The 144,179-nt window shown below is 39.8% G+C and overlaps 3 protein-coding genes across 8 annotated transcripts; 2 read left to right on the top strand and 1 right to left on the bottom strand.

The window, feature by feature from the left end:
• Nucleotides 1-47,314: 47,314 nt before the first annotated feature.
• Nucleotides 47,315-67,291, top strand: Tmem243 (transmembrane protein 243). 2 transcript variants are annotated; one of them, XM_045161005.1, is made up of 5 exons: nt 47,315-47,474; nt 47,933-48,210; nt 64,764-64,814; nt 65,583-65,687; nt 66,818-67,291. In XM_045161005.1, the coding sequence occupies exons 2-5, from the start codon at nt 48,085-48,087 to the stop codon at nt 66,860-66,862; spliced, it is 327 nt and encodes a 108-aa protein (XP_045016940.1). In that variant the 5' UTR covers nt 47,315-47,474; nt 47,933-48,084; the 3' UTR covers nt 66,863-67,291. The 2 variants fall into 2 exon arrangements, with proteins under 2 accessions (XP_045016940.1, XP_004662355.2); XM_004662298.2 differs by having other exon boundaries at nt 47,318-47,474; nt 66,706-67,291.
• Dmtf1 (cyclin D binding myb like transcription factor 1) lies at nt 67,120-122,102 on the bottom strand. 5 transcript variants are annotated; one of them, XM_045161003.1, is made up of 20 exons: nt 121,962-122,102; nt 103,697-103,818; nt 102,203-102,319; nt 101,048-101,074; nt 100,264-100,386; nt 95,367-95,426; nt 92,355-92,449; nt 89,073-89,187; nt 87,718-87,794; nt 82,534-82,691; nt 81,250-81,282; nt 80,114-80,223; nt 77,167-77,395; nt 75,389-75,540; nt 73,544-73,753; nt 71,532-71,617; nt 69,923-70,078; nt 69,148-69,522; nt 68,564-68,708; nt 67,120-68,366 (listed from the first exon to the last, which is right to left on the bottom strand). In XM_045161003.1, exons 6-20 carry the CDS (start codon nt 95,413-95,415, stop codon nt 68,257-68,259), a joined length of 2,100 nt encoding a protein of 699 aa, XP_045016938.1. In that variant the 5' UTR covers nt 95,416-95,426; nt 100,264-100,386; nt 101,048-101,074; nt 102,203-102,319; nt 103,697-103,818; nt 121,962-122,102; the 3' UTR covers nt 67,120-68,256. The 5 variants fall into 5 exon arrangements, with proteins under 5 accessions (XP_045016938.1, XP_045016936.1, XP_045016935.1 ...); XM_045161001.1 differs by lacking the exons at nt 101,048-101,074; nt 121,962-122,102 and adding exons at nt 118,931-119,002; nt 119,252-121,540; XM_045161000.1 differs by lacking the exon at nt 101,048-101,074.
• A 9,432-nt stretch (nt 122,103-131,534) lies between these two features.
• On the top strand, nt 131,535-133,029 carry LOC123464112 (60S ribosomal protein L23a-like). The gene has a single exon (XM_045161006.1). The coding sequence runs from the start codon at nt 131,788-131,790 to the stop codon at nt 132,139-132,141; it is 354 nt and encodes a 117-aa protein (XP_045016941.1). The 5' UTR covers nt 131,535-131,787; the 3' UTR covers nt 132,142-133,029.
• The last annotated feature ends 11,150 nt before the right edge of the window (nt 133,030-144,179 follow it).

Here is a 144,179-nt window from a genome sequence, read left to right as displayed (position 1 = left end):
AGCAAATCTCTCTGGCCTGTGGTTTGAAGGTTTTAGGGTAGATGCCTAGTAAGGGTATAACTGGGTTTGTTGGCATCTCTATAGTCAGCTTTTGCAGGAGTCTCCGTATTGCTTTCCAAAGTGGTTGTACCATCCTGCATTCCCACCAACAGTGAATGAGTGTCCCTACTTCTCCACATCCTCGCCAGCATTTATTTTCACTTGATTTTTTGATGTTTGCTATCCTTATTGGGGTAAGGTGGAATCTCATAGTTGTTTTAATTTGCATTTCTCTGATGATTAGGGATGATGAACATTTTCTTAAGTGTGTGTTTGCCATTTGTATATCTTCCTCTGTGAATTGCCTGTTCAACTCTGTGCCGCATTTTGTGAGTGGGGTATTTGTCTTCTTATTGTTTAGACTTTTGAGTTCTTTTGTAACTTCTAGAGATAAGGCCTCTATCAGTTGGATAACCTGCAAATATTTTCTCCCATTCTGTGAGTATTCTATTGGCTTTGTTTATTATATGCTTGTCTGTAAAGAAACTCTTCAGCTTCATATGATCCCATTGGTTGAGTGACTGTTTAAGCACTTGAGCCACTGGGGTTTTGTTCAGGAAGTCTTTTTCCATTCCTATATCATGGAAAATACTTGATAAATTTTCTTCCAGTAGTATTCAAGTTTCTGGTCTTATGTTGAGGTATTTGATCCATTTGGATTTGAGTGTAGTGCATGGTGAAATGTGTGGATCAAGTTTTAGTTTCCTGCATGTGGTTATCCAGTTTGTCCAGCACCATTTGTTGAAGATGCTATCTTTTTTCCAGCCTATATTGTTCGGGCCTTTGTCGAATATCAAGTAGCTATAGTTGCTTGACCCAAAATCCGGGTCCTCAAGTCTATTCCATTGGTCTATACTCCTGTTTTTATGCCAGTACCATGCTGTTTTTATTACTATGGCTTTGTAGTATAGCTTTAGATCAGGTATGGTGATGCCACCAGAGGTATTTCTTTTGCTGAGGATAAGTTTGGATATACGAGACCTTCTGCCTTTCCATATGAAATTTGATATCATTTTTTCTATCTGTGTGAAGAACACTATCGGGATTTTAATTGGAATTGTATTAAATCTATATATTGCCTTTGGTAAGACTGTCATCTTCACAATGTTAATTCTGCCTATCCAGAAGCATGGGAGGTCTTTCCATCTTCTCAAGTCCTCCTCAATTCCTTTTTTGAGAGTTTTTATATTTTCGTTGTATAGATCTTTTACTTCCTTGGTTAACGTTATTCCAAGGTATTTTGTTGTTGTTGTTGCTATTGAAAATGGGACTATGTCCTTTATTTCTTTTTCTGTTTCTTTGTCATTTGCATACAGAAAGGCTACCAATTTTTGTGCATTGATTTTGTATCCTGCTACTTTGCTATAGGAGTTAATCACCTTCAGGAGTTTTGGTATGGAGTCTCTCGGGTCTCTTACATATACAATCATGTCATCAGCGAATAGAGCTAACTTAACTTCTTCCTTTCCAAATTTTATACCTTTTATTTCCTTCTCCTGTCTTATTGCTTGGGCTAGGACTTCCAGAACTACATTGAAAAGCCGAGGTGAGAGAGGACATCCCTGTCTTGTTCCTGACCTCAATGGGAATTCCTCCAGTCTCTCTCCATTAAGTATTATTTGGGCCTTTGGAGCTTTGTATATTGCCTTTATTATGTTAAGATGTGAACCAGCCATGCCGATTCTCTCCAGTGTTTTGATCATGAAGTGATGTTGAATCTTGTCAAAGGCCTTTTCTGCATCTATAGAAATGATCTTGCGATTTTTATGTTTAAGCTTATTTATGTGGTGTATTACATTGACAGATTTTCGTATGTTGAACCACCCTTGTGTTCCTGGGATAAATCCCACTTGGTCAAGGTGGATAATGCTTTCGATGTGTTGTTGGATTCGGTTTGCGAGTATTTTGTTCAGGATCTTTGCATCTATGTTCATTAGGGAAATAGGCCGGTAGTTTTCTTTTCTTGTGGCATCTCTGCCTGGTTTTGGGATTAGGGTGATACTAGCTTCATAGACGGAGTTGGGTAGCTTTCCCTGTTCTTCAATTGTGTGGCACAGTTTTAGAAAGATTGGTTTGAGTTCTTCCATGAAGGTTTGATAGAATTTGGCTTGGAATCCATCTGGTCCTGGACTCTTCTTTCTTGGGAGGTTTTTTATTACTTTTTCAATCTCCATGAGTGTGATGGGTTCATTGAGGTCATTAGTCTTCTCTGAGTTTAGGTTTGGTAAATGATATGCGTCCAGGAATTTATCCATCTCCTCCACATTTTCCAGTTTTGTGGAGTAGAGGTTTTTGAAATAAGTCCTGATGATTCTGCCGATTTCACTGATGTCTGTTGTGATCTCTCCTTTTTCATTTTGAATTTTGTTAATTTGGAGTCTCTCCTTTTTGTGCTTGATCAAATTGGCCAGGGGTTTGTCAATCTTGTTTATTTTTTCAAAGAACCAGCTCTTTGTTTTGTCAATTGCCTTAGTTGTTTCCAATTCATTAATTTCTGCTCTGATTTTAATTATTTATTTCCTTCTGGAGCTCTTTGGGCTGGATTTTTCTTGTTTTTCCAATGCTTTTAAGTGGATGGTTATGCTATTGATTTGGGATCTTTCTGTGTTTTTTATGAAGGCATTGAGTGTTATGAATTTTCCCCTGAGGACTGCCTTCATTGTGTCCCATAAGTTTTGGTATGATGTGTTCTCATTGTCATTCAATTCCAGGAATTTTGCAATTTCATTTTTTATTTCATCCAATATCCATTTATTGTTTAAGAGTGTGCTATTCAGTTTCCAGTTGCCATTGGGGTTCTTGTTGGGTTTTTTGTTGTTGGTTTCTAACAATATAGCATTATGATCTGATATCATGCAGGGAATTATGCTGATTTTCCTATATATGTGGAGGCAGTCTTTGTGACACAGTATATGGTCTATTTTAGAGAATGTTCCATGAGCTCCTGAGAAGAATGTGTAGTCTGTGGATTTGGGATGGAAAGTTCTGTAGATGTCTGTTAGGTCTAAGTGCTCTATGGTTTTGTTGAGCTCTCTTACTTCCCTGTTGAGCTTCTGTTTGGATGATCTGTCTATTACTGATAATGGTGTGTTAAAGTCCCCAGCTATGATGGTGTTGGTGGTTATTTCTGTTTTATTGTCAAGTAGGTTTTGTTTTAGGAACTGTGGTGCCCCTGTGTTTGGTGCATACAAATTTGTGATTGTAATATCCTCTTGATGGATTGTTCCATTTACAAGTAGGAAGTAGCCTTCTTTGTCTTTTTTGATTGTTTTTGGTTTGAAGTCAATTTTATCTGATATTAATATAGCTACACCTGCTTGTTTCTTATTCCCATTTGCTTGGAATATTGTTTTACACCCTTTCACCCTGAGGAGATTTCTGTCTTTTGTGGTAAGGTGGGTTTCTTGAAGGCAGCAGTTTGAGGGGTCTAATTTTTTGATCCACCCTGTTAGCTTGTGTCTCTTGATGGGTGAATTAAGGCCATTACTATTTAAGGTTATGACTGTGAGATTTGATTTGATCCCTGCCATGTTGTGGTGGTAGAGGTGAGTTGGTCTTTCCATGAAATTTGAAATTTTTTCTGTCTACTCTGGGTTTGGTTGTTTTGATCTGCTTCTTGTAGGCATTTGTGTTTGGTTATTTGTTTCTTCTCTGTGGAAAATTTCCTGGAATACTTTCTGTAGGTTTGGTTTTGTGTTCATATAATTATAAAGCTGAGTTTTGTCATGGAAAGTTTTCCTTTCACCATCTATTATAAGGGAGAGTTTTCCCGGGTAGAGTAGTTTGGGTGGGAAGCCATAGTTTCTGAGAGTTTGGAGAGTATCATTCCAGGCCCTTCTAGCTTTCAGGGTTTCCATTGAGAAGTCAGAAGTAATTCTGATGGGGTTTCCTTTGAAAGTGGTGTGCTGTTTTTCCCTAGCTGCTTTTAGGATTTTCTCTTTGGTGTCAAGGTTTAGAGTCTTAATGATACTATGTCTTGGGGAGTTTCTCCTTTGGTCTAGTCAGTTAGGAGTTCTATTTGCTTCTTGTATCTTGATGGGCCTTTCTTTTAAGAGACGGGGGAAGTTTTCTTCAATTATTGTGTTAAATAAGTTCCCCATGCCTTTGGTCTGAAATTCTTCTCCTGGTATTCCAGTGATTCTGATATTAGGACATTTAAGTGTATCCCACAATTCCCTCATGTTCTGTTCACAGGAACTTTTGAACTTACTGAACTTTTTGGACTCTCGAACTGTTTCTTCCATCCTGTCTTCCAGATCAGAGTTTCTATCTTCCACTTCGCTGACTCTATTCTTGAGAGCCTCTAGCGAGTTTTGGACTTGTTCAATTAAGTTTGCATTTTCTACTACTTTCCTATGTATCTCTTCCATTGCTCTGTCCAGCTCCCTTTTCACCTCATTTTCTGATTTTCTTGATGATTCTTGGAAATCATCCTTGCATTTCTTTGTTTTCATTTAGTGTGGCCAGCTGATTTTTAAGGTCCTCTTTTTTTTCACTCTCCCTCAACTCTCTTAGCTCTCTTTGAATTCCTTCCAGTGTCTTATCATATTGCTCTAGCTTGGTGATGGTAGCATCCACGTGATTATCTGTCCTTTGTAGCTTTCCTGCAAGTTCTAGCCGTAGGTTGGTCAGGGTTGCATTGCTCATAGCTTCCACTTGATGTCCTGATCCTAAACACTCTTCTATGTGTTGGTTAGATGTAATCCTTGTTGGACTGGGTGATCTGTCTGGATTTTCTTGCATTTTATTTTTCATGTTATTTCTTTTATGCTGTGGTCTACCCATGTCAGTGTATGGGCAGGTAGGTGGGTGGAGCAGTCTGGGATCTAGCTCAATGAGAATCCAAGGCAGCCTGGGGAAGTTGCAAGCAGCCTGGGTTTTTGCTCTCTCTTGCCAAAGCCGCCTATCTATTGCCTGACAGGGGTGCCAAAGTTGCCTGAATTCTCACCCAGAAATGCACCAAAGCTGCCTGCCTTCGAGTTTGAAAGGGCACTGAGCTAGCAAGCACTGAAGCTGCCCACACTCTGGCTGGGAGCACTGGGGTCTGTAAACAGTCTGCGCTCTCCTGCCTCAGGGGAGTGGGGGATGGGTGGCAATGGACAGGTAGGGGATGGCACCTGAACTGGCACTAGTGATGCAGTGTGGTCTTGTGTGGCCCTTGCTGTGGGACTAGGCCCGCTGCACGTGCAATTGTAGTGCAGAGGCAGCTGATGTGGGCATGGGATCAGGACGCAGCAAAGGCTGGCTGGCTGGCAAGCAATCAGAGCACAGCAGCAGGGGGTCTGGCAGCCGCCTAATCATGGCAGAGGTGGCCCCCGTGGGCATGCGAACCGAGCACAGCGTGGCTGGCCAACATGCAGGATCAGAGCACAAAGGCGGAGCTGTCAGCGCAGCGGGCTGGCAGGCGCGCAATAGGCTGGTGGGTGCACGATCGGAGCATAGTCGCACGGCGTGGGGTGCGGGTCGCCATGGCTGTATGTGTGGGGGTAGACTACCTACCCGAGGGAGGATGCGTGCTTCCTTGTTTTTCCCCACTCTGTGCCCTCCCACTGGCAAGGAGACCCTGATAACCCTTAATTTCTTGGCTTTCTTTCCCAGGTATCTGCAGCACAGCTAGGCGGTCACCATCTTGGCCGGAAATCTGAAAAAAGAAAAAAAGTAATGAAAGTTTTTTCTGGTAATTATAATGAGATAATCTAGTTAAAAGGAAGGAAAACTTTAAATGTTAGATGTTAAATGTTTGATAAAAAGAGATTGCTATAGAATGGTTACATAGGTTGCAAGGTAAAAGTATACAGATAAAAAGCATGAGTAAATTTAAACAGAAAGTTTAAAGATTTAAAGACGTACATATGGTATATAAGAAGGAATACATTTAAGCAGAAACAAAATTTTAATATATATATATATATATATATATATAGAGAGAGAGAGAGAGAGAGAGAGAGAGATCATATATATATATATATATATGTATCTGCATTTTTAAATTTTTTTATTTATTTTATTTAAGAGAGAGAGGCAGATTGAGAGAAGTGAGAGAGAGAGAACGAGCATGCTAGGGCCTTCAGCCATTGCAAACAAACTTTAGACACATGTGCCACCTTGTGCATCTGGCTTACATGGATCCTAGAGAATAGAACCTGGGTCCTTTGGCTTTGCAGGCAAGAAGCTTAACTACTAAGCCATCTCTCCATCCCATAATTTTTTGAGGGCTAGAGGTAGGGTCTCACTGTAACCCAGGCAGACCTGGAATTCACTGTGTAGTCTCAGGCTGGCCTCAAACTCATGATGACCCTCATACCTCTGCCTCCTGGGGACTAGGATTAAAGATGTGAGCCAACATGCCCAGTTTATAAATCTGTATTTTCTCTCCTGCATTTTGTTACATGGAGACACCTCTGTCAGATAAAAATTTTACAAGACAAAAAGACAAAATAGATAAACTGAATCTTAAAGTGATTAATCAGATTACAGACTCTTTGGGATATATAAAATGACTGCTAAACTTGCCTAGAATTTATATCAGACTAACAAAGGATAATCCTGGCTGTTTTCAGGATGTCATGGTATTCAGGTTGTGAATGTATGTTACCGTGCCTTAAAATAGCAAGGTTAAATTAAAACTTCAGAAGGAGGGGGACTTCCAGTTAACATGGCAGTGTAGGAACCACACCAAACCAGCCTATGCTGGTTTTCATTGAATGAGAATATTGTTCAGGTAAAATTTAGAATTTGCCTGTATTTTGTTCCACCCAGACTGCTAGAATACTCTCATAGCAGGCAAATCCCACACCTAGGGTCAATTTTTTTTTAAACATTTTATTTATTCACTTGACATAGAAAGAGAGAGTGAGAGAGAGAAAGAATGGGTGCACCAGGGCCTTTAGCCACTGCAAACGAACTCCAAATGGTGCGCCCCCTTGTGCGTCTGGCTAACGTGGGTCCTGAGGAATCAAACCTAGATCCTTTGGCTTTGCAGGCAAATGCCTTAACCGCTAAGCCATCCCTCCAGCCCCCCTAGGGTCACTTTTGTGATTTCTCTGAGAGTCCGTTAAAAGCCACACCAAGCACCTTAAGCTCCTAGGCTGAAGATATATAACATCAGATTGATTAATACATCTAATAATACCGCAGATAATTAGAAAACCCGAGCATCAAACTAATCCAAGATGCAAAAATCTCTACATTATAATACAAGAAATATAAAAAATTAAGACAATATAATTCCACCAAAAATTATAAATCCACCAGAAATGACCTCCAGCACGACTGATTTAAAGGAAATACCTGAGAAATATTTCAAAAGAATGATTATGACTATGCTTAAAGAAATAAAAGAGGAAATCAAAGGAATCAAGGAAGACACAGGGAACAAATTTAATAAAATAAGGAGGTCAATACAAGACATGAATAAGGAAATAGAAATAATAATGAAAAACCAATCAGAAATACTAGGAATAAAAAACACAATAAGTCAAATGAAAAACTCTAAAAATTCTCATGAATGGAATCAATGAAGGACAGGACAGACTATCTAAACTAGAAGGCCAGATAACAAATCTAAAATAGTCCAACAAAGAAAAGGACAAGCTAATAGGAAGGCATGAGTGGGAATTTCAAGATATTTGGGACACTATGAAATGATCAAACATAAGAATTCAGGGAATAGTAAAGGGAGAACACCAAAGCAGCCTAGGGGGGAAAAAAGACCAAAAAAAAAAAAAAACTAAGCAAAATACACACTTTTACTAAAACGTGAGGTGTATAGGAAATTGAAGCGGCAGAAGAGAAGTAGAAGAGATCCAGACCATCCAGAACCCACACAGGCTGACAAAAGCTGCTCTGGCAGCTCCACCAACCGCGGCAGCAGCGGTGCACCAGAAAGAGGCCAGACTCGGCTCCAGCCACAGGAAAAGCCAGGTGCGGGAGCATCCCCTCACACTGCGCTCTCCGCAACTAAGGAAACATGAAGGGAGAGTGGCAGTGAGCAACGGAGGAGCAGACCACGAGGTAGAAGAACACAAGGAACAGCAAGAGACCCAGAGCAGCTGTGGCTCCCTCCCCGCCCCCACTGCCTGAGGCCAGCTCCGGCGAACAGAACAGCGGTCCCAGGACCAGCCATGCCAACTTGAGCCAACAGCAGGACCCAAGTGGGAGCAGAGTTCGGCAGCAAAATCAGTGGTTCTGACACCGGTAACAGCGGCCCCAGCAGTAGCAGACCCAGTTGTGGCAGCAGCAGCAGACCCAGGAGCGGCAGCAGCAGCAGATCCTGCAGCAGTTTCAGTGGCAGCAGCGGCAGTGGACACAGCAGTAGCAGCTTCAGCAGCAGTGGAGGCTCCAGCAGTGGCAGCTACAGCAGCAGCAGCAGTGGGCCCAGCAGCAGCACCTTCAGCAACAGCAGCTACAGACCCAGCAGTGGCAACTTTAGCAGCAGCAGTTCCAGCAGAAGGGGTACTGATCTTCAGGGCCACACTTGCCAGGCTCAGGTTGCCCCACAGGAAAAGCCAGTGCCCAGCTCCAGAAATCAGAACAGCAGCCTGATGACCCAGGCAGCAACTTGACTGAGATGAAAATCATCCAAGGTAACTGAGTTTGCACCAGGGAAGGGTCTCATTTGGACGCAAGATGACTTGGATCCCTCAACAGACCAGAAATCTTAACCTCTTTGTTGATAGAGGATCTGGTCGATATAATAACTACTCTTGCATATATACATGGGGCTGTTTTTGATTGAATGTGTAGTGTTTAGTTAAATTTTAGAATCTACCTGTATTTTATTCCACTCAGCCTGCTTGAATACTCCCATAGCAGGGAAACTCAACCCCTAGGAACACCTTTGTAGATACTCTGAGAGTCTTAAGAGCCACACCTAACACCTTAAGCTCCTACCCTGAAAATATATAACATCAAATCAATTGATACAGCTATGAATACCCAGCTAGCGAGAAAATCCAAGCATTAACTTAATCCAAGATGCAAAAATATATACATTATAACACAAGAAACACTAAAAAGCAAGGCGATATAAATCCACATAAAAGTATTAATGCAACAGAAATGTCCTCCAGTGAGTACGAGTTAGAGGAAATGGCTGAGAAAGAGTTCAATAGAATGATTATAAATATGTTCAAAGAGGTCAAAGAACAAATCAAAAGAATCAAAGAAGAAATCAAAGAGGAAATCAAGGGAATCAAAGAAGACGCAGGACACCAAGTTAATGAAATAAAGAAGGCAATACAAGACATAAATAAGGAAATAGAAATAATAAAGAAAAACCAGTCAGAATTACTAGCAATGAAGAACACAGTTAATGAAATAAAAAACTCTGTAGAAAATCTCACCAGTAGGATGGATGAGGGAGAGGACAGAATATATAAGCTAGAAGACCAGGTGGCAGACCTAATGCAGTCCAACAAAGAGAAAGACAAACTTATAGAAAAGTATGAGTGGGAATTTCAAGATATTTGGGACACTATGAAAAGATCCAATATAAGAATTCAGGTCATAGTAGAAGGAGAAGAAATCAACTCCAAAGGCATAGTAGGTGTCTTCAACAAAGTCATAGAAGAAAATTTCCCCCGAATTGGGAAAGAGGTGCCAATGCAGATACAGGAAGCCTTTAGAACCCCAGCCAGACAAAACCCGGAAAGAACCTCTCCTTGCCATATTATAATCAAACTTCCAAACACACACACCAAAGAAAAAATACTGAAAGCAGTTAGAGAGAAAAATCAAGTTACCTACAAAAGCAACCCCATCAGGATTACAGCAGATTATTCAACACAAACTTATAACGCCAGAAGGGCTTGGAGTGATATATTCCAAGTTCTGAAAGATAACAACTGTCAACCAAGGTTACCTTATCCTGCAAGGTTATCCATTCAAATAGAAAGAGAAATAAGGACATTCGATGACAAAAGCAGGTTAAAGGAGTATTTGAAGACAAAACCAGCTCTACAGAAAATACTTGATAGAATCCTCCATGCTGAAGAAAAGGAAAATCACACATATAAGGAACCTAGAAAAAACAAGCAATACTCAAATATTAGTTAACAGAAGAGAGCACAGGTAGAACCGGAACCACACACACACAAAAAAGGCAAACATAAATACACACCTTTCAATAATATCTCTTAATATCAACGGCCTCAATGCCCCAACGAAAAGACATAGGTTTGCAGACTGCGTTAAAAAGCAGGATCCTACAATTTGTTGTCTCCAAGAAACTCACCTTTCTACAAAGGATAGACATTATCTTAGGGTGAAAGGTTGGAAGACGGTGTTTCAAACAAATGGGCCTAGAAAACAAGCAGGGGTTGCTATCCTAAGATCGGACAAGGTAGACTTTAGTCCAACGTTAGTCAAGAAAGATAAGGAAGGTCACTTTATATTGATTAAGGGCACACTCCAACAGGTGGACATTACAATCCTAAACATATATGCACGTAACATGGGGGCTCCCAAATTTGTCAAACAAACTCTATTAGAACTAAGGTCACAGATAACAGAAACCACAGTGGTAGTGGGTGACTTTGACACCCCACTCTCATCAACTGACAGGTCATCCTGGAAAAAAATAACCAGAGAGGCATCTGGACTAAATGAGGTCATAGAAGGAATGGACTTAACAGATATATACAGGACATTTCATCCAAAGGCTGCAGAATATACATTCTTTTCAGCAGCACATGGAACATTCTCTAAAATACAACATATATTAGGACACAAAGCAAATCTTAACCAATTCAGGAAAATTGAAATAATTCCTTGCATTCTATCTGACCACAATGGAATTAAACTACAAATCAGTAGCAAGAAAGGCTATAGAGCATACACAAGATCATGGAAACTAAACAATACACTACTAAATGATGAATGGGTCAATGAAGAAATCAAGAAGGAAATCAAAAAATTTATAGAGTCAAACGATAATGAGAACACAACATACCAAAATCTCTGGGACACAATGAAGGCAGTTCTAAGAGGTAAATTTATAGCCTTAAGTGCCTATATTAAGAAATCGGAGGACATCCGGTTAAGATGGTGGCATAGGTATCATGCCAAAGCAGCCTAGGGGGGAAAAAAGACCAAAAAAAAAACTCAGCAAAATACACACTTTTACTAAAAAGTGAGGTGTATAGGAAATTGAAGTGGCAGCAGAGAAGTAGAAGAGTTCCAGCGCATCCAGAGCCTGCACAGGTGGGAAAAGCATCTCCGGCAGCTCGGCCAACGCCGCGGCCACGGCACACCAATAAGCCACCAGACTCGGTTTGAGCCGCAGGAAAAACCAGGAGCGGGAGCTTCCCCTCACATCGCACTCTCCGCAACTCAGGAAACGTGAGGGGAGAGCGGCAGTGAGCAGCGGAGGAGCAGACCGCGAGGTAGAAGAACGTTTGGAGCAGCGAGAGAACCAGAGCAGCTGCGGCTCCCTCCCCTCCCCCTCCGCCTGAGCCCAGCTCCGGCGAACAGAGCAGCAGCCCAGGACCCGGCAACGCCAACAGCGGGACCCAAGCAAGGGCAGAGTTCGGCAGCAACATCAGCGGCTCTAGTACCGGTAACAGCGGCCCCAGCAGCAGCAGACCCAGGAGTGGCAGCAGCGGCACACTCGGCAGCAGCAGCCTCAGGGGTAGCAGCGGCAGGGGACACAGCAGCAGCAGCTTCAGCAGCAGTGGTGGCTCCAGCAGTGGCAGCTACAGCAGCAGCAGAGGCAGCAGCAGCGGTGGGTCCATCAGCAACACCTTCAGCAGCAGTGGCTACAGTCCCAGCAGGGGCAGCTTGAGCAGCAGCAGTTCCAGCAGCAGGGGTGCTGATCTTCAGGGCCACACTTGCCAGGCTCAGTTTGCCCCACAGGAAAAGCAAGTGCCCAGCTCCAGAAATCAGAACAGCAGCCCGACGACCAGGGAGCAACATGACTGAGACCAAAATCATCCAAGGTAACTGGGATTGCACCACGGAAGGGTCTCACATGGTCGCAACCTGACTTGGATCCCTCAACAGACCAGAAACCATAACCTCTTTGTTGATAGAGGATCTGGTCGTTATAATAACTACTCTTGCATACATACGTGGGGCTGTTTTTGATTGAATGGGTACAGTGTTTAGTTAAATTTCAGAATCTACCTGTATTTTATTCCACTCAGCCTGCTTGAATACTCCTATAGCAGGGAAACTCAACCCCTAAGAACATCTTTGTAGATACTCTGAGAGTCTTAAGAGCCACACCTAACACCTTGAGGTCCTACCCTGAAAATATATTACATCAAATCAATTGATACAGCTAAGAATACACAGCTAGCTAGAAAATCCAAGCATTAACTTAATCCAAGATGCAAAAATATATACATTATAACACAAGAAACACTAAAAAGCAAAATGATATAAACCCACCTAAAAGTATTAATGCATCAGAAATGTCCTCCAGTGAGAAAGAGTTAGAGGAAATGCCTGAGAAAGAGTTCAAAAGAATGATTGTAAATATGTTCAAAGAAGTCAGAGAACAAATCAAAGGAGTCAAAGAGGAACATAAAGAGGAAATCAAAGGAATCAAAGAAGATGCAGGACACCAAGTTAATGAAATAAAGAAGGCAATACAAGACATAAATAAGGAAATAGAAATAATAAAGAAAAACCAGTCAGAATTACTAGCAATGAAGAACACAGTTAATGAAATAAAAAACTCTGTAGAAAATCTCACCAGTAGGATGGATGAGGGAGAGGACAGAATATCTAAGCTAGAAGACCAGGTGGCAGACCTAATGCAGTCCAACAAAGAGAAAGACAAACTTATAGAAAAGTATGAGTGGGAATTTCAAGATATTCGGGACACTATGAAAAGATCCAATATAAGAATTCAGGGCATAATAGAAGGAGAAGAACTCCACTCCAGAGGCATAGTAGGTGTCTTCAACAAAATCATAGAAGAAAATTTCCCCCAAATTGGGAAAGAGGTGCCAATGCAGATACAGGAAGCCTTTAGAACCCCACCCAGACAAAACCCGGAAAGAACCTCTCCTAGCCATATTATAATCAAACTTCCAAACACACACACCAAAGAGAAAATATTGAAAGCAGTTAGAGAGAAAAATCAAGTTACCTACAAAAGCAAGCCCGTCAGGATTACAGCAGATTATTCAACAAAAACTTTTAAAGCCAGAAGAGCTTGGAGTGATATATTCCAAGTTCTGAAAGATAACAACTGTCAACCAAGGTTACTTTATCCTGCAAAGTTATCCATTCAAATATATGGAGAAATAAAGACATTCGATGACAAAAGCAGTTAAAGCAGTATTTGAAGACAAAACCAGCTCTACAGAAAATACTTGATAGAATCCTCTATGCTGAAGAAGAGGAAAAGCACACATATAAAGAACTAGAAAAAACAACCAATACTTAAATACTAGTTAACAGAAGAGAGCGCAGGTAGAGCCAGAAACACACACACACACACACACAAATGGCAAACAAAAATACACACCTGTCAATAATATCTCTTAATATCAACGGCCTCAATGCCCCAATGAAAAGAAGTAGATTTGCAGACTGGGTTAAAAAGCAGGATCCTACAATTTGTTGTCTCCAAGAAACTCACCTTTCTACAAAGGATAGACATTATCTTAGGGTGAAAGGTTGGAAGATGGTGTTTCAAGCAAATGGGCCTAGAAAACAAGCAGGGGTTGCTATCCTAATATCAGACAGGGTAGACTTTAGTCCGACGTTAGTCAAGAAAGATAAGGAAGGTCACTTTATATTGATTAAGGGCACACAACAACAGGCGGACATTACAATCCTAAACATATATGCACCTAACATGGGGGCTCCCAAATTTATCAAACAAACACTATTAGAACTAAGGTCACAGATAACACAAACACAGTGGTGGTGGGTGACTTTGAAACCCCACTCTCATCAATTGACAGGTCATCCTGGAAAAAAATAACCAGGAGGCATCTGGACTAAATGAGATCATAGAAGGAATGGACTTAACAGATATATACAGGACATTTCATCCAAAGGCTGCAGAATATACATTCTTTTCAGCAGCACATGGAACATTCTCTAAAATACACCATATATTAGGACAAAAAGCAAATCTTAACAAATTCAGGAAAATTGAAATAATCCCTTGCATTCTATCTGACCACAATGGAATTAAACTACAAATCAGTAGCAAGAAAGGCTATAGAGCATACACAAATTCATGGAAACTAAACAATACACTCCTAAATGATTAATGGGTCAATGAAGAAATCAAAAAGGAAATCAAAAAATTTATAGAGTCAAACGATAATGAGAACACAACATACCAAAATCTCTGGGACACAATGAAGGCAGTTCTAAGAGGTAAATTTATAGCCTTGAGTGCCTATATTAAGAAATTAGAAAGGTCGCAAGTAAACGACCTAATGCTTCACCCTAAAGCCTTGGAAAAAGAAGAACAAGGCAAACCAAAAATTAGTAGATGGGAAGAAATAATAAAGATTAGGGCAGAAATTAATGATATAGAAAAAAAAGAACAATCCAAAGAATTAATGAAACAAAGAGTTGGTTCTTTGAAAGGATAAACAAGATTGATAAACCCTTAGCAATTCTGACCAAAAGAAAGAGAGAAGAGACACAAATTAATAAAATCAGAGGTGAACAATGTAGCATCACAACAGATTCCAGAGAAATTCAAAAAACCATAGGAACATACTATAAAATCATATAATCCACAAAGTATGAAAATCTGAAAGAAATGGATGATTTCCTTGATCTATATGACCTACCTAAATTAAATCAAAATGAGATTAATCACTTAAATAGACCTATAACAAAAATGGAGATCCGAACAATTATCAATAATCTCCAAACTAAAAAAGCCCAGGCCCGGACGGATTCACTACTGAATTTTACCAGACTTTTAAGGAAGAGCTAACACCATTGCTTCTTAAGCTTTTCCAGGAAATAGAAAAGGAAGGAATTCTACCAAACTCCTTCTATGAGGCCGGCATCACCCTGATACCAAAACCAGGTAAAGATAGAACAAAAAAAGAAAATTACAGACCAATCTCCCTCATGAACATAGATGCAAAAATTCTCAACAAAATATTGGCAAACAGAATACAAGAATATATCAAAAAAATCATTCACCCTGACCAAGTAGGCTTTATCCCAGAGATGCAGGGATGGATCAACATATGCAAATCTATAAATGTAATACATTACATAAACGGGTTGAAGGACAAAAATCACATGATCATCTCATTAGACACAGAGAAAGCATTTGACAAAATCCAACATCCCTTCATGATAAAAGCCCTACAGAGACTGGGAATAGAAGGAACATATCTCAATATAATAAAGGCTATTTATGACAAGCCTACAGCCAACATATTACTAAATGGGGAAAAACTGGAAGCTTTCCCACTAAAATCAGGAACAAGACAAGGGTGTCCACTGTCCCCACTTCTATTTAATATAGTTTTGGAAGTCTTAGCCATAGCAATAAGGCAAGAGACACACATAAAAGGGATACAAATTGGAAAGGAAGAAATCAAGTTATCATTATTTGCAGATGACATGATTCTATACATAAAGGACCCTAAAGACTCTACTAGCAAGCTGTTAGAGCTGATCAAAACCTACAGCAATGTAGCAGGATACAAAATAAATACACAGAAATCGGTAGCCTTCATATATGCTAACAACAAACACACAGAGGATGAAATCAGAGAATCACTCCCATTCACAATTGCATCAGAAAAAAAATAAAATACCTTGGAATAAACCTAACCAAGGAAGTAAAGAATCTATACAATGAGCACTTTACAACACTCAAGCGAGAAATTGCAGAAGACACTAGAAAGTGGAGAAACATCCCTTGTTCCTGGATTGGAAGAATCAATATCGTGAAAATGGCAATCTTACCTAATGCAATCTACACATTTAATGCAATCCCTATCAAAATTCCAAGGGCTTTCTTCATGGAAATAGAAAAAACAATCCAAAAATTCATTTGGAATCACAAAAAACCTCGAATATCTAAAATAATACTGAGCAACAAAAAAGAGGCTGGTGGTATCAGCATACCTGATTTTAACCTATACTACAGAGCCATAGTAACAAAAACAGCATGGTACTGGCACAAAAACAGACATGTAGATCAGTGGAACAGAATAGAGGACCCAGATGTAAGCCCAAGTAGCTATAGCCACCTGATATTCGATAAAAATGCCAAAAATACTCATTGGAGAAGAGACAGCCTCTTCAGCAAATGGTGTTTTGAAAACTGGATAAATATCTGCAGAAGGATCAAAATAGATTCTTCTCTCTCGCCATGCACAAGAATTAAGTCCAAATGGATTAAAGACCTTCACATCAGACCGGAAACTTTGAAACTGCTAGAGGAAAAAGTAGAGGAAACCCTTCAACATATTGGTCTTGGCAAAGACTTTCTGAATACAACCCCAATTGCTCAGGCAATAAAACCACAGATTAACCACTGGGACCTAATTAAATTACAAAGAGTTTGCACCGCAAAGGACACAGTGAAAAAAGCAAAGAGGCAACCTACAGAATGGGAAAAAATCTTCGCCAGCTATATATCTGATAGAGGATTAATATCTAGGATATACAAAGAACTCAAAAAGTTAAAGAATAAGGAATCAAACAAGCCAATCAAAAAATGGGCTATGGAGCTAAATAGAGAGTTCTCAAAGGAAGAAATACGAATGGCATATAAGCATCTAAAAAAATGTTCTACGTCAGTAGTCATCAGGGAAATGCAGATTAAAACTACATTGAGATTCCATCTCACTCCTGTCAGATTGGCCACCATCATGAAAACAAATGATCATAAATGTTGGCGGGGATGTGGAAAAAAAGGAACCCTTCTGCACTGCTGGTGGGAATGCAATCTGGTCCAGCCATTGTGGAAAACAGTGTTGAGGTTCCTAAAGCTGCTAGAGATTGATCTACCATATGACCCAGCTATAGCGCTCCTAGGCATATATCGAAAGGACTCATCTCATTTCCTTAGAAGTACATGCTCAACCATGTTTATTGCTGCTCAATTTATAATAGCTGGGAAATGGAACCAGCCTAGATGTCCCTAACAGATGAGTGGATAATGAAGATGTGGTACATTTATACAATGGAGTTCTACTCAGCGGTAAAGAAAAATGAAGTTATGAAATTTGCAGAAAAGTGGATGGACCTGGAAAGTATTATACTAAGTGAGGTAACCCAGGCCCAGAAAGCCAAGCGCCACATGTTCTCTCTCATATGTGGATCCTAGCTACAGATGACTGGGCTTCTGCGTGAGAATGAAAATACTTAGTAGCAGAGGCCAGTAAGTTGAAAAGGAGACATAAAGGGTGGAGAAAGGAAGGGAGGAGGATACTTAATAGGTTGATATTGTATATATGTAATTACAATGATTGTAATGGGGAGGTAATATGATGGAGAATGGAATTTCAAACAGGAAAGTGTGGGGGTGGGGAAGGAGGGAATTACCATGGGATATATTTTATAATCATGGAAAACGTTAATAAAAATTAAAAAAAAAAAAACTAGGTAAAAGGGCATGAGATAGCCCTCGAGGATGGGAAATAAGTAATGAAGTGAACCACTTATTTGGTTTCTGTAAATAGCCTGCACTATAAGCCTTACACTATAAGCCTTAATAGCCCACACTGTTAGCCTTAGTAGCTTGCACCATAAGCTATAACAGCCTGCCTCAGACCACCAAGGTCACAGGAGGCTGATACCATACTCTGCTACTCCCACCCAAGGACCTGCGCAAATTCTGACCACCAAGGTCATAAACTAATTGGCTTAGAAACTATGGGGTGGCACAAACTGACTGGCTAACACCCTGCGGGGCTCCTAATATTAGAAAATGATTGGTCTAATGCACAGGCTTTGTTAGAAACCCTATAAAAACTGTCCTGTTCCTGCATTCGGGGCTCTGCAGTCCTTTACCCCTGTGAGGTGTACGACTGTGGGCCCCAGCGCGCTTGGAATAAAATCCTCTTGCAGTTTGCATCAAGACCGCTTCTCGTGAGTGATTTGGGGTGTCGCCTTATCCGGGCAGAGCGTGGGGTCCCCCTGCGGGGTTTTTTTCCTACAGGACAATGCCTCATAGAACACCTTCTTACCCTGTGGTTCTTACATGCTTTCTTCCCCCTCTCCTGCAATGTTCCCTGAGTCTTGGAGGGCATGTTGTAAATCGCCTTTAGTGTTGAGCTTATGGCAGACTATGATTTTCTGCTTTGATGAGTTTTGAGTTTCCTCAATATCTACTGCCATCTCCATGGAGAAGGTTGTCTGGCTAGCAGTGAAAACAGCACCCATGTTTAATCCACCACTTCCTCTGTAGTGTTTCTTAGGAGCTGGCAGGAGGTGACTTGTCCAGTGCTAGGCACTTGGCTTTCTCTTCTTGTCATTTTTATGGGTCTTGGCTCCCTCTGGGATTCACTGCCATCTATAAAAAGCAGGTTCTGTAACCAAGAGTGAGAGCTACATTGATCCGAGGGGATAAACATAAACATTTAGAAGACTTTTTGATGTAATAAATTCCTTTTTATAACACACACACACACACACACACACACACACACACACACACATTCTATCAATTCTCTTCCTGTAGAAAACCCTGCCTAATATTTACCTCCATGCCTGACCTGTCTTAGGACTGTTGCTCATTTTCAAGTATGGTTATTTATTCATTTCTAATGACCATTTTAAGCTTCTTATATATTCTGGACATGAACACTTGTCAGATGTATAGTTTGCAAATATTTTATCCCATTCAGACGATGATCTCTTCACTTTGTTGACTGTTTTGACTTTATGTTCAGAGACATTTGATTTGAGGTAATTGCATTTGTTCATTTTCTATTGTCATTTACTTTGCTTTCAGTATCTTCTATAAAAAAATTTTTTGCCCATTTCAGTGTCCTAAAATATTAGTTTAATGTTTTTATCTAGGTGTTTTGGATCTCAAATTAATTTAAGTCTTTAAACCATTTTGAATTATAACTGTTAAGAAAAGGCATCCATTTTCATTCTTCAGCATATGGATATTTAATTTTCCTAGCACCATTCAATGAAAAGACTTTTGTCTCTAGTGTGTGTTCCTGGTATCTTTATCAAAATTCAATTGAATAGGTGAGTATAGTAACCGATTTCTATAATCCCAGCACTTGGGATATGGAGGCAATAGGATCAGGAATTCATGGCCATCCTTAGCTACCCAGCAATTTTGAGGCTAACCTTGGCCTACTAGAGACCATATTCAAAAATAAATAAAAATAAATAAATTGAGCAAAAATATGTGGCTTTCAGGGATGGGATACCTTCCAGTGCATTGTTGGCCAGGGAGTTCTCTGATGCCCCCAAAACATTACAGGCCATTGCCAAGGCCCTTGGTTTCCCACATGAAATAGATGGTAAGACCATATTGCTTAAGACTCCACATACTTGGGCTTCAAGGTCACTGAAAAATCCTGCTACAGTTGAGCTGAAAACCTCCTTCATGTAGACTAGCTGATAGAAAGCTGGAAAAAGCTACACTGCATGCAATTCAATGGGAGAGAGAGAAATCACCAGTGGAAATATTCAACAGTGAACATTGCAAGCCTTATATTTGGCCAGCCAGGCTAAATGAGCCAATGGGTACAATAGTGGTACATCTGTTATTGGGGAAAACAACTGCCCTCTAACTTGACTGAAGGCCTACAACAGGGATAGTCATGAGCCCTAGAGGTGTAACATCTGCTAGTGTCTGGTTAAATGTGTATACTATGCTCACCAAACTGCCCATTAAGCACTTCTCTTAATGTTCATACCCTTATTTTAATGCTACTCCCACTTTTGTTTAGAGAAGCTTCTCTTTTCAGATGGCAGTGACCTTGGGATGACTCAGAACACACCACGGTGCTGAGAAGAAGTGACAGAGGAGTGCTCAGCATTGAAATATCTCTATCACATCTTCCAAGACCCAGTTCCATTGAGGAAGAGGTGGCAGAAAGCAAAGTAAAAAAGAGCCAAAAGAAGGGTAGGACTCCTTACAATGTGCTCCTCCAGACACAAAATGGCCTGGATATCCATGACCTCACAGTGCTGTCATAATAGGAGGAAAAGATCATGACATCAAAATAAAAGAGAGACTGATTGAGAGGGAGAGGGGATATTATGGAGAGTGGAGTTTCAAAGGGGGAAGTGGGAGAAGGGAGGGAATTAGCATGGGATATTGTTTACAATTATTGAAGTTGTCAACAAAAAGAGTGGCTTTGTTTCTGAGATCTCTGGTCTGTTGTATGTATTTTTGTCTGTTTTTAGTCCCGTGGCATCTTGGTTTGACTACTACAGTTTTGAAGTCAGGTAGTCTAATGAATGTCTCCTGCTTTGTTCTTTTTGTTGATGATTACTTTGGCTATTCTGAATTTTTGTGGATTTACACAAATTTGAGGATTTGTTTTTTAATTCTGTGAAGAATGTCACTTGAATTTTGGTAGTAATTGCTTTGGATCTGGAGAGTGCTTTGGGCAGTGAGGATAATTTAACAATAATGACTCTTCCCATCCATTAACATGGGTTGACTTTCTGTTTTCTTTTGTCTTTTCAAATTTCTTTCATCCATGACTTATAGCTTTTATTATAGAAATAGTTAACCTCTTTGGTTAAATTTATTCCTAGGTATTTTGTTTTATATTTTTATGAGTGAGAGGGAGAGAAAACTAGCATGCCAGGGCCTCCAGCCACTACAATTGAACTTCAGATATGTGTGCCACTTTATGAGAATGTGCAACCTTGCACAAATGTCACCTTGTGTGCCTGACTTACGTGGGATCTGGGGAGTCAAACATGGGACCTTAGGCTTGCAGGCAAGCACCTTAACCACTAAGCAATCTCTTCAGCCCTCTATTTTGGAGATATTGAAAATGAAATGGCTATTTTGGTTTTCCTTTCAGGTAATTAGCTGCTATTTGCATATACAAATAATCCTGGGTTTTATATATATATTTATTTATTTATTCAACAACCTTGCTTAATTCATGTATTACTTCTAATAGTTATTTGATGAAGTCTTTTGGGTTTTCTAAATCATCTTGTATACAATGATGTTTCCCCTTCTTTTCCAATATGTATGTCCTTTATTTCTTTTTCTTCAGTGATTGCTTGCTTTCACTAAAATGTCCACTTATAATATGTAATGAAAATAGTCAAAGTCAGCTGGGCATGGTGATGCATGCCTTTAATCCCAGCACTTGGGAGGCAGAAGTAAGAGAATTGCCATGAGTTCAAGGCCATCCTGAGAATACAGAGTGAATTCCAGGTCATCCTAGACTATAGTGAAACCCTATCTCAAAAAAACCAAAAACACTGGGCTGGAGAGATGGCTTAGCAGTTAAGCGCTTGCCTGTGAAGCCTAAGGAGCCCGGTTCGAGGCTCGGTTCCCCAGGTCCCACGTTAGCCAGATGCACAAAGGGGCGCACGCGTCTGGAGTTCGTTTGCAGTGGCTGGAAGCCCTGGCGCGCCCATTCTCTCTCCCTCTATCTGTCTTTCTCTCTGTGTCTGTTACTCTCAAATAAATAAATAAATAATATTAAAAAAAAAAACAAAAAAGTTAAAGTTGGTGTCCTTATCTTGTAAAGCTTTTAGCTTTTCCCTATTTATGTTAACTACTGGCTTATTATATATGGCTTTTATTATATCAACAAGGTCTATTTCTTCTGAACCTAATTTATTGAAGTGATTTTTTTGTTTTGTTTTGTTTTTGTTTTTCAAAGTAGGATCTTTCTCTAGCCCAGTCTCTGGAATTAGTCTCATGATGGCCTTGGACTCACAGAAATCCTCCTACTTCAGCCTTCTGAGTGTTGAGATTAAAGTCATGTGCCACCATGCACAGCTTTCATGTTAAATTTTATCAAAGGCATCTTCTGTCTCTATTGAAATGATAATATGGGCTTGTCCTTCATTATGTTGATATATTGTACATACTTAAGGATTTGTGTATGTTGACCTTGCATGCCTGGGATGAATTCTACTTGATCAAAGTGAATAATCTTTTGAATATGTTCTTATATTTGGGTTGCTTCTTTTTTTGAGATTTTTCACCTATGAGCATCAAGAATATTGGGGTCTTGGGAGATGGTTCAGATATTAAAGACACTTGCTTGCAAAGTCTGATGTCCTGGGTTCATTTCACTGGTTCCCATGCAAAGCCAGCCACACAAAGTAGTGCATGTCTCTGGTTTTCATATGCAGTGGCAAGAGGCCGTGACATGCCCTTTCTCTCTCAAATAAAAATAAAAATAAAATAATTTTTTTTTAAGAAGCAACATTGTGCAGGAAGCTGGGGAAATTGCTCAGTGGTTAAAGGTGCTTTATTGCCAAGCCTGCTGGCCCAGGTTCAATTCCAGAATACTCACATAAAACCAGATGCACACAAAGTAGTACATGTATATGGAGTTTATTTGTAGTGAAAGAACATGCCATACTTTTTCTTTTTCTCTCTTTCTCAAATAAATAAATAATTTGGTCAGTGGATTTTTTTTTTTTTTTTTTTTTTTTTTTGGTTTTTTGAGGTAGGGTCTCACTCTGGTCCAGGCTGACCTGGAATTAACTATGGAGTCTCAGGGTGGCCTCGAACTCCCACCAATCCTACCTCAGCCTCCTAAGTGCTGGGATTAAAGGTGTGTGCCACCATGCCCAGCTAGATTTTGTTTTTTTATTACATATTTGTGCTGGTGTCATCAAATGTGTTTGGAAGAACTCTATTCTTTTCCAAAAAAAAAGTTTTGGAATGATTAAAGATTTGATACTAGTTTTTAAATGTTTGGTAGAATTTAGCAGTGAAGCCACCTAACTCTAATCTTTTCTTTATTGGAAGAATTTTATTACCGATTCAGTTATGGTATGGTCAGACTTTCTGTTCTTTCATAATTCTGTCTTGGTAAAGGATATATGTTCCAGAATTTATACATTTTGTATAGGTTATCAAATCTGTTGGAATATACTTGTTTATAATAATCTACAATGATCCTTTGTGTTTCTTTGATGTAATCTCTGATTTTAGTTGAGACTTTTCTCTCTTCTTCTTGGCCTTGATAGAGGTTTTTTATTTAATCTTTTTTTTTTTTTTTTTGAGGGCCATTTCCTCACTTTGTTGATTTTTCATGTTTCTTTATTATCTATTATTTTTGTCTGTTGTTATCTTTATTATTTCTTTCCTTGTAGTTTTGGGCTTGTTCTCATGTTTCTCAAGCCTTAACAGGAGTGATAGCATGTTTGAGATCTTTCTCCACCTTCTCTTAGAAATTTCTGGTATTTGTTCCCTTGATAGTTTTCATTTTTGCCAGAGCTTGCCGGCTGAAAGGGTTCGAGCCTGATGGGGAGTGAGGATTAAGGAAAGACAGAAGAAAGAGTGAAAGCATGGACTCCAGTCCAGGGCTGAAGCAAGGCCTCAAGCCAGGACTGAAGACATGGTTTATTTCACAGCATTCCTTTTTATATCTTTTTACAAACAGTTTTTCTATGGACAAAGATTTTATGAGCTTTACAAGTTCCTTATCAAAAAACCTTCCTGTTACAGAGTTTTTGCATTTCAATAATTTCTCAGTACAAAGGACCAGCCAAATGGCTGAAGGTACCTAATCTTGCTTACAGGTAGGCTGTTATGGTTATGCTAATGTCTTGCTGCCAGACGGCTTCCCGACACTGAAGATACATAATCTTACTTGCAGGAAGGCTGCTATAGTTTTGCTAAGGTCTTGCTGCCAGAAGCCCAGAGCTATGGATACAAGTCCAGCCAAAATGGCTCCAGACACATTTTGAATGAGATGGGATTAATTTGCATGAGAGCTAAAGATATTGAACGCTTTTGCAAATATTTATTGGCCATTTGTGTTTTTTTTTCTCTTGAGAACTGTCTATTCAACCAAATAGGTCATTAGTTGATTAGATGGTTTCATTTCAGATATTAATCACCTGTTTTATGTATAGTTCTCACAAATTTCTCCCACTCTGTAGATTGTATCTTCACTTTGGTGATTGGAGTGTGTATGTGTGTACACATGTATGTGTGTGCACAGTAGCTTTTTAATGTCATGCAATCCCCCTTACCAGTTGCTGGGATTATTTCCTGTGCTAGTGGGATCCTTTTCATAAAGTCCTCGTCTATGCCTATATCTTTAACTGTCTTTATTTTTTTGCTTTTCTTTTTTTAGCAGTTGAAAATTGAGGCATATTACTTCTGGTTTTGGTTTGTGTGTATGTATTGTATATGTATATAGGCATGTTTTCGTTGTGTGTGTGCAGGTGCATGTGTTGGTGCATGCATGTGTATGCAAGTACACATGGAGGTTAGAGGACAGTCTTGGGTGTTATTCTTTTAGTCACCATCCACCTTTTTTGAGCCAGGGTCTCTCATTAGCCTGGAACTTGCCAAGTATTTAGTGAGCACAAATGCCCACCACCATGCCCAACTTTTTAAGGATGGGCTCTGGGGATCAGCCTCAGGTTATCATGCTTGCAAGACAAGCACTTTACCAACTGTGCTGTCTCTTTAGTTCTTTATTAACTATTATACTAGTTAATTTTCTTGTTGTTGTGACCAAATACCTGACAAGAATGACTTAAAGGAGGCTTATAGTTTTCAGGATTACAGTTCATTATGGCAGGAAACACATGGCAACAGGAGCATGAGGCAGCTGGTCACATTGTAGTCAGGAAGTAGAGAACAGACAGGAATTGGGAATATAAAGTTCTCATGGCCTGCCCCTAACTAACCACTTTCTTCAGCAAGTGACCTCCACTTCTTAAGTGTTTGGTTTCTTTCTGCGCTCCTTGAAGTTGGAGGAGGGGTGGTAGAGGCAGTAATGTAAAATGTTCCATTTAGCCTCAAGTGTTTTCTTCCTACTTAATCCCATGCTGATGGAGACTTAGAGCCTTGCTGGAGGGTGGGCTTTGAAGTTTGTTAGTCCAGCTCACTGTATGTTCAGAACCAACTCAGCTCACTCTTGCCCTCCCTCTCTCCTGCTGCTGATGCATGAGCATGTGAGCCAGTTGCCATGCTTTTTCCATCATGTCAAAACTTTCTTTTGGAAATGTAAGCCTAAAATAAACCTTTTTCTCCCTAAAGCTGCTTTTGGTCAAGTGTTTTGTCCCAGCAATGAGAAGGTAACTGTTACACTTAGCCATATGCGCTAATACAGTTCCAGTGGCTTAGTTTGTAGACATTGGCCTGTGAGTAGGGTTCATGGAGCTCTGTGTAGCAGTGGAAGAAGCCCTAGCTTTGGGTTTCACATTTAAGATCTAGACTTAATTCCTGCTCCCTGTGCAAGGCAAGAGGCTTCATCTCTCTCTTAATTTGGAGTTGGTGGAAGGGTGATGACTTTTTCAGTGTGTCTTGTTTTATTATAATACTAAAACCAGGCACCAGAATTGAGGCATTTCACCTGACTTCCTGGTCTCTTGTGAAGGTAGTTTTGTGTGTGAAGAGCTATTCAAATGGATACAGCTGAGGAGATATGATTACTGGACACTCTTAGCCTCTTCCTGATAGTTTTGATAATATGCAGCCTTTGTGGTTTTGTTTCTGGTACCTTTAGCCTGTGTTCTCTGTTAGCTCTCATTCATGGAGATTTGTTAATTAAGTGTTGTTTATTTAGCAGTGAGTCTAAATTTCTTGTAACTTTACCTGTGTGTCCTGAATTTAAGGTGTTTTCCTCCAGGAATAACATGTCTGTGTCTGTCAGAGTCCAATGGCAATGCATAACCACTTTAAATTCTGGCCCTGAAGATTTTTCATGTTCAAAATTACCTAACAGTGTACTGTTTGTAGGTTAAGATTACTCCATCTCACTAGTAATCAAAGAGAATCAAAGTTACATAATAATATCATTATTACCAAATTCTATTGAGGACATTTATGGTTATAAATCCCATGGAATATTATTTATTTCTTCTTCATCCAACATCAACATAGAGACAGTCAGTTTTCCTGGTTGGCCCCCGGAGAAGCTATTTCTCTTTTTCATTTACCCTAAAATTGTAGCCAACGGACCCCAGCTTAAGTATGGAAGATTGGAATCCCATTATATTCCCCTTAGAGTGGAGTCTCGGTTTTGGTTCTGCCCCGTTTGATGCTCCTTTCTTCCCTTGAAACAAGGGAAGAGTTCTACACTTGGTGCACACAAATTCTCTCTCCCTCCCACACACATGCCTGACACAAAAGTCCATGTCTTAGGAAGAATTCCTGATGATGAAAAGGTAAGTTCCTTTGGAACTAAAATATTTATATGTCCTTTTTCTTTGAGAAGAGGAACATTTTAACATACAACCTCTACAGAGAAGCATCAGTGGGAAAGAAAAGCATCTGAATGTCATTATATTACTATCTAATTATCAGAAGCACAAAGGAAGGATATATCTCAAGGCTATTTTGAAATATTTGAGAGATCATTCTGATGTCTCCTCTTGTGTGACTGCCAGATAATTCTGCTACAGGATTCATTGCAGAGCTCTGATGGGTGGTTGTACTTATTTGATTGAGATTCATTGGGTCTGGTTGTAGGCAGGGCTTTGTGCTTGTTTGGCCAGATTAAAAGATGAGCATTGCACAGGCTAACTGAATAGTCAGATATAAAAACAATTATACTCAAGGTTATCTACTGGAAGGTCAAGTGTAAATGAACAAGACGCACTTGAAAATTGTTCCATCTCACTAGTAATCAACATAATAGCATCATTATTCCCAAATCAAGTTTTACAAGTTTTACATTTTAAAATGTAACATTCAGTATGGGCTAGATTTGGAGAAGTAGCTAGTCAAACATTTATGGCAAAAGGCTCTGCCAAATGGGCAATTTTGCAGAGTTCTTATACACTTTAAAAATGTACATATTCCAGGTTGGAGAGATGGCTCATCAATTAAAGCACTTGCTTCCAAAGCCTAATGACCAGGGTTCAATTCCCTGGTATCCATGTAAAGCCAGATGCACAAAGTGGTACATGCATCTGGAATTCATTTGCAGTGGCTAGAAACCCTGGCATGCCCACATTCTCTCTCTCTCTCAAACACACACACATTTTTTTCTCTCTCTCTCTTTCTGTCTCTCTCCCCTCTGTCTATCTCTACATGTGAACAAATAAAATATTTTTTTTAATGTACATATACATACCTAGCAATCTAGTTCCATGAGTAGGCTTATAGTCTGTTTTCTATGAAGATGTTCATCTTGTCAGACATAGGCAGAGCCCTGGGTTAAAGCAAATATAAGCAGTCTGACATGAAAGCCCCAGGCTATGGAGAGGTCACAGCAGCCTGAACTGCCGGTTACATCTTGGTCATATCTCAGGAACCAGACTAGCAGGGGAGCTTCTCCCCCCATTCTCAGGGGTTGCAGTGAGCCATGATCCTCCCCCCATTCTTGGGGGTCACATTGAACCTGGACCCCTGGACAAAATCTTGGACTCCCGAGATTGGCAGGAATTAAGGCCACTCCCTCTCCAAGCACAGGATACCTGGACATGCAGGTAAGACATAGGTTTTGCCCATAACCCTGTGGCCTTTGGCCAGTTGCCTAGGAAACTCTTTATATGGTATCAGCCAGCACCTTTGTACAGTCCATCCCCCTGCCTTTGCTGGAATGTATGTCCCCATATGCTAATTAGGCATCAGCAAGCAACCTTGTACATCCAATCCCCGTAGGACCCTATTCCCACCCTCAACTGCTTATAAACCCATTTCCCTGATAATTATCAGAGAGCAGTTCACCGAGACTGTCTCTCCGAAGTGGTGTTTCTGTTGTGGGCACATTGCCTGCTCTCCACAAGTTGCCTGGATGCCTTTGGGGGACCGCAGTGGCTGGCTGGCCCCAGGGACCCAGGAACCCACACATCTCATCAATATTTTCACTTGTAAGAGTGAAAAGCTGGCCACAACCTAAAGAATGATAATAGCTTACATTTAACTGAGCACTTAGTATGGCCCAAACACTTTTCTGAGCACTCGGCATCAGTAATTAATTCAAACTTCACAAACCATCTTGTGGAAGAGTTACAATTATTTTCATTATCCTGATTTTACAGATGAGGGATTGAAGCACAGAGATGTTAGGTAAACTGGCCATACACCTCACACATGGTAAAGTCAGGATTTCATGCTGAAATCTAGCTCCAGAGCCTAAGCTCTAACCACTCACTCTATTCCCCCTCAAATACTCCCATCCCAACCGCCAATGATAAAAGGGTTAGGATCAGTAGTACTTGGGGTGTGTGTGTGAGTGTGTGTGTGTGTGTGTGTGTGTGTGTGTGTGTGAGAAAGAGAAAATGAACATGTGTGTTTGATGGGGACAGATGTATTATTAGTGTACACAAATTACAGAGGACCTCTCTGAGAGGCATGGGTTATATCATTGGGAGTAATGGAGAGGAGAGAAGAAAGAACCACTGGTTCTATGAATGTATCACATTTATGCAATTATTAAAATCTATGGTGAGCCAGGTGTGGTGGCACACACCTTTAATCCCAGCATCCCAGCACTTGGGAAGCAGAGTTATGAGGTCTGCCATGAATTGGAAGCTAGCATGAGACTATATAGTAAATTCCAGGTCAGCCTGGGCTAGAGCAAGACCCTACCTCAAAAACAAAAAACAACACACACACAAAACCAAAAACAAGAAAAAACTATGATGAGAATGGAGAGAGGGCTCAAGTGGGTAAAGTGCTTGCTGCATAAACATAAGGACCTGATTTTTATCTTGCATACCAATGTAAAATGCCAGGAGTGGTGCCATATGCCTATAATCTCAGAGCTGGGGAGGCAAAGACAGATGGATCCCTAGAATTTACTGACCAGTTAATCTAGCTTCATTAGTGAGCCCTTGACTCAGTGAGGGGCCCTGTCTCAAAAAGTAACATAGGAGGGCAACTGAGGAAGGTCACCTAACATCAAACCTCTGGCTTCCACATGCATGTGCACACATGTGCATGACACATTCACACATGTGCCCATACACATATGAGCATGCATGCACACAGAATGCATTTGCACATGCCTGCACAGCACACACACGTGAGAACAACTGATAAATATCTATAGTGTGATGTAGTATAATTATCTTTCAAACTGTTGACATGACCTGTATTAAAAAATAAAAACATTACATCACAATCTTGCCCATCCATAAAAGGTCAAGGGTCAGCTGGCTCCTTAAGTACAGTTGCATTAGTCATTTATGCTGAATATGTTTCTCTATGCCATTTCAACTGTTAAATATGTCAGATATCTTATACTTTTTTATACACACATATCAGAAACCAAAGGTTTGTGAAACATACTCAATGTTATAGCATATACTCATTCTATTTTGTTCTTAGTAAGTAGCATGCAGTCATTCTATTTTTAACTATTCTAGTTTATTCTATTTAATCCTACTTTAAAAATTCTGGTTGTACTCCTCATTTTGATCTCTTCATTCCAAATTAATGTACTCATAATTTGAAGACCATTCTAAGAGAAAATCAAAGTTCTTGTAATGCCTAAAGTATCCAAGGGAGGGCACCATAATACTATCTAGACACAGACAGTGTCAAGAGCCCTCCACTGAGTAGAGAAGAGAATGGCAGGGTTGTTGCCCAGAGTGGACACCTGCCTCAAGGGTAGCTAGTCTTAGTCTTTCTATAACAAATACTGACACAAAACTCCTTACCCCCAGAGACCACTGGGGTCCATCCATGTTCTGAATCTGAAGTAGAAACAGCTGAGAGCTTTAGATGGTTGATGGTAGGTAAAAGGTAAAAGCCTATATGATGAAAAGAAAGGCTGGAATGGAAGTGTAATGCATCAAGATAGGAGCAGTAATTTTAGCTGAATGATGACACTATAGGCATAAATTTTTTCACAAGTATTCTTTTTTGCTAAATAAGCAAACATTATTTTTAAGTGCTGTATGCACTTAAAAAATTTTAAAAAATTTAAAAAATACAAAGATTTAAGAAAACCAAGATTGTTTGAAAGATAACAGCAAGAAGTTGCTGAACGTTTCCAGAAGCTGGACAGGTTGGGTCTCAAAGGACTTGAAAGAGTGAAGTTTTCTTGTGGGAACTTCCCCCAAGTTGCTACACTGAGCAGAGTCAGAGACCAGTGCCTCTAGGGATGGAGAGACCCTTGGGAGGCACAGAGCAGATAGTAGTCCATCAAAGGGCACAAACATTTGGATATATTTCATGGAGACTACTTTGTAGATTTCTAAAATTTATGAAATTTTTAGAAGATATGATTTGTATTAATGATAAAGCAGAGTAATAAAACAACAAATATACATTTCTTGAGCTTAAAAAAAATAAAACATGAGTAAGATCCTTTAGACTTTCATAACCCCATTCCTGAACCTATCACACTCCTTCCCTTCCAAAAGAAACTACACTTCTGAATTATACATTAATGTTTCCCTTATGATTTTATTGTATATATGCATCTTTAATAATAGTAAGAGCTAATATTCTTTGACTTGCTCAAAATTGACAGCTCCTAGTGTCAAACCCAGGTGGTCCAGCTCTAGTTTCTATACTCATAACCACTGAGCTAAGCTGAACTTGACAATATATTGCTATTGTTGTACTTACTTTTGAACCACACACCAGAAGCATACCATCTTAGTTTTGTTTGCTCAGAAGCACAGCCTTAGAGATGGACTCTAGTGCAAGTAGTTATTTGGAAAATGAGCCACAAAAACCTAGAAGAGTAGGGCACTGAGACAGGAGAGGGAAGGCAGACAACACAGGGGTGTTAGGCAAGAAGTTACCACTGTGGCCAGCTGAGTCTTTTTGTACTGTTTTGGTTTTTTTCTAGGTAGCGCCTTGCTCTAGCCCAGACTGATCTAGAATTAGTCTCAGACTGGCCTCAGACTCATAGTGATCATCCTGCCTCAGACACCCAGAGTGCCAGGATTAAAGTTGTGTGCCACCAAGCCCTTCCGAGCAGCTAAGTCTTAATCACGCCAAGTAGCTCTGGGAGCCAAAATAGAGTATACATGTTACAGTCATCCTACCACAGTGCTTTCCTGCAACCTCTTGTTAAAGGCATAGATGAAGGGTCTGGCAAGTACCCACTGGGATTTCCATGTTCTTACATCTCAGTGCTTGGCCTAGAACAAGGATGTGGATAATAGTAGAAACAGAGACAGTTTATTAAGAAAGAGTGCTGCCAAGCAAGGAAGAGAGAAAGGAAATTAGACACTTGATGGCACCTGGGCTGGGTAGATTGGGGCATATGTACTGTGTGCACTTTGTCTGCACATGCTATGTTATGTGTCAGCCTTGGTGGGGAGAGGTTTACCATCTTTTCTTTCCCCTCTGCCACTGATTTCTTTTAAATGTTAATCTTTTTTTTTTTTTTTTTTTTTTTTGGACCAGCAACAGTCTTCTTTTTATGGAATGTGTTACAAGAGGTTTAGTTAAAAAGACCAAAGCCCATGTTGTCATCACACTCCTCAGACTCTTCTTTCTTAGCTTCCACTTTCTTCTCCTTAGCTGGGGCAGCAGCAGCCAGGTGGCAGGTGGCAGGGAAAAGGCCTCTTGTGGGCGCAGCACTAGCTGCTCCCGATGTTGACACTGGCCAGGTTAATCTTAATGCTTTTCTCCTTTCTACTCTCCTTCCGCCTTGTGGCCTGCCTGGTGAGCAGGTGCAAGCTGCGTTCTGCGACAGGAAGCCATCTTAACTGCAGTTGGAGGTTGGCTTAGTTTACGGAAATGGTGAGGACTGCTTACTAGATTGAAACTGGGCCCTTCAGGGACTGCAGAAAACCCCAGAAATTTGCTCCCTGTTTTGGTTGTTATTGCATTCCACAGTGTTTGTAAGGTGTATCCTTGTGGCTGGTTCACTAGTGATCATTGCTATGATTGGTCATACAAATGTGTTCCATCTGTTTGTCTTTTACTAATGGATATTTGAGCTATTTCTACCTTTTGGTCCTGACCTATATGCTGACTTGAATTTTCTTACCCAAGTCTCTTGGTGAATTTGTGCAAGAGTTTCTCCTCCACACTTAAGTTTAGAATTGTTGAGATGGTAGATGTTTGCATCTTAATGGTCACTATGAATAGAGTGCATAACTCTTCATTGCATCTTGCATAGCAGAGGATGAAATTTCCTAAAATGTTATATATCTTTGCCCAATATGCTACTGTTGCCTAAAATGTTATATATCTTTGCCCAATATGCTACTGTTGGACTTTCTTAAAATAAGAGAGAGAGAATGAATTGCCACACCAAGGCCCCTAGCCACTGCAATTGAGTCCAGACATGTGCACCACCTGGTGCACATGTATCACCTTGTGTCTCTGGCTTACTTGGTTTCTGGGGAGTTGAACCTGGGTCCTCAGACTTTGCAGACAAGCACCTTAATGGCTAAGTCATCTCTCCAGCCTATACTCTTGGACTTTTAAAGATATGATGGTCTTATAGGTTATAATATGATGAACAGTAAACATGTCTTATCCTTCACAGGTGTTTTACTTATTTATTTTTATTTACAAGTCATGAAAAGCTATGGGTTTTGGTTAGTGATAAAGCATTTGCCTAGATATATAATGTTCTGGGTTTCATCCCAACCTTTAAAAAATATAAAGTCAGGCTGGGGAGAAGGCTCAACCTGCTTGAAAAACCTATTGGCCTGGGATTTGATTCCCTAGTACCCATCTAAAGCCAAATGCACAATTTGGCTTATTTTTCTAGAGTTCATTTGCCACAGCAAGAAGCCCTGGTATGATCATACTTGTTTCTCTTTGTTTGTCTGGTTTCTCTCTATCTCTCTCTCTCTCTCTCTCTCTCTAATAAATAAATAAAAATATTTTGAAAAATAAGTAATGTTGCCAGGAGTGAGGTTCAGTATTTGTTACTATTATTGTAATTAAAATTATCTAAGAATAAAGATTGGATAGTATTGCTTGTAATTGTGATTGAATAGTGGACCTGTTTTTGATTATATAACTTGCCATCCTGGTTGTAAGATAAAAGATTTTCAGAAGTGTAAGTGAAAATATCAACTTGATTTATGTCTATTGTCCAAAGATGACATTGAAGGATGATTCTGTGTGTCTACTAACAATTCAGTGACCTAGGCTGGGGGGATAGCTCTGTGGATAAAGCACTCACCGCTCAAGCTGGAGTACCCAAATTCAATCCCCAGGTCACATGTACACAGAAGATTGTGATGGGCTGCTGACGCTGGCTCTGATGCTAGCAGCAAGATGGGAGGTGGAAACAAGAGAATTTCCAGGAATCTCATGGTGAGCTCAATGAACATCAGCAGAGCAAGAAACCAGAGGACAAAAATTAAATGAGTTGGAAAGGCAGAGAATCAACCAGAAAGTTGTTTTCTGACCTCCACACATGTGCCATGCATGCATGCGCATGCACACAGATTTGCATGAATTTTTAGTTTAAAAACTTTAAAAAAATCAGCGGTTTTACTTTATAAATAGATCTCATATGATACAGGTGGCTTAGAGAATATTTCTCACAATTATGAAGGTTGGAAACCTAAATAAGGGTTTCCAGTATGGTCGGATTCTAGTGATGGCCCTCTTCTTGGCTTACAGATTGTTGTCTTGCAGTCGTCACATGCTGGAGAGATCCTTTCATGTCTCTTCTTATAAGGGCTAATCCTATCCATGAAGGTTCCATCCTCATGATTCAATTACCACCCCCAAAGTCACCATTTTAAAATGATAACACATTGGGATTAGGGCTTAACATATAAGAGCTCCTGAATATTCTTCTAGACCCATCTTTGTATTTGCAAAATACAGTTTTATCTAAGAACTCTGCTAATTCAGTTTAACAAGAGGATCCTACTTTAGATGCCTGATCACCCTTGATTATCTGATTGAATTTCTCATCCTCCACCAACGCCAGGTAATGGCTGATCACGGTGGGGGGTCTTCAGCAAGAATTCTCTTGAGTTGTTTAGCTAGGTCCTTCTTTCCTCCTTATATTACCACTTGGAAATTTTCTACTCACTGAGCTGCACTCTATTCCTTGGCTATAAACTCTCACTTGCACATGAACCAGTCAGAACTGAGCCCAGTCTCTCTCTCTCTCTCTCTCTCTCTCTCTCTCTCTCTCTCTCTCTCTCTCTCTCAAACTCTCTCTCTTCCACCCCCAAAATCCCACTGCAGTGGCCCTTAGACTTACTTCCATGGGTGCTGAATAAAATATTCTTCCATGTGCTTTCACAAGTGATTTTGAATATCTTCCAGGGTGGAAGGTGCTAGGCAAAAGTATCCCACCCCTGAACTACACCCTGAGCTCTGAGAATAAGTTTTCTACAATATAGTCACAATCACAGGTTTGAGATGGGTATGTCCTTTGGGAGACCATAGTTCCATGGAAAAAAAGAAGAAACTAAAACTGATGATGAAAGAATGTAATTGCATTAGATATTCAGAGATTCTACTCATCTGGTTCTTAGGAGACAGGGATGGAGAACAGCATGCAGGGTGGCATAGATGAGATTTTTTTCCTTCCTGCATTCTGAGAGTTAATACCTTTTCCCTAAATAATGTTCAGGAAAAGACATCTGCTCTCACTGCAGATTACCATGGAGCCCAGCCAACTGGGAGAGGACTGGTGCTAATATCTTCACTGCCAAGAACACAAATAACTTTAAGAAAAGATTATGTGTGTTGCTAGGGGTTGGAGGGAGGGAAAGATGCAATAGAATTTCTTTATCTAGTTTTGTTTTTTCTTTACAGTCTCCATATCTTTCCTAAAAATTGAAAGCCTGTCAAGAATTCTTTGGAGGAAGAAGAAATTGAACTCAAACCTGAACTGTAATGTTTTACTTAATTTTATTTAATATGTAAAAAGTGATGAAAAACATCCACTTTTTCATGCTTGATGTTTTTGTTCTTTTGTTTTATTTCTCTGCATTTCTATACTAAATGAGTCAATGTGATAATATTACCCATCACTAGAAAAGGACATCACAGATGTGTTAAACAATGCCATTTACTTCTTCAGATTTATCTGTTTTTCACTATGAACCTAAAGCAACAAAATTTTATGTTTGCATAGTCTACAAAAACAAGGTGGTATTACTGTTAGAAAAGACTTGTGAAAAGACTCTATGTTTAGACATAATTATTTAGAGGACAACGTAAGCAGTGTGGGAAGGTGCCCCACAGCAAGGCTGTCAGGTTTGGGCTGCAGTGTGTGCTAGGCTTGTGTCTTACTATGGTGGAAGTATTGGAATATCAAATTGCCCTAGAGAAAAGATCTTTGCAAGAACGATGTTAAAACCTCATCAACGTAGCAACTATCCATGACTCCCCTTTTATGGGCAGTTTCTATTTAATTCTATTCTATGTGGATCATTCCACTAGATATCAATTCAGGCTACAAAACCCATTATATTTCATTTAACTCCCATAACAGCCCTGTGAGAGAAGGGACTTTCCTTATTTATCAGTGGATGCCACAGAAAAACCTCTGAGGTCTGCTCAAGGTGTAGTTCTTACTGTTCATCTGGGAACTCCAAGTAAAGCTTCCAGTTGGGTTAATACTATGATACCATGATTTAGTTTTGTTTAAAGTCTTGTAGCTTCCTAAGATGTTAATGTTTGGGAATGCTGGAGGAAGGACATGCCATATTCTATACAGTCTCTTAAAAGGTTTTGTATACTTTTTGTTTCAAAAGTTGTCTCACGGAGTGTTAGCACTTTAAGAGTAGATTATAGTCTTTCCTCTTGCCCAAATTGGTACCCATAGAGATTCACCCAGGTCAAAACAAATTGGATTCTCCCAGTTTTTAGTTTTGTGTTAGTAGAGTCTAATGTATGCAGAGCCCTGGTTTGCACCAGTACTGGAAAAGAAAAAATGACCAAGCTGGCTTTTCCACAGCACCTACTGAATTTTCAAGGGCTGTGTAAGGGGTGCACATGTCCTGTGTGCACTTAACAGTGCATGCACATTAGTATTGCATGTTGCAGGATATGTACAAGATATTGGAATGACTAAATCCATTACATCTGTGAAGCTGCTCTCCCGTATATTATCCAGACTGGACATCCCCATGGGATTCCTTGGGTGTTAGAAGACAACTTCCTCCCTTTCTTTCAGAACTTGGAATACATCATTCCAAGCCCTTGTGCTTTTAAAGTTTGTGTTGAGTAATCTGCTGTTATCCTGATGGGCTTCCCTTTGTATGTAACCTGATTTTTCTCTCTGCTTTCAATATATCTTCTTTGGTTTGTATGTTTGTTAGTTTAATTATAATATGGTGAGGAGAGGTTTTTTTTTCCAGGTTTTGTCTGTTTGGTATTCTAAAGTTTTCCTGTATCTGCATTGACATTGCTTTCCCAATGTTGGTGAAGTTTTCTTCTATGATTCTGTTGAAAACACCTACTATGCCTTTGGAGTGAAATTCTTCTCCTTCTACTATACCCTGAATTCTTATTTTTGATATTTTGATAGTGTCCTGAATATCTTGAAATTCCCATTCATACCTTCCTATTAGTTTGTCTTTCTCTTTGTTGGACTGCATTGAATCTTCCACAGGAAACCAATTTAATGAAATAAGCAGGTCAATACAAGATATAAATGTGTTGTTCTCTCCTTCTTTCCGTTGAATGAGACCTAGGGTTAGAGAGACACAGCACGTCAACAAGCCTCAAGCATACTGACCAGGTGTATCATCTTCTCATTGTTGAACACTACAAGCAGAGAGAGCACTTGATTTTTCAAAATTCTGCTCTGAATATCTAGCTACTTGATATATTTCTCTTCACCAGTCAAGATTTCATGTGGTTGTCTGGGGAAGTGGCTCAGGTGGCTGAGTGCTTGCACAGTAATCAATCCTTAGCACTGCATAAAACTGGGTTTACCTGTAATTCCAGCACCTGGGAGGTAGAAGCATTAGGACCAGAATTAAAGTTCATACTCAGATACATAGCAAATTTAAAGTTCACCTGGGCTACAAGAGATTCTGTGCCAAACAAACAGATTGCATATGGTTAATTGCTTCTTACTATAACCCATTTCCCTGAAAAACACTATGCTCTGATTTTGTCCTTTCACTGTGTTCTCCATGCTGAGACTGATATGGAATGCTGAAGGGTCTTTGTGGTGGTTTGATTCATGTATCACCCATAAACTTAGGTGTTCTGAATGCTAGAATCCCAGTTAAAGGAGATTTGAGAATTGATGCCTCTTGGAGGCAGTGTGTTGTTGGGGTTTGGGGTTTATGGGTATTATAGCCAGTTTCCCCTTGTCATATTTAGCACACTCTCCTGTGCTATTGTATTCCTTATGTTGGCCAGGGGGTGATGTCCACCCTCTGCCCAAGCCATTGTTTTCTGCTGCCATCATGGAGCTTCCCCCTCAAGACTGTAGGCCAAAAAAAAACCTCTTTTATCCAACAAGTTGCTCTTGGTTGGGTGATTTCTACTGGCAATGCAAACCTGACTGCAACAGGCCTGAAAATGAGAGCTGCTTCCATCCTTGTAGCATTAGGTTGAAGCACTCTGAAGGCTCGTGAATGTGCTTGGTGCAGAAGCTCTTTGAACTCTATGCTGTATTTAGGGAGACTTCATCATGCAGTATGATAAGTAGGAATTCAGTCTCCAGCACCTTTCCCTTCTTGGATATTCCATATTACTAACCATGACTTGGTGTTTCTGGTGACCAACACCATCCTAATACTGCCTATATGCCCAACAGGAGTCACCTCCTTAGAACAAAAGATCCCATGATGCAGGAAACTCTGACATATTTAGAAGCTCTGTCTCAGAAATAATGGCAAATCAAATGTATATTTTTTGTTATGTCACAAATATACTCATTAAGTTATCCAATTATACCATGTATTTTACATTGAATTTACTTTTTCCTTAATGTAAAGCCAATGCACTTTTCTCCATTTTTGCTACAATGGTCACATGGTAGTTTTAATAGATATATACATAATTTGTATAATTTACAATGTCAACTATATGGTAGATAGCTATTTGTATTTTTTACTATTTTTATCTATTTATTTGAGATAGAAAAACAGAAAGAGGCAGACAGAAAGAGAGTAGATATGGGTACACAAGAGCCTCCTGCTACTTCAAAAGAGCTCCAGATGCATGCACCACTCTGAGCATTTGGTTTTACATGGGTGCTAGGGAACTAAAACAGGCCTGTCAGACTTTGCAAGCACCTTTAACTGCTCAGTCATCTTTATAGCCCTAAAATATTTTTTAAACAAAACACTATAAGGAAATTATTATGCTTCTTTTCTAAAAATAAAATTAGATGGCTGAGGATATAGGGAAGTGATAGTGTGCTAAGCAAGATCCTGAGTTCGCAGTAGGGGGAAAAATTTTCTATGTGTTAACTAACTGAAAGGTTATACCAGGATTTGATCTGTCAACTTCAAAATCTATGCCATCTTACTTGCCAGAGGATAAAGTGGGAGCCATATAGAAATACAGGTTTAAGCAGTGGTTCTCTACTTTGGTTTACACCAGAGTCATATGGATTGAAAAAAAAAATACTGATGCTTGAGTCTTATCTCCAGTCATTCTAATTTCATGAATATGGAAAGGTGATGGCCAAAGGCTATTAAATAGATTGCCAATTTTTTAGCTTGCTAATCTCCCCCCTTTTTTATTAATTAGTGTTGTACTCAGTGAGTACAGTCAAGTTGGTACCATTGTTAGCCTCCTCTATGTCCTACCCCTTCCCCCTGGCTCCTGCTTATTGAGATATATGGGTCATGCATTGTGGAGTTAGCCCACAGTTATGGGTAGGAAAAATGTCTCTGCGTATCATGACCCAATGTGTGTCTCTGACATTCTTTCCTCCCTCTCTTCCACAAAATTTACCTGAGCCATGTTTGGTTCATTTTGGGTCTACTTCAGTGATGAGGTGTTGGGAGCCTTTGTGTCTCTGGATATCTGGTTTGGTAGGAGTTGATTGCTCTCTGTGTCGATCTCCTTCACCCTTGTGCTGGTACTAGGTTGACCAAGAAAACAGCATCATTGCTTGTTTTGCCAATTATTCTTAGTTTCAGCTTGGGCCCTTATGAGGTATGATGGGGTGGTTCTCACCTTAGGATCTGTGTCTATCTGAAAAAGAGAAGTAGATTCTCCAACAGAGAGTAAAGTTAGCACCAGACAAATTGGATAACCCTTATTTTTCTTTATAGAGAATTTAATAGGTGTAGGCCCTCTTTTAGGCCACAATTAGTAGCTTGATAACAGAGAGTGGGCTGATGTTTGGATATGGTTCTGACTTGTTTCCCAGCTCTAGTTATGGGTCCCGTTCCACTGAGCAGACCAGTTAGCCAAATCAAGAGCAGATGGTTTCCCACCATGGTTGTCTGCCACTATTGCACTTGTGTGAGCATCATGACAGGTTATTTGTTGTTAAGTAGGTTAGACCATGAGTTGCTTAGACAGATATTGGTCATTTTTCCCCAGTCGCCCATGTAGCAACTTCTGGCACTAGATCTGCTGACTGTCTAGGGACTGATTCTTTTCCAGCTTCCAGCCATATCATTCTATTTTACATGTCAACTTCATGTGGTGTCATCAGCAGTAGGGTCTTACCACTAACCTTTGGTGGATTATCAAGTACTCTGACAGAAATCGGTCTTTCTTTTAGGAAACCTTGTAGGTCTCTCTGTTCAAAAGCTCATTGTGGATGATAGCCACATGCTAGTACTGGGAGTTACGGGTCAGTATCCACTAAGAGAAGGAAGAAAAAGATAACTAATATACAAGAGTTAGAGAGAAGAGAGAGCTGTAGGAGATTAGGGTCAGGCTTCATTGTACCCTCTCCAGTGCCTTGTGGCTCAAGTGTTCCTCTAAAGGCCTGGTGAAGGTTCAACCATTTGGTCTGCCTTTTAGGATGTAGACTATTATGGTACCATTGCCATTTGGGTCTAGATTTGTGTCCCTCACCCCTCCACTACCCTCCCCTCCTTCCTCACCCATCCTATTGTCTAGTCCTCTAGATGCTTGCTGGGTATGTCAGCATCTTGGGTAGATTCGGGTTAGGTGCTGTAGATGAGTGAGACTATGTGGCAATTATCTTTCTGTGATTGGGTAAGTTCACTGAGAATGATCTGTTCTAGGTTCAACCATTTTTCCTCAAATTTCATTGTGTCATTTTTTTTTCTTAGTACTATATAGAATTCCATTGTGTAGATATAGCTTGCTAATTTTTTTAAAGTACTTTTATTTATATTTATTTATTTGAGAGAGAGAGAAATAAAGAAAGAGAGAGGGGGCAAAATGAGAATGGGTAGGCCAGGGCTTTCAGACACTGCAAACAAACTCCAGACACTTGCACCACTTTTTGTATCTGGCTTTATGTGGGTACTAGATAATCGAACCTGAGTCCTTTGGCTTTGCAGGCAAGCACCTTAACCACTAAACCATCTCTCCACAGCCCAATGTTTATAATTAACTCCTTAATCAACATATGTCTTTTTTTCTTTTCTCTTCACTTATTTTTGGTTTTTTGAGGTCAGGTTTTGCTTTAGCCCTGGTTGACGTGGAATTCACTGTGTACTTTCATGATGGCCTCAAACTCAAAAGTGCTCCTCCTACCACTGCCCCCAGAGTGCTAGGATTAATGACATGTACCACTATGCCCCATGTTTTTTTAATATTCAGAATACAGAGTCACTGTTCTATGCTAAGAAAACTCTATCATATAGACAATGAAAGCAGAAGTACACTGTTAAATTTCATTTGAAATGAATAGTTATTTGTATGCAATTTCAAAATTTCCCTCCAAATTGCATATTTCTTGAAAAATTGGTGGGAGTTCCTACATTTCAATTTGGGATTAGGTGATAAACCCCAACAAAGTATATAATGGGATGACAAAAAGGGTCAAGACCAGGGCCCTGGTCAAGAGATATACAAAAGAAAAGCATATCTACACTAAAGGCTAGTCCTAAGACTTTTATGCTAAGTGCTACCAAGAATCCACAGAGGAGTGAGCCTGAAAAATGATCCCTGTGTGCATGGAGCCATGCATATTAACCAGATTTCAGTGAGTTCAGGCAAATGTAGAAAGAAGTAGATATAGTCTACATCACCAGATAGATCTTTATATAGTAATTTTGACTTTAAAAATATTATCAATATGATTTTAGTTATAACCATAAGAACACTAAAATAAAGGAGACCTAACAGGAACTCTCAGCACACACATACATGTTCACACATAAGCATGTACACAACCCATAGCTAGAAGCCAAAGGAATGTGGGTCATAATTTTAGACTCTGGCTGACTCCTCTTGAATACTCTTGGCATCCTTTGGGTACATAAGATGTTGGAAACATCTCCAAGTATCATGTTCTCACGTGAAAACATTTAGGGCCAGTTCTCCTTAGATGTCTCTCTTTTAACCAAAGCAGAAACCTTCCTGATGTGTCCCCAGCAGATTCCCTAATGACTCTTTGGCCTAAATTCTCATCTCTTCCCCCAGTTGCAAGGAAAGAGCAAACATCTACTTCATTTTTCCTTTGTACTGGGAGGAGATAGGCTCATTTTCAAGGAAGCAGCATGGAAAAAGATGGCTGTATTGGAAATAAATATTTTCTCAGAGGATGTAGAAACTCATGGCAGCCAAAGAAAGACCTGATCTGGACTTAGTGAAAACTTTTTGTTTGCTTCAATCTGGTTAAAATGAATGTATTTAAATGTTTTTCATAGAAACAAACCAAAATCCCCAGAGTGAGATATCTGTGATTGTGGGATACCATGGAATGTAAAATATGAGAGATGGATAGACATTTCTTTATCCTAACTGGGCCGGAAGAGTGATAGAAGAGGGTGGATATGGGGAATATGTAGGCTTGTTGGTGACTGAAGAAATTCCCATAGGGTGACTTCTGTTTCTTCCTGTTGTGTCATCTGCCAACACTAAAGAAAGAGTGGAATGGGGCCAGAACTCTGAAGACAGAAGTAAGAGAGAGTTGGCCATGCAACACAAGATTTCCATGTGGTTTTAAGGATTGAGCTGAAACTGTTGGTCCGTTCAGGGAATGATCTCAAACCTGCCAGCTGAAGTAGATGTCTGGTCACAAATGCTGAGGAGTTAGGCAAATTAATATCTCAGGAAAGTTTTTGTACAGATGTATAAAACAAATAGGCATAGGGACTGAAGCTATATCAAAAGAGCATGGTAGAGATACAACACAGAATCTTAGTTAGAAGAAAATGAAAGGGGCTTGGATCCTTCAGGAAAGTGTCAAGAGATCAAATGATCAAAGACACTAGTGGTTAAATGTTGAATGAGAGCTGGAAGGACCTGGGGTAAGCCTTATCAAATAGTCTATCTGGACTTATTGAAGACATGCTGAAATACTGGATATTGACAAAGACAAAGTGCAAAACATACAATGGGAATGAATGGCTGACATGGAATGAAGATCAAGAATTGGAAAGCCATGGCACTGGGAAGATCAACCATATGGCCTTACTCCATTTGTAAAAATAAATGTGCATGAAATAAGTACTTTATAAACTCTATTGTCCATCTATATATTCAGATGAGCCCTATGAACAGCCAGATTGTGACTCAATCGATCTGAAGTGGGGCTTAAAATTCTGTATTTCTAACAAGTCCTCTAGATGCTAATGCTGCTCTTCTGGAGATCCCACTTTGAGTGCAGGCACTGCTACCCCTGTCATTGACATTCAGGCATAGTCTCTTCTTTTGAACAGTCTTCTATCACTGTGCACAAAGGGGTAGAATGATCTTAAAAGATCTAGTTCATTGGTCCCTCTTGTCTGACTGGGGGTGAAGGACTTAATGCAACAAAAGTCGATCCATAATCTGAACGGAGCCAATCAAAATTCCTCATGGGAGGGAATAGGAGTGTAGGACAATGGTAGAGCACTCACTATACAACCCTGTTTTTTTTGTTTTTTCCAACCGTAGTTGTTTTTACTTCTTTCTCATCACCGCAAACAAGATAAAACAAAACAAAAAAAATTCCACATGAAACTAGAATGGCAAAAAGACAGCCTGTCAAGCAGTGATAGGCCATGGAGCTGTAAAGTCCATTTCCCCAACTGTAGCATCAAGACAAGTAAAAAACTATCTACATATGAGCTGGAGTAGTAACGATGAGGAAGCTGGAATATAAGGGATATAATGAAGTAGTAGTATAGAAAGTTGTTGACTCAGAATAAGCAGCTCTGTCTAGAGTGAAATCATTACCTCTGATGCAACCTGCTACTTACATGCAACCTCCATGAGGTTGGCTCATCTTGGCTAATTCATAGTCTTCTGGGTTGATTTAGAAACCTGCCTTAGGGAAGTTTTCCCTGAAGCTAGGGAGCATCTTCCAGGTGTCCCATGGCAGCCATACTGTCCAGTTCTCAGAACATGTCATAATTTATAACCATCACCATTTTGATAGTATTTGCATCGTATATATGCATGAATATTTTAACAATAGATGAAGTTAAATAAATTTCCATTTATAATTATCATCATCTTTTACATAAGAGGAGCTCAAGAGAGGCTAGATAACTTGCCCAAGATCATGCATTCTGTAGATGGTGGCATCAGATTTTGAAGGTGGATATGGTCAACTTCAAATTTTGTCTACTTCCTCTAATTGTGACCATGTGCCTCTGTATTCCTCTCCAGCTTAAAGACTATACCCGTGCCTATAGCTTGACCTGATATTGATCACAAACCTAAGAGTCATAATTCCAAACACTAAAATCCCTAGACTCTGTAATTCAGATAATTTCCAAAAGTTAAAACCCCAAAATGTTAAAAACCTGATAGCCAAAATTTCTGAAAACTGCAATTCCCAAGGAAAGCAGTTGTATAAAGGGTAGAAATCTGAATTCCAGGGAAAGGTCTGGCCACATGACACATAAACAATGAAACCTCCAGTTTCAAAATATGTCCATTGAATTGGCATTTCTTTTATTTATTTATTTATTTGAGAGTGAGCAAGCAAGAGAGAGAGACAGAGAGAGATGGGGGGTAGATAGAGACTGGGCATGCTAGGGCTTCCAGTCACTGTAAATGAACTCCAGATGCATGTACCACTTTGTGCATCTGGCTTACATGGGTCCTGGGGAATGGAACCTGGGTCCTTTGGCTTTGCAACAAGTACCTTAAACACTAAGCCATCTCTCCAGCCACACCCCATTAAAAAATATTTATTTGAGAGAGAGAAAGAGGCAGAGAGAAAATGTGAAATTCTAGGAATATTTTTTTTTTTTGTTGCTTTGAGTCAGGATCTCACTCTACTTCAGGCTGACTTGGAACTTACTCTGTAGCCCAGGCTGGACTAAAACTATTGATAGTTATGTTCCTCCTACCTCAGGGTTCCTAGTAGTGGGATTAAAGGCATGAGTCACCATGACCAGCTGAAATCCTAGGAAATTTTAATAAACTAAAGTGAAGTTACTGATTTGAAAATAACTTATGTGCAGAAAAGGAATAAAAGACACTTATACAATGACCTGTTTCAGTCATTCTGTGTCCTGCAGCTGAGTGGAGATGGAATATATTTCTCCAAACCCAAGCAACAGCAAAGCATGACACAGAAGAGGTTAAAATTTACCAGGGAATACTCATGTTGGTATATATTGCATAGAAGAATGCCATAAAGTAGTGTTGTATAGAACATGAGTGTATCCTTTGAGGACAGCTATGCTATAAAAGAAAAACTTGCAAAACAAGAATTACGAAACCAGAATGGTTACTCATTAGGAGGCAAGACTTTTTTAAAATTTTAAAAATTAAATTTTCTTTTCTTTCTTTATTTACTTTGATTTTTCAAGGTAGGATCTTGCTCTAGTCCAGGCTGACCTGGAATTTACTACATAGTCTTAGGCTGGCCTCGAACTCATAGAGATCCTTCTACCTCTGCCTCCCAAGTGCTGGGATTCAAGGTGTGAGCCACCATGCCCAGCTTTTTATTGATATTTTTTTATGACAGAGAGTGAAAGAGAATTGGCACATCAGGGCCTTCAGCTACTATAATTGAACTCCAGATGTGTGCACCACGTTGTGGGCATGCACAACCTTGTGCATGTGTCACCTTGTGCATCTGGCTTACATGGGATCTGGGAAGTCAAACATGGCTTAGGCTTCACAGGCAAGCACCTTAACAGCTAAGCCATCTCTCCAGCCCAAGACTTTCTAATATTGTTAACAATTGTGGAAATCAGCCAGTTCTTAGAACTTTCTTTTCACATGTTGAATTTCATTTGTAATTTAAAATTTTCCCATTATTTTAAATTATCAGCATTTAAAAACAACGGACTATATATGCTGTATTCCATCTTCATATCAACTAGTGGAGATATACATTGTATAGACTTTTAGAGAGCTTTAATTTGGTGCACTTTGGAGAGGTAAATCTCTCACTATCTCTTCCTCTCTTTTTTACTTAAAATTTTTTCTTCTTTTTCGTTTTCTTTATTTATGAGAGAAGGGAGAGAGAGAATGGCTGCATTGGGGCCTCTAGCCAGTGCAAACAAACTCCAGATGCATGTGCCACCATGTGCATCTGGCTTACATGGGTTTTGAGTAGTTGAACCTGGGTCCTTATGCTTCACAAGCAAACACCTTAATCGCTAAGCCATTTCTCCAGCCCATTGCTTTTTGTTTGTTTGCTTGTTTTGTTTTTTAGAGAGAGGATCTAGCTATGTAGGCCACACTGGGTTAGAACTCACTATACAATAACCTATTATATTAACCTATGCTGGCCTCAAACTTGCCAGAATCTTTCTGCCTCCGTTCCTTAAGTGCTGTGATTATAGGCATGAATCACCATACCTGGTTTAAATTTAACTTCTTGAAAGTATTTTATTATAAATTTAACTTTGTGTGCAAGCATTATACATAAGCCACTTAATTTTTCCATAAATGAACATATCTTTCTTGATCATTTGCATTTGTGAAAGATAACTTTCTCAGGGGCTCAAGCTCCTTGGATGGCTCCATATGTAGTAGTACCCATCACCGTATTTGATGCATTTTGTTAAAAAAATTACATTATCAGTCATGGGATTTCAGAAGACCATCGTCATACATCTGGGTGTACATAATTGCCAACCATAGTAATATACATTTACACATTTTATGCTGACATACTTCTTTTTAATATCTCTTCTCAAAACTTATGGCCATAGGAGTATCAGTAGTATGAACTTGTTGGTATATTTGAGTATACCTGAGTGTATTGCTAATTTATTGTGAGAAGTTGCCTATTTACTATTTGGCGTATGATATCCAAAATTCTTTTGAAATTGTAGCTCAAGCCCATTATAATTACTGTATTATTTTGACTGTCAGTTGTCTGGTACATACTGTTTTTTTTTTAAGCCCTTTTGTGAGATAGGGGCTTGCTGTGGTCAATACTGGCCTCAAACCTATGCTTCTCCTGCTTTTCTGAATGAAGCTATTTGTAGGACAAATAAACTTTCCTGTTGTTAAAAGTCCTCAACAAACAGATGTGTAAAACACCTGTTAGATCAGACATATGTATTAGCTAATTCTACTCAAAGATGCAAATTCTATGTGGTTCTTATTCCGTCCCTTGCCCCAAACTGTTGCGTGATCACTGGAATCATGTGTAGCATTCTAAATGTTGCCTGGTTATAACATTTCTACCCTTTTTACCCCGCAAACAGCGTTTTCAGAGCTCTCTTCTGTCTAGGTATTGTAGTGTCGGCATCCTAGCAGGTGTTCTTTTCTCAATATTTATAAACGACTCCGAATGTAGAGTGACGCTGTGACCTGAGTGGCTTGTCCTTCACTACATCCCATTCTGTTGATCCCAGAAGAAACCTAGGATGTGAAGCTGTGGCTCCTTGGTAGTAGGTACGCTGCTTAGTCAGTACCCTTGCTGTCTAAAAGAGTGGACAAGCCAAAGAAATACCTAGCACTGTTACATCCTGTTTATGTAAACAATCTAAGATTCGTAATACAGAATAAAACAATAACAAAAAAACACACATAAAACCAATATGCCAGTGACTTCCATGCAGCAGCGGTAGCTGTCCAAAGTCTGGAGTAGCCGGAGCACGCCGGGTGTTCGCAGGATGCTCTCAGCCAAAGCCCCGGCTGTGCTGGGGCTTGCGCTCGCCCACGTGGACCGCGTCCACTCTGATTACCGAGGGGCGGGGACGGACGCCCGCCGAGCGCACCCTGGCGCCCTGGAAAGAGAGCCGCTGCCTGCGGGATTGGCCGCTCGCCGGTGACGCCGTCTGGGCGGGCCCGGCCGGTTTGCGACAGTGGCCGCGGTCCGGGCCGTGGGAGCGAGCGGAGGGGGTAGTCTGCGACTCTGCCAGGCCCTCGAGTCGAGCCTCGGGATCCCAGCGGAGTGTGGCGCGAGGACCTCCGGCCTGGCCTCGAATCCCCAGCGCGCGGCGGGCTGGCCGGGGACGCCGAGGTTTGGTCTGCGGGCGCGGGCCCCGGGCGGGATGCTGGCGTTCGCGCGCCCGGCGACCGGGGCTCCAGGGGGAGGGGAGCTCGGCGGCCGGCCGGACCGGTGCGGCGCACTCACGCGAGCCGCGCCGGGACCCGCTGGCGGGCGCGGAGGGATGTGCGGGACGCTGTCTCCGCTCCGCAACTTCACTTCTCGGGTCGGCCGCGCGGGGGCCCGGAGGCGCCGCAGGAGCCGGGAGGGCCCCGTGCGCTCTCTGCGGACAAAACTTTCTGCTGTGGAAGCCCCGAGGTTTGGGAGGCGGCCGTCGTGCAGACCCTCGGGGAAGCCCCGGCGGCGCGGCGGGGCGGGGCGGGGCGGGGCCGGCGAGCGGCCGAGATTTGGGGATGTGGGTGCCGCGGGCGGGCGGAGGCGTCCCGCGGAGTGGCCGAGCGCTGTTTGTTTCCTTTCACTTCCTGTAGCAGCTGCTCAAGATGAGGAGAGCGGGGCCGGGGCGGAGCTGCCACGTCTCTGGGTGTTGACTTGTCGGCCCCTTGGGACCTCGGGGACCACCTAGGCACGCAGCCATGTGTGCGCCCTGAGGGGCAGGCGCCGGGGCCCAAGACCTAGCCTGCTCATGCCCACTAGCTCTTCGGTGACTTGGGGCGAGCGAACAAGCTCCAAAATGGAGGACTTTGCTCCCAGGACCTACGGCACCAGTGGCCTGGACAATAGACCTCTGTTTGGGGAGACGTCTGCCAAGGTGAGTGCGGCCTCGGGCCCAGAAAGCACCTGTCTGTGTGTCTGTCCTGCCTTCCGCCCGAGCCCTCTCGCGGCTCCTTCAGTGGTCCCTGAGTGCACTTGGAGGTGAAGACAGATGGTTCTGCAATCTCACTTTCCTCGCAGGATATTTGTCCTGCCACTCATCGGCTGCTTTCTTTGGGACAGAGTTGGCCAAGAGCAGGTGGGAGTGGAGAAAAGTTCAGAAAGTTCTGGGCTGTTTATTGGAAGCCCTTCACAGGAGTGCGGAAGCCCATCCACCTGAGCGTGTGGTTACACAACCGCACCTCCACCTGTACTGACCTTTTAGAGGGAGGCTTCAGGTGTGCGCCCAATGCTGGCTCAGAAAGAGCCAGGTCTGTTGTTGCTAAAGCCCATTTGCAGAGAGCCCTTAAAGGCTTGCTGCTAAGGTTCCCAAGCAGTTACTAGAGCGTGTCTTTGATTCTGGGGCCTCCATTCCAGGAAATGATTTAGGATCCCTGAGCCCAAAGAACCTATGGTACAGTTTATCCTTTTCTTTCCTTTTTTCTTTATTTTTATTTATTTATTTATTTATTTATTTTTGTTTTTCGAGGTAGTATCTCACTCTAGCCCAGGCTGACCTGGAATTCACTATGGAGTCTCAGGGTGGCCTCGAACTCACGGTGATCCTCCTACCTCTGCCTCCCGAGGACTGGGATTAAAGGCGTGCGCCACCATGCCCGGCAGTTTATCCTTTTAAATGCATAACACTATCTGAGGAGTTTGGGCAACATTTTCCTTTTTTGTGCATTTATAAGATGGATCAATGATCTTTGACTTTGATAAAGTTATTTCAACCTTTCGAAGGTTAAGGCACAAAGAGTTCAGCTTTTTTGGATTTATCTTTGGCAAGAGCCACCACCCCCCCACGAAGGATAGGCAGCTCACCCATCAGGTAGTCAGAGAAACCACCCTGAATTTGAAAGCTGTCAGCCTGCATGCATGAATCTATTACAGTTTTATTTTTTTAATTTATTTTAATTAATTTATTTGACAGAGAAAGAGGGAGGGAGAAAGAGAATGGGTGCACGTGGGCCTCCAGCCACTGCAAACGAACTGCAGACATGTGCGCCCCCTTGTGCAGTTGGTTAACATGGGTCCTGGGGAATAGAACCTAGGTCTTTCGGCAAACGCCTTAGCTGCTAAGCCATCCCTCCAGCCTTTACAGTTCTCTCTCTCTCTCTCTCTCTCTCTCTCTTTCTTTCTTTTTCTTTCTTTCTTTTGCAAGCTGAGAGAGAGCGAGCGATAGAAGAGAGACAGAAAGAGAATGGGCATGCGAGGTCCTTTAGCCACTGCAAACGAACTCCAGACGCATGTGCCCCTTGTGCATCTGGCTTACGTGGGTGCTGGGGAATGAAACCAGTTTCCTTTGGCTTTGCAGGCAAACACCTTAACCGTTAAGCCCTCTCTCCAGTCTGCTATTACAGTTTTAAACTCCAGGTAGATTTTGCTTATCTTAAAGTGTTTAATAAAACACCTTGTGCTTGATGTTCAGGAAGATTCTCATCTTGGAGCTTTGTGTAATCTAAATGCACAGTGCTCATAGACTCTAGTCCAGTCGATGTTCATATTTTTGCAGATGCTCTCCAGCATGAGTTATATGCTTGGTTCTGGGGATGGAAAGGAAATAAGGAATAGGAAATGTGAGTAATGTTGTGAAGCTGGATCTTTGCTATAAAAAGGGCATACAGGAAGCATGTTAGAGAAACAACGAAGAAACTGGCCATGTTTTTATGGGAAATTTGCCCAACTGTACCCTAAACCAGGTTCCATTGCCTCCTTCTACACATATTTTGGAGCACTTACTGGGTAAGGCTGGTTGATGCAGACCTCTTTCAGACTCTCTAGACCCTTTCATACAAAGATAGATGAGTTTTGATAATAGACTTGTCGACCTATATGTCATTCAGAAGTTGGCTGTGGTGATCCCAGCACTTGGGAGGCTGAGTAGGAAGATCACTTGAGCTTAGGAGTTAAAGACCAATCTGAAGAACATGAGATCCTGTCAAAAGACCCATCCCCCGCAAAACAACAACAACAAAAACTACCAAATATATAGAATTTGAGAAATATTGATGTTTCCAAACAGCTAGAGCCAAGTGCTTATTGCCTAAAGTTTCCTATCATTAATCATGCATTTGAAACCCATCCAAGAACTTGAGTGTCTCAAATAGATCTGGATTGATGGCACATGTGTTTAGATTAAGTGTATGATGTGTATATTGTTCTGCAGTACTGAGGCAGCTTTAAAACATTGTGATAATAGTCTGAGGGTGGGGAGAGACAAAACAAATCTGATGAAGTATCTGTTTTCTTAATAGCAAGTGAAGACTTTATTTGTAGGGCCCGAACTGGGCAAGGAACAGGAATGGGGCCTCAATAATGGAAGGGCAGGACATAGGGCAGTGCAGCTGAGTTCACTGAAGGTAAGAACTGCTCCAGCTAAACCAGAGGGGCCTTGGGAACCCTGAGAAACCTTTCATTGGCCTTTATATGAGGGTGTCTCCAGTTGATTCTCTTTGTAGATGCCAGGAAACTCGACATAATAGGCACTTAACAGTGGAAACTTTAAGTAATAGAGTACTGTTGTTACTAGAGAAAAATCTAGAAGGAGAAAAGTCCACTTCTTGTCTGACTGAATTTCTGAGCTTTTAATAATCTTACTTGCTTTAGAAGAACTGACAATGTGTAGCCCCTCCATTAAAGTTATAATCCCCGACTTTGAGGCAAAGAAGACTGAGTTCTAAAAGGGAGAGGAGCATTTGGAGAGAAGGGTTTGTTTCCTCCATGTGAAGTGGCATGCTGGGCCTTTAGCTTTCCCTGGTTTGATCATTAAATTTCTTTTTTGAAAAATTAATTTAATTTTAAAAATTTTTGACAATTTCCAAAATTGTGAACAATATCCCATGGTAATTTCCTCCCTTCCTCCACTTTCCCCTTTGAAACTCCACACTCTGTCATATCCCCTCCCCCTCTCAATCAGGCTCTCTTTAATTTTGATGTCATGATCTTTTCCTTCTGTTATGATGGTCTTGTGTAAGTAGTGTCAGGCATTAAATTTCTTTATCAGATGGATGCCTTGTACAACACAGAAAGTGGAAATTCACAAATTACTTGTGCAGAACACTGTTAGTGCTCCTCTGCTAATATTTTACCAGTTCACTTTTGTGAGTGAACAGTAGTGTACATAGCTTGTTCCACATACTTCTCAGCACACTATAGACCATCACACATCTATTTTACAGGAAACTTGGTGAAGTAGGTCATGTAGGAAGGAAAGACAACGAAATCTACTAGAGAGTAAATACATAGCCCAGTGGATTTTGAGCAGCACCCTGGTGGACCAATGGGAAGGAACTTCTGTCTACCTGCACTGCATGCCCACAGTCACTGCAATGAGGAACTGCCTCACGAGTGGAGCCATAGAGTGAAAGGCCAACTAAAGTAGTTCATTGTTACACCCGTATCTTTGGGGTTAGTGACTACAAGGAATGGTCTTCATTTTTTGTGAGATTGTCATTCCTTGATAATCTTTGAAAATTATGTTATTAATCCGAGTCAGAATGTCCAGATGTAATTTTCACTGTTTTAAACCATTCCTTCCTAGGATGCTGGAAGCTGAGGCAATAGGATTGCTGTGAGTGTGAGGACAGCATGGGCTACATAGTAAATTTCAGGCTAAAACAAGTGAAAACAATAAAGTCTGAGGATGTAGCTCAATGTAGAGTGCTTGCCTAACAACATAGGCCATGTGATCACAGCACTAAAAATCTGCAAAGAAATATGTGAGCCAGATATGTAATTTAGAACTAATGTACTTCTGGTAGAATGTGTAAAGGCACAGGTGAAATTTTAATTGTATGTAAACTCATAAGCTCAACATTTCAGTATATGATCAATATAAAGAATATTTGAGGCCAGGTGTGTTTTAAATCATAGTGCTTGGGAGGCAGAGGTAGAAGGATTGCTGTGAATTTGAGGCCAGCCTGGGACTACAGAGTAAGTTCCAGGTCACCCTGAGCCAGAGACCCTGCCTCAAACCTCTCTCCATCCCCTACCCCCCTTTTTTTTTTTTTTTTTTTTTTACTAAGCTTTTGATATCCAGTGTGTATACTTTTAGCCTCTTTCACCTGTCATCTTCTCAGTTACCATGATTGGCTAGTGCCATCGTTTGGATAGCACACTCTAGAGCCAGTGAATTACTACTGGTTATGGTGGTTATGTGTTTGTGGGATGGTTTTCTTTGATGTGTAAATTTTCACTGAAGCTAGTTGGGCAGGGTGGGTCAGTAGTCCTTCTCAACTACCTTGGTGTTTTGGCCTTTTGAGTCCTAGCACAGTACCTTTCCCTGTCCTTACCTCTCCCTGCAGGAATATTCCAAGTCACAAAATGCTTTTGGGTTGCTCTAGAATTCTTTCTCTGTTCCTCCTCTCGCCCCTAGTATGAACTAACACCTGGAGATGTTCTGGTCTTGGGCCTTCAGGTTCATTTTAGAAAATACTGATGTGTCTGTCCTAGAAGGACTCTTAGTTCTCAGGGTTTATAAGTCACTTTTAATTTCTTGGCTTCCTAATTAAATGAGTTCAGCCAGTCTAGACTGGTGAACCTAGGAGGGAAGAACAGTTCTGTCCAAGGGAGAAAGCAACAGGGTTTCCCCATAGTAGTGCAGATAGGAAAAGCATGAATGCTTCACTTGCTGGCATGTAATGTAAACTGGTTCCTAGGCCAACCTGTTCTAGTGATGTTCACTGATGATAAATAAGTGGTTTATCCTCTGACAAGGGTAGTGACAGTTCTTGGAAGTGATGTGTGAAGATGCTCTGAACGCTGTGACAGATTTCCTGAGGAAGGGAGACCCTCTGTGGAGGGCAGGTTTGTGGAACCTGTGACACATTTTTGGTTCTAAGGGTGAAAACGTCTTCCTGCATTATAAATAAATAAGTAAACAAAAGTGAAAAACAAAAATCCTTCTATAACCCATAGTCCTAGTCAAACAGAACTGTGCTTTCAGCCTTTCCTATTTCCTGCAAAATTAAGGACTAAGCTGTAGTTAATTAAGATTGCTGTATGTATGCCTAAGGACCCCCAAGGCTGCCCTAAGGAGCAAAGGCATGTAGCTGTTTGGACAGTTTCTCTAATCTAGAAGGCAAACCCAGCCTGTGGCCCATGGAAAGCATGTGTTCCAGGTAGCTAACACATTTGTAGATGACTGTCATGTTACCATGTCAGAAGGTTGTACACTGTCCAGTGATCCTGTCAGCACAGCTCTTGTCTTCCTCAGAGAAGTGCTAGTCACCAGATCTGTAAACAGTTGTCTTCTCTCCAGTGTGTTGTGCTGAACAAAACTTCAGGACAAACAGGTGCTATGACTTCTTCCCTCCTTACTCTGTATAAGATTCCATATTCCTACTCCCAAGACTAGTGAGCTGGGGTCTCTGGGGTCAGGCCTCAAGGCACTGTAAGCTCTACAGTGGATGGGAAGAAAGGGTTGAGTCTATGCAAGCCCCATCCAAGGTAGCATTTCTCTTTTAAAAAGAATACTTTTATTTATTTGAGAGTAAATGCCACTACAAATGAACTCCAGATGCATGCTCCACTTTGTACATCTGTCTTTACCTGGGGAGTGGAACCTGGACCAGCAGGCTTTGTGAGCAAGCACCTTTAGCTGCTAAGCTATCTCTCCACTGGCTTTTCTAGCTGCCCCTCAATCTTTGCAAATACTGTTCACTTTTCTGCAGTGCTACCCTTTCTCCACACACTTGAATCTTATTCAGTCTATAATTTTCCACTTTGTAACCTTCCTTATGTATGTGCCTTTTCTTCCCTCCTGCACCTACCTGTACCCAGCTGCCATAGGTGCACTCTGTCACTTAATCTGTGTGCTGTGAATGACTTGGGTCATATGGCTTCCTTACTAGTCATGACTAGAAAGGGACTCATACTGTACTTTTGGAACATTCAAAAACAACAAAAGGCAAAGTTGGGTGTTTAGAAATTTGGATATATAAGCTACCCAAAACAGGAAGTGGTGTTTTAGCTCTCAGGCACTTAAAGTCTCTCTTCCCTTTCAGGTATATGTAGCAGAAGCCAGTCTGAGCCCAGCCTCTAAAAAACTACCAGCTTGCTGAGTTTTCCTCTCTTTAGACTTGATTTTTGCTGGCTTGTGGTAATTAGCTGTTCCTGTTGAACCCCAAATCATTGTTTTATGGTCTGTCACAGGTCATGTACAGATTTAATGACATTTTCTGAGCTCAGATGGTTGACATATTTGTTTTTAGGGGAGTGATGAAATGAATTTGAAGTTTTTGGCTACTTTAGAAATTGGGGCATAGGCCTGGAGTCAACTCAGCTCCCCGTAAGTTCTGAGGTGCCTGATCTCTCATTGAAGACTTACTATTAGGTATGGTAGAAGTACTAATGCCATACTGGTCACCATTTAATGAGTGCTATTCTGTTGAAGGGGCTTTCTGTGTTTTATCTCCTAATCTTTATGGCAGCCCAGCATGTTACCTAGGTGGAAACTAGTCCTTAAATCTAAGGCCACAGTCTGTCAAGCCTCATTGTATATGTTGTCTCTCATTCTGAAGCTTGGGGAGCTTCCTGTGGCTATCAACTCTAAAGGTGTTTTTCTCTTTTGAGCATGTGGACCATGTATATGTGCTCTGTTTATACTTTGGTCTGATTTCCATAAATGATGTTTCAACAATCATCTAATGCATTAGAGGTGCATTTATGAGTGAAGACAATCTGGTAGGATGAATTACAAAAATACTGACAAAATGTGAATCTGGATTATTGGAAAAATTAACAGATGTATCTGAAATAACTTTGATAGAAATGATGAATTCGGTGATGAGTGGGTGTTGCCTGTATTCTTGATAACCTTTTCATGTACATTCACTCAGAGTTGTTTCTTTAAAAACTCTCAGAGCAGTTGCACCAATGGACAGAGTGTACTATTCCCTAGGGCTAGCCAGTGAGGCAAGAAGTCTCCCTACTTTCCACACACATGAAAACCGCTTGTGCCTCTGAGTTTTCTCTGCTGACACTGTAAGGAAGCTCCTATTTAGTAAGAGCCCTATAATTTGGAGAAACCAAATTAAACCCATGGACCAGACATAGGGTTTCTCACTTTAGCCAGGCCTAAAAGAAGCCTCCCATATTTCATCCTTTCAGTGTATGTATTCTCAGGGATATCCCCTTTAGATTTCTTTTTCTTTTATTTATTTATTTATGAGAAAGAGGCAGATGGTGGGGGGTGGGGTGGGGAGAATGGGTGTGCCAGGGCCTCTAGCTTCTGCATATGAATTCCAGATACATGCACCACTTTGTGCATCTGTCTTACATGGGTCCTGGGGAATTGAACCTGGGTTCTTTGGCTTTGAAGGCAAGTGCTTTAATTGCTAAGCCATCTCTCCAGTGCCCCCCACCTTTAGATTTGTCACTGTTCTATTTCTAGAGCTTGCATGACATGAAATTTCCCTGTATGATTTCGGAGAAGAAAAGATAAGTTATTTGAGAATACACTTCTTATTTATGGTGCCAGAATTCTTAGGTTTGGGAAATGAAAAATTATAGGATGCATGTGGCTCAAGGGTTTAACCTTTGCACTTGAGGTAGACAATGGTAGGAAGCTTGGCACATGTTAAATGTATTGCTTTGCCTTCCTAATGAAAAAAAAATCTTCAGAGACTGAATGAATGTGGTGTAAAGTACTGAATATAAAGTCAGAGTGAGCCCTTTTACTAGAAGAGGAATGGTGTTCCAGGGCACACAAGGAAATAGTGATTATGTTGGGATGTCAAGCCAGAAAACTGAGATTAAACAATTGAGATTTAAAAAAATTGATAAAATGTTTATTTAAGCACATAAATTGAAATCCCAGATCAATACAGCATTTTGCATCCAGTTTGTTTTGGGTAAAACAAACAGTTTGGACAAATGTTAATTTTTGGATTAAATACAGTATTCTTGAGCAGTTATACAATTTTTGACATTGTTTTTAATATTATTTAACAGCCCCAACAGAGTTTCAGTTCAGTTCTTTGGTTTACATGTCCTGAGTCACAGGTGTAAGATATTTTTGAGTTTTTTTTTTTGTTTGTTTGTTTTTTTAATGTGCGAGAGAATTGGCATCCCAGTGCCTCCAGCCACTGCAAGCTGCCATATGTGACCTTGCATGCTTGCATCACTTTGTGATTCTAGCCATAAAGGTTTTAACAGGAGAAAGTAACAAAGAGCCCAAGCAGGAGGTCCAGCTTGAGTTAGTCAATTCAATATTACATACCAGGAAATGGGTAGGGGCCCTTTTTAATGGATATATGTTCTACAGGGAAGATACAATGATATTAAATCCTTTTTCTGATTTCACTATTGCTCATTAAAATTTGTCTTAGTGCATTTGTGCTGCTGGAACAAAATACCACATACTGGGTAATTTGTAAAGAACAGAAATTTTATTCTGATAGTCCTGGAGGTTGATAAGCCTGCAGGATTGATGTCTAATAAGGGCTGCATGGAAGGATTGGCTGTGTCCTCACAGGTAGAGGGAATGGAAGGCCAAGAGTGCTTTCTTTCACTTCAAGCCTTCTTTTAGGTGCTAATCCCATTTACCTTTAGTCACCTCCCAAAGGGTATTCCTTTTAGCTTTGGAGATTAAGTTTCTGTATGAAGTTTGGAGGGCCTGCCACTATTTAAACCAGAGCCACAGCTTCAAGCTCATTCCTGCTTCCAGTCTTTGCCCTTATTGTATCACCCTTATCCTAGGTTCTATGCTTCCTTGCTTTTTTTTTCACACAAAAAAATTCTACACCCCCAGAGGAAATTCCCTGGCTCCTTTTAAAAATAGCAACCCCACTCCAATCTGAACCCTACATCTACTTGGTTTTCTTCCCAATTATAGATTGAAAAGCATGATGGATGGCAGGTTTTTGTGGCCTTGGTGAGAATGGAGATACACCGAGCAAGGACATAGGTACAGGATGGCAGAGAAGCAGACCACTTTAGGATCCTCTTTAGGTTGGGAGGCATGAATATTGGTGGGGAGGAGCTCTCCTTTTTGTTCTGGCATTTGTTTTGTGCAGGAGTGTGACTGGGAAACTGGTGAGAGTTTGTGCTATTTTCTAGAGAGATCAGTATCAATTTAAAGGCTAATGAAATGTAGTGAAGGCCCAGCAGCGGATAAAACACATGAATTTGTAATAAGGTGCTGTTTTGTTCTCTTAAAATATTTCATCATTTAATGTTTTCCATTGTGGCATGTGTAATGTGGCAGCCCCTGGACCTGTAGCTTTATTTTGTCTGAATTAGAAAATGATGTTGGTTTGGGTAGATATGAGCTGGTGACAGGGTACAAGCTTAGACAGTGCAGCTTTAGAAGGGCTAGACTTCAACCAGACAGTAGGTATATATGGTGGCAGGGTATGGCCTGTACTTCTCCTACTTTGTGACATAGAGGAGACAGATGAATAGGCTAGCATTTATAGTTGGGTAGTTTAGCAGTGTGCAGAGTAAGGCTCAGAACTAGTGCCCATAGTGGTTGGGAGCTTGGAGATGACAGGGCCAGGTTCCCAAAGCCCTACTTTAAGTAGATGTAGCCACCAGGGAGTTTTCTTTGCATGGCCAGTTTGGAAGGGTGTTCTAGGTTATGGTAAGGGTGAAGGCCAGATTCAGGATCAGTAGAGGATGAGGGAGGAAAGTAGAAAATTGGAGGAAAAGGGATTTGGCATAGCAGGTGCTGAAATACTAAGGAAAGAGGTTTTCCATGTGACTGCCAGGGTATACATTTTCAAAATTAAGGATACTACTGAAACTGCTCTTTGGCTGGCCTCACTCCCAAGGCCTGGCTCAGTAAGCCTAGGGACACAAACTGTTTTGAAGGGAGAGTTTAGAGATGGAAGCATCTCTGGAAGAGCTTTGAGGTGCCCGTGATAGTGAGATAGACGGAGGCACACACTTGTGTGTAGTGTGAAGACTGATCTGGATAAGGATGTAGGTATGTAGGGGCTACCTGCCACCTGAGCAGCAGATCTGAAAGTAAAGTCCTTAACCTTACCCACACCCTGTTCACCTTCTCCCCTAGAGTGTGTATGGGTTGGGGGAAGTGTTATCTAGGGTTTTTCTTTGTAGGTCTTAGTTTTTATTTCTCCTGGGAGTGTTGAGGAACATTGATTGCTTAAAAATGAAGCCCTCAGCAGGAGTTCAGAGCTATGTGCTTTGGAAATCATTCCTTTCTCCTATCTTAGCACTAAGTAGCTGGCCTTATACTCAGGCTAGGAAATCCTGGGCCTCTGAGATTCCCATAGTTTACCATTGCTATTTCCTTAGCATCAACAGTCCAGGAGGCACCTGAGAGGGTATTGGGTCTGTACCTGGCAAAACCAGGTCTCTTGTAAGACCTGACCCACCTGCTGTATGCCCTTCCCACAATAACATGGCCACACATTCTGTTGTGACAAATCAGGCCCAGGTTAAGTGATGTATACCCTCTTTTAGTGCAGTTCACTCTTGAGGAAAATGCTATTGGTCACTTCTGTTACTTGATTCTCTTATTTATTTAAACATTCTTAGAAGACCAACAGTGTGCCATACTGAATGAAAGGAAAGTAAGCTGGGTGTGGTGACACATGCCTACACGCCTTTAATCCCAGCAGGCAGAGGTAGAAGGATTGCAGGAGTTTGAGGCCAGTCTGAGACTACACAGTGAATTCCAGGTCAGCATGGGCTAGAGTGAGACCCAACCTTGAACCAGCCCCCCCAAAACTAGTAGACCATCTCCCCAGTAGTTAACTGTTGGTCTTAGTGGAACACATAGGGAGCAGCTCCTACTTTTTGTCTAGTGTGAAGTCTTTAGAGCCCCCAAAATGAGAATATTTGAGCTCTTCAAGGAAACTTTCCAGCCTAGTATCCAGAAAGGATGTATAATGGAAATGAGTTAAACTCTGAAGGAGAAATATTCCACCTCCCAAGCCATAGTTCATGTTTTAAGGAACTGTGTTCTGACCTATGTTATGGGCCAATGTGAGAACTGGCCATATAAAATATGGTATTTTCTCTGTCCTTGTAGTTTAAATATAAACTCATGCAACATGTTCTGTCTGTAGCCTCTTCTAATTAAGTCTCATTAGTGAGAACTTAAATCTTAACTGTACATCCCACTTGGCTGCCAGGAATCTTAGCATAGTATCCCTCTTTATCAAGAAGAATCATGGACAGAATTTAATACCTTTTACATTTAAACACCATGCTACAGCTTTCTCTTTGAGGTGCAATAGTAAAAATAGCCCCAAATATTTTTTCTTCTCCAGTTCCACACACAGGAGATGTGTCCCCACTGTAGATCTTGCAACCTAGTCAAGAACTTCTAAACCCTTAAAGGAAACACTTGATATTCTCTGCCATATCTGGACTGCCAGCATCACTACTTTTATGCTTTGGGGCCATTATTAAGTAAAATAAGGGTTCCTGAACACAAGAGCTGACCACTGAGATGGCTAACAAATTACTAATTGGTGGATAGTATACTGAGTGCGGACATTGTGGACAAGGAGATGTCTCTTGGGCAGGACAGAGCTGGGTAAATAAGATTTCATCTTGCTACTCAGAACAGCATTAACTTAAAACTTAAAAACTGTTAAGTTCTGGAATTTTTTTCCCATGTGATACTTTTGGATTACTGACCACAGATTACTAAAACCATGGAAAGTAATTTTTCTAATACTTTTACTTAGAAGTAAATTACTTAACAGGCTAAGATTTTGTTATATTTAGCATAAGCTTTAAGTCCATTTTGGGAATAGGCAAGACATAAATTGCCATGGAAATGGAAGGCTGAGTATGAAACTTGATAGCATTCTGAATTCTATATCACCACTGTTATTTCCCGAGAGTAGAGGAGAGCTGCTGGTTTGGTTCTTTGGAAGGTTACTGCCAACTTCCTCCTGTGAAAACCATCACTACTTGCACTTCTGAAATGCATTTGATATCTGCTGCCTTGTGTCAATATGCAGGACAATGACCAGGCAAGATGGGCTTTCTTACTTTTCAGTCACTAGGGAACTGACTAGGCTGTCTATTCTGGCCCATGTGAAGGTGATACAGAACTATGAATTGTTTAAATTGGACCAGATATCACTTAAGCCTGTCTTACTGGGTAGACCAAATTGGGTTAAAGGATCCATTTGTAGTTACATAGCTAGCCACTGGCAGGATAAAATAAATACACTGGTCCCCTGAATCTAATTGTAGTGTTCAGATGTGTGAGTCTAAGTGCTCTCAGATCTTCTGAACCGCTCTTTATAGTTTCACTGTGTAAAGACCCTGGGACCGGAGAATTCTGCAGTGGGTCTCTCTAGTGGGTCTCCTTGCCAGTTACAGTGGCAAATGGTAGTACTTTCATACTTGCTTCGTAGGTAATTGTACACTTCACATATATGTCTGGCTGTTTTTTTTGTTTTTCTTTCCAAGTAGGGTCTCACTCTAGCCCAGGCTGATCTTGGAACTCACTGTTAGTCTCAGGGTGGCCTTGAACTTATGGTGATACTCCTACATCTGCTTCCCAAGTGCTGGGATTAAAGGTATGCGCCACTATACCCAGCTTCCATGTCTAGCTTTTTGTCTTTCCTTTTCCTTGGTTCAGAGGAAGACAAGTTGTGTTTGGGACCTGGCGTGTCTTTCACTGTGTTATTCACAGTCTTCCCTACTGAGCTAAGCACCACCCCCTATTTCTACTTGCCTCATATCTTTTTGGTTACACAGTGTTTTTTTGTCCTCCTGTGGGTCTTTGTGGGGTTAATTTAGTAAACCATCTTTCCTTTTCTTGCTCTGAACTGGTCAGGCTTTTTCTCTAGTAGTCTTCTAACTTCATTATCCCTTCCTAAATTCAGGGTGGTGTAAACTTCTGGAGTGGTAATGGTTTTATTGTATGTGCAGTACAATAATGTTAAAGTGAATGTATGACTTACACCATATGTAGATTCCCTAGAATTAGTTATAGGTATGACTGTGTACTAATGTAGATGAGTGAAGGATCCAAACCTGTAGTTGAATATTTTGTCTTTGGGAGGGATATATTTAAATTCCTCTCCTGTTCTCTTGGCAGGTAAGAACCCAGGCTGATTTTGATCCTGTGAGGAGTTAAAATAAGCAACAGTACAAAAATTCAAACAATAGTATGGAAAGTCTGGCACATGGAATTAGGGTAAAAATAAAGCCTAGGAAGAAAAAGGTGGTTTCTGAGAAAAAATTCAAAGTTAGACACTAGCTGTAGAAATACCCTGAGTTCAACAGACTTCAAAATGCAACATTCACTTCTCTTCATGGAACATGCTTTTTTCTCCAGTGCCCCTTGAAATCGTCATTACCTAATTATTGAACCATCTTCTATTATCTTCTTTTACCTGGAGACTGGGAGCTAGAGGAGCTTGATGAGCCCTGAAAACTTATCTCCATCTACCCTAGGATTTTAACTCTCAAAATGGCTTGCTCTAATTTAAAAGCTTCTTACTTTTAAACATGTAGCATACACCAGGAAATCCTGATAAAACGTGTTTTCTGATTCAGTTGATATGAAACAAGGACAAAAATTATGCATTTTTACTTTTAGTCAAGGCAGCATTAATTAGTAGCGAAATTTAACTGCTGCTCCTTTGACCTTGATTCTTCTTCATGTCATTCTTGTTATGCTACTACCAGCAGGAAACCTAAAGTCAAAGCCTTGGGGGAAAATAAAACAATGAGAAACACCTCTGCAGTATCCCTAATAGTTCTTCTTTTTAGCAGGATAACTAAGTCATGAGGATCAGTGACCTGTTAAGTATGTTTAGGAACTAACAGTTCTATATCTTCATCACAGTGATTGAAATAAAGTTATAAACTATATCTAATGTGGATCCATTTACACACCTGGATATACTTTTTTTTTTTTTTGAGACAGGGTCGTCTGTACTCCAGGCTGATCTTGAATGCCGGATTACTGAGGTGAACCACCATGGCCACAGGGCTCTGTGCATACCATACAGACACTACCCACTGAACCACATTCCAGCTGGTCTTCATTCTTAATAGGCTAACAGCATATGCTAGTAGGAGGCTTTGTGCAGTGCCATTTGATGTTCGTTTACAGCCATAGTTTCTGAGGTGCTCTCTTGTGAGGGATCTAAGTAGGAGCTTCTGTTGTGGAAAGCAGGCCTCTCACTGAATCTTGTTTCCATAACTAATTGGTATACAAGACCATGGGCAGTTTGTTTGCTTGGGTCTGTTTTGCTATGCCAAGTCATTTAACATTTCACTAGAAGATTGTTAAAAGATAAATTTTAACTTCTGGGGTCACTTTTCCCTCATAGCTATTTTTTCCCCCTTTGCTTTTGCACCTTGTGAACAAATTGCTGTACCATTTGGAATTTAGTGATCCATCTTGACGTGAACCCCCTCCCTGGATTCTGTTGCTGGGAGAGCTGTTGGGAGACATGCAATCCATAGAAATGAATACAAATTCCTGAGAGCAGATACTCATCTCAAAATAAACAGCCATAGGTGGTCAAACATTTTGTTTTATTTTTATTTATTTATTTTTTTGGTTTTTCAAGGTAGTGTCTCATTCTAGCCCATGCTGACCTGAAATTCACTATGTAGTTTCAGGGTGGCCTTGAATTCAGGGCGATCCTCCTACCTCTGCCTCCTGAGTGCTGGGATTAAAGGTGTGCACAACCACGCCCGGCTCATTTTATTTTAAGGTGGGGTTTCCTAGCACAGGTCAGGTTCTACCTCCTGAGTTCGGAGATTACAGACAAGCATCACAACTGGTTTATGTGCTGGTACTGGGGATCAAACCCAGGGCCTCATTCATGCTACTATAGAGCTGCTTTGAAGGGTCTCACTCTAGCCCAGGCTGACCTGGAATTAATTGTGTAGTCTCAAGCTGGCTTCGAACTCACAGCGATCCGCCTACCTCTGCCTCCCAAGTGCTGGGAAAGGCCCATGTGCCACCATGCCTGTAAAACCTGTTCACAAGGTAGAAAGTTTAATAATGCCTGATTTAACTTCAGAGCCATGTGTGTTATTTGTGGAGTCTCTTAAGCTTAATGAGGGTATGGCTGGAGTAATCTCCTTTGTCCTCTACTTTGAATTGCCTTAGCCTTCATCTGCAGAGTTGTGGTTTGTCCTGCCTTAGATTAAACATACTCAATACTTCCTTTTTCAGTATTTCCTGCCACTTTTTCCTTTTGGGTTCTCGCCTTTAAAAGCAAAGAACTTAAAGGTCAGGTGTGGATGGCAACATGCCTTTTAATCCTAGCACTCTGGAGGGTGAGGTAGGAGAATCACTGAGTTCAAGGCCAGCCTGGAGCTAGAGTGAGTTCTAGGTTTGCCTGGGCTAGAGTGAGACTCTGCCTGGGGCCAGGGGGAGAAGCAGGAAACTTGGAAATGAGGATTTAGTTTGCTGCTGTTTGATTCTTCTGCTTCCTATGTAGTCTGTTCACATTCCATATCCTGGCCTCTGATCATACCAAGACCTGGAAACATATTTAAATGGCAGAGAGCTTGTTTAGAGGCATTTACAAGGCCTTAGATTTGATCTCCAATACCCTCTGCCCAAAGACTACTATTGATTTATTAAGGCTTTGCTTTGACTTCTTAGAAGAACATTATGAGGTGGTATTGGTAGGCCTTAATCATTGTTTCCTCATCAGATCTTAGACTTTATCTTGTTCTGTAATTTTTCTTTCTTTCTTTTTTTTTTTTTTTTGGTACTACTGGAGAGTAAATCCAGAGTCTGTGTGCTAAGTAAGTGCTCTACACATTACTGAACTCTTGTCCTTTATCTTTAAATTTTCAGAATAAATTTTATTAGTCTGTTACTTTAGGAATTCTTGGGTTGAGTTAAGGCTCTAGTTCTCTGGATGGTTTTTGGTTGTTTAAACAAATTGTTTAAACACATTGGTTTACCTTTCAGACATTCTTTGTAGGTGGTTGGGTTAGGGATGAAAATCACAAGAAAACTCAATGAGTAGGATCCTTGAAGAAAATAATTCTAAACTTGTTTGTATATTACTATAACTTGAAAAAATTACCATACTAAAAAGTCTTGGTGATTATTTACTCTGGTCCTTTCTAACAGTAATACCATCTATTTTAGTAAAAAAATAAAAATAAAATAAAATAAAGACACCTACGCTGTGTTATTTCCTGTTAATTTTTACCAAGACTGTGGCCTGAAAGTCTGAGCATCTGTCCTCACACCATACCTGGCAGTCCATGTATTCCCTATTAAGTCTCCAAAACTTGTTAAATATCCAGCTCCTTTGGGAAAACTTCCCCAGTCTTCTCCATAGTTCTTTTTTCCCTCTAATGACTCAGTACACTGCCTTTTCTCATGGCAGGGACATGTGTGCTGCTTGTTCAATGAAGGTCCCAGGTCTTGGTTTCCTCATTCTGATCCAATCCAACAGCTAACATTGTATCATACTGAAAGCACCTGGAGTCCAAGACAACTGGCTCACAAATTCTTTTCTCTTTTAGGACCGAGTCATCAATTTAGTTGTTGGCAGCTTAACATCCTTGTTGATTCTAGTAAGTATTCTTTATTTTATCCACACTCAGAATCTTAGCCTGTTTTGAAAACTTTAGTACTAGGATTCAGTTCTCCCAAAACAAAGAACAAAAAATTTTTTAAAAGGAGGTAATATATAAGCATGTGAGATATTCTAGTCATAATCATATTAATGTTTTCAAATTTAGTACCACAAAACTGAAATTGGCATCTGAAATAGCTAATTTGATTTCTCCCCTGAGGTTCCTCAGTTGAATATTAACACCAGTAGCAATGGATTAATTGCATGTCTCATGCTTGCCTGCCTCATAGACCTATATAAAAATGTTAGTAGCTACCATGATGCTCAAGGCTTCAACTCCAATTTCTTAAATAAAGCACACGGTCTACCAGAGTGAAAAGCTATCATTTCCGTAGTACAATGATGGCATTTGTCTGGCACATTTTCATTCAAGAGAATGAATTCTTTAGTTTCTTCCTACCTAGGGCTTCTTTTAATCTGTGGTAGAAACAAAATGGGTATTAGAAAATCATCTTTCAAAAACCAAGCCACAGCAGCTGATTTATATTGATTTGGCAGAAGGATTCAGAATATCAAGATGGTTAGATTGTTTCTAGTGTAGTTGTTATCCTAGAGTGCGAATGAAGTGATTTCAGTTTTGCCCACATGTGAGGGAATGGTTAGAAAAGCAGGCAATGGTAACTAGCTTGGACATCACATAAGATGAGGCATGTTGAAGCAGTCTTAGAATCATCTTTAAGGCCTCACACAATTTCTCTCCATACAGGTAACACTGATCAGTGCTTTTGTTTTCCCTCAACTACCTCCCAGACCACTGAATATCTTTTTTGCAGTCTGCATCTCTTTGAGCAGTATTACTGCCTGCATACTTGTGAGTACCAAATTTAATGTTCCAAAGTGCCCATTGTTACAATACTTAAGACGCTGTTAGCTCTGGGTCTAGGAATAAGAATAGTATCTCTAATTGCCTACTAGCCCCCAAAGTTGTCAAACTTAATTGTGAATTGCACATTTTTTTCAGACTTGAGCTACCTGTTCTTCTAAATTCCAAAGTTGTAACCCTAAAGGAAAATTGTTTCTTGACAGCTAAAAAATAAAGGGAAAGTTAAAATGTTCCAAGTGACCCCAGCTTAGATGGGCCTTACTGATCTTTACTCAAGGACTATACACAGGGCCCAGTAGACTTCGAGAAAAAAAAGACCGCACTCTGGACTTAGTGCTAATAAATAAAATTAGCCTGTGTGCTTAATTTATTAAAATAGAGACAGTTGACACAAAATTTTCGGAGACGTTTAAAGTTGCACTTGTATTCTTGTCATAGAGATTGACAAATAGGCCTTGTGTAAAGAAATGAAGACAGAAGTGGCTCCTCATTGTTCAGTGTTTGATTGCTGTTTTGGAGACTTTTGAGCCTAGGGTTTGATTCCCCAACATCTAAAAATAAAAATTTAGACCCACCTAAGATTTAAATCCTAATAATTTACTTCAAGCTGATTTTGCTATACTCCTATAACCTGTAGGAAGAAAATAGCTTATTTCATTTTGGGAGCTTGTTATCTTCCCTGGCCCAAAGCCTGAGTAACATGAGATCATGTATGTAAGCTTTATTTTGTATTTCCAACCCTAATCAGTCATATAAGTTTAAATGTCTTCTCTTCTAATAGTATCTGGAAGAGTTACATATTTACTCATATTTCCAGATAAATGTTCTCCTATAGCTTGTCAAGTCATGGTAGGAATAAATATGTTCTTAAGATGTGGAAATTCATGTACTTGAGTTATAAAGAATGACATGGTCTCAAGAATGTTGATAAATACTGGTGGAAAAAGAATTCGCTACATTTTAATAGTTGGCCATTACTTAAATTTTTATTTAATTCTTCTTTTAGATCTACTGGTATCGACAAGGAGACTTAGAACCGAAATTTAGAAACCTAATTTACTATATTTTGTTTTCTATCATCATGTTATGTATATGTGCGAACCTGTACTTCCATGAAGTGGGAAGGTGAGGCGGCAAAGAGAAACACTTACCAGGACTCTTGAAAATGATATGTTAGGACAATGAATAACTGTTGAAGAAGTATGCTGAAGAATCCTCTACAGAAATCTCACATGATTTTCATGTTGACTGTAAATCTAAATTCCCTCTTGCAAGGGAGACAAATCATAGCTCTCTGCTTTTTCTTTATGGAGCTTATGTAGCATTTGGACATTTCAATCTTCAAATGGTACAAGTAATTTTCACTTTTGAACTTAAAAAACTTTTTTTTTTTAACAATTTAATTGCATGGCTCAAAATCTTGCATTTTAAGACAAATATTCTTTATTTCTGTTAAACTGAATATACAATTATTGTTCCCTAAGCAACCAACTTTTGTTTAATGATAGTTTCACATTAACAAAACACAGATGGTGAAGACAGCTTTGATTGTGAATATCTAATTACAATAATAAATAAAATAATTTATACAAGTTTTTTTGTGACTTTTCTAAAAGGACCATATTCATTAAAGCCCTAGAGGCTAGTTTGGCTTAACCCTTAGGAATGACTCTTGACTTGTTTCCTTTTGATAGAGAAGCAGATTTTTTTTTTTCCAAAGCTGCCTGAGAGGAGAAGTTAAGATGTACCCCCATCAGGTAATACACTAAGTGAATAACATTCCCCTCAACTATTTTCTGGGTAATTTAATAATACGCAATAAATGGTCATGGTTATCAGGTACAGGCAACATTACTTCTTTTCTCATTTAGTTTTAAAGTGCTAACTGTAAACTAACGACTGGCTTCTGATGAGGGGGTGACAAATGCTTAGCTACTGGTGGGTTTGTCACTACTTTTATCCAGATGCCCTTTTAAGTAATAGTAATTAAAAACAGCCTATAGTGAATTTTCATAATGCTTTCCTTTTTAACCCTTCATAAACAGCCCTCACTGCCAGCAATGGGTCCTTAGCAAAAGTAACCACCTCACAATCCCCTCCTAAGTTTTTATACTTGTATGCTGGCCAAGTCTCAAACTAACACAGGATATTCTTTTTAAAGAAGGTTACCAATAAGCTCTAGAGTCTAGAGACCATGTTGCTACAACTTCCGAAATATAACCAAGCCTCTTGAGTCTGGATGCCAAGTCTGATCTGGAGAGATGAATATTGCTGCTTTTAGACCACAGCAGTTAAGCTTTGGTGATTTTAAAACAACACTAAACACAGAACTGTGCAATTGACACTCCCACACCCAGTCCATTACACATTGTCATAAGATTGGACTACAGGTGACAGAGGGAGGTGGAACGTCTCAGCAACAGTGTACACAGCTTAAGTACTACAGATGTATAAAGCCAAAGGAATGGTAAATTGGGTCTCTCAGGGTTGCTCCTATCTCTTTGGAGATAATGTGTGTGTGGCTTCTCTGCTTTAAGTCCCTGTTTCATAAAATTACCTAGTGACAGTTTACCAACTCTTCAACATCCTTTGAGTCTTCAGAAACAGGACTACACAAAGATGATCCAATTATATTTGATTCTTCCTGATGATGTTGGAATATGGGATCTGTAATAAGATACATTTCAGGTTAGTCTTAAATAATGTCTTATTTATTCTCTAACTTGTGAGAATTTTATTCCAAAGTGTATGATGTAACCAAGTCTTAGTAGATCAAGATTAACAATGGAATTAAACAACTGCCAGTCCTCCGTCCTCCCCCCACCCCCCGTATCAGGCACATGATCAAAGTTTTATTACAGTACCTGTTAGTGTTGTCAAAGGCAAGACAGATTCAGTATCTATAACATCAGATGCCTGGATAAAGCCATGTGGTGAAGGAACGATAAGTATCGTTTCATCATCTATTGTTTGATGAATTTGTTCTACTATGGTGGGAGACTTTAAAGCCTATATAACATGAGAGAAAAGGAAAAAAGAAAATACCAACTTTCATTCTTTGTTTTCCTTACAATCCCAAGTACATCTAGGGTTGACAGCACTTAGCTCTTTGCTATATTTCATTTTAAAATTAGAATATAAAGAAAGGTTAAAAAATAGACATACTATCCTATATAATAATAATAACATATACTCATAATAAGTATTAACAACTATTGTTTACACTGTTAGGATAGGTTTTTAAGCAGACTAAAGAGTAGATACAACACTTCACAATCTACTGCAAATGGAAAGGAAAGTTCTAGGGAGGATTGTGCTCACAGCCATCTCTCCTTGTTCTTTTCTGTCGACATTAACTAACACAGAAGGTGGCAGAGAATAACCTAAACTGTTTCTAAGATCCGAATTGCAAGCTTGAGGCCCAAACCCGTCATCTTGTACCACTTACCTCAGTGACATAAGCACTGGCTAAATCTGAGGGTGATTCTTCTTGCTTAAGGTCAGTGTCAGAGATTGCTTCTGTTCTGACCATAACACTATGCATCAGTTCTGTACTGTTTTGGTCACTGAACTTAGCCACATGAGCATCATTAAATGATGGCTGTATAGTGGTCTTAGGCTGAGGAATCTCATCTGGGAAAGTGTCTGCTTCTAATGCATCTGGAGGTTCAGGAAAATCAGATGAATGAATATCACTGTCGACTGTCAGTTCTGCTTGGGATACAGAAGAAGTGATGTCCTCAGTAGCAACAGTCTGAATGATGACTCTTGGTGTATGACACTGCACTGTGACATTGTCACTGGTGTTCAACAGGTGTTCTGGCTAAAAACATTAAAGGAAACTTATCAGTGACAAAATGACTATTAAGTTATCCAACAGATCACAAAAACAGGTGGTACCTCACTGTCTCCTCATAATTCTTCTGGAACTATGTTTGTCATTTTTCTAGAACCCCTGTTCTCTACCCCGAGTCTCTTCCTCTTCTTAATTCCCTATTCAAATGGATGTCTGTCTCATATATCTGAAAAAAGGATACACAGAGGATCAGAGACACACCCCAGTGAGTGATAGTGCAAAATGCCACACCTGTGATGAGAGTGGCAGGAAGAATTATCTAGTTTTGGTGATTATATTTGTATCAATTTATGCTGGACCCATCACAGATACTCAAAAATTAAGATTCTGTAGCATGGATAGAGCATGAAAAATGCTCTTAACGTACGGATAAAGCATGAACAATGATCTGTTCAGGAGAAGCAGGAGCAGCAGCTGTCAGCGTTACTGTGGGACTTGCAGTCAGAGTTAGGGGAAGACCTTGACTTGAGCTTGTTTGAAGTAGGTAGGTACCTGGAGTGCCGGTGGGCTGCAGATGAAAAGACTCAAGAAAAAGAAGACAGGCTCAACACAAGTGTAAAATCTCTGGACTGTCTTACCTCTGCATTTAAAAAGACTGACTTGAAGGTGCAAAGAAGTAAGTCACCACTCTGCCAAGAGGTTTAAAGGCACTCTTCCTTTGCTCCCATGTATTTCTATTTTCTGGTTTCAAGGTACCAAGAGAACAGGTGCATAAGCCACTGTATGCTGTGCAGGAACTCAATTGCCCCTCTTTCTCCATAATATATTAAAACTGTCAATCTCCCAGTTGAAACAAATTTTGGGGAAGACACTTTCCTGAAATAGCAATTTTCTACTGAGGATGCTGGATGTCATAACACATTTTGTTCACCTCTGTGATTGACTGGGAGTTGCAGCTTACTGCCATGACCCAGTATGATAACCACATACTGCTTGCCCAAGAAGAGATCAATATTCAAAAGTGAGCATTCATGCATGAGTTCCTTTTGTTGTTATGTGTGCTTGTATATATGTGCTTGTGTGTAGGGGGATGCTATTCTCAGGTATGCCATCCACTTTTTTACTTATTTCTTTTTGAGACAAGGTCTTTTACTGGCTTGGAGTTCACCAGTTAGGCTAGACCAGCCATGTTTCTGCCTTCCCAGTGATGGACTTCAGGCCTGAGCCACCCTACGTGGCAGTAGCATGGATGCTGAGGAACAAGCTCAGGGCCTCATGCTATCTTCTACTGAGCTGTCGCCCCAGCCTCCACGTTTATGTGCTTATGCAGACAGATATTTATGTTTCCCTTACATAAACTTGCAATCAGAACTGAGCTGTTGAACATTTTTAGAAAAATAACATAGACTTTCCCAAAGTATAGCCATTAAAAGGTTGAAACTTAAAAATTTCGTATCTGGGCTGGAGAGATGGTTTAGTGGTTAGGCACTTGCCTGTGAAGCCTAAGGACCCCAGTTAGAGGCTTGATTCCCCAGGACCCACGTTAGCCAGATGCACAAGGGGGCGCATGCGTCTGGAGGACGCTTACAGTGGTTGGAAGCCCTGGCACGCCCATTCTCTCTGTCTACCTGCTCTCTCTCTCTCTCAAATAAATAAATAAAAATAAAGTATTTAAAAAAAATTTCATATCAACAGGAACTGACTGCTCCCAAGTATTTTACTCATAAGTGTTACCAACAGCTTATAACTTGCCATAGACTTTTTTTTGAATAATATACCTGACCTAGATCTCAGTACAAATCTATACTATGCACTCATTAATACTGTTATTTTCATATATAGGGAGAACATTATTGGTTGTACCCATGGGAAAAAAAGAATGGGAATGACTTGTAAAAGTAGGGGTCTGATTTATGTCTAGTCTACCATGTATCTTGCCTCAGAATTCTTTCATCTGTTAATATTTCTAAAAATTATACCAACTGATCTTTTGCATGAAAACAATTAGTAGCTACTTATTTTGAAATATTACTCACTGGAAGAATCTCAAATGTCTGTAGTGTTCCACTATTTAGTGTTATTGTTTCCGAGTCAACAGTAGCAGCAGGGGTGTCTGTGGAAGCTGTAGGAAGAACAGAAATAAAGTAAAATACTTGGGTCAAGTTTTTCCAGTGGAGTCAGTTATCATGAAGGAAATTTCACATTCAATAATTTGGTTGCACACCTGAAGTCATTACATTTCTTATGAGAGAAAGTAAATGGATTTATCTGGAATGATATATAGATCAGTTATGACCACTCCTCATTTTATTGGAGCACAGCCATGCCCACCCATTTACAGTTTTCCCTGTTTGATTTTGTTCTTTAGAAAGTAATGGTGATAGACACCACGAGGCTCAAAGACAAAACATCACCTGATCCTTCAAACAAAAAGTTTGCTAATACCTTGGTGTGTATAATGTGTACATTGTTTCTAATGATAAGAAGCAAAAGGACCACAGCAAGGCTAATCTGCAAACTTTTTCGTTTTTGGACATTCTAGATGCTTGGACTGGTAAGTCTTGAGATACTAGGTGTCAATTCTAGCAACACTTGCAGTGAGGATCTGGGCAAGAATTCATACTGATCTATCTGTCCTGCCTACCTCATTTAGTTGTTTTGAGGATCATAAGCCATTTCAAAATAAGAACTAAATATAAATACTATTATTTCAGAACATATTTGGGGAGGGGTTCTGAATATCAAAATGCAGATTTGGTGATGCTTATTATACTCACATATCTTATTGCTAGCTAGAATAATGTTATTCTAAATACTATTAAAAAGTAATGGTGTGAAAGCGTATTATAAAATGCTTACTGTCTTTCTAGTAAGTACTGTTAACCCAAGGAAAGCTGACAGTCTCCACACATAATTTATAGTCAACAGTAGCTCACATTTTTATTTTAACTAGTGATTCCAGATACTTTACAGTTCACATACTATAAAGCAAAGCAAGTGGGGTCAAATAAAGAAAAAACGGTTATGATTAGTTTAAATGTGTCCACGGCAACTTTCTGTGGTGCTGGTGATTAAGGCAGGTTTCACCCATGTTAGGCAAGTATTTTTCCACTGAGTTATATAATCCAGTTCTACTGTGAGGTGACCTTGACAGTCACTGCATATCCAGATTAATAAGGGCCCAGTGGTTCTCAACCAGGGCATCAGAATGTACATTTGGAAGTGTTTTGGTAGTAGAAGGGGTGCTTTATGTCATGATAAGAAGCACCATTGGCATTTTGTGGGTGAGGTTAAGGGACACTAAACAACCTGCAATATAAAGGTCAGTCCTGCAAAGACTTATTCAAAATGCCAAAAATGCCTGCATGAGAATAACAGTGTTTTATACTTTTTCCATCGGTGAACAACATTGTTTGACCTCCCCTCACCAAAACAAACAAAAAAAAAAAGGTGAGGACAGATCTGAGAATTTTATATTCAGTTTTTTCCCTCTCAACGATAACCCAAGAATGACAAATAAAAATGAGAAAGATTAACTTGGTTTAGAGCTGAAGAAAAAAATATTTCCTCTCCCTGTATTAACTGCTGGGGTCCTATAAGGACAACTGAAGGATAAAAAAGACATTTTCCTGTAGGAAACTGCCCCTTTTATTACCCCTTCCCCAATGTTTTCTCAATCTTGAATAAGACCCATTTTTTTTTCCTATACATCCCCTCATATCTACTCATACGTTATATGTATCACATTGGGAACACTATTTCTTTACTTGGTACCAATTATTTTATGTACTTTTCTATTAATCATTAATTTAAATCTCTCTTTGAAGGATTAATCCCCATTAAATCTTTATAAAATCTATAAAGAAGTTTAGTTTAGAAATGGTTGGGAAGTCAGATTCCTATCACACATTCATTTCTTTTACAAATGTTGAGTTAAACATAAAATGCTTTTATCTCCTTTAACTCTAGAAGACAAAGTCATCAGAGCCATTAACTAAATTGTATAGGCCCAATGTCAAGGAATATTGAGAAAGGTTACAACACTTACAGACATGAGTGATCTGGACAGGAATCTGCAATGCTGTCACAGGGCTTGGAGGGATGGTTGTGTTATCTTCCAAGCGGGCGACTCTGATCTGAACATGCTGTACACTGGAATTGGAACTACTGTTTGGAACTCCAGATCCTGATTTAGTCTCCAAAAGCACTGGGTTGTTTTTTTGGTTCTCATGTAACTGTTTAAGACCTTTTATTAAGACTGAAGGAAGATGGGTAGACAAAAAGAACATTGACTCTTCGACAGACCACCATCTAAGCAACAAGGGAGGCAGGGTAGGAAGGGGGTAAGGAGGGAAAGTATTTGGAGTAAATAATTGCATGATTACATGTGAGAACTTTATCAAAATAATAAAATAGTAAAACTATAATCTGTCTTGAAAATTTTAGAAACATCCATCATAGTATTTTGTTTCTCTTAAGGCAAGGTCTCAGCTGGAACTCACTCTGTAGACCTAGGCTGGTCTCCAACTCAAGGTGACCTTCATACTTCAGCTTCTCAAGTGCTGAGACTAAATATGCCCAGCCATAATATTTATTTATTTTTTTATTTTATTTATTTTTTTTTAATTTATTTATTTGAGAGCAACAGGCACAGAGAGAAAGGTAGGTAGGGAGAGAGAGAATGGGCGCGCCAGGGCTTCCAGCCTCTGCAAACGAACTCCAGACGCATGCGCCCCCTTGTGCATCTGGCTAACGTGGGACCTGGGGAACTGAGCCTCGAACCGGGGTCCTTAGGCTTCACAGGCAAGCGCTTAACCGCTAAGCCATCTCTCCAGCCCAATATTTATTTTTTGAGGAGGGGGATGGTCTCCAATTCTTGGCCTCAAGCTACCTGGATTTACTTACAAAGGCCACCATGCTTAGCATATGCCAGTGTTTTCAAGATTCTTAACAAGGTACTGTTCTTGTCATACAAGAATTATAATTAAATAGAAAAGTGTAGATAGTATATAGAACACTGAAATAAGACATTTTCTGTCTGAGGGCTTCTGACAGAATTCTTGCCATCTAGGAAGAATATTGGTAATGCTACAACAGCATGCTTTTAATTAGCAGTCCGCATTCTTCCACCAAGAGCTCAAGGTGGTACCTGACTGCCAAACACTCCTAGTGACTACTTCAAGGCCTTGCAAGGAAGGCCCAGTATAGATTTTGCTCTTCTTTTATTTTTGAGACAGGGTCTTGCTCTATAGCCCAGGCTGGCTTCCAATTTATAGTGATCCATTTGTGTTTGCTTCCTAAATGCTGAAGGTTATAGCTCAGCCTTACTAATCTCCTGTAGCTTGCTTAATTTTTTAAAAAAGTACATTTCCATCAGGAGAAGGTTCCTCGGTATTGAATTTTCCTTTGAGAAAAATGGAAATTGAAGTCAGGGGATAAGCTGATACATTAAGTCCAGAACACTACACAGCTTAATTCTATCCCTCAATGCAAAAAGGCAGGGAAATAACAAGTGTGCACCGTAATGTAAGCAAACCCAATTAAGATCTCTGTATTTACGCAGCAAACGTAAAATACTGCGATTTTCTTCTAAAAAATGAACCTAGTTAAGACATTTAAAATTATGTAACTCATGAAAGTTTTGAGGAAGCTTTGTACAAACCGAAACTATGCAAAATTGATTTCTTAGTTTATATGCAGAACAAGAATGTATAAATGTTTTCATATAACAAGCTTTAGGAATTAAAATTTATTACTCCAAGAAATAAGACAGAAATTTATGTGAAAATCTGTTATGATCCCTCTTTATGCAAGGCAAGAAATTTCTAAGTCTTAAGTAGTAATACTGGAAAGAGAACGGAAGGACTTAAAAGCAAAGCAAGTAATACATTACCAGGGAATGAAACATCCTTGTGGTTTGCAATTTGCCTTTTGATGGTCCACCATTTACTCCGAAGCCATTGTGGTGAACGGACACTGCTCCATCCCTCAGCTAACAGATCCCAGTTTATATCATTTTCATCAACTACATCAAGCTCTGCTATCCTAATAGGTTACAAATAAGCAGATGTTAGATGTCCATACAAATCTTTCTCTTACTACAGGCAGTGATAGCACCAGCCATAGAGAGAAAGGCATATTATAGCAATGAGTTTCTACTGTTCAAGTTGTACAGAAAAAGGATTACAGTATTGAAAACAGACTTCCAGAGTTAGGAACAAAGAAGTACCATCAGTAGTAGTCTCTGGGTAAAAGTCTGACCAGTGGGCTGACCTGTAACTGGTCAGAAGCAGAACGCTGTGATGGAAATGGAGCAGGCGAACATCAACAGTGAGATAAAGAACAGATTTTGTTTTGTAGGGCTGAAGCATTTTAGAGCTTGACTTTTTTAAAAAAGATTTTAATTGTTTTAAAAAATATTTGCAAGGAAAGAGGGAGAGAGACTATGAATGAAATGAAGATGGTGCAAGGGCTTTCAGCTGATGCAAAACAAATTCCAGATGCATGTGCCACTTTGTGCATCTGGCTCTATGTGGGTATCAGGGAATGGAACCTGGGTCATTAGGCTTTTCAGGCAAACATGGCTAAGCCATATCTCCAGCCCCTATTGTTTGATTTTTACTAAGTCTGTTATTTCCTGGCTTTGTGCTTTTCCCTTTTAAAGAAACTAAAATGATCAGAAATGTGGGGGAAAAAAGTATTAGAAACTAAATTCAAAACAAAATGATAGAACACCTAACAACCAATATAATGTAGCAACTAAATTTGGGATCTTAAAAATCTTTTTTTTTCAATTTTTGAATTTCTTTATTATTATATTTTTATTAACAACTTTCATGATTATAAGGATCTTAAAAATCTATGGGCTGGAGAGATAGCTTAGTGGTTAAGGCACTTACCTGAGAAGTCTAAGGACCTAGGTTTGATTCCCCAGCAACCAGGTAAGCCACATGCTTCTAGAAGGTGGCACATGCATCTGGAGTTTGTTTACAGTGTCTGGAGGCCCTGTCATGCCCATTCTCTCTCTCTCCAATAAACAAAACATTAAAAAATAAATCTTTTCACTTCTTAGCTTTAACTGTTAAGATGGCTTTGATTTTCCTCAGGGAGTAACCCCAATGATAATATTTTTGCTCATCTTGGGTACTGAAATTTCATGGTTGAAAAAAAGCCTATCAAAAATCCAGGTACTAACTTAAAGCTAATTTTCAATTTGTGTGAAGTGTTGGTCCACTTTCTTGCCAATTTTAGCTTAATAGCCAAGTATTTAAGGACATGAAGATTGAAGATACTGTCTACCCTATATATATCCCTCTAGGCTAGGACTTAGGTCTACAGATAGGACAGTGGGAAAGCTGTCTTGTGCTACAGCCTGTGATGTTCTGACTGGGAGAAGACTTCAGTCTTCATGCCTTTGAAATGGAACAAACAAACAAAAAGAGCTCATGTGAAATATTTATGGAGATGTCCAGATATGGCGGCACAGGAGTCACACTAATCCAGCCTACAGAGGGATTTGAGCACAACCACAACAAAATACACTCTTCATCTGAAATATTTATGATCTTAAACAGAGGCTCTTTATGGAAAGGTTGCTTTTGAGACCTCAGGCATCAAGGAAATAAAACAGTAAGTAATGAAGATGCGTTTTTTAGTTGTTAGGACACAAACCTGAGGATAAGGTTGATTTCATCTTCCTTGGTCCATTCAGTTCCCCCACTCTGTTTCCAATTCAGGTAGTTGAGCCATTTAGAACGACACTGCTTTTCTGAGCGGGTACCCACTCGTTCTGCCACAGCTGCCCAAGACACACCTTGCGTGACTATGTCACCTGGCTCAGTGCTTGTTAATTCATGAACCACCTCTGCAAGTCTCTTTTCTTCTTCTTCTGTCCATTTTCCTAAGAAGAAGAAAATTATTCCTTTCAGCATTTACATGTAATGATCCAGCCCAGTATTTCCAAGTACTGATGAGAAGTATGCAGCAGTACTGCATTTATTACACACACACACACACACACCCCTGCTGTTTTTGAAGCAGGGTCTCACTACAGCCTATGCTGACCTGGAACTAACTGTAACTAACAATGGCCTCAAACTCCTGGCAATCTTCCCACCTCAGCCTCCTGAGTGCAGGGATTAACGTCATGTGCTATCTCACCAGAGAATTTGTTTCTGAACAGGGATCAGTTTGGAAGCCACAAATGCCTACCAGGGACAGCTACATTTTGCTGACATTTTTTTAAGGATAGAAAAAGTACCCAAAATATAACTACAAAGAATTATGTAACCTCAAGTTCTAGGGAGTCCTTTGCATATATAGCAAAGTGGGAAGAGCTTCAATGATGGCTTGATGGGCACAAAAACCAATACTCTGTCCTAACTCTCACCAGCAAAAATGGAATAAAGGTTAAGAGTCTTGTATTTACAAGTATGATGATGGAGGATAAGTGGGACAACAATCATGAGCTGCTTTATTTTAGTAAAAACTAGATTTCTACTACCCTAATTTCAAGCCACTGTGATGACAATATTAGTTTGAACACAATTCATGCACATTTCCAGTCTCAGCTTCCCCATACCCACTAACAGTATCTAAGGTTCTTAATCAGTTTGTGTAATGGAGCTTGAGCAGAAAAGCAGAAAAGGAAACCTTAAAACTAAACTTTATTTACTTCTGGCTTAAGTTAGTAAATTATCTAAGATACTAAAGTATCTAAAAACTTCTAGAAAATTTTAAACAGTTTATATGCTTGTGTCAGGAACTCACTAATCCAAAACTATTCACTGAATGATGGTTATTTTTTGGGTTTTAGAAGTAGGGTCTTGCTGTAGCCCAGCCTGACCTGGAATTCCTTATGTTGTTTTAGATTGGCCTCAAACACATGGCAATGCTCTTACCTCTGCCTCCCCAGTGCTGGGATTAAAGGTGTACATCACCATGTCCAGCTTTACTGAATGATTGTATGTGAGGCACAATTCTGCTTAATTTTGGATCTAAGACAAAGCTCTGCTCTCATGACAGTATGACAGAAGGAACAGAAGCACCCTGTGTTGTCTTATGGTGTGTTCTGGTTTGTATCAGCAGTGTTTTGAACATTTGCTTCCCAGTTGATGGCAGTTTGGGAAATGGAGTCTTGCTGGGGGTGTGTTGCTGGAGGCAGGTTTATGGGTATTATAGCCAGCTTCTCCTTGCATAGAGTTGATTTACTCTCCTGCTGCAGCTTGTCAACTCCATGGACAAGGAGATAGGTCTAGCCTCTGCTCATCCCATGTTTTCCCCTGCCATAATGGAGCTTCATCTTAAGAGTGTAAGCCACAATAAACAACTTTCTTCCCATCAGCTGCTTTTGATCAGGTGCTCTGTGCTAGCAATACAAAAGTAACTACAACATGTGGCACACAGGAGAAAAAGCTTATTAGAAACCATTCTATAAGATGAAAAGGAAGTAGGCAAATCAGTCTTTTAGGTGAAGATCAGAGTTCAGTAGTGTCCCTCATGTTAACAAAGGAGCTCTGTGCTCTGAGCACTATACATGAACTCTAGGTTTCTATCCTAAATCTAATCCCTCCATTTGTATTTAGTTCATTACACTAGTCACCCTGAAGAATGAGTCAGAAAGATTTATAAACAGGCTGCAGACATGGCTTAGTGGTTAAGGTGCTTTCCCAGCAAAGCCAAAGGACCCAAGTTTGATTCCCCAGTACCACATAAAGCCAGATGCACTAGATGACACATGTGTCTGGAGTTGGTTTGCAGTGGTTTAGAGGCCCTGACCCACCCATTCTCTTTCAAATAAATATAAAAAAGAGACAACTTTATAATTTATGTTCTCACTGCTTTTTTGGTAATACTGATAGAGTAGGTAAAGAAGAAATAAATACCCCTGATTTCACTTTAGTAGGTTAAGGGTACACACCTCACACCCTTGAAGCTGAAACTAAGCTTAAGAACTTTACTGTTTAAAGACTGAACACAAACTGTGGATTCTTGAAGTGTGAGAGCATTTAACTTCTGTTGTCGGAGGAAAGTGAGGCTCAATGACCGTGGCAGAACTTCTACCTATGACTCTGGTCATAAACATCAGGGTTTAAGCACCTACCCCAGTACACCTGTACCTATCAAGAGGCATGAGTATAATATACTCTATCCTGGGGAATGAAATAGCAATAATCATATATTTCTCTTATGGAAGCACATAATTCAAGTTTGGGAATCCCAAAATATATACCAGTCCCTGGAACACAGCATCCCAATTTGGTACTTTACAGCAACAAAAATTTTTCATAAACACAAGCCACTAACCTGTAGGCCTAATTTAAAATTACTACACATATACCCTTAAAAACAAGTTCCCCAAATGGAACAGTTTTTAACCACTACAAACGTGAAGTACATGCTCAACCTAAGTCCTCTGAAAATGAAAAGCTGTTGTATTCTTGTGAACAATGTCAGCTCATGTTAAAAAAGCACAAAAATTACTTTGATCTTTCTGTTAATTTAACAATGAAACAAGACAGACTGGGGAATGACTGCTCTTGAATGAAGTGGGCAGCAGTATCTACAGGGGCAGTGGCTCACACAGTGACAAGGTAGTCTCCAGCAACACGGACAGTACCTGTGTTGCAAGTGTCCTTCATCAGTCGGCACCGGTCTTTGACAGAAGATGCACTTCTTCCTAACGCCGCCCCTATTGTTGCCCAGTCATTGCCATGCTTTATCCGGAGCCTAAAACAAGAGTCTGCCAATCAGCATTTGGGTCAACTGTTTCTCCCTCTTAATTTCATCATTTATTCTTCATTTCTTCTTCTTCCCATTTGACTGGTTTGGAAGTTGTGGGCAGCAATACTTTGAGAGTTTGAAAGTGTGGCCTTTTATTAGGGTCTACAGTTGTCTGTGGGTGAAAAAAAAAACAAAACAAAAAAAAAACAAAACAGGCAGCAATTGCCCTTTTCCTGGGTCAGAGAAGAAATAAATAACTTGGATATGTGTTAAAAAAAAAAAGCCAAATTTCCCCTCAGGTTATTGACAATCTCCCAGCTCCAGATAGCTTCCCCTTAGCTTATTCCTAGCAAACTCTTTTAGCCCTTTAAAAAGTGTCAGGTACTTATTATCAGAAACAGGTTCTACCTTTTCTTTATTTTTATTTTTTTATTTTTTCAAGGTAGGGTCTCATTCTAGCCTAGGCTGACCTGGAATTCACTATGGAGTCTCAGGGTGGCCTCGAACTCACAGCGATCCTCCTACCTCTGCCTCCCGAGTGCTGGGATTAAAGGCGTGCGCCACCACGCCCAGCTTTCTACCTTCTCTTTTTACAGATCCATTAAACCATTATCTAAGGCCCTAAATCAATGAAGCAAAACTGTTTGCTGAGATTCCTTAGCCTTTACCAGTTAATAGCCCAGATATTCAGTGAAACATTTAGCAAGTCCCCATTTTATATCAAGCCATGTGGCAAAATCCTGGTTTTGATCTTGGTATCTACAAAGATTATCTTTTTTAGAACCCCTGTTAGTGTCTTAGGAAGCATTTGGTGACTGACAACAAGAGACATTAATTTGTATGCTACGGACTCAGTTACTTTGTACAAGTTTAGGTATGATAGCTCTTCTAATTATGCTGGATAGCCAGATGAAATTACATACCAGTCTGCCAAAATTTCCCTCAAATTTTCAAACTCAAAGTTTGTTTTATTTTTAAAACACAAGATAATGTAAACAATTATAATTAATGAAGACAAAATTTAAAACTTACTCCTTGAGCTTCTCAATTTCTTCAGGAGTATATCTAGAAATGCAGACAAAAAAAAAATCAATGAAAGTAATAACTATTAAAACATTAATAAAAGCCCCAGTTTCATTTGAGGAGCTGAATTTAAATCACTTAGCATATGGATAGTAAGTTAGATGAGTTTTTAATAGTTAAAGTAAATGCTTATATGTTCATAAATTTTTTAAAAAAACACATTATTTATAACCCAGGCATATTCCATAAATTTCTCTAGGAAAACCCAAAATTTAAAATATGTATCTTCTACACTATGTATCTCTCTCTTTATTTCAGTTAGGTATAGTCACTCTTGAAGTTCCACATACTTCAAGATGACCCTATATCCTATATCTAAAGAGAAAACATAGGAAAAATTCTCTCAGGTACTGAAAAAAATTTAATTCTGTCAGACATGAATATATGACATTCTTGCCTTTTATTTCAATACAGTCAATGCAATGTTCTTTTTATATATAAAAAAAATCCACTTACAGAAGGTTTTTGAAAAGTTAGCAAGTCATTCATTCACACACAAAAATGTCTTTTTCCAGTGTCACAAAGCATAAGCTAATTTCTTTCAGCTGTCAAGTGGACGCCCACCTGCAGGCTTCTGGGGTGCTAGAATGAGATCACCACTTATAACAGTCTGTTTAGTAAATCAAGCTAATCCACCTCAAGTTCCAAAATTAAAAATGACATTCATAACAATCACTGAAGAATGATAACACCTTTTTATAAATATGCTTTACAACAGAAATCCATTCACTGTTTCCACATATGTAGGTATTTTCTACTTTGGCTTTATTTATTTATTTATCTATCTATTTATTTATTTATTTATTTATTTATGAAGCTGCTACTGACCTAGTAACATTATATTCTAAAATCAAATAGGAAAAAAAACTCTTTACCAATGTATTTGGAGTTCTTTTAACATTTTCTGCATTTTAGATACTCCTATACTCTATGTTACTTTACTACAAACCAGATATTAACAAATTAAAATTTCAAGTTAACCTATGTAAGGCAGTTCCAATTCTAACTTCTAAAAATGGCCTTATTATAATGAAGCTAACTACATTTCCAACCAAGACTTGAAGGTTAATATTAAAAGTAATTCACAGCCACCTCTACTTCAGGCCTTGATTGTAACTCTACCAAAAAAAAAAAAAAAAAAAAAAAAAAAAAAACCCACAAAAACAAAAAGGTCAGTTCCTTAACTACTTCCACTAGTTACATGCAAACATACAGCATTACAAGTTTCCATACTTTCCCACATGGTTTCTGTCATCATACATGCGAAGTACTCTTCTATAAACTGCAAACAAAGGCCGGTTCAGACCCCACGCTATAGTCCTGTAGAAATCTTTTCTTTCGTCTTTTGACATCTCAAAGATGATTTCTGTTGCATCTTTTATTCCGCGGGCCTAAATGGGTTACATTTCTTTGATTTAGGGATTTCTGATACAATGCGTGTGCATATATTAAACTCTTAAACTTGTTTTAATGTATATGGTCATCGATATTTAGAATAAAGAATGTATTACTAATTAACAAGTCAAATACAAACTTTAAAATGTACACCAAAAATAAACTGCATCAAATTCAAAAATACAATTTTTAACTCTTTGAAAAAATTAGAAAACATTAAAAGAAAGCCCTAACAGCAAAATTCATCAGGAACCAAATAAACTGAAAGATAAATGTGGAAAGTGGTTCTCTGAAAAGATACATTAAGCAGAAAATGTTTATGGAAGGCATAAAATTTATCAAAAATATTAAAGAGGAATATCTAAAATGGAGATATACCACATTCTTTAAAAGACACAATTCTATGAAGGTACAATTACCCCTAAACTACTATACAGATTCAATGTGATCCCAATGAAAAGGCTATTCGTTTTCTATTCTCTGCAAACTCATTCTAAACTTTAATTTTTTAAAAAAAATTATCTGCAAAAGAGAGAGACCCACACTACTGACAGACAGAAGGACACTATGGTTGTGCCTCATGCATATACCACTTTGTCCATCTGGCTTACAATGAGTCCTGGGGAAACTGAACCAGGGACATCAGGCTTTGCAAGATTTAACTACTGAGCTATCTCCAGCTCCTGATTCTAAACTTCTGAAAGTGTAAAGAACTAAAAGTAGCTAAAACATTATGTCACTGTCCTGATCAGATACTAGTACTTCTGAAGCTAGTGTTGTACAGGGATTGGTATAACCAAAAGCAAAAAAAAAAAAATAAATAAATAAATAAATAAATAAATAAAATAAAAGATAGTGATAGTGTTTTGGGAAGGAGTGAATGCTCCAAGGACAATGCTGGATAATTGTCATCTGTGCAGAGGAAGATACGGTTGAAGTCCTAGCTTATATACATTTTTTTTTTTCTTGGAGGGAAAGAGCCAAAATTACAAAACTTGAATAAGAATATCTTCATGCCTTTGAGATGGGAAGATATCTTAAGCATTGAAACATAAAAGTAAAAAGAGAATAAATTTGGTATCAAAATTAAGAATCACTACCTATCAAATGACACCTAAATATCAGGGGGAAAAGGCCACTAAATCGTGTTGAGATACGTATAACAAGTGACCAATAGACAATTAATATACAGCATATATTAATGGCATCAAATAATAGAACTACAGAAAATTGAAAATCAACAGTAAGAAACGAAAAAGAATACAAACATTAGGAATAGATAACCTGAATTATATTTGTATAATGAAATACAAATAGGGGCTGAAAAGAAAAGCATACTGAAAAGAAACAGTTAACAAAATACTCAGAGAATGAATCTTAAGTGTCAAAACCAGGTAAGTTTTCTATTCACAAATCTTGTAAATTCTTATACAATTTCAGTTTTACAAATGATAAAACTTGAGTACTGGGCACATTCTGATGCAAGGCAACAACACAATACATAAGAGGTGCTTGCCCCTCCCTACTTCTGTTTGTGGCAGCTGCTTTCACTTACCATTTTTGCCCAAAATATGGAATATATGATGTTAAGCTAATTAGAATTCTATAATGTTCAAAACTGGCTCTACAGCATTTTATAAGAGCATTTCACACTAAAAATCATGGTTAAAAATGGAAACCAAATCATTTTCCTCAAGATAAATTTTCTATTCCTGTCAACCCTATGATCCAAGATAAAAATTATTTCAAGTTGTTCCAATGGTTCCTTCTTTCCCAACCATGTACAACACAACAGATTTCCTTTTTCTTCTTCTTCTTTTTTTTTTTTTTTCTTTTTTGAGGCAGGGTCTCACTGTGGCCCAGGTTGATCTAAAATTCACTAGTCTCAGGGTGGCTTCAAACTCGGTGATCCTCCTACCTCTGTCTCCCTAGTGCTGGAATTTAAGACATGTGCCACCACACCTGACAAAGAGGCAGACTACTTGTTTATTTGCCATTTATTGTCAATTCTAATTTCACCAATATAGGCTGAGTTCTGATAATCTCACCTAGTCTTCAGAAATGGACCTCTAAAAGGTCTCACATCTTAGTAACACTTAAATTACTAATTTGTAATGGTCTTTGGAGATTGTCTACTCAGATCTCCTAAACAAGAAACCATCTTCTAAATTCTCCAGATCTTGTTTCCTGATATACTTTTCTACTTATCTAAACCAATACTATTTCCTGGTTTTTCTATACTTTCTCTTCATCCCCACATTTGCCTACTAGGTAAGTACCAAACCAGCGAACTACAGACATAGCTCCACTTTCCAGGTTTAATTAAGATATATGTGATCTGTGGACAGCTTTTATTATCCTGTTGGATGCAGGTTCAACATATAATCCTTTTCAGTTTCTCTTAAAACAATAAATGACTCAGGCTGGAAACACAGCTTAGTGGTTAAGGAACTTGCCTGTGAAGCCTAACGACCCATGTTTGACTCTCCAGGTCCCATGTAAGCCAACTATACAAGGTGACACAAGCACACAAGACTGCATAAGTGCACAAGATGGTATATGTGTCTGGAGTTCAACTGCAATGGCTGGAGGCCCTGACACACCAATATTCTCTCTCTTGTAAACAAGATACAAAAAAAAAAAAAAAAAATTGCCGGGCATGGTGGTGTACACCTTTAATCCCAGCACTTGGCAGGCTGGGTGGGGATCACCCTGAGTTTGAGGACACCCTGAGACTACATAGTGAATTCTAAGTCAGCATGGGCTACAGAAACACCCTACCTTCAAAAACCAAAACAGCTGGGTGTGGTGGCGCACACCTTTAATCCCAGCACTTGGGAGGCAGAGGTAGGAGGATCGCCATGAGTTCAAGGCCACTCTGAGACTGCAGAGTGAATTCCAGGTCAGCCTGCACTAGAGTGAGATCCTTCCTCGAAAAACAAACAAACAAACAAAAACCCCAAAATAAATAGATAAATAATGAAATAAAAAACAATAATTCATCATTAAGTAATTAAATTTTTAAATAGTTTATAAAGCTTAATCTGGGAAGGTTGCAGTTAAAATTAAGCTGAAGCATATGGACAATGTAGGAAGCAATGAGAACAGCCAAATATAGTCCCCTCCCCCAAACAATGCTAATGTACTACACTTCAAACTTAACTCCATGATAAGGATAGGCAGCAAGGTGCTGGAAAAAAATCTACATGTAAGAGAAGAACAGATCTACCTTACCGACCAGCTTTTCTCTAAAGCTTTAAAACTTTGCTTTCTACAAAATAAAGTTCTAATTCTTTGGCCTAGACTTTATTGCTTTTTCTTTATCCCTTATATATTTATTTGCAAGCATAGACAAACGAGGAGGGAGAGGAGAGGAAGAATTGGCATACCAGAGCCTCTAGCCACTGGAAACAAAGCAGGTGCATGTGCCACTTTTTGCATCTGACTTTATGTGGGTACTGGGGAACCAAACTTGGGTTATTAGGTTTTGCAGACAAGTACCTTAACCACTGACCCATCTCCAGCCCTGGCCTAGACTTTATACCAGTTCTCCAGAGGCGTTTTATCTTGTTTCAAATTAAGGGTTAATTTAATGTTTTGTGTATTTTTCATCTCCAATTCCTTGCCACAAAGCATTTATTTACACAAGCTATTTCCTATAAGTAGACCTCTTTTTACTTCTACAAGCTTCAGTTCCAACCTTTGAGAAGCAAAAAATTTTTCTTAGCTGGGTATGGTGGTATATGCTGTAATTTGGAAGACTAAATTAAAAGGGATGCTTCAATGCCAGCTGGGCTACATAGGGAGTTACAGGCCAATCCAAACAACAGCAAGACCCTGTCTTGAAAAACAAACCAGAACAATTTTTTCTTTAACTATTCTGAGATTAAACCATTTCTTCCCTGAATACTTAAGAGTGCTAATCACACATATGAATCACAAATAGAAAGCTTAACACCATTCTTAATCTGTTTTCAGTTTTCCCAAAGAGAGCACTAAGTTTTGAAAAGTAAATACTACATTTTGGGAAGATTCTGGTCTCCAACGGTTCAAAAATTCAAAGTTCAAGGGACACTTAATAAAGATAAATACAGGAAGAAATAGTGTCAATATGAAAATAAACTAAAAATTTCATGTTCTTTTTTATTTTGTTTTTTTTTTTTTGAGGTAGAGTCTCACTGTAGCTCAGGCTGACCTGGAATTCACTATGTAGTCTCACAGTGGCCTCGAACTGTCCATGTTCCTCCTGCCTCTGCCTCCTGAGTGCTGGGATTAAAGGTGTGCGCCACCACGTGTGGCTAAATTTGATGTTCTTTAAAAAAAAAGGGGGGTGGGCTGGAGAGATGGCTTAGCGGTTAAGCACTCGCCTGTGAAGCCTAAGGACCCTGGTTCGAGGCTCGGTTCCCCAGGTCCCACGTTAGCCAGATGCACAAGAGGACGCACGCGTCTGGAGTTCATTTGCAGTGGCTGGAAGCCCTGGCGCGCCCATTCTCTCTCTCTCTATCTGTCTTTCTCTCTGTGTCTGTCACTCTCAAATAAATAAATAAAAAATGAACAAAAAAAGGATGGGGGGATACGGGATGGACTACTATGATGCCACAGTTGAAAGAAGATGTATACCCAGGGAGTAAGCAATATAAACTCCACAAGCTATTTGAAAAGACAAGGCTTTAGGATGTTTTGAGGCTAAACTTCAAGTGGTAACTAAAACAATAAAGCCACTTTTTGCTGAGAACTCAATTTTTTTTTTTTCTTTTTTAAGGTTTTCCGAGGTAGGTTCTCACTGTATCCCAGGCTAACCTGGAATTCATTATGTAGTCTCAGGATGACCTCCTTGAACTCATAGTGATCTTCCTACCTCTGCCTCCAGGGTGCTGGGATTGAAGGCATGTGCAACCACACTAGGGTTCAAAAATTTTCAACCATGATATTATAAAGCTCGTAATAATTACACAGAATACTACCTGGATAATTTTGCCATTGATAGTAAACAATTTAAACAAAAACTGTGTCGTAGGTTACCTTCAAATAGCGTTCAATATTGTTCATCAGAATATCAATTTCTTCTTTAGACCACATCCCTTGCTTCCATTTATGCCCTTTTAAAGAAAACAAGTAATTGTTGGGGGAGAGATATTAGCACAGTCACAGTAAGGTGCTTGCCTCGAGAGCATGAAGACCTGAGTTTGATCCCCAGCACCCATGTAAATGGTAGGTATGGCAGCATATGCCTGAAATCTCAGTGCTGAGGAGGCAGAAACAGAAGGATCCCTAACCCTAAAGCTCCCTTACCAGGTACAGTCTAGCTAGTCTAGTCTAACTGGTGAACTCCAGGAGGTGGCTGGTATACCTGAGGATAACACCTAATGGGGCTATCTTCTGGCTTCCACATGCACATGCACCCACTCACACATTATGAACACACACACAATCCCTTTGATAACATTGCCTCTGGGAATAAAATTTGGCTAATTTAATTTCTCATTCACCTGAACCCTGCAATTTCCCCCAGGTAAAGTTGTTACTTTTTACTTCTGGTTTTTAAGTAAGAATATATTATAACCTACTGAATAATGATAAAAAAAATAATGAAATTAAAAATTTTACTTCTTGCCTATTCAAAATTTCTAGAGACAAAAAATAAGAAAGTTCAATCATGTCCAAACTTTTTAAGATGTTCCTTTTATGAAAAAAAATTTATAGGCAAAAGAATATGTACAAAAGATTCTAGGTTATGGTAAATACCATATGCTAGATACCAAATCAATAAAGTATTGTTAAAAAGTATTTGCTGTACAGAAATGGAAATAATTTATTTATTTGCTTCAGAGTGGCATAATATTTGTTTATTATTTGTAGCAACTTCCCCTGCTATCCTTGTGAGCAAGATAGCATGATAAACACTTTCTACTTTAAGCATCTATGGGACTTTACATACCAAAGTTAGTAGACTTAAAAAAAAAAAAAAGACTATATTATTGCCTTTTGAATGCTATCACTATACATGTTCAAAAATTAACAAGCCAGGCATGGTGACACACGTCTTTAATCCCAGCACTCAGGAGGCAGAGGTAGGATCACCATGAGTTCTAAGCTACCCTGAGACTACATAGTAAATTCCAGGTCAGCCTGGGCCAGAGTGAAACCTTACCTTGAACTCCCCCCCCCCCAAAAAAAGATAAAGCCTACTTTTTATCAGAAGTAGAAAAAAAACAAATATTGGGGGGAAATGTAGGTGTCATAACCTCATTCAAAGTCATATGGGGTAAACCCATCACTCAGTCACACTAATGAAGGTCTGATGCACAATCCTGAGAACAAGCCTTTGCTCTAGCTCTACTCTTTTCTACTAGGACCCAAAATTCAGTGTATTTTACCTTTGTTAGTCAGAGAATCTTTATCTTCTTTAGTTGTAAACCATGCTTGGCTAACTGCTGAAACTTCCTCAGTACCCAAGGGAGATATTTCATCAAGTTGCTCATTTTGTAAAATCTTCAAAAAAAGTAAAAGAAAATTAATTATACAACTGAGAACATGTTTCAGATACCATGAGGTGCATCTTCCAAAATTTAGGTACCTTTTCTAAAATTTTATATATATACATATGGTTAACACCCGAGTGGGTTCATTTCTCTTTATAATGCTAAGCATTATAAAACTCTTAAAGTGATAGGAAATTCACTTTTTTATATATAGTAGCTTAAACTGTTTATAATGTAGGCCATAATATTACTTAAATTATTATAGGAAATTGGGTATTGCAGTATATGGCTATCATCTTGACACTTGGGTAGCTGAGGCTACCAAATCATTGAGCTTGAGGTCAGCCAGGGCTGTATAAGCAGGATCCTATCTCCAGAAGTTAATGTAGTATATGTATGTATGTATGCAAATCCTTATAGACACACGCACACACATAGTAGAAATCAGTTTCAGATAAGAAAAGGGAAATTTCAAGGTTGGGTTTTGCATTGTCCTCTGATGTAGTCTGTTGCCTAAAGAGTCATCTATAATGTAATTTTTTAACTAAAGATTAGCAGGCTGAATCAAAAGAAATTACTTTAAATTTACTGTCTGCTTTTTCTTTACTGATAACTCTGTCTTAGCCTTAATGTACATTTCTGTTCAAGAACTGTATGGTAGTAATACTTACTAACATTGCAGCTGAAACATATTTTGTGCAGCCATCATAGGTACATTTTTAATGTAAAAAAAAAAGCACAAGGAACAAAGCCAGATTTAACAATAATGATCTTGGCTTAAGGGGAGATACATGTAAGTGACAAAAGACTTGTCAATAGTACTACATATCAGATACCTGCCTATCAGGCACATTATAAGATAAGGGGAGTCATAAGCTTAGTTGTGAACAAATTACTAAGCTAAGTCACTGGCTGGAGGTAAGTTCTAAAGAAGCATGAAGTACTTCTTCATGAAGTACTGCACAAGCAGACACTTTACTAATTTGAAGACAAAGTGAAAATTGTTGTGTGGAAAGTGAGAAGCTGCCAGTGATAAAACACAATGAAAAGAGTCATGTCTAATGTAGTTGCTTATTTATTATGTTAGGTAGTAATACACTATAGGTAGGAAAATGCTTAAATTCACCTAGACTGCAACATGTATAAAATTTTTTAGGATTTTTTATTTATTTAGGTTTTTTTTTTTTTTTTGAGGCAGAGTCTTATCTCTAGCCTAGGCTGACCTGGAACTCACTCTGTAGCCCAGGCTGGCCTCAAACACATAGCAATCCTCCTACTTCAGCCTTCTCAGTGCCACAACTAAAAGTCTGCTTCACAAAGCTCTGCTAAGTTTTAATTTTATACTTATATCAGATATCTACTTTTTTTAAGCATAGAGAACTGGGACATATGATCTGATGTCTAAGGCCTCATGTATTTTGGTAATCACAATTTTGTAAAATTGACACATGTGTTATACATAAGAATGAAGGAACTATCATAACATTTCAACACATACAACATCAACATCTACTTTTAAGAATTGCTCATGTATGTAGTCCCTACACTTGAGAGGCTGAGGCAGGAGAATTGCCACTAGTTTGTGGCCAGTTTTAGATACAGTGTGAGAGTCTGTCTCAAGCAAAATGAAACAAAATACCAAAACCACTCTTAAATAATATTGTTTTAAATACATCAATTGCATGAGAGAACTAAATCACCCTTCTTGATATTGTGTCTAACTATACAGCAGATCCCACTCTGAATTGTAGGAATAAACCTGTCATGCTAAATCTCAGCATTTAGTACCCCATGGCTCAAATTTTCCTGATGAAGAGTAGTAATTCACCATAAATGGCTCTCAATGAGCAAATAATTATGTGGCAGCAATAATTTCCAATCCTATCAATAATATGATATTAATGAGTACAGCAATAGCCAGGTGTTGTTACAGGTTACTGATATCTGCATTTATAACATTTTGCCCCATGTTTTACTAATTAATGAAAAAATCTTAACCTCACACAGGTTTTATTTAGTATGCTATTCTTTAATTTTTTTTTGTAGTTTCAGGACTCCATGTCTGAATACATTTGGAGTTTAGCCATCAAAAACAACTTTGCCAATGCTCACTCTTTCAGTAATTAGGTTGTAGGTCAAACTACTTATACATACATAAACATATTTTTATGATGTAGAAAAGTGAACATAAGCCTGATTATGTAATAATAAAATTAATTTGGAATGATTTTGACATTATTTTTATTTTGAAGGAAGGCAATTTTCTATTGCATTAGGGTACTTGAAAAAAATTCCTGTCCACTGAAAAAGTATATACACCTGAAATATTTTCAGTCCTTATGTTCCATATCAACCTGTAAGTATATTGCTTAAATACAAGGTTGTTGTGATGTTTCATGAAAAATGATAGTGTCACTATGTCATGAAAATTAAGCATTGCATTAAGTGAAGCGATGAAACAAAAGGACAAATATTAGAAGCAAAAGGTACATTCTAGCTGACATATAGATTATCCAAAGTAGCCCAAGAATTATGGTTACTTTTGACAGAAATAACTTAGGTAGGGCTTACAGGCGACACCTAAAGTTTACATAAGAACAACAAAGCCTGACTAATACTCACCCTCTTCACACATGGGATGGATATGTGTGATGTATCCTACAAGCACTACTAGTGTTAACAGCTTAGATGAGATCACTGCATACAGATGATGGTGTGTGTCCATAATTTCCCATTTTAACAGATGTGAAAACCTCTACAGGGAACAATTTTTAAGAATCTATCTTTGCACATAACTGTGACGTACTGCTGATATGTGAGTATTGGAAGCTTAAATATTAAGTCCTTTTTTTTTTTGTTAAAGTAGGGTCTTGCTCTAGCCCAGGCTGACCTCGAATTCACTATGTATTCTCAGGCTGGCCTTGAACTCATAGCCGTCCTCCTATGTCTGCCTCCCGAGTGCTGGGATTAAAGGCATGCACTACCATGCCCAACTTGAGATAAGACTTATATTAATTTTGTGCCTGCTACTTTTATCATAATATAACCTTCTCATATTCTTAAACCTAAACATATCTGGGATTCATTTGCAGTGGCACTAGGCCTGGTATGCCCATTCTGACTCTGTCTATATCTCTACTTGCAAATAAGTATTTTTTTTTTTAAGATGTACTATACCTGGATCTGTGTCACAGTTCCATCAGTAAGCTCATCATCTGCCACCTCTGTGGTCGCGGTCATGGTCACCTCAAAGCTTTGATCATTTTCTGAAACTTCAAGAAAAGAATAATTTATCTTCACAGTAATAGTAGAATCTAATTAACCTAAAAATATCCATGGAAAAAATGTTAACCATCTTATTTCCTAACACACTTCTCATCAATATATCATACATGTATTCATTTGCTCAATAAACTGATTGTGCATCCAATTCACACTAAGTAGGCAAAAATGCTATGTCACAGAGCTTAAATTCTATTAGAGAAGACACAAAAGAGCAGGATACTATGGTGAATGGTGGTTATAAGGTAAGGAGAAAAAAATAAAGCAGGAAATGAGTTGCAGCAAAACATGATGGCACATGCCTTTAATCCCAGCACTTGGGAGGCTGAGGTAGAAGGACTGGCATGAGTTGGAGGCCAGTCTAGGTGACAGAGTGAGTTCCAAATCAGCCTGGGCTACAGTGATCCCTGCTTCAAAAACAACCAATCAACCTTAGAAATGAGTTGGAGTATAGAAGGGTATTTGAAATTTTAGATAGGAGTCCAAGGAAAGTGACCAAGACTTGAACAAAGTAAGGTAGCTAGCAGTTAAGCAGGCTATCTTCAGGAAGAGTATTTTAAGGAGAGCCAATCACAACAGCTCTGAGATAAGGCATGTTTTAGAGTGTCCATGGGCAAAGCCAATCCTACTGCTGTTACGACAAGTTGAAAAAGAACAGTAGGAGATTGTGTGAGGCCAACTGGACCACAAAGACTTTGGCTTTAATTCTAAGACAGGAAACATTGAAGGATTCCTAAATAGAGAAATGACACAATTTCACTTTCATTTTAACAGGAATACTGTACCTGCTATGGGGAAAATAGTCTGAATTGCAGAAGGGCTGTAGTGAGATCAGTTAAAAGGTTAATAATGCTGTAATACAGACATGAGATGTCAGTGTTTGGTCTAGGGAGAGGTGGTCAAATAGTTCAAACTGTGAACACATCTTGATGATAGACAACCAATGTAATTTGCAGATAAACTGGATTTGCAAGAAATTGAAGAGCTAAGGATGACCAAGTTTTCTTCTTTTATTTGAGCAACTAGAAGAATAGACCTGCCATGACAAAGATTGTAGAAGAAAATTCAAGGATTAAAGAATTGTCAGCAAATTTAAATAAATTACTTTGAGGTACTTACCACACATCAAGAATTTAAGAAAAGCCTGAAGGCAGCTCCACTGTGCAATACATAGGGTACTGAAGCTATAAGAAAAGTCTGGGCTAAAATAGACTTAGTACTTATCACTAGAGAGAACACTTAAAGCAATTAAGATTACCTAGGAAATAAGTGAGAAAAGAAAAAGGACTGGTCCTGGGGTACACCAGTTAGATTTCAGAGATGTGCACAAATCAGCCTGAGAGACTATGGAATGGACAGAGACATAAAAAGAAAACCAGAGAAATGTGCTCCCTAGGAGCCATGTTTCAGGGGGAAGGAAGGAGCAAATACTGCCCCACCCCCAAATGACAACCAGATTTAGAAACAAGATCTCTGGAGACTTGGGAAAATTTTTTGGTTAAGCCACAGCCTAAATGAAGTGTGTTTAAGGAAAACAAACAACAACAACAACAACAAAATGGAGGTAATAGGAAAGACTTTCTAAGCATTCTACTCTAAAGGCAAGGAGATAAACCAGATAGTGACTAAAAATGTGATGGGACTCTGTTTTCAAGAAAAGTATGTTGTACTACTAATGAGAATTATCTAGCTGGATTATGAAAAATTCAGGATTCAGAAGCCAGAGTTAAGAATTGCTGAAACATTTTTTTTAAATATTTATTTATTTGCAAGCAGAGAGAATGTGTGTGTGAGAGAGAGAAAGAGACACAGAGAGAAAACAGGCATACTAGGGCCTCCAGCCACTGCAAACAAACCACTTTGTGCATCTGGCTTTACATGAGTACTGGGGAATCCAACTTGGGTTGTTAGGTTTTATAGGCAAGTGCCTTAATGGTTTAGCCATCTCTCCAGCTCAAAAATTGCTGGAACAATTCTTAAGTGAAAAAAGAGAAAAGGTATGGAGTCTGGTAAAGCAAAGAGCAAACCATAGCTAGCTAGGGTAAACAGTAGAATACATGGACATAGGTACACATGGTGTGGATAAGGGTCTGTACTGACATTTTCTGGTTATTCTAATTTTCTCAGTAAAGTCAGAAGCCAGGTTGTCAACTGAGAGTTAAAAAAAGGTAAGGGTATATCAGAGATTTCAGGGCATATGAAACAGTGACCTCAGAGTGGGAGAAAGAACACTGGATAAGTCTAGTTTGATTGGTGGGCAGTACTAGAAGCCCACTTCAGGTTAATAATAAGACCCCTCACCTTGCTTGACCTGTTTTGTTCTAATGCCTGTCAATTAAAATATTGTAAAATATAAAGAGGTAAATACAGGTTTAGATACAGTTGTGGTTTCACCAAGAACTGTGAAAAGGACAGAAGGAGGCAACTGAAGGTAATGGCAAAATACTGATTATAATAATTAACCATGAAGCTGCAAGTGAATAAAGATAAAAGGATACAAGTGCAGATGGATGGAACAAGGCAAATATACGAGTAATGGGTTCCAATGGAGCAAAGTATTACAAGAGTTTTTAAGTGATAGAAAATAAGCAGGGAAGAGAAAGTAATACTAGGAAAACAAGTCTGAAAGGTCACAACAGACTCCAGTAACAGTGAATGGCAAAGGGAGTAAAGGGGATGATAAATAAATGGAGAGAGAGAAAAAGAATAGGAGACTGAAGTGTTGAAAGTTTTATCTAAATTAATATAATAATCACCACATAAACAATTAATTAGAAATGTGTGACTAAGAAAATGGTAAGTGAACAAGGAGAACTAAAATGAAAGCATGTAAGAGAAAACCTGAATATTCTTATTAAATTTAATATTAATCTTAACACTAGTTGATCTCCATAAAGTCCAGCTTACTTCTAGATGATGATGCCAGCTGTAGACTTTCATGCTCCCTCACCCCCATCTTTCTTTTTCCTTAAAAAAAAATTGGCATGTAATAATTATCCATATTCATATGATACAGTGACAACCTGACACATGTACCTAAGGTGCTGCAATCTAACTAGGGCAAGTTCCTCCAGTCATCCCTGAATGGGGAACACCTCAAATCCTCTGTGCCTTCCCATTCAAAAAATATACAATGATTAAGGTTTCATCAATAAGGTTCTGAATAACACTAGAATCCGCTTCTCCAATATAACTGCATTTTGTTATCTGTTACTTAACCTCTTCCTTCCCCTTCTCCTTTCCAACTTCCAGCAACCATCATTCTCTTCCTCACTTCCATAAAGCATCCTTTTAGTTTCCTGTGTCTGGTTCAATTTTACCCAAGACATGCTGCCACTTTAAGTGGCAGGATTTTTTCTTTGTATCCAAATAACATTCCATTATCCTACACATTTCATTTTCTTTATTCATTCATCTACTGATAGATACCTAAGTGGACCCATATACTGGCTACTTGTGAATAGTGCTGTAAGCATGGTAATTTAGGAAATGTAGGCATCTCGATACAATGTCATTTACCTTGGGTATATACCAAGTGGTGGGAGAGCTGGATAGCACAGTAGTGCTACTCCTCCTGGAGGAGCCTCTACATTATTTTCTATGATGACTGTATTAATCTTGAGTCATAACAGTGTGTGAGAGTTCCCTTTTCACTGTATTCTTTGTTTTGAATTATAGCTATTCTGATAGGAAAGGACATGATTCTTTTGCATCAATTGTAGTTTCTCATTTTATTTGGTTTTATTTGTTTGAGTGTATTTTTTTTCCTGGTCAATCTAGCTAGTAGTTTATTAATTTATATGTTTACGCACAAAACCAACTATTTATATGAGCTATTATATTGTCCGTTTGGTCTTTTGTTTTGTTTATATTAGATATGATACTTCTGAGTTTGGTTCCTTCTTGCTTTCTAGGTCTCTGAATGCAGCATTTGGTTACCTGAAATTTTGTTAATATAGGCATTTATAACCACCCACTCCTCTCTTAGTATTGCTTTTGCTGTATCTATTGCGCCTTGGTATTTTGTCCTCATTTTCATGTTTCAAGAAACCTTTGTACTTTCCTTCTTTTTTTTTTTTTTTTTGTTGTTGTTGACCCATTGTCATTCAAAAGCATGTTCTTCTAGTTTATTCCACTGTGGTCTGACGATTAACTTTTTGGAAGTGGTATATCTTGGTACTAGCTGGCTCCGTGTGCTAAGGGAGTATGTATTCATTGTTGGATAAGATGGTTTATAAAAGTCTGTTAGATCTATTTGCTTTATAGCATAGTTCACTAAATATTTTAGAGTTCTCTGTCTTAGACCTCTGGCAGTTCAACAATAATATACCTCAGGGAGGACAACTGTTGGGAGAAGCTGAGTCTTTTGAGCTTCTTGAGCTGGGATGTATGTATTATTCCAAGATCTAGAAAGTTTTCTGCCATTGTTTTGTTTAATTCATTTTCTATGCCCTTTCCCCTTCTTTTCTTGGCTACCCATGATTCATTTACCTAATGGTATTGCCTGAGTCTTATAGACTTTTTAGTTTTTTTTAAATAAGAATTGCTTCTAAACATGTATTGTAACTTCAAGCTCAGAAATTTTTTCAGTTTTTTAAGTTTATTTATTTATTTGCATATATGTATGGACATGCCAGGGTCTCTTGCCACTGCAAATAAATACCAGATGCATGTGCCACTTTGCACCCAGCTTTATATGGGCAGTGGTGAATCCAGCCCAGGCTAGCAGACTTTGCCAGCAAACACCTTTAAATCCTAAGTCATTTCAGCCGCTAAAACATTCTTTCTTACAGCTAAGAAATTCTTCTGCTTGATCTAGTCTGTTAAGGCCTCCTACTGTATTTTAAAATCTCACTTAAAGTTTAACTACAAGATTTGGCTGATTATTTTACAACATAGAAATTTCTTGTCATATTTTTCACTTAGTCCACAAGTCATTTTCCTAATTTCATTGCATTAATCTGTATTTAATATCTTAGTAACAGTAAATTTCCTTAAAATTACTTCCATTGTATTTAGGCAATTTGTTAATATCCTATACTTTTGAATCTTTGGGACCAACAAGTTTACTTGCTCACATCTCCTTTACCCTGTATTGGCATCTGTACATCACGTTTCCCTATCCCTACACTGGTGTCTGTACATCTGCCTGATCAGTTGCTTCTACCAATTAAAGGTATTTTCACCTAGAGATGTGCCCTATGGAGTGGGTATTTTCTCCTAGAGATGTGCCCTAAGGATTTGGTTGGGTAGACTACTTTGTGTTCTAGGCAGGTGCTGTAATAAACTGCCTCTTCAACTGTTAAAAATGTCTTTAGTCTAGGGCTTGAGAAATGGCTTAGTGGTTAAGGTACTTGCCTACAAAGTCAAAAGAACTGGGGGTACCTATGTAAGCCAGATACACAAGGGGGTGCATGCATCTGGAGTTTGTTTACAGTGACTAGAGAGGCCCTGGTGTGCACATTTTCTCTCTGTCTGTCTCCCCCTCCCCAGCCTCTCTGTGTGTGTGTGCTTGCAAATAAATAAAATAAATTTTTAAAAACAGCTTCAATCTCGGACATCCATGATGCCTTTAAGTGACTCAGTGGAACTACCCAGCTAAGATGTAGCTTATCTGGGACTAGCTTTTTAGTGTATCTAAGCACTGTGAACTGGTCAGCTTCTGTGGGTTACATGCAGTCTTAGCCACTATGGTAGGCCCTTGAATTCAGGCCAGATATGGCCGATATGGTAATGGATGCAGAACACTTTTCTGAAGGCTGTGTTCATAGCAGGTCCAACACTGAGCATGCCTGGTAGTGCAACAAGGTGCTCTCCAGTCACAGGCCTACGTGCGGGTTGGGCTGCTCTAGTAAGCACAAAGAGAAGAATGCCCATCAGTGTGTGTGAATAGCATAGATACTGTCAAAAAGCCTCCAGAGTTGACAGCCTACCTGTTTCCTGGAGTTGTGGATGGATGGGAGGGCCACCTGGTGCTTTCAGAGCCTTAGTTTGTGAGGATCCTTGGCTACTTCCCAGAACCAAAGGTGGAACTGCTAACTGCAGGTTGGGCAGTTGATTTTGGTGGCTGACAGTAGGTGAGTGGACAAACTTTCTGCTTTTTAATATAACTTTTTTTATTTAAAAAAAATTGTCCTAAGTTGATTATATTAAAATGCTTTACAAATCCAGAGAACATGTAAATACTTACAGCCCACTTTTTATAAATTCAGCCACATATTAGACTTCAGACTATGTTCCATATATAGTAGTATAAGCTAAGTAATACATGCACATTTGTGTCAATATGTTCACTAATCTTAGGTAAGGTGATGAGGGTATTTAGTTTAATACCATAAAATGGAACAAAATGTCAAGGGGGTCCGAAGGTATAATCATGAACAAAGCACTCTAATTTAGAATTAAATAATCCTAAATTGTAGGTGTCCTAATTTAATCCAAAAGAAGCATTAAAAAATTCTATTTTAGGGCTGGAGAGATGGCTTAGAGGTTAAGGTGGTTGCCTACAAAGCTAAAGGACCTTGGTTCGATTTCCCAAGACCCACGTAGGGCACAAGGTGGCACATGCATGTGGATTTTGTTTGCAGTGGCTGGAAGCCCTGGTATACCATTCTCTCTCTCTCTCTCTTGCTTGCTCTGCCTCTTTCCCTCTCTCAAATAAATAAATAAAAAGCAAATATAAAAAAATTCCAGTTTAGAAAATATTCATGATTTTATCTATCAAGACAGGCTTATCACGTTTTTAAATTAAGTCACACACAATAAATTTAGAAAAAAATTTAAATATGAGTCATTAGGGGGAAAATTATTTAATTCAAAATTTATATAGTCTATGCCATGCCTGGAAGCAATACTAATATGGACAGGTTTTCCAATAACTGTCACAATAAATTGTAATAAAATGGTTTCTTTTCTGTTCAGTTTACAAGTGGCTCTATACATACTACTTGTTAAGACAGGATTATAATGCTTAAAATCTAGTCTTAGTCTTTTCAGTATATTAAGATGTGATTTTATTTGATACTATATGCAAAGTGAGTTTTGTATACTGCAAAACTCTATGTCCTGAAGTGCTAAAAAGGCATGTGCTCCATTTCTACCACCATGGATGAAGATATCTACTCTGGATTCATAGGGAACAGGATTCCATATTCTTTACTAAGAAAATCAGCTGCCATGTTATGGTATTTTGCCAATAGTCATCTACCTAAAGTATTTCTCTCCTATGCAATCTAGCCTAATCAAAATGATCCTGGAATATAAACATATTAACAACCTTATTAGTAAGAGTAAGTTGTTAGTCACTTAACTTCCAAGTGGTCATATGCCATACCTAAGAGGCAGTGTAATGCTGGGTTAAGAGATGTACTACAGGAACCAGAAAGCCTGGATATGAACTCAGAGAATGTCATACCTCTGTGTCTCATTTTCATCATTTATAAAATAGTGATAACAATAACACCTATCTCACAGCATACTTTCTCAATGAGGTGGGTGCAGTGATAAAAGTATCTTTCTAAACAAAGCAAGGATAGACATGTATCTGTATCATATATCCATTTTAAAATAAGGTATTACCTCAGAGTAATCAGGATAATATGCCTAAAAACTATATCTCACTGAGTATACAGACTGTATCAGGTTGAGAACATTAAATTAGATAATCTATAATAAAGGCATAGCTATGCTGGGCACACAATAAGCACTCATTCGCTATTAGTTAAAAAGGGAGTTTTGACCACAAACTAACAAGCTAAACTTTGATTTCAAAGGAGGAACTCCATGTTTCTAATAACAGACTTACGTGGGAGTGCAACAACTGATATGCAAGGAGTAGAGTCATCAATACTCTGATCATCCTCAGAGGATAAACAAAGCCTCTTATGTGGAGGTTCAGTACTATCTTCTGAATCTATTTCATCAGGTTCTAAGGAAAGGGGAAAAAATAAACCAAACAAAAATCTCAAAAACTTCAAATAAATTATGAAAAAAACCCTCCATTAGCAATTACTGTAACAATTTTCTTACCCATTAAAATTATCTTTTATTATTTTTTATTTTTATTTTATTTATTTTTGCAAACTCCATCTGTGCAAAGAGATCAAAGGCCTTCACTTTTTCTATGCTTATTGCAGTATTTAGCTCATATTCTCAGGCAAGAAATCATCAACAAAAGTCTCACCTTTTAAGTCAGCTTAGCTTTCCAAATAGTTTGTATATATGAGAAGGTATGATTCATTCATGAATATTCACTGAATGCCTACCACATTCTAACTACTGGGAAGAGAATGATGACATGCACATAAACTGACTAGGAAGGAATGCCTGGTGTACTAGTAACTAAGCCAGCATTTTCAAAATAGTGCACTAAAAGGTGTAAAGGCAGAATGAAGCTGGGAGCCGAGGAAATAAATTATACAAGACTGGAAGTGAGAAAAGGTTTCTTAAGGCAGGTGTCATAATCTTCAAAGAAAAGTTAATGGGGAAAATGATTATTCCTCCTGGCTGCAGAGAAAAGTTTACAGCAACTGAGCTATGAAAAGAAATGTTAATGAAAATAAAAATAACTGTGGATTATTAGTACAAACCTGTATGTATCGTGGCAGGAGGTCAGGCTAGGAGGGAAAAAAAATGTAATGATGAAAGGTCTGTGTACCAAACCGTATATTCTGAAGAACATTTCGAGAAACTTTCAAAAAAATTTTTAAACCGGGTATGTTGCTGCACGCCTTCAATCCCAGCACTTAAGGAGGCAGAAGTAGGAGGATCTTCGTTGAGTTTGAGGCCACCCTGTGACTACATAGTGAATTCCAGGTCAGCCTGAGCTAGAGCGAAACCTTACTTCAAAAAAACAAAACAAAACAAAAAATTATGCTACCAAGTATCATGGCCAATTTCATCAGCAGTTTAAAAAAGGAATTAAGACATGGGAAACTGGTTAGTCAGATGAGAAAAAATAACGAGTTGGAACAAGAATAACCATACTTTTAAAACACTGTACCACCACCAAGTCTTCATGATGGAATGAATGTGGAAGATAAGAGAAGGAAACTACATTTATGATTAGAAACACAAAGTAAAAGGAAGTGCATAAAAGAGTTATTTGGGACATGTGAAGTTTAAGGTGCCTCTAAGGAGCATAGGAAATTCTTGAGAAGTATAAGTAATCTTAGTAGGTAGTTAAAATCAGAAGCTTGAGTAAAACAATCCAGAGACTATACAGAGGTAAAAGACATAGCCTAGATTAATAATGATGAACTTAAGTGCACAAATGAATAATACAGAGTTAAGCTCCCATAACTGAATCACAAGCCCCAAAGCCTTTTAAATCTTAATTGATCACAAATGATTACATCATTTTCAAACAGATGCACAAAATTAAGCCAATTTCCAACAACATCAATAGCAGAAGTCTATCTGTATTAGAAGAACTACTTCTACATTTTCTAATGTTAAATACACTCCTAGTAACAAAGAGTGTAATATTTGTTATTCCTTTGTCTTTGAGACTCAACAGATTCCATATAAAATAGCTAAAAGGCTGATAAAAGCTAATATTTATGGATAATATTAATGCATTTAAAAAAATAAAAAAATATATAAATTAAGACTAATGGCCAAAAAGAGAGAGCCCATTTAACTACCATGCTAGCCTCAACTGTGTAGCTGGATACTAAGGGTCAAGGGTAGCATGGAATTCAGAAATCCCAAGAGTTAAAATGATAGTCAGCAAGTTCTCCTACCATTCTGAGGGCAATGAAGAATGAGGTTCCCGTCTGTGTCCTGAGTAAACGTCACAGAATTCACCGTTTCTACTGTCACTGTGTCAGAGTCCTCTTCAACTGTGCTCATGCTCACATCTGTACAAAACCACACTCTTCATTCAGGATGCAAGAAATTATTCAGGATAGCTAATAAAATAGCCCCATTGACGAGTTTATGGGGATTTCTGCCCATAGCATTCTTTATGAGAAACCACAATGAAAGTTCAGATTTCAAACCTGCTTTTGATAGTTTATGCCCATTGTTTAGAATTAGGGTCAGCAACCTCTAAGAATTTAACTACTCTAACTAAACAACTTTCAGTAATTACTTTAGAAAAAAAATGTTTTTACTGCATCCAAAGAAAGAGGATCTGCTTCAACTTGTTTACCAGCAAAACTCTGACCAATTATCAGTTGTGTCTTTATGTTTACTGGTTGCCCTGTACTGTATCTTCATAGGTTTTTAACATTTTCTTTTTCTTTTGGTGGGTGGGGACACATTGAGATTGAGGGCTTTGTACATATGAAGCTAATGCTCTATTACTGAACTCCACCCCAAGCCCAATATTTGGATTTTTAGAACATTCATCAAAACGTTTATCTTGATCTATAAATTATTCTGCAAAATACCTTTCATAAGGATTTAGGCTGTTTTTTTTTTTAATAGGAACAATAAATACTTCTTACTTTTTTTCATAGTATTAAACAAATACATATTACTATCACTGACAAAATTGCTTTTCTAATAGGTATGGAGTTAAAGCCTACTCTTGAAATAAAGAACTCTCATTGTTTAAAGTACCTTTGCTTGGTATTTTATACATACAGCATATTATTTTAAGCTTGTTCATACATGCTACATGATTAGAATTTTAGAATATAACATATTATGGTTGGCAGGAATAAATGTATTGCCCTGTCAGTGGCCTGGCTGAGGGCTACAGATTCCTCTAGTAATATTCAATGATTCTCCTGCCTCAGTGGCTTTGATCTTGTCCATACTTTTATCACCTAATATAGACAATTATTAATATGTATTCAGTTAACTCTCAGTATTTACCTAGCTGTTACACACAGATGCTAGTCTATTCATGTACAGTATTTACCATTTAAGTGAATATATTTGCCCTTGGCAGAGAAGACAAATAAATATACTACTCTTTAAAGGATGAAGTCCAATGTATACTAAAAGTTTACTACATAAAAGGATCTCATTCCTTTTTACAATTTTAATGGTATCATTTTTTTTTTCGAGGCAGGGTTTCACTCTAGCTCAGGCTGACCTGGAATTCAGAGAGTGGCCTCAAACTCGTGGCGATCCTCCTACCTCTGCCTCCCAAGTGCTGGGATTAAAGGCATGCGTCACGACACCTGGCTTAATGGTATCATTTTAAGAAAAAGACAAACAAATCATGATCTACCTATGACTAAAATGTGCAAATGATTAAGTGAGGTCAACATAGGCAGGCTTACCTAGACAACAGCTGGATTCACTATAGCCCTTCCCATACAGTCAAATCGCCTTGCCTTAATCAACTGCATCACTCTTAAGTTATCCAGATTGCTTCTCATCCATGTTCATGTATCGTAACACTCTGAAAAAGTAATAGCATTATGCAATAAGGCTTAATAAGCACAAATATTTGCAAAAGGAAAGTGTGCTGATAACACTACCCTCAAGCCTTTGTAATGCTTCAATCAAAAGAGTAAGATAACAGCAGAACTCTTGAGTACATTTTATGTACTTCTATTTCAAAAAGTACAATAAATAAAGGATAAAAATATTGAGTTCTTTTTCTTTTTTTGTTTTTTTTTTTGGTAGGGTCTCACTCTGGTCCAGGCTGACCTAGGTAGTCACTAGGTAGTCTCAGAGTGGCCTCGAACTCACGGCTATCCTCCTACCTCTACCTCCCGAGTGCTGGGATTAAAGGTGTACACCACCACACCCAGCTGGGGTTTTTTTCCTACTCAGACCTCATAGGCAATTCCTCAACCCAAGCTATCTCTCATAAGCATTCAAACATTCTCTTAAAAAATTAGGTAGGTTTAGGGCTAGAGATGGCTTAGTGGTTAAAGCATTTGCCAAGCCTAAGGACTCAAGTTTGATTCCCCAGTACCCATGTAAGCCAGCTGTACAAGGTGGCATATGCATCTGGAGTTCATTTGCAGTAACTAGATGCCCTTGATTGCCCATTCTCTCTAGTTGCCTTTCTTTAATAAATAAAGTATTTTAACAAATATAGGTAGGTTTAGACACATGGAGGTTATCATAGACCTTGATACTATTAAGGAAAATCACCTGGTATATTTGCCAACCAAATAAAATACCATAAATATTACCCGTAACAAGTTTCTCTTCATAAACACTTCTCTTTATTTCATCTTAAAGAACTGAAACTTATAGAACCATATATTCCATTAGAAACCATCTTTAAGGTGATGGGTGAACAACCGTATCTAAAAATCTGTGGGGAAAACAATACAAACTAAACCCAGAGGGAGCAGCAGTTCTGTTCTCAGTGAGTCCTGCTGGAGGGTGTCTTTGCCCAGAGGGCAATAAAGCATTACTCTTCTGGGTCAGTATGAGGAATATAGGTAACAGACAAGCAAGGAAGCATCCATGCATGGATAAGAAACCCCCAAAGTGGGAAACTCAACTCAGGGTTGAATGGGGAGGGGTGAATATGTTGGAGCTGTCCCTACCTATAACTGAAGGTGTCCTAAAATGATTGTCTACTGAAAGTTTAGAAGTAACCAAATCTTTAGTGTTGAGGAGGGAACAGGAACAGGGCAGACTAATCGCAAAAGCAGTGATTAACTTCCTTGGCTGACCACAAAGTTTCTGGATAAACTCCAAGAGCCCCAACCTGTCCCCTAGTCATCGTGTGGTTTCTAACTCTCCAATGTCAACCACATAGTTTTTAAGTTTCTTAACTACATAGTTTCCAGAAGTGGGGGATTTCTCCCTGAAAACCTTAAGCAATAAGGACAGAAAGAAAAGGAAATGGACAAGCTTTTCAATATAATTTGAAACCTTAAAAAACTGGATTTGTTCTAAAAAGATTGCTTTATTTTCAACAGATTTTTCATCTTCAGCCCAGAAGGTTAACCAAATAATTATACTAGGATAAGATCTGAAGCTCACATGGATGTTTCATCAAAATTAAGGATTAACAGTTCCACTTTTGTAGCAATCTAATTAGGACTCTCCTCCTGGGTGGCTTTGAGAACTTGTACATAGATAAATGTGCAGTAGAAAGGTATAGTACTTGCTACAGAAATTCCCAGGTAGCTATTAGATCTCCTATTTTTCTCATTTCTAAATCTGTTTAAAACTAGCCAACAATATCTCTTCAAATGATGAGAAAGATAAATGCTCTAAAACAAACAAAAGATTAAAATCATCCACTAAGGTCCCTTCCAATCTTATCCTTATGTTTATTTGTGTAACTACAATTTTTTTGTTGTTGTTTGTTTTTCAAGGTAGGGTTTCACTCTAGCCCAGGCTGACCTGGAATTCACTGAGTCTCAGGGTGGTCTCCTACTTCTTTCTGCCTCCGATGCACTGGGATTACAGGCATACAGCATCACACCCAGCTGTGAAACTAAACTTTTATACAACTTCCTTTTCAAAGTCCATTCACAATGAAAAGTGTGAAGGAAACCAAATAGCATTTAACAAAAATTTCATTTAAAACTAAACTTACACCACATAAAAAATTACATTATTTAACAAATCCCCTATCGCTGAGCATTTGTGTTGTCCATTTATTTCTAGTTTTTTTAAACCACCCTGTAATAAACATTCCTACAAGCTATTGCTTTGAGTAACAATACAAAAATCCGAGGATATGTCAAAATTTATAATCTTAATTGAAGTCCATTTTTCAAAAATGTACATATTATGTTCGAAGCTACTGCCCACCCACCCCCTTTCATTTTTTTTTAAAGAAACTTCAAAGCAAAAAATGCAATTCATTATTTGATAGGTGCCAAATGGCTTAAGAGCCTGGTCCATAAAATATGGTTGGAAGCCTAGTGAGAAATCCTGAGGTCGGTTGGGATTGTGCCTTGTCTTGGTGTGATTGTTAAATTTGTGTCAACCTGATCTGTTTAAGAATCCACAGACATTCCTCCTAAGTGGGTCTCTGAGGTTGCTTCCAGAAAGTATTAACTAAAGGAGGAATCCTTCCCCCAGGGTGAGCCCTTCCCTCAGAGTGGATGGCCCCTCTAGGAGGGGAGGGGAGACCCTATCAAAAGCAGCTCTGGGAAGAAAGGTATTCTCCTCCCCTCCCACCTGGCTGTCAGTGCTGCTTGCTGTTTTGCTGCATTCAGGTGTGGACCAAAGACCAGGGTGGACTGAAGAGCAGCATCTCTCCAGGACACCTCCAGGCCCTCAGTGCTAGATTGGGACTCCTGAGGCATCCAGCCTCATGGACTGGGCAGCTACCAGGTTCCTTGACTCTCGGGCCTGTAATCTACTGTTGTTGGACTGTTGTAAACTAACCCAATAAATTCCCTTTTAATACAATTCATTCTATTGGTTCTGTTCCTCTAGAAAACTCTGACTAATACAAATTGTGGTATCAGAAGTGGTTCTACAGAAACAGAATTGTAAGGATGGACTTCCCTAGTGGGCTTGGTGCTCTTCGGAGTTGGTTCTTCAATTTCAGTGCCACTACAGGTTCTACTGGTAATAAAGAGGGCACTTGTACTGGTAATAAGGAGGCCATTAATAATCCATGGTGTGAACTATTTAAAGAACTCCATAAGATAGATGTATTTGGTGATCCTGAGTCATATCTTGTGACGAGCAAGGAATTTAGTGACTCTGTATCTACTAGAACTTTTGAATATTTGTAGAAAAGTAAGGTGAATGATGATGTTGGATGGTTCCTTCTAACATCTCTGGATAAAATATTGAAAGAAAAGCAGAAGCTCAGAAAGGAAATTTCCAAGCTTAAGACACACATACATGACCTGAAGGTTTCTAAAGGAGCCCTGGAGGAGAGTCTCTTCTCTAGCCAGAACAGGGCTCAAATTGCAGAAAACCGAACCTATGCTCTCATTGTAAGATTGGCTAATTTACAACTTATTCTCGATTCCAAGTCCCACAGGCTATCAGAAGTGAAGACACTGATTTGAGAAGAGTGGGACCCTATCACTTGGGATGGGGATGGGTGGGAAGACCCTGAGGAAACTGGGGATATTGAACTGGCAGATTCTGAAGGAGTTGTTTGCATGAGAATGTGGTCTCCCCTCCTTTAAGGGCAGTTGCATCCCCACCCCCACACCCTGAAGTTGTGCCCTCTCCACCCTTGCCTGGGAGAATTACTCCTTCTTTGTCTGAGGAATCAGCAATGACCCTCCCTGCAGGAGATGCTGATGCTTCTCAGTGCCCACCTATCTTCACCTCTGGGCCTATAACAAGGTAGAAGTGTAGGCATGCCCCTAAAGGTGAAATAGAAAGCATGACTCAAGAGGTGAGGGACACCCTAAAGAACTTCAGGAGCTTTCTAACTTGTACAGGCAGAAGCACGGGGATATGTGTAGGAATGGATTTTAAGGGTGTGGGATGACGGTGGAAGTAATATAAGATTAGATCAGGCTGAATTTATTGAAATGGGTCCACTGAGCAGAGATCTTAGATTTAACGCTGTGGCTCATGCAGTTGGAAGAGGTGCCAAGCTTATTTGACTGGTTGGCTGAAATATGGATCCAAAGATGGCCTACTGTGAATGAGCTAGAGCTGCCTAATATCCCTTGGCTTAATGTTGATGAAGAGATTAAAAGAGAACTTGGAATGCTGGAGTGGATTTGCCATATAAACTCATCTTTGCCCCCCACAATGGGAGTGTCCAAAACATGTGCCCTTCACTAAGACTGTCAGATTTGTGAGGAGAGCACTGGCATACTTAAAGTCCCCCACTATTGGCCTTTTATGTAAAGAAGACATCACAGTGAGAGCCACAGTTGCTGCATTAGGTGATTTAGATGCAATGGGTATAACTGGATCTTGGAGTAACAAGGGCCAAGTGGCAGCGCTGAATTGCCAAAGGCAGGATAAATGTATTTACCCTAATGGACAGCATAAGCCAAACAATGATAGTGACAATATGACTCATGTAGACCTTTTGTACTGGCTAATTAATCATGGTGTTTCCCAAAATGAAATAGGTAAAAAGCCTATTAAGTTCCTGCTTGATCTGTATAAGCAGAAATGTTCTAGAGCAAAGGAACAAAAGGCCACTTTGAATTATAGCAACAGAGGATCAAGGCCTTTTAACCAGAGTAGACTTGAGCCAGTTTACAGATCCTGAGCCGCCCTGATTGAAGGGGTGGCCAGGTCCCCTTGAGGAAGAACCCTCCCACAATCCCCAAAAGTTTCAATGTTAAGCTTAGTCTTATCCTTCCTCAGAGGGACCTGCGGCTTTTTGCTAGGGTAACTGTACACTGGGGCAAAGGAAATAATCAGACCTTTCGGGGACTACTGAACACTGGCTCTGAATTGACACTGATTCCAGGAAACCTCAAAAAGCACCGTGGCCCTTCAGTTAAAGTAGGTACTTTCAGAGGTCAGGTGATCAATGGAGTTTTGGCAAATGTTAGCTGACAGTGGGTCCAGTGGGCCCCAGAACTCACCCTGTGTCTATTTCTCCAGTCCCAGAATGCATAACTGGGATGCATATACTTAGGAATTGGCAGAACCCCCACATTGGTTCCCTGACTTGTGGAGTGAGGGCTATTATGGTTGGAAAAGCCAAATGGAAGCCACTGGAGCTCCCTCCACCAGGGAAACGAATGAACCAAAAACAGTATTGCATCCCTTGAGGGACTGCAGAAATTAATACCACTATAAAGGACTTGAAGGATGCAGGGGTGGTGGTTCCCACCATGTCTCCCTTTAACTCTCCTATTTGGCCTGTTGGGAAGACAGAAGACAGAATGTTCGTGAATTATCGGAAACTTAATAAGGTGGTGACTCCAATTGCAGCTGTTGTACAAGATGTGGTTTCTTTACTTGAGTAGATTAACACATCTCCTGGTACCTGGTATGTAACTATTGATCTTGTGAATGCTTTCTTTTCTATACCTGTCCATAAGGATCACCAGAAACAATTTGTTTTCAGCTGGCAAGGTCAGCAGTACACCTTTACTGTTTTACCTCAAGGTTATTATATTAACTCTCCAGCCCTGTGTCATAGCTTAGTTCGCAGGGATCTTGATCGCCTGTCCCTTCCACAAGGTGTCACATTGGTCCATTATATCGATGACATTATGCTGATTAGATCAAATGAGCAGGAGGTGGCAGCCTCTCTGGAGTTGCTGGCACAGTATATGAGCATCAGGGGAAGGTAAATAAATCCATCCAAAATTCAAGGACCTTCCAACTCAGTGAAATTTCTAGTTCAGTGGTGTGGGGCATACAGGGATATTCCTTCTAAGGTGAAGGATAAGTTGTTGCATTTGGCCCCTCCTACCACTAAGAAAGAAGTACATCGTCTAATGGGCCTATTTGGATTTTGGAGATAGCACATTCCTCACTTGGGTGTGTTACTCTGTCCCATATACCAAGTGACTAGGAAAGCTCTTTGTTTTCAGTGGGGCCCAGAACAAGAGAAGGCTCTTCAACAGGTCCAGGCTGCTGTGCAGGCTGCTCTACCCTTGGGCCATATGATCCAGCAGATCCGATGGTACTTGAGGTGTCAGTGGTGGACAAAGATGCCATTCGGAGCCTTTGGCAGGCCCCCACAGGTGAATCACAGAGGACCACCTTGGGATTCTGGAGCAAGGCCCTGCCATCATCTGCAGATAATTATTCTCTCTTTGAGAGACAGCTCTTGGCCTGCTATTGGGCCTTAGTAGAAACTGAACACCTGACAATAGGCCATCAAGTTACTATGCAACCCGAGCTCCCCATTATGAGCTGGGTGTTATCTGACTCGCCAGGCCATGAAATTGGACATGCACAGCAGCAATCCATCATCAAGCAGAAGTGGTATATCCATGATCGGGCTCGAGCAGGACCTGAAGGTACAAGTAAGTTACATGAGGAAGTTGCCCAAATGCCTATGGTTGCTACTTATGTTACAATGCCTTATGCCCCTAAGCATGCACCTATGGCATCATGGGGTGTGCCCTATAATCAACTGACTGAAGAACAGAAGACTAGGGCATGGTTTACAGATGGTTCAGCACGTTATGTGGGCACCTCCCAGAAGTGAACAGCTGCAGCATTACAGCCATTTTCTGAGACAACTCTGAAGGATTGTGGTGAAGAGAAGTCTTCACAATGGGTAGAACTATGAGCAGTGCACATGGTTGTGCATTTTGCTTGGAAGGAAAAATGACCAGATGTGTGGTTATACACTGATTCATGGGCTGTGGCCAATGGTTTGGCTGGATGGTCCGGGACTTGGAAGGAGCACAATTGGAAAATTGGTGAGAAGGACATTTGGGGAAGGTGTATATCGATAGAACTGATAGGACTCTCTGAATGGGCAAAGGATATAAAGATACTTGTGTCTCATGTTAGTGTTCATCAGAAAGTGACCTCACCGGAAGATGACTTTAATAATCAAGTAAATAAGCTGACCTGTTCTGTGGATAGTGATCAACCTCTTTTCTCAGTCACCCTTGTCATTGCCCAATGGGCCCATGAACAAAGAGGCCATGGCAGCACAGATGCAGGCTATGCATGGCCCCAACAAGGACTTCCACTAAGGCTGACCTGGCTACAGATGCTGCTTACTGCCAAATCTGCCATCAACAGAGACCAACTCTGAGCCCCTGATACGGTAGCATTTCTTGGGATGACTAGCTAGCAACTTGGTGGCAAGTTGACTACACTGGACCTCTTTCATCATGGAAAGGGCAGCGTTTTGTCCTTAACTGAAACAGACACTTATCCTGGGTATGTATTTGCTTTTCCTTCATGTAAGGCTTCTGCCAAAACTACACTCGGTGGGCTCATAGAATGACTTATCCACCATCACGGTATTCCACACAGCATTGCTTCTGACCAAGGAACTCACTTCACAGCCAAGGAAGCACAGCAATGGGCTCATGATCATGGAATTCACCTGTCTTACCATGTGCCCCACCACCCTGAAGCAGCTGGCTTGATGGAATGGTGGAATGGCCTTTTAAAGGAACAGATACTGTGCTAACTAGGTGGCAACAGCTTTGAGGGCTGGGGGCATGTCCTCCAACAGGCTGTATATGATCTGAATCAGTGTCCTATATATGGTGCTGTTTCTCCTATAGCCTGGATTCATGAGTCCAGGAATCAAGGGGTGGAAATGGGAATAGTCCCACTTACCATCACCCCAGGTGACCCATTAGCCAAATTTTTGCTTCCTGTTCCTCCAACCTTACTCTCTGCTGGCCTAGAGGTATTGGTTCCAAAGGGGGACAGTGCTTTTGCCAGGAGGTACAAAGAACATTCCATTGAACTGGAAGCTAAGACTTCCCCTTGGCCACTTTGGGCTCCTGATACCATTGAGTGAACAGGCTAAGAAAGGAGTGGCAGTGGTAACAGGGGTGATTGATCCAGACTACCAGGGGGAAACTGGACTACTCCTCCACAATGGAGGTAAGGAAGAGTATGTCTCGAGTGCAGGAGATCCTTTAGGGCATCTTTTGGTGTTACTATGCCCTTTGATCAAAGTCAATGGACAACTGTAACAACCCAATCAAGGCATTGTGATAAATGGCCCAGATCCTTAAGGAATGAAGGAATGGGCCACTCCTCCAGGTAAAGAACCAAGACCTGCTGAGGTGCTTGCTGAAGGTGGAGGAAATACAGAATGGGTAGTAGAAGAGGGCAGTTACAAATACCAGCTAAGGCCATGTAACCAGTTATAAAAAAAAAAAAAAAGGACTGTAATTGCCATGAATGTTTCTGCTTTACCTTGTTAAGAATGTCTGTACATACCTATACCAATATTAAGATACTTTTGTTCTTCCGCTATTTCTGTATTAGGTAATGAATGCCAATTAAAGTCATATCGCTAGACAATGTTGAATTTATATTTGACTTATAATAGAGATTGAGTATTCCTCACTGAACCTTGCTTTGATGGGGGGGGGGGGAGATTGTGCATTTCTGGTTATACAAGGGAGTTGACCTTGTACTATCTTCATTTGGAAATTAAGTATGACGTAAGGAGATATGGTTTGGTGTCAGGTTAACAGGGGGTGCACTGTGATGGTTAAGTTTGTGTCAACTTGATCTGTTTAAGAATCCACAGACATTCCTCCTAAGTGGGTCTCTGAGGTTGCTTCCAGAAAGTATTAACTAAAGGAGGAATCCTTCCCCCAGGGTGAGCCCTTCCCTCAGAGTGGATGGCCCCTCTAGGAGGGGAGGGGAGGCCCTATCAAAAGCAGCTCTGGGAAGAAAGGTATTCTCCTCCCCTCCCACCTGGCTGTCAGTGCTGCTTGCTGTTTTGCTGCATTCAGGTGTGGACCAAAGACCAGGGTAGACTGAAGAGCAGCATCTCTCCAGGACACATCCAGGCCTTCAAGTGTTGGATTGGGACTCCTGAGGCATCCAGCCTCGTGGACTGAGCAGCTACCAGGTTCCTTGACTCTCAGGCCTGTAATCTACTGTTGTTGGACTGTTGTAAACTAATCCAATAAATTCCCTTTTAATACAATTCATTCTATTGGTTCTGTTCCTCTAAAGAATCCTGACTAATACACTTAGCTTTAAGTTTGGAGGTGCCTCTCTTCCTCTTGAAAATGGTTCTCCCATTTACTATGGGGCAGTTAGCCCAATGTTCAGACTCCAAAACTTTGCTAAATAAAATTCTTTTGTTTACATAAAAGTAGCCCAAGATGTTTTGTGATCTTAACATAAACAACCAACAACAATAAATACACCAAGACACAGAGGTAGTTAAGGCCTGGAAAATCCTTGGAGGGTTTTAAATTGGGGATTATAACTTACATTTTCAAGAGATCATGCAGACTGTAAAATGGAGCATGATAAAGACATGTTGTCAAAGGATGACTGTGGTATGGAAAGGTGAACACATGAATCCCTAAACAAAGAGGAGGTATTTTGGTGGCAGGGTCAACAGGGCTTTCTAAATAAAGAGATGGGAGACTACAAAAGGAAAGTCATCTCAAGATGATTCCTAAGCTTCTGACTTGAACAGCTGAGTAACATTTTAGGTACTTAAATCTGGAGATATTTTATGATATGGCATTATTACTAACCTTAATATATAAGATGTATGGTATCTAAATACAGGTGCCAAGTTGATAGCTAGATGTTTGGATATTTAAGTAGAGCTCCATATGCAAGGATTATAACTACAAATATGAGGTATGACATGCAAGTTGCTTTGAAGATTACTTTCTTGCAGAAGACAGCTTAGCTCAGTGTATAGCACTCTATCATATACATATGACAAGCAGACTGAGCACCAGGTAGTGGTGCAAAAGAAAAACTAGTTAAAATATGCACTCACAAGAATGTTGCTTGAAACTTTTTATTGAGAATTTCACCCATGTAATATATTTTGATTACCCCCTCCCATTATTTTTCTTTGTCCTACCTCCAAGTCTTTCTACTTGACTCCCCACCCCCCCCCCCATGTTTTTTTAAAGAAAATTATGGCCAACTGTTGAACAAGGACCAAGAAGTGACTACTGGATCATGTCCTTAAATTATTTCAGGTGATCAGTGGGTGGGGGAGTGGGAAGCCCTGGTCAAAGAGACAACTGGAAGTAGAGAAAACAACTACAGAACAGGTCTGGTTTATTTTTGAAGTGAAATGAGTAGCAAATGTGGTCATGGCAGAAATTCAGATGTTAGTCTGAAAAATGCTGAATAAATTAACTTGAGGGTAACAAGTAACTTAGTGCCTTTATTCTAATCCATTACACATGAAACTATGCTTAACATCTGGAACCCTTTCCCACTTGGAAATACATAAGGAAGATATTCAACCCTGCTATGAACCTTCTAGAGCACACAAATACACCATCATCTTCCTTCTTTTTTTCTTGTAATGGACTCTAACATATTGTCGCTTTTATACTAACTAGAAACTAAAAACAAGAAGAAATGGGCATTCTAGTTTGCTACCATCTTTTGGTAGATAACATTAAATAATAAGCACCCTAATAAACTCAAGGAGAAAAAAAAACCCTGAAATATAGCACAAAACATTTATAATGGCATTTTTTTTTGGGGGGGGGAAGCGTGTACAGGCATGTGTGCCACAGCACATATGTATATGTGCAGGTCACAGGACAATTTGGGGCATCAGTCATTTCTACTCATTTTTCTCATTTTCTACTTTGAGGCAGCTTCTCTTATCTTGCAAAAGCACCAGGCTAGTTGGCCTACCCTCATGCCCCCATGCTGGAATTACACAAGTTAGTTTTTTTGTTATCTTTTTTTTTTTTTAAATTATTTGCAAGCACAGAGTAAAGGAGACAGAGAATGGACATGCCAGGGCCTCCAGAAACTGAAAACAAACTCCAGATGCATGTGCTCCCTGGTGCTCGTGGCTTTACTTGAATACTGGGGAATCTAACGGGTTGTTTTATGGGCAAGTGCCTTAACCACTAAGCCATCTCTCCAGGCCCTACAGGTGAGGTTTGTGTTTGGTTGTTCCAAAGATCTGATCCCAACTACTTAAACTTGCCAAGTACTATTCACTGTTACCCACTGAGCCTATTCCCCAGCCCTGTCTTTGTGTGTGCCCATGTGCCACATTGGGTGGCCTACTCTCTCACTCTTCTACCCAGTTCCCTGAGTCACTGAACCCAAAGCTCCCAGGTTTTTCTGGGTGGATTGACTGACCAGAGTCCCATCAGATCCTCCAGTCTCTGCACCTCCATGAAGCCATAGCTGGCTATGTAACTGTTGGGGATCAAGCTCAGGCCCTAATCTTGCATGCATAGCAAGTGCTCTTACAAGCTAAGCCATCTTCCCAGCCCCTACGTAATTATGTATGTTCACATTTGAGAAATGCATTTTCTTTCATTTACAGATCTCAGTAATTAAGATGACCTTATTTGGCACCAGGACCTCACAATGTAGTCTAAGCTGGCCTTAAATTCATTCTTCTCATGTCTCAGTCTCCCTAGTGCAGGAACAGGTCTGTGCCATTATGCTGGCCCAACATGACCCTATTTAATAGAATATAATACCCTGGTGAATAAAAAGGGACAGGCATAACAAAATACCACTCTGGGACTTAATTCAGTTAAGGAATTGTGTTCATGTTACTTTTCACTCCAGCAGCAAGGTAAAGTTCATATTCAACAGAATATCTTAGGTTGTTCTGGCCAGCTAAATGTCAAGCATCTTCTAAAAACCAAACCAAAAGTCAGATTTCATTTCACAGGACGTAGTGGTGCATGCCTTTATCCCAGCACTTGGGAGGCAGAGGTTAAGATTGCCATTGAGTTCCAGGCTGCCCTGTGAATTCCAGGACAGCCTAGGCTAGTTCCCTATCCCGAGGAGTTTAAAAAAAAAAAAAAAAAAAGTCACATCTCTTCCTAGATGCCAATTCTGCAACTTAATAAAATGAGTTCCCAGGAGCATCAGTACAAGCGTGGAAATGCAAACACTTATTGGTCATAATCACAAGATGTGGAGGATGAAATAAATGCTGCTGACCCTTGATGCTCAGTATTGTCAAGCTTCCAAACTGCAAGATGGGATGAAGTCATGTGGCATGACAAACACTACTTAAGATCCACTTAGAACTCTAAGAAGCTACAAAAACATACAATAAGTACCATACATTTACTGGGTGCCTAAGACTCAAAAGCACTGGCTGACATTACTTAAGGAAACAAGTGCATTTAATTTCCAGAGGTAATACAGTATCATAAAATATGTTCTTTAACAGTCTTATGATTACCTTCTTTTCAATCATCTATCAATATACCATTTATTATTTGTATGCGTGGGGGGGCAGGCTTGTATAGCCCAGGTTGGCCCTGAAGTTATGCCTTGGTCTTTTATAACCTTTTGTTGTGTACCTCTTGTAGTAGTATTTGTTTCTCAATTTTAATGGATACACAGTATCTTTCTAACCAGTAAATATTACTGAAAGTCTTTGGTTTTGAAGTTATGTTACCTAATCAATAACACCATAAGTAATTCCTTGGGGAATATTTAAAACTGATTTACCTATTAATGTGTAACTTTAAAATTTTTTTTAAAGTTTTTTATACTCTGAACATGAAACTCTGCCAAGCAAAAAATGTTAATTTCATCTACACAACAAATTTCTACATCCCATACCTGGGTACACAGAGAGATATCCGAAAACAGACAAAGCTACAAAATAACATCTTCATGAGCACCAATATTATTTCAGAACTCCACACTTGATGTAGAATGCTTTGAAAATGGTCTTGAGACAGATTGGAGGGAGCTTCTCACTGGGTAGGAGTCAAGCACTGTTAGAAAACTGTTCAACAGTGTTAGTTTTAAACCATAAAACTATATTCTAAGCATCCCTTTTAATGACACCCTTTATTGACAGCTGTCAGATCCTTCCCTAGTACTCTTACTGCCTTGAGCACAGGACTATCAGCCACACTTGAAAGCCAAGCCCCTTCATGCCACTATCAGGTGCTTCAAGCATTTCACACATTTTGAAGCTGTATGGAAACAAGCTTGCTTACCGTGGCACAATTCTGATTTCAAAAAACTATCCAAGCCATAACTGTGTCAAAAGAAGCTTGCACTAGACTTTTTACCACTACAAACTGCTGAATCCTAGATGACCTGGCAGTCATTTCTGCCCAGGCCAGAGGGGAAGCACTTCCTCGGGTGGCCCACAAGGCCACTACATTTCTTCATTAGCATGAACTGCCATGATTAGGGCAGGCACATGCACCACTTGCAACACCTTCCTAAGGCTATATATGCAGGTGTTATATACTCTGTGAGCCAGCTGGGAGACACATCACTATGCTACCCTCTGGTGCCATAATATTAAGCTCAGTAAAAGTACAACAGAGCAGTTTACCCTAGATCTTTATTAGCAAAGCTGGCTATGAGGGTAGCCCAAAGGAAGGAAGGTAAAAGCAGAAGGGAAGTAGTGACTGACAGTAAAGAAGAGCAGCTGAGGGTTGGGAGGGCAGAAATGACAGGAGCAAAGATGAGGGAAGACAGGGCTGTGAAGAAATGGACAAGCTGCAGGCTCAGGTTGCTCAGAGCTTTAGAGGAGCTTTCAAAGGGCCAATGGCCTCAAACATTATAGGGGGTGAAAACAGTAGCCATTGTGAAAGGGGTGAGGACACCAACACTAAGCCCGAGTTGTAATCACTGTAGGGCAGAGACAAGGCAGCACCCTCTGCTATTAGCTGCTACTAGAAGCTACAGATTACAAAAATGGCTAGTGTGGGGACCACAAGTGATCAAAGCCCAAAGCAGGGAACTTCCAACCCGAGACTGTAAAGTTCTCTAGCTGAATGTCTAAAGCTGAGACAGGCCCCACCTCTCAGGGTTTGTAACTAAGAATCTCTAAGTACAGCCCCTGAGGCACTCAATGACCTATGGTTGCTAGCAAGGGAAGAGTTTCTCCTGGGCTATTTAGACAGAACAAAGAACCCCCAGCCATCTGACAGTATACCCAATCCCTGGAAATTGGCTTATTTTGTGTAATTTGCAGAAAAACTTGAGAAGCAGATTTACAAATTAACATAAAGCATGCTGAATTAAGGCACCTAATTAATGTTTACTATGGTTTCATTTTGAGATAAAACTGTACACCATAAAATACCAGAGTTGTTAATGGAGTCTAATAAACTTTAATTGCCAAGAATAGTGATTCAGATATCAATCATGGAAAACAGCTCTAATAATTATTTGAGTACAGTGAACTGCTTAGCAATGTGGGTCATTTGAAGGTACTAGATTTCATACCTGGCATGGCAATAAAATTGTACTATTAAAGAATGCAATGTTGCTGGGCATGGCGGCGCATACCTTTAATCCCAGCAATCAGGAGGCAGAGGTAAGAGGATTGCCATGAGTTCAAGGCCACCCTGAGACTACATAGTGAATGAATTCCAGGTCAGCCTGAGCTAGAATGCAACCCTACTCAAACAAACAAACAAACAAAAAAAGAAATGCAATTTCATCCAATGCATGATGTAAGAGCTTAAAATGTGTTTGGCTGCACTGTAAGATTTTATCCTTCTACATGACCCCACCAGAGGCCCTTTAAAGGGAAATACAAGTCATCACATTTCTGATTCACACTTGTTAATTTTTAAATTATACTTCCAGACCAGATTCTAAAACAAACACAGGCAGTACATAAATCCAATAAACATTTCTTTGACTACACAACATCTTAAGATTTGAATATTAGCTGTAATCATTAGATGAATGGTCTGACACCACCAAGTTCCTTTAAAACAGGATGACATTAAGAAAATACAATTCATATAATCTTGCAATATGCTTTCTTTTTCTGGTATTCAATCTTCAAATAAGCTATTTTTCCACAAATTTGAAAAAACAGACAGATAAAGAGGTTCTTCCTTTTATTGAAATTCAGTTCATTTACCTCCATGGTATCAAGACAAACTTGTGATTTCTACAAGAATTCTCTTCAAAAGAATGCCATCAAAGCAAATGGAGAAATGACACAGAAACCACCACCACATTGGTTTATAACTGTCACAGTTTACAGTTAGTATTTGGCAATGGCTTATTACCTCCTATCATAGAGACAACAGTTTTTAGAGCTCAAGTTGCACAGCAGGTAAGTATACCAGATCCTAGAGATCCTTAAATGACAAAAAAAAAAAAAAAAAAAAGAGGTTAAAATTATGGCAAGAGAAAATGGACTAGTACAATAGAAAACTCCAAGTTGAAAAGGCAGGATAGCATTTCAGTGTTGTCTCTGTAGATGCAGTTAACAAAAAAAGTATAATGAATTCTTTCTAAACTTCAAGTTTTGATGTCATTGCAACAGACAGGTACAAGTGATCTTGAGTCTCAAAAACATTAAGCCCTCTATCTCAGCATGCACATACCAGGTTGTGAATCTTCAGGGACACTTCTTTCTTATGATCTCATGCACTCTTACAGGTGTCAGTTCAGGCCAATGCACTTAATGGACTATAATGGAAACAACTGTTCAAAATACTATCTTATTTTCAAGATATATAAACTAATACGATGAATAAAAATTAGGGTCTGGAGTTGCTGGGGTAATAAGTGAGGCGCAAAGAAAGGTAAGCATTATGTGAGGAAGGGCAGTTATTTTTGTTGTTGTCATTAATTTAAATACTAAGCTGTGATATCTACCTAACGGTATAGCATATGTATATTCCTTCCCCTTTAAGGTACCTCTGAGATACGTTAGCTCTTTTCTTAAAAGACTACAGAGGCTACCTACCTACTTTTAATATTTCCCAAATCAGTTATGGTTATTTCCAACTCTCAAATTTATTTTTTTAATCTTTACATATCTTCAATTTTATTGCTGATTTTGTTATAACCAGGTCATATTACATAGAGAATCTCATTACCATTAATCTTACATTCACTCAATAGATATGAAAGAGAGGTAGAGGAATAATATGTCACTAGGAAAGGCGTGGGTCAGGCCTTGGGGACAGTGGTGGAAAGAACATCCTGATGTCTCGGTCCCAGAATCTGGGGGAAGGGATATTGCAGGAGAGAACAAACTAGTGAACATTTCTGCTCTTGTGGCCCGAGGCAGGGGATCCAACTAGAAGCTCACTTCTGTGCTGTGGATAGAAGCGGGTGTCAATCTAGCATGGAGAAGTAGCACACGGACAGGCAAGGCCCAACTGGCGTGGAAAGGCACATGCCAGAGACAGGGCAGTGATGCGCAGAAAGGCGCTCAGGGCCTCCCATGCCTAAAGGTGCTGTCCAACTCTCAAATTTAAGTCCCAACTCCAACATGTTGATTTCTTGTCTTCAAGATAGTCATAGAACATGAAAATCCAGGGGAAATGTTTATGCGTATTCCTTTTAAGTGCTTAAAAATATATACTTAAATTTCTATGACATGCACAATGCCCGGCCCTAAGTAAAATGCTGATGAAAGGAGGACAGTAAGAGTTTTGGCTTCATTTTTGACTCAACTGTCATCTATGAGAGATTTCTTATGTAATCAGTTTCTAGATTAGTACCCTCAATTAAAACGGTGGTAAACAAATTACCTAGTTTGGTGACACACAAAAAGTATGTGATATATAGGAGTTATAATTATGGGACAGAATGGGTATATTTTTCATTAGAATTATAGTAAGTTACTTGCATGTAAAATCAAGCTGCTATTTATACTTTTTTTGGCTGGGCAAGGTACCTTATTCTCTAACAAAATCGGCGTTGTCTCACATTGCATTTTTTGTGATGTCATTTTTAATTAAACATATCTTAATACCTTAACAAAGTCACGAACCCTTATCATCAGTACTTCGGCATCAGAGCCTTAAGGTTAAAAATTTTAAAGCACTGAGCGGTCAACTACCCAAGTAATCAAGATACAATAATCCTCAATTATTTGAAGCATATTTAAAACCAGCTTGAAGAAGTATAATATGATGGGAAAATATATACTAAAGAAAAAGGTTTTAATTCTGTAAAGCATTCAATATAACCAATGGCTCTGTTACATGAACTAGAATCTGAGAGCCACAAATAGTTGTCTTCTACGAATTAAAAATATGAATCTAATTAACAAAAGTTCTAAATGGTTATTATTTCAAGCTTACAACACGATGCAGTACAAAACAAGCATTTTCCCCCTCAGATGGCCCAACAAGAAGCCTCGCCGAAAGTCAGTCAGTAAGGGGGTACACAAAAACGAGTCAAGCTGCGAGGAAGCCAATCAAAAGAATTCAGCCAAGGAAAGGCAGAAGTCAGGATGTATATGTTCCAGAAGGCTCAGCCTTTTCCCACCCATGCCGGATGCTTTACTATGAAAACATGCTGGCCCTTTCTCACACCAACTCCCGAAACTGGGGTATAGCTCGGTATACGTCCCTAATGAGACTCTCAAAACAAACCCACATCAGAGGGAAAGCAGGTTCTGAAACGTTCCAAACTTCCAGGGCACACCTGATGGCGTCCACCTGGCGTGGTTGGCCACGGCCCCTGCCTTCAGGCTCGGGTGGGCACGGTTCGCTGTGGCCCTGAGCAGGGCTGGCCCCGAAAACACGCGAGGCCACGGAGACACCAGCACGGACAGAGGGCTAACAGGGGCCGCTGGGGGGGGGGGAACACCGCCCCAAGCCCGACTCTCCACCCCGCCCCAGCCACCGCCTTCGCTGGACCTCTCCACACCGCCGCGATGGATGGCACCCACAAGCCGTCCGGGCTGGCTTCGCGGCGGGCCCCCACTCCGAGGCCCACCCCACCCCACCCCACCCCACCCCACCCCACCCCAGGGGTCCCGGCGCCATTTAGATCCTCCGAAGCCGCCGCCATTTTCCGCCCCCGCCGGCTCGCCGCGGTGCCTCAGCGGACGCTCGCTCTCGTCGGCTCCACAGCACCCACCACCGCCGCTCGCCGGGTCCGGCCTGAAGAGGAGGCCCGGGACTAAGCGTGTGAGGACGGCCTCTCCGACTTGGACGCAGGCCCCGCTCCGACCCCGCCCGCAGCGCCCGGGCGCCGGCAGCTGGCCAGCCGGAGCTAGCGGGCAGCCAGGGGGCCGGCCGGGCTGCACTGGGCGGAGCGGCTATGGGGACCTGAAGGTTCCATCGCACTTACTTCCTGTTTTGGGTCCGGGCACTTTGGAAGAACCAGGATGGAGGCTCCAAAAAATACCAGGATGGAGGAAGCAGCCACAGACGAGTGGATGCAGCAGGGGTGAGCGAGCGCGACGAGCCACCGGAAACGGAGTCGCGGACGCGCCCCGCCCACAGCCCTTCACAGCTCGCGCCTGCCTCTCCCGCGGGGCGGCTTTCAGCGCCAGTTTTACGTCACTTCTGGTTGTGTCGGCGCTCCGGGAAGGCTGCGCTGGTAGTTGGGCCTAGAGTGGGCCCGTGTGGTCGGCTTCTTGTCTCCGGTTTTCCCTTTCTTCGCGGCGGGCAGCCTGGCCTCACGCCATCCCAGTGCTGATGCTCTGGAGGAAGGCCCGTCGTAGACGCACCTGCGTTCCCCTGACCCTGCGGAGGAGCGGAGCGGAGGGAGCCGCGCTGTGGAAAGGCCTGCCGGGCCTCAGGCAGAGTACCGGAGGAAACTGCGCGTGTCTGCGCCCTCGTGCTTGGTCGGTCTCGCAGAAGGTGTACCGTGGCGCGTGGGGCAACTCTTGAAGAGATGTGCCCCTCTGTAAGTGTGATCTCGCTGTTGGGAAGAAATGACTGTCTCTTTCGCATTTCAGAGTGCTTTGCTACTAGTGTTCGATTACCTGCTGACCTTTTTGAGAGAAGAACGAAACATAGGCCTCATCAGCAGACTATTTCTGAATCGGAGCTCGCTGAAGATATATATATATATATTTTTTAAGAGTCCTAAGCTTGACCCACGTTAAAATCCCAGGTCCCGGGCTGAGGAACGGGGATATCTAGTTTGAGGCCAGCATGGTCTATGTAGACCCTGTCTCAAAAGTAAATGTACCAAACCCTTAAGATAGTCCGGCCCCTAGTAGAACTCTTGTATGATTCTCTCTTCGTTGCACTTGTTTATGTACCCAGAATATACTTTGCTTTCCTTTCTCTGTAAGGTTGACAGAAAATTTCAAAGTTACTCTTCACTGATGGTGTTACATCAAAGTCCTGAATATGAAAATTATGATGAATTTTGAGTAAGGAGTCAGGCCATTGAAATTTAGTTATCCCTCTAAGCTTTGATTTCATTTTTCTTTGGGTACAAAGTGTAGTACGGATACCCAAATCTTCAAGGAAACTGGAAAGACAAGCAAACACCACTAAAATGAGTTCAGAAAAATATTTGCCTACTTTTTTTTTTTTTTACTAAATATATGTGGTTTTCACCAGTAGTCATTATCTTATTCTTTGATGCCAACTTTCTCAAATATGTTGCCTTTCACAATAACTCAAAAACAGTATAAATTAATAAGGTACAATTATACACCTATTGGAATGACCAAAGCCAAGACACCCACTTTACCAAATACTGATATAATTGTGGAAAAACAAACCCCTTCACTGCTGGTGATAATAAAAAGCAGTATAGCCCCTTTTCATTTGGAAAAGCTTTAACACCTAAAAAAATTATTTATTGACAACTTCCATAATTGTGAGCAGTATCCCATGGTAACTCCCTCCCTTCCAGCACTTTCCCCTTTGAAACTCCACTCGCCATCATATCCCCTCCCCCTCTCAGTAAGTTTCTTTTATTTTGATATCATCATCTTTTCCTCCTGTTATGATGGACTTTTGCTTACTGGGCAGTTGGATGAGCACAGTATATACATTTAGCCAGACAGCAGAAGATGTTATACCCCTAAGGCTCATGACACCCCTTTTCTAAGTTTTCAGTATCAGGGATATATTCCCTCCCATGGAGTGGTTCTCGAGTCCAAGTAGAGAGCAGTTGGTTTCCCCCATAACAGACATGCAGCTTTTGCAACAGTTGGCACATTTCACCTGGCTGGTCAAATTTAAGGCCTGCAGTGTCCACTGTTGAGTATCTTCACTGATGATTTCTCTCTCCCTTTGAACTGCATGCAATGTAACTTTTTCCAGCTTCCTGTCAGCTGGTCTACATGAAGGAGTTTTTCAGCTCAGCTCCAGCAGGGTATCTCAATGACCTTGCAGCCCATGTATGTGGAGTCTTCAGCAATAACATTTTTGTTTTTTTTTTTGTTTTGTTTTGTTTTTACCCAAATGAATTGAAAACTTAAAAGTCCACATAAAACTTGTACACTGTATTTATAACTGCTTTCTTCACAAGTGCCTAAATGAAACACGAGCAACCTAGATGCCTTTCTGTAGGTGAATGGATAAGTTGGTATATCCAAAGAATGGAATTTTATTCTGTGCTAAACACAGTGAGCTATCAAGTCAGGAAAAGATTTAAAGGAAGCTTAAAATGTATCATACAATTACATTGTTTGTTACCATATTCTGTAAGAAGGAAGCTATAGAGACATATTAATGGTGGCCAGAGATGGGGGAAATGAGTAGAGAATTGTTACAGAAGTATATCCATTTTCTGATACTATAATAGATGAATGCATAGGTACATGGATTTTGATAAATACAACACCAAGAATGAATCCTACTGTAAACTGTACTTTTTGATCTGAGAATTTATAGTATCTTTGAGAGCAACTGTAGCTGACATCTTCAGGTTCACTGAGATGAACTTCCAGACCAGGCACAGTTATGAAGGAAGGGATATTTACTGAAGCTTACAGACCCAGGGGAAGTTCCATAATGGCAGAAGAAGCTGGCCTGCCTTCACAGGACCAAACAGAGTTCTCTATACAAGCCAAAAGCCACAGCACACTTTAGGAACTCCTGCTAGGCAACTTTGCATATCTTTAGATTGAAACCTGAAACCCACCACCACACCTTAAGATCCACCCAGTGACACTGCCTGTAGCCAGGTGGCTGCAGATGCAAACTACAAATAATAAAAAACTGAATATATTGGGGGGCCATCTACTCAAATTACCACAGCAATGGAGCCCTTTTGGCTCTTGGCTTGGCTGCAACTTAGGTGTTAGGGTGCCAGAGGTTCGTGGTTAAACACAATTTCTATTGGGTCACTGGCCTCCAGGTTCTTACCAATTTGATAAATGAAATCTGCAGACCATTGAGGGTAAAGTTAATGGAAGAACCAGATTTCCCTCGCAGGCCCAAGGACATCTCTTCCCCTAACAGGCACTTTTAATTTACTTTTGGATACTTGGTTAACCCTAAACTGCTTCATTTTAAGAATTAATGGTGTGTCAGTGTAGGTTCATTCATTGTAATGAATCAGTGTCTCACTGTGATAGTTGTTTGTGTGTTGTGGGAGGGAGGTGTATAGGAATTCTCTTTGTGTTTCCTGCTCAGTTTTGTAAATACTACATTGTTGTAAATTTTAAATAAACCCCTGCATTTGAATAATGTGAACCAACATTTTCTGTGTTTATATTAATTGAGTGCTTTATATATGTTAAATACATTTAATGTTCACAGGTGGCAAACACATTTCTAGAATGTGTACAGGTAACAGATGTTAAGTGGGTGAGTCAGAATCAAATCTATAGCTCCAGATGCTTTGCACTACCCTGACATAATTCAAAAAATACACTGCAGCAAATATTTTATGATAAAGACTAATGACTAATGATAACAGTTTTTATTGTCTTTACATAACTGAAAGATGGGAATATTTGCCCAATTTTCAGAAATGAATGTAGAAGCAGTGAATTATTGTGCTGATTACTTTATTAGCAATTTCTAGTACTCTGCATTTTATTGGCATTCTTTTATTTTTTATTTTTATGGAAGTAATGTTTATATAAATGGAAATGAGTTAAGACACAATCATGGTTTAGATGGAGTCAGCCACAATGTGAATTATATATGTATAAAATCTTCACTTAAGCCTCATTTATCTTAGGAAAGTGGGGATAAGATCTTTTCTCTAGAATAATGCAGGCAGTACACCTTGCTGAGACCTTTGCATATAGAATAAAAATAAAAGCGAGGCTGGAGAGATGGCTTAGTATTTAAGGTATTTGCCTGCAAAGCCAAAGGATCCTGGTTCAATTCTCCAGGACCCACATAAGCCAAATGCACAAGGGGGCACATACATCTGGAGTTCATTTGCAGTGGCTGGAGATCCTGGTGTGCCCATTATCTCTCTCTCTCTCTCTCTCTCTGCCTCTTTCAAATATATAAAATGTATTTGTAAAAATTTAAAACCAAGACCTGGAGAGATGGCTTAGCGATTAAGCTCTTGGCTATAAATCCTAATTACCCCGGTTTGAGGCTTGATTTCCCCAGGACCCACGTTAGCCAGATGCACAGAGGGGCACATGCATCTGGAGTTCGTTTGCAGTGGCTGGCGGGTCCATTCTCTCCCCTCTCTCTCTGCCATTTCTCTCTCTGTCACTCTCAAATAAAAATAAACAAAAAGAATAAATAAAAATAAAAACCAAGGAACCCTTAAACTAGAAAATCAACAAAAAATGAAAGCAGCTTTCATGAAAATAGAGTTATGTGAGACTTGACACATTTATGAGGAATTAGTTTCTGACTAGTAAGTTTTCAGAGAGAAGTATATAGGATTCTTTTCACTATGGCATAAAATAGTTCCATCTAAATTGTAGTCTCACTGCCCATTCTGTTTTCTAAAATCTTAGAGAAGCCTGCTGTCTGCCATTACTGAAAATGCCATGTGTCCAATTTTCTCTCAGAGTTTCTCTCATACTGTAGCAGACAGCTTCAGGTTAACTGAAATGAACTTCCAGACCAGGCATAGTTATGGAAGAAGGGATTTATTAAAGCTTACAGATCCAGGGGAGGTTCCATAATGGCAGAAGAAGCTGTCCTGCTTGCACAGGACCAAACAGAGAGAGAAGCACAAGCCTCAAAGTCACACAGCACAGCATACTTCAGGAACACCAGCTAGTTACACTTTGCATATCTTTATATTGAAATCTCAAATCTACCACCACACCTTAAGATCGGCCCAGTGACACTACCTCCAGCTAGGTGGCTGCTCTAGATGCAAACTACAAAGAAAACAGTGAATATATTGGAACCAACTATTCAAACTACCACATTCTGCCCCTGGCCCCCAATGGATTTTTAATCATCACACATTGTAAATTGTACTCAGTTCACTTTCAAAGGTCCCCACAGTCTTGATCAAGTTAAGATAGTAAGTCCTGGTAAAATCAAACAAGTTAATACTTTTAACATATAAAGGGACAGAATAAACATTTTTCAACTGGCATAATGCCTAGCAAGGAGAGACTAAAACAATGCAAACTCAACCACCATCAAACAAACATCAAACTTCTGCAGTTCAAGTTCAATATAACCAGAGACTGATAGTCTCCAGATTTTCCAATTCCACACCCTACAGCTGGGCAGAGCAGTCAGGGAACACTTCCATCCTAGGCCAACAGTGTACTCTATGGTAGCCCTTGCATAGTCCTGGTATATCCAGAACATCTTCAGGTCTTCACTCAAACCACCATCCATCTTCCAAAGGCTCTTTCAGCCTATCAGGGCATCAGGCCCTGCCTCATGCCACATCTCAGCAGCAGCTCCTGGAACTGTGTGCAATTCATGACCACTCCTCTCATTTTTCATCCTTCTAAAACTAATACCAGGTATGGAGGACACAGCCATATTCTTAATTCAGAGATGAAATAAATCATAACCTTGGAAAGCAGGTTCCTTCTCTAGTCAACTCTTTCAAAAGAGTTTGCATTTCTGATAGTCTTTCCTCAGGCATCTTTCCATTGCTTTAATATAAAGCAGTTAAGCCATTTTCCTTAAGATTGCTATTATGTTTGACAACAGCAGGTTCAGTAACCTAAGACCAGTCTCAGTGCCATTTACTCGAGGTTTTCTAGTCTAAAAATCTTAAATCTGTCAGTCAAATATCTTTAGCCAACCACATCATTCCATTACAAATTTAACTTTGATCAAACTTTCTGGGCCTGGGCAGCAGAACACAGCCAGCCTTTATGCCAGTAGCCCAGTTCTAACAAAGTCCTCTGCAGTCTTTCCTTCCTCTTAGAAAGCTCATAAGCCAAGCCTCGAAGTTCCATGCTATCTGCACTTAGCATTCTCAAACTCTCATCAGAATAGTCCATAAAACTTGGCTTACCACTCCAGAAGGCATCTCAGTTGCAGGCACCAAGCCCATGCCTATTCCTCCAAAACAAAGTTTTCAAAAGATCAATATCCACATGATCAGGTTCATCTATGCCCACTTGTCGGTACCAACCTCTGTAGCAGACAGAATCAGGTTCCCTGAGATGAACTTACAGACCAGACACAGTTATGGAAGAAGGGATTTATTTAAGCTTACAGATCCAGGGAAGGTTCCATAATGGTAGAAGAAGCTGACCTGCTTTCACAGAACCAAACAGAAAGAGAAGCAAAAGCCCAAAAGTCACACAGCACAGCATACTTCGGGAACTCCAGCTAGGCACACTTTTTATATTGAAATCTCAAACCTTCCACCATACCTTAAGATCTGCCCAGTGACACTGCCTCAGCCAGGTGGCTGCAGATGCAAACTACCAGCTAATGAAACTGAGTATGTTGGGGGCCATCTATTCAAACAACCAAAATACCTAACTTTTCTCTTGCTGAAAAAAGTATTTAAGCAGAAAGGTGATAATAAATCATTATAATGTATTTATAGACAACAACTGTCCTACATAACATTTATAAAGTAGTCAGAGTAGAGCACTGGAAAGTGGTAGGCTAAGTCCCTTGCAGATGTTAACTAAATTTTTTAAAAGTTTATTTCATTGGGTTGAAAACAGCATAAGATCTACTGTCTTGCTAAATATTTAGTATATGCTATAATATTGCTAGCTATAGGTATACCCTTGTACAGAAGATCTGTAAAAACTTTCCATTTTTCATGAAACATTATGCCCACTGATAAGTAACTCAATTTCTTCCACATCCATGGTAATTCCCATTCTGTTATTTGGGATAATGAGTGAGTCTGTGACTTTGTCTGGTTTAGATACCCCATCTAAGCATAATAATGTATTTGTTTCTGTGACCAACATTTCATTTTGTGTGTCTGCAAGGTTTATCCATGTCACTTGTTTCAGAATTTCCTTTTTAAAGGCTGAATGATATTCCTGTTTAAGAGCTTGGCATATGCCCAGACAGCAAAAATGAGACATCTGCCGTTTCTTCCAAGTCAAACTTTAATTTGCCAGCATATAGCCCAGTGTCTTAATTTAGTTGGAACTTAAATGTTCATGAAGATCAAAGATAAATGTCAAACCAAGAGATTTGGGAACTACTCATTTAAGTTCTTTTTACATTTGTGTGTGTGTGTGTGTGTGTGTGTATGCCAAAGTCTCTTGCTGCTACAAACAAATGCCTATTGGCTTTATGTGGATGGCTGGGGCATTGAACCTGGGCTAGCAGATATTACCAATGAATACATCATTTGTATTCTTTTGCAGTAGCTTCTGAATATAGGAGAGTCTGTTTTTTGTTTTGGTTTGGTTTTCTGTTTTTTTTTTTTTTTAAGAAGCTTACTACATAGACAATTCAGAATTAAAACAAATATTAGCTTTGATTGTTCTTAGTATCTACTTTTAACACAGTGTTACATGTTGGTTGTACTCTACATCTTACTGCTCACATCTTGTCAACTTAGGTGCAACATTTTAAGGAGTAGAGCACATCATTTAACCAGCAGATGTCTCTATTGTTCAGCAAGATTTTCTTTTCAGAGTAGTAGCTTTAACAGTAGATGGAAATTTGGGGACTGGAACGGTTAATAGGATATGCAGAGCAAGGACAGCCTATAACAGTAACAAAAGCAAAGGGGTGGACACTATGCTTTCAAATTTGAATATGCAGAGCTCTCTAGACTTGTTCTAGTGAATTCCCTTTTTTCTAGTCATTGTACATCTCCCTTTCGTTCCCTGAATACACAGTGAAAGAGAAAGAAACAAGAACCCTGTAAACTCTGCAACCTTCAGGCATTTGTGCATTTGTGACATTCTTAGTTGTTCTTTCTGAGAAGGTACTTTGTGCTGAGCATTATTTTATTTTATTTTTACAAGGATCTATTTTCATCTTTCTACATGTAGATATCCAGTTTTCCCAGAATCACTTGTTGAAGAGGCTATCTCTTCTCCAATGAATATTTTTGGGATTTTTGTCAAAAATCAGATGGCGGTAGCTGCCTGGATTAACATCTGGGTCCTCTATTCTGTTCCATTGATGTACGTGTCTGTGTTTGTGCCAATACCATGCTGTTTCTGTTACTATGGCTTTGTAATATAGCTTAAAATCAGGTATGGTGATACTGGCAGGATGAATTATCTTTTTGATATATTCTTGTATTCTGTTTGCCAATATTTTGTTCAGATCTTTTGCATCTATGTTCATGAGGGAGATTGGTCTGTAATTTTCATTTTTTGTTTTGTTTTTGTCTGGCTTTGGTATGAAGGTGATGCTGGCTTCATAGAAGGACTTTGATAGAATTCCTTCCTTTTCTGTTTTATTGAAAAGGTTGAAAAGCACTGGTGTTAGTTCTACCATGATGGTCTAGTAAAATTCACCAGTGAATCCATCTGGGCATGGTCTTTTTTTAGTTGGGAGCAATCTCTTGTACCCCAATCCAGCATTAGAAGTAATCCTAGATGTTGAGATTGCTTACTAAGCAAGTATTCTAGTGGACTGGGTGGAACAATTTACTGGCAAATTCTAAACTTCAAATGAGCAATATACACATTATATAAAAAACAAGCACAAAGTATTCAATTGTGGGGATTAAAACAAACAGATAGACTTATAAAGACAAAATCCCAGGCTGGAGAGATGGCTTAGTGGTTAAGCCCTTGTCTGTCAGGTCTAAGGACCCCACTTCAAGGCTTGATTCCCCAGGACCCACATTAGCCAGATGCACAAGGGATGCATGTGTCTGGAGTTCCTTTGCTGTGGCTAGAGGCTCTGGTGTGCCCATTCTCTATCTATCTGCCTCTTTCTCTGTCAGTCACTTTCAAATAAATAAAATTTTTAAAAAAGACAAAATCTCTAAGGGTGTGTGTTGTTCTACACCTTTAATTTTGTCAGTTGGGAAGTAGTGATTTCTCTTCTGGATTGGGTTCCAGGTCAGCCTGGATCTGGATCAAACCCTGCCCCCAGTAATGACAGAAGCAAAAGACAAAGGCTCTATAAATATGAAAGCATTAAAGGCATAATATTCAACCCCCAAATACAGGTTATTTGAAAATAGTAAAGCCAACCAAGAATATGTAACCCATAACCTGCCCTGACAAGGAAAGAGAATTAGCTCTTCCAATGCAGGCCTTTTTTTTTTTTTTTTTTTTTTTTTTTGGTCAGTCGGCCTGGTTACCTTTTGTGGTGGCTTCCAATCTCACCAATGCTGAGTTCTCATTTTGTTCCCTCTGTGTTGTGCTGTGGACCTGGATCTCTGATCAGCTGTGCTGGCTGCAGTGCTACTGGGGGGCTGAATGCTGGAGGTTCACATTTCTGATGGCAGGGGAGGGGAGAGTGCAGACTTCTGGAGTTGCTCATAGAGTTCTGCTTGTGTCCCTTTCAATAGGTCTAGTTGATCTTCAGATTTCTTAATTTTACAAGAAGGCTGATGAAGTTAAAAGATCCCTTGTTTGGTCTCTGCTGCTGCTGCTGCTGCTGCTGCTGCTGCTGCTGCTTGGCGCACCTGGTAGGGCAGAGCTGGGCAGGTGCACGGATTGCACGGATTGGCAGGCCGCAATTGCCTGAGTGAGACTCTGGCTGTTTGTCTCCTTTCTGTTGGATCTCAGTCTCAGTGGCTTCGGTGGCTTCTTCACAATTCACATGTGACAATTACAGCCATAAAAGTCGAAAGCAAGAAGGAAGCTCCTGCCCCTCCCAAAGCTGAAGCCAAAGCAAAGGCCCTGAAAGCCATGCTGAAAAGCGTCCACAGCCACAAAAAGAAAAAGATCCGCACGTCACCCACCTTTAAATACCCTTGGAAGAATGCCCCCAGGAGAAACAAGCTTGACCACTGTGCCATCATCAAGTTCCCTCTTACCACTGAGTCGGCCATGAAGAAGATAGAAGACAAGAACACCCTGGTGTTCATTGTAGACGTTAAGGCTAACAAGCATCAGATCAAACAGGCTGTGAAGAAACTCTATGACATTGATGTGGCCAAAGTCAACACACTGATCAGGCCTGATGGACAGAAGAAGGCCTATGTTTGGCTGGCTCCTGATTATGATGCTTTGGATGTTGGCAACAAAATTGGGATCATCTAAGCTGGATCCGGCTGGTTAATTCTAAATACACCTTTTTTTTTCACTATAAAAAAAAAGTAATTAAACATAGTGGGGAATTTTGTGCATTTTAGAAGATGATAGGGAAAAAGGAAAAAGAAGGAACTTATAAACAGGTCTGTTGTTGGTCAGTTACAGGAAAAGCCTGGAGGGCTGGTGGGGGAGGGGGAGGCAGTGAGGTAGGCCTGTGATCTGGAGTCTCCCCTTTATTTGCCCTTAAGGAGTTTGCTCAACAGTGCAGGCCTGGGGTAATGCTATTCAGACCAGCAGAGCCTCCTGTTTATCTACCATCCCCATCTGCTTAGAGGAGTGCTTCATTCCATTCTTTTATGAGCTCCTACAAGGAAGTAACTTCTATTTTTTTTCTTAAACTAGGTATAAAGAAATGTAATGAAATATAACATTTTGCTCACTTTATAGTTCTGGAGGTATTTGGGGCCTCTGTAGTCAACAGTTTACTGGAAGGTATCCCACCCCGGCACTGAAATTTTTCTAATAACAGTGCATGGCCTCTGGGCACATAACCCATCTCCACTGGATACTTCTGCCTAAGATCACTCTCTCTTTTTAAAAAAAACATATGCCATTAGCAAGCAAAGAAGTAGATTTCTATATGGCTTATTAATAACATTTTAGATTTTGATTAGCCCTCCTGAGTTCTCTCCCATCCTCCATCCCCTCCTGTGACAACTGTTAGACCATTTCAACACCCAGTATATGAGCATTATTTTATGCACAGAGAATATGGTTGTCGCGAGCACTCTCAAAGATTATTGGTTGAGAGGATTCCGCCGGCGAAGGCCAATGATACTCAGACACTGGTATACTTGCAAAGGAGTTTACTGGGATGAAAGTCATGCACAAGCAAGTCCAAACTATCACAAATAATATTATAGCTAATATAATATATAACCAAGGTATATTCATCGCTACCTTACTAACACAAGAATATTTCTAACGAGTCTAACATGTATACGACCTGACAACGCGAGATTTGAGTTGCGACGTTTTACGACGTTTTACGACCTGACCAACTCGAGGTTCGAGCTGCGACGTTTTACTTTCGGTTTGCTGCGCTTCCAAGCCGAGTCTTGGTCCGCTGGCATAAGCTAGTACTCTGGCTTACAGATGATCATTCAGACAGAGTGTCGGGCTGATGAATTCGGATCAGTGATGTTTCTTGCGGGGGTCTCAGTCAGGACTGCTGAGTAAACTTTCAGTCAGTCATAGTGTCGTGGAGACTGAGACAATGGTTGCTGAGCAGCTGGGGTTTTTATACCTTCCAATGCTTATCTAATAGTTTCACACACACATCTGCTAATCTCTACTACGTCACTGCACACAGAGTTTTGCTTACAAGCTTTGACTTTGCATTTTTTACTCTCACAACAAACTTGTTTATCCTAAACTGGCCCTGGACCATATGCTGGTGCTTACATGCTTATAACAATGGTGGAGATCAAGGGGCAAAAATTCTTGTCTTCAAGGAATATGTATTCTTGTGGCATAGCTTACAGAATAAGGACATGTTTAATTCATATTATACCAAATATTTTATGTCAACATAGTGACTTATTAAATTAGTGGTAATTGCTTATAAAGTTGCTCACAATTAAGTGAAACCATTTTTTAAAAATAGATATGTTGGGCTGGAGAGATGGCGTAGCGGTTAAGCGCTTGCCTGTGATGCCTAAGGACCCCGGTTCGAGGCTTGGTTCCCCAGGCCCCACGTTAGCCAGATGCACAAGGGGGCGCACACATCTGGAGTTTTTTGCAGTGGCTGGAAGCCCTGGCGCGCCCATTCTCTCTCTCTCCCTCTATCTGTCTTTCTCTCTGTGTCTGTTGCTCTCAAATAAATAAATAAATAATTTGAAAAAAAAATTAAAAAAAAATAAAAATAGATATGCTCACAAAAGTATTAGATATGGTTTGATTTTAACATAACAAAAATTACAAGACAAAATAATTGTGTGATATGTGTGTTTGCATGTGGTTTTATTATTGTGTGAAATTTGTAAGAGGAGCAATTTTATTTCTGTGAAGAGGCTTAGGATCTCAAAGCTCTTGCATATAGTAAGATAAAAAAAAAAAATAACAGCACACAACCTATCTCTACATGTCTTTAAAACTTATTTAAACTGCTTTCCAAAATTGCAGTACATTGACAATGGCTATGGAAAGGAATTATTGTTAAATTCCATTCCTTAAACAAAAAGTTCTTTTTGTAAATTGCCAGACTTTTGTTTGTTGGCAGTGTTCTTTCCTCTAGAAGAATAAATATGGCATCATCTCAAAGGAATCTCCTCCTCTTTATGAGATAGGGTCTCATTATGTAAGGCTTATGTGAGGCTGGCCTTGAACTCATGATCCTCCTGCCTAAGTCTCTTAAGGACACTCCACTCCCTTTTAAAAGGTTCATATGCATGCAAACTAAAAGTCTTTCTTCACCAAAATTGTTACTATTAACTTCTAAACCCAACAGAAAATACTGTCAGGTATGTTACTTCTTCCTTTATACTACCTAAAACATCAGCTTTGTTTTTGGTTGGTTTATTTTTATTTATTTGTTTGAGAGTCACAGACACAGAAAGAAAGAGGTAGATAGAGAGAGAGAGAAAGAGAACAGGTACACCAGGGCCTCTAGCCACTGCAAACAAACTCCAGATGCATGTGCCACTTTGTGCTTATGTGGGTACTGGGGAATGGAGCCTTGAACTAGGGTCTTCAGGCTTACCAAGCAAGAGCTTAACTGCTAAGCCATCTCTTCAGCCCATTTTTTAAAAATTTTTATTTGTTTATTTGAGAAAGACAGAGTCAGAGAGACAGAGAAAGAAAGGAAGAAAGAAAGAAAGGGAGAAAGAAAGAAAGAGAAAGCTAGACAGAGAGAATGGGCATGCCAGGGCCTCCAGCCACAGAAAATGAACGCCAGATATATGTGCCACCTTGTGCATCTGGCTTACAGGGGTCCTGGGGAATTGAACTAGGGTCCTTTAGTTTTGTGAGCATGTGCCTTAACCACTAAACCATCCCTCCAGCCCTCAACTTCATTTTTTTTTTCCTGAGGTAGGGTTTCACTCTGGCCCAGGCAGAACTTGAATTAACTATGTAGTCTTAGGATGGTCTTGAACTCATTGAAATCCTCCCACCTCTGCCTCCCAAGTGCTGGGATTAAAGGCGTGCGCCACCACACCTGCTTAACTTTGTTTTTAATATCAAATTTAAGAGTATCTATGTTATCTCAAATATATAATAATAATATAATAATAATATTTAATATCTCAAATATTAAATAATTTCCAAGCATCATACTTTTTGCTATTTTGACTTGATCTTAAGAAGGCAGGCCTAGTGAAGATATGTAGTATATAATTTTTTTAATTTGCTGTTTTCAAAATTATTTGTATTTATTTGCCAGGAGCAAGAGATAAGAGAGAGGAAAGGAGAGAGAGAGACAGAAAGAGAAAATGGGCACACCAGGGCCTCTAGCCACTGCTAATGCATTCTGGATGCCTTTGCCACTGTGCATGTGGGTTTACATGGGTACTGCTTCAGGTTCACTGAGATGAACTTCCAAACCAGGCACAGTTATGGAGGAAGGGATATTTATTGAAGCTTACAGATCCAGGGGAAGTTCCATAATGGCAGAAGAAGCTGGCCTGCCTTCACAGGCCCAAGCAAGAGAGAGGAGAGAAGCACAAGCCAAAAGCCACATAGCATACTTCAGGAACTCCAGATAGGCACACATTGCATATCTTTAGACTGAAATCTGAAACCCACCACCACACCTTAATATCACCCAGTGACACTGCATCCAGCCAGGTGGCTACAGATGCAAACTACAAACAAATAAACAACTGAACATATTAGGGGCCATCTATTCTATTCAAACCACCACATTCTGCCCCTGGTCCCCAATAGATTTATAACCATCACACATTGTAAATTGTACTCAGTTCAATTTCAAAAGTCCCCACAGTCTTGACCAATTTAAGATATTAAGACCTGTAAAATCAAACAAGTTAAACAATTCTAACAGATAAAGGCACAGAGTGAACATTTTCAACTGGTAGAAGGCATAGCGAGGAGAGACTAAAACAATGCAAACTCAACCACCATCAAACAAACATCAAATTTCTGCAGTTCAAGTCCAATACAACCAGAGACTGACAGTCTCCAGATTTTCCAGTTCCACCCCTCCAGCTGGGCAGAGTAGCCAGGGAACACTTCCATCTTAGGCCAACAGTGCACTCTATGGTAGCACTTGTATAGTCCTGGTATATCCAAAACATCTTGAGGTCTTCATGCAAACCACGGTCCATCTTCCAAAGGCTCTTTCAGCCTATCAGGACATCAGGCCCTGCCTCATGCCACATCTCAGCAGCAGCTCCTGGAACCATGTGCAATTCATGACCACGCCTCACATCTTCCATGCTTCTAAATCCAATTCCAGGTGTACAAGACACAGCCATATTCTTAATTCCTAGACAAAATAAATCATAACCTTGAAAATCAAGTTCCTTCTCCAGTCAACTCTTTCCAAAAGAGTTTGCATGCCTATGATAGTCTTTCCTTAGGCATAGTTTTCATTGTAAAGCAATTGGACCATCGTCCTTTAAGATTGCTAATGTGTTTGACAATAACATATTTAGTAATCTAAAACCAGTCTCAGTGCCTATAATTTTAACTTGCTTGAGGTTTGCCAGCTTAAAATCTTAAATCTCTCAGTTCAATATCTCTAGCCAAGCACATCAGTCCATTACAAATTTAACTTTGATCAAACTCTCTGGGCCTGGGCAGCAGGACACAGCCAGCCCTTATGCCAGTAGCCCAGTTGTAACAAAGTCCTTTGTAGTCTTTCCTTCCCCTTAGAAAGCTCATAAGGCAAGCCTCAAAGTTCAATGCTGTCTTCACTTAGCATTCTCAGACTCTCATCAGAGTAGTCCATAAAATTTGGCTTACTACTCCACAAGACACCTTCAGTTGTAAGCACCAAGTCCATACCTATCCCTCCAAAACAAAGGTTCCAAAAGATCAATATCCCATGGTCAGGTTCATCTCAGTCCACTCCTCAGTACCAGGTTCTGTAGCAGACAGCTTCAGGTTCATTGAGATGAACTTCCAGACCAGGCACAGTTATGGAGGAAGGGATATTTATTGAAGCTTACAGATCCAGGGGGAGTTCCATAATGGCAGAAGAATAAGCAGTTTCTTCCATGGGACACAGGTTAATGGAGCTGCCAGAATGCCCCAGATATGAAATCATTGCCTCATAAATTATGTGGATCTTCAAATTCAGCACATTTCTAGATCCTGAGGCATGAAGTGTCCTTCTTGATCCCATTGCCGCAATGTTTCACAGAGAATGCCAGAAAATTTCAACTTTCCATTGTGGCTGCCGCCTGGGTGCTGCATCCAAAGGCTTCCTGCACTTCGGCGACTCTGGCTCCTAGACGCCACTGAGCTGCCCTGGGCACGGGGCAAAGGTAGGAGGATCACCATGAATTTGAGGCCACTCTGAGACTGCATAGTGAATTCCAGGTCAACCTGGACCAGAGTGAGACCCTACCGTGAAAAAAAAAAAATCAGGACAACACAATTCCACCAAAAATTATAAATCCATCAGAAATGACCTCCAGTGAGACTGATTTAGATAAAATGCCTGACAGAAATTTTAAAAAAGATTATATTTATGTTCAGAATAATCAAAGAAGAAAACATACTCTGAAGGAGAACACAAGAAACCAACTTAATGAAATAAGGAGGTCAATACAAGTCATGTTATAAGGAAATAGAAATAATGGAAAACTACCAATGAGAAGTACTTAAAATGCAAAACAGAGTAGTAAATCATATAGAAAACTCTGTAGAATGTCCCACCAATAGAATGAATCAAGGAGAGGACAGAATTTCTAATCTTGAAGACCAGATGGCCAGTTCCACAAATAGAAAGACAAACCAATAGAAAGGCAGCAATGGGAATTTCAAGACATTCAGGGCACTCTGAAGAGATCAAACATAATAAATCAAGATATAGTAGAAGGAGAAGAATTTCACTCTAGAGGCATAGTATCTTCAATAAAATCCCAGAAGAAAATTTCCACCAAATAGGGAAAGTGATGCCAGTACAGATACAGGAAGCCTTTAGAATGCCAAACAGACAAAATCAGGAAAGAACCTCTCACAATCATATTATAATTAGAGGACAAAACACACAAGCCAAAGAAAATATATTGAAAGCAGTAGAGAGAAAAGGCAAGCCCATCAGGATAACAGCAAACTGCTCAACACAAACTTTAAAAGCCAGAAGGGCTTGGAGTGATGTATTCCAAGTTCTAAAACATAACAGCTGCTGACCAAGATTACTTTATCAAGTAAAGCTATCTATCCAAATTGATGGAGAAATAAGGACATTCTGCAACAATAACAAGCTAAAGAAACCAGCTCTACAGAAAATACTTGAAGGGATCTTTCATCCTGAAGACAAAGAAAAGCACACACATAAGGAAATAGGAAAAAGTAAACCACACCCAAATAATAGTTAAAGTAAGAGAGCACAGGAAGAACTACAAAACACGAGAGACTTCTGGTTAAGATGGCGGCGTAGGTACCACGCCAAAGCAGCCTAGGGGGGAAAAAGACCAAAAAAACTCAGCAAAATACACGTTTTTACTAAAAAGTGAGGTGTATAGGAAATTGAGGTGGCAGCGGAGAAGTAGAAGAGTTATAGAACATCCAGAGCCCGCACAGGCGGGAAAAGCAGCTCCAGCGGCTCAGGCAGCTGGGCCAAACGCCGCAGCTGCGGCGCAGCAGAAAACCGCCAGACCAGCTCGAGCCGCAGGAAAAGCCAGGTGCGGGATTTTCCCCTCACACCGCGCTCTCCACAACTCGGGAAACGTGAGGGGAGAGCGGCAGCGAGCAGGGGAGGAGAAGACCGCGAGTTAGAACACGTGCAGCAGCGAGACAACCAGAGCAGCCGCGGCTCCCTCCCCTCCCCCACCGCCTGAGCCCAGCTCCAGCAAACACAGCAGCGGCCCGGGACCCAGCCACGCCAACTTGGGCTGACAGCGGGACCCAAGCAGGAGCAGAGTTCGGCAGCAACTTCAGCGGCTCCAGCACCGGTACCAGCGGCCCCAGCAGCAGCGGACCCAGGAGCGGCAGCGGCGGCAGATCCCGCAGCAGCGGCTTCGGGGGGAGCAGCGGCGGTGGTCACGGCAGCGGCAGCTTCAGCAGCGGTGGTGGCTCCGGTGGTGGCAGCTATAGGAGCAGCAGAGGCAGCAGCAGCGGCTCGGTTTGCCCCGTAGGAAAAGCAAGTGCCCAGCTCCAGAAATCAGAACAGCAGCCCGACGACCCAGGCAGCAACTTGACTGAGACCAAAATCACCCACGGTAACTGGGATTGCACCAGGGAAGGGTCTCACTTGGTCACAAGCTGACTTGGATCCCTCAACAGACCAGAAATCTAAGCCTCTTTGTTGATAGAAGATCTGGTCATTATAATAACTACTCTTGCATACATATTCGGGGCTGTTTTTGATTGAATGTGTACAGAGTTTAGTTAAATTTTAGAATCTACCTGTATTTTATTCCACTCAGCCTGCTTGAATACTCCTATAGCAGGGAATCTCAACCCCTAAGAAGATCTTTGTAGATACTCTGAGAGTCTTAAGAGCCACACCTAATACCTTAAGGTCCTACCCTGAAAATATATTACATCAAATCAATTGATACAGCTAAGAATACATAGCTAGCTAGAAAATCCAAGCATAAACTTAATCCAAGATGCAAAAATATATACATTATAACACAAGAAACACTAAAAAGCAAGATGATATAAATCCACCTAAAAGTATTAATGCATCAGAAATGTCCTCCAGAGAGAAAGAGTTAAAGGAAATACCTGAGAAACAGTTCAAAAGAATAATTATAAATATGTTCAAAGAGGTCAAAGAACACATGAACACAATCAAGGAAGAAATCAAAGAGGAAATCAAAGAGGAAATCAAAGGAATCAAAGAAGAGGCAGGACACCAATTTAATGAAATAAAGAAGGCAATACAAGACATAAATAGGGAAATAGAAATAATAAAGAAAAACCAGTCAGAATTACTAGCAATGAAGAACACAGTTAATGAAATAAAAAACTCTGTAGAAAATCTCACCAGTAGGATGGATGAGGGAGAGGACAGAATATCTAAGCTAGAAGACCAGGTGGCAGACCTAATGCAATCCAACAAAGAGAAAGACAAACTTATAGAAAAGTATGAGTGGGAATTTCAAGATATTCGGGACACTATGAAAAGATCCAATATAAGAATTCAGGGCATAGTAGAAGGAGAAGAACTCCACTCCAGAGGCATAGTACGCATCTTCAACAAAATCATAGAGGAAAATTTCCCCCAAATTGAGAAAGAGGTGCCAATACAGATACAGGAAGCCTTTAGAACCCCAACCAGACAAAACCCAGAAAGAACCTCCCCTCACCATATTATAATCAAACTTCCAAACACACAAACCAAAGAAAAATTATTGAAAGCAGTTCGAGAGAAAAATCAAGTTACCTACAAAAGCAAGCCCATCAGGATTACAGCAGATTATTCAACACAAACTTTTAAAGCCAGAAGGGCTTGGAGTGATATATTCCAAGTTCTGAAAGATAACAACTGTCAACCAAGGTTACTTTATCCTGCAAAGTTATCCATTCAAATAGATGGAGAAACAAAGACATTCCAGGACAAAAGCAGGTTAAAGGAGTATTTGAAGACAAAACCAGCTCTACAGAAAATACTTGATAGAATCCTCCATGCTGAACAAACGGAAAAGCACACATATAAGGAACCTAGAAAAAACAAGCTATACTCAAATACCAGTTAACAGAAGAGAGCACAGGTAGAACCAGTAACACACACACACACACACACACACACACAAAAATGGCAAACATAAATACACACCTTTCAATAATATCTCTTAATATCAACGGTCTCAATGCCCCAACGAAAAGACATAGATTTGCAGACTGGGTTAAAAAGCAGGATCCTACAATTTGTTGTCTCCAAGAAACTCAGCTTTCTACAAAGGATAGACACTATCTTAGGGTGAAAGGTTGGAAGACGGTGTTTCAAGCAAATGGGCCTAGAAAACAAGCAGGGGTTGCTATCCTAATATCAGACAGGGTAGACTTTAGTCCGACATTAGTCAAGAAAGATAAGGAAGGTCACTTTATATTGATTAAGGGCACACTCCAACAGGAGGACATTACAATCCTAAACATATATGCACCTAACATGGGGGCTCCCAAATTCGTCAAACAAACACTATTAGAACTAAGGTCACAGATAACACCAAACACAGTGGTGGTGGGTGACTTTAACACCCCACTCTCATCAATTGACAGGTCATCCAGGGAAAGAATAAACAGAGAGGCATCTGGACTAAATGAGGTCATAGAAGGAATGGACCTAACAGATATATACAGGACATTTCATCCAAAGGCTGCAGAATATACATTCCTTTCAGCAGCACATGGAACATTCTCTAAAATAGACCATATATTAGGACATAAAGCAAATCTTAACAAATTCAGGAAAATTGAAATAATTCCTTGCATTCTATCTGACCACAATGGAATTAAACTACAAATCAGTAGCAAGAAAGGCTATAGAGCATACACAAAATCATGGAAACTAAACAATACACTACTAAATGATGAGTGGGTCAATGAAGAAATCAAAAAGGAAATCAAAAAATTTATAGAGTCAAATGATAATGAGAACAAAACACCCAAAATCTCTGGGACACAATGAAGGCAGTTCTAAGAGGTAAATTTATAGCCTTAAGTGCCTATATTAAGAAATTAGAAAGGTTACAAGTAAACGACCTAATGCTTCGCCTTAAAGCCTTGGAAAAAGTAGAACAAGGCAAACCAAAAAGTAGTAGACGGGAAGAAATAATAAAGATTAGGGCAGAAATTAATGAAATAGAAACAAAAAGAACAATCCAAAGAATTAATGAAACAAAGAGTTGGTTCTTTGAAAGGATAAACGAGATTGATAAACCCTTAGCAAATCTGACCAAAAGAAAGAGAGAAGAGACACAAATTAATAAAATCAGAGATGAACAAGGCAACATCACAACAGATTCCAGGGAAATTCAAAAAATCATAGGGACATACTACAAAAGCATATACTCCACAAAGTATGAAAATCTGAAAGAAATGGATGATTTCCTTGATCTATATGACCTACCTAAATTAAATCAAAATGAGATTAATCACTTAAATAGACCTATAACAAACATGGAGATCCGAACAGTTATCAATAATCTCCCAACTAAAAAAAGCCCAGGCCCGGATGGATTCACTGCTGAATTTTACCAGACTTTTAAGGAAGAGCTAACACTGTTGTTTCTTAAGCTTTTCCAGGAAATAGAGAAAGAAGGAATTCTACCAAACTCCTTCTATGAGGGCAGCATCACCCTGATACCAAAACCAGGCAAAGATAGAACAAAAAAAGAAAATTACAGACCAATCTCCCTCATGAACATAGATGCAAAAATTCTCAACAAAATATTGGCAAACAGAATACAAGAGTATATCAAAAAGATCATTCACCCTGACCAAGTAGGCTTTATCCCAGAGATGCAGGGATGGTTCAACATACGCAAATCTATAAATGTAATACCTTACATAAACGGGTTGAAGGACAAAAATCACATGATCATCTCATTAGATGCAGAGAAAGCATTTGACAAAATCCAACATCCCTTCATGATAAAAGTCCTACAGAGACTGGGAATAGAAGGAACATATCTCAATATAATAAAGGCTATTTATGACAAGCCTACAGCCAACATATTGCTAAATGGGGAAAAACTGGAAGCTTTTCCACTAAAATCAGGAACAAGACAAGGGTGTCCACTGTCCCCACTTTTATTTAATATAGTTTTGGAAGTCTTAGCCATAGCAATAAGGCAAGAGACACACATAAAAGGGATACAAATTGGAAAGGAAGAAATCAAGTTATCATTATTTGCAGATGACATGATTCTATACATAAAGGACCCTAGAGACTCTACTAGCAAGCTGTTAGAGCTGATCAAAACCTACAGCAATGTAGCAGGATACAAAATAAATACACAGAAATCAGTAGCCTTCATATATGCTAACAACAAACACACAGAGGATGAAATCAGAGAATCACTCCCATTCAAAATTGCATCAAAAAAAATAAAATACCTTGGAATAAACCTAACCAAGGAAGTAAAGAATCTATACAATGAGAACTTTAAAACACTCAAGCGAGAAATTGCAGAAGACACTAGAAAGTGGGGAAACATCCCTTGTTCCTGGATTGGAAGAATCAATATTGTGAAAATGGCAATCTTACCTAAAGCAATCTACACATTTAATGCAATCCCTATCAAAATTCCAAAGACTTTCTTCATGGAAATAGAAAAAACAATCCAAAAATTCATTTGGAATCACAAAAAACCTCGAATATCTAAAATAATACTGAGCAACAAAAAAGAGGCTGGTGGTATCAGCATACCTGATTTTAACCTATACTACAGAGCCATAGTAACAAAAACAGCATGGTACTGGCACAAAAACAGACATGTAGATCAGTGGAACAGAACAGAGGACCCAGATGTAAGCCCAAGTAGCTATAGCCACCTGATATTCGATAAAAATGCCAAAAATACTCATTGGAGAAGAGACAGCCTCTTCAGCAAATGGTGTTTTGAAAACTGGATAAATATCTGCAGAAGGATGAAAATAGATTCTTCTCTCTCGCCATGCACAAGAATTAAGTCCAAATGGATTAAAGACCTTCACATCAGACCGGAAACTTTGAAACTGCTAGAAGAAAAAGTAGGGGAAACCCTTCAACATATTGGTCTTGGCAAAGACTTTCTGAATACAACCCCAATTGCTCAGGCAATAAAACCACAGATTAACCACTGGGACCTAATGAAATTACAAAGATTTTGCACCGCAAAGGACACAGTGAAAAAAGCAAAGAG

This window comes from Jaculus jaculus, chromosome 10 (assembly GCF_020740685.1).
Source record: "Jaculus jaculus isolate mJacJac1 chromosome 10, mJacJac1.mat.Y.cur, whole genome shotgun sequence".
Classification (NCBI taxonomy): domain Eukaryota; kingdom Metazoa; phylum Chordata; class Mammalia; order Rodentia; family Dipodidae; genus Jaculus; species Jaculus jaculus.
The sequence above is the reverse complement of the archived record's forward strand: the minus strand, read 5'-3'. Positions and strand labels throughout refer to the sequence as shown.

Excerpts from the sequence above, each read along its gene's own strand:
- Tmem243 (XM_004662298.2), top strand. The coding sequence starts at position 48,085 with ATGCCCACTAGCTCTTCGGTGACTTGGGGCGAGCGAACAAGCTCCAAA. Across the intron at positions 64,815-65,582 it reads TAACATCCTTGTTGATTCTA|GTAACACTGATCAGTGCTTT; the intron begins GTAAGTATTCTT and ends CTCTCCATACAG. Across the intron at positions 65,688-66,705 it reads GTATTACTGCCTGCATACTT|ATCTACTGGTATCGACAAGG; the intron begins GTGAGTACCAAA and ends TTCTTCTTTTAG.
- Dmtf1 (XM_045161000.1), bottom strand. The coding sequence starts at position 102,311 with ATGAGCACAGTTGAAGAGGACTCTGACACAGTGACAGTAGAAACGGTG. Across the intron at positions 100,387-102,202 it reads TCTTCATTGCCCTCAGAATG|AACCTGATGAAATAGATTCA; the intron begins GTAGGAGAACTT and ends CCCTTTCCTTAG. Across the intron at positions 75,541-77,166 it reads GAAATCAACCTTATCCTCAG|GATAGCAGAGCTTGATGTAG; the intron begins GTTTGTGTCCTA and ends GTAACCTATTAG.
- LOC123464112 (XM_045161006.1), top strand. The coding sequence starts at position 131,788 with ATGCTGAAAAGCGTCCACAGCCACAAAAAGAAAAAGATCCGCACGTCA.